Source organism: Sphaeramia orbicularis, chromosome 3 (genome assembly GCF_902148855.1).
Source record: "Sphaeramia orbicularis chromosome 3, fSphaOr1.1, whole genome shotgun sequence".
Taxonomy (NCBI): Eukaryota; Metazoa; Chordata; class Actinopteri; order Kurtiformes; family Apogonidae; genus Sphaeramia; species Sphaeramia orbicularis.
In genome coordinates this window covers 17,189,088-17,333,266 of record NC_043959.1, presented here as the reverse complement: position 1 = coordinate 17,333,266, position 144,179 = coordinate 17,189,088, and the positions used below count along the sequence as shown (strand labels likewise).

The following is a 144,179-nucleotide window of genomic DNA, read 5'->3' as shown; positions in this document are numbered from 1 at the left end:
TTTGGAAACTGAAAGTAAAGTCACAGCTGTTTATTCTTGGATTCTTTTCTGATACTAATCCACGTTCAGGTCCATTAATTTAATTCACTGAAATACTTTTTGTTTTGTTTTTTTGCTTGTATTTGCATCTTGAAAGCATTGCAAAATACTCATTAAATATAAAACACCCATTTCCCTTTAAAAGCTGCCCTTTTTTTCCTGCAGTAATATATGAAAGGACCTGAAACAGTCAGAGCTGTTACTGTGGGAGGAACTGAACTTACCTAGAACCTGGTTAAATAAAACATGTCATTACAAATATTCTAGTATTTCAGGGGTAGACTGTCTTCTTCTGTCAGATGTTGGTCAGTCTTCATTTACTTTAAACTGAAATCCTTTACAGTTATTGACTGTGAATGTACGTTTTTGAACCTTAGAACATCTGAGTCATGGTTACTGGGTTAGTCAGCCTGTAAAAGTAGGGGTGTAATATGTTTGTGGTTTTTCTTCTGAGTTTCATTTTCACTGACAAAGTGAAGATCTGAGTTCATTTGAAGGGTTGTTGCTCCTGAGACTTTTAGTGTTTTTAAATTAATTTGGATTACAAACTATAGCTGTGGTTTATTAAAGATGTGGCCGTTCATCTGAAAAGACAGGGCTGTTATAGCATTATATGAAGATACATTATGGGAAATGTAGGATCCACTGGGTTCTGACACATACACTGCACAGATCTAAATCTGACCAAGTGTATTTATATATATATATATATATATATATATATATATATATATATATATATATATATATATATATATATATATATGTGTGTGTGTGTGTGTGTGTGTGTGTGTGTGTGTGTGTGTGTATGTACCTATGAACTCAAGTCTATGTAAATGATAAGTGGAGGCATAAAATTATTAAAATTGCTCTTATTTTCTTAATAAATTTCAATTTGTTCATAGTTGTTCATGTTACTCACATTTTTCACTCCTGTTTTAATTTTTTCCTATTATATCCAATGTCCCTCTTCACTTCTGTACAAACTTTAATATGTCTGGACTCTGCAAAGGCATAACTTTATCATTTTCTAAGATGGTTTAGAAAATCAAGAAGTCATCAAAACCATGCAGGAATCAACTTTTATTTCAGGGAGAAAAGAAAGTGCATTGAAGGGGAGCGGAAACCTGGCAGCCAATAAAAAATTGGCACTTGATCCTGAATGCATCGCGAAAGTTTCATGCTTAGAATAACCCTGAGATGTTATCGTCGGCCTCAGAGAAACAGCAAACAGAGCTCACAGAGGGTCTCTGGTGGATCAGCGGCTCCAGCTGTTCTTCCCACACTTTCTTTCTTCTTTCTTTCTTCTTTCTCTCCCTCCGTTGCTGGATGTTTTCCTTCGCAGGCCGCCTGCCAGAGGCCTCGCAGGAGCAGAAATGGTCCGTGGAGTGAGCTGAGCACTTTGGGAGCAGAAATGAGAGCCAGGCGCTGGTCAGCCGGGACCGAATCCCTGTGAATTATTAACACTGAATATGAGTCTGAAACACTGGCTCACACAGCAGCACATGCACTCCTGCCCTGTGACCCCGGCTGATTATCAGATTCAGGTACGAGCCGGAGCTGGAACTGGAGCTGGAGCTGGACGCCTCCTGCACTCACATACTAAACATTTATTCACCCATTCAGTTCACAGTTTGTTTTGGCCAACACCCAAACACGTCCTCAGCAGAGCAGCTATACGTTGTTTATTTAGCCTGACTGCATAAAGTACAGCATCTGTGGAAAAAATGTATAGAATAACAAAAGGACTGAAAAAAATTAAATATTATACAGACATTTATCAAAGGAAATCCAGTAATATCACACTGGATATACGAGAGTCAATTATTGTCTCTAGACTTTCATTAGAGTCTCCTGTTGGACACCATGGGACTGGAATCACCTTCATGTAAAACTCCAGTATTGTCTATTTAAAGCACCGGTGTCAAACATGGCCCAATAAAGGGTCCAACCCAGCCTGTGGGATAAATTTGAGTTAAAAGCAAAAATTACACTGAAGATATTAACAATGATTTTAGTTCAGGTTCAGCCCTTGGTTCATAATAACCTACAAATAATGACAACTCCAGATTTTTCTCTTAGTTTTAGTGTAAAGAAAGTTAAATGACATGAAATGTTTACATTTACAAACTATTGTTTGTAAAGCTAAATGTGTAAAAAGACACATCTATATAAAGACACTTTGTAGTTAACATTCGTATATTTTCTTATTTAGTCTCTAAAGCGACCCTGAAGCCAATATCTGAGTGTACATTTGTCTTCCATTCTTATTTTATGTGTCTTTATGTGCACACTGTCCTCCCTTTGTGGACACCTGCATACACCTTACATTTTGTCAAGAAAAAACATTAGATTAGATTAGATAGAGTATAAACATTAAATTAGATTACATTAGATTAAATTAGATTCGATTTGATTTGATTAGAACAGATCAGATCGGATTAGATTAGATTAGATTAGATTAGATTAGATTAGATTAGATTAGATTAGATTAGATTAGATTAGATTAGATTAGATGTTATTGATCCCACAACGAAAATTTGACAGTCAAGGCAGCAACAGAATAAAGTGCAAGATAAAGTGTGTATGAAAAAAATGCACAAAAAATAATGATAAAAAAAACTACACAGATTTAGGGCTGGATCTACCAAGATCCCAATTCTCATGTACTCATTTCCATTCACAATCTAGAATTATATGTCTCAACAATTTTTTTTTCCCTTCATTTCAAAAATGTTCACACAAGGGTGAAAAATGCTTTCTCTGCATCTTGTTTCATTGTTTCGATGTCTCTTTCTCGCAACAGTAAGTGCAGCCATGTGTGCACAATTATGCATCCAAACCGTTTGCACCTCCCTTTGACATGTGTTAAATATAGACGCACTTTCAATGAGCAAAATTGCTTTCAGTTTGATGAATCACTTTGCGTGTGCTAAATTAATATATTTTCATTTTCTTCTCTCAGCATGTAAACGCCCCTTACTCCATATTCATTGTGTCAAACGCACTAACTGGATGCAGACACATTATTTTGTACCTTTGAAAGACACAACCCTTTGTGCACACTGTTAGTAAATCAGTTTGTACATTTTTTTTGCATGTGCAATGAGTTTGCACTTGTTTTTATACACGCAAACCTTTAGCAGATCTGGCCCTGAATACAGGTTTAAACAGAGTGTAAATTGCAGCTTTCTCATCACTTCAGTTCACAGAATCCGTTGTCACTATATTTACACTAGAATATCTTTTTTATGTCCCGTTGGACTGTCCTTTATCTTTTATCGTCCTGCCTACAAAGCTCTTATTTAACTCTCACTTCAATCATGACGTACAGTCCAAACTCAGTCCTTTAGTCACATTCTCAGTCTCATTGTAACTGTAGTAATGAAAAAAAAAGGCGTGCTTGAATGGCTGTGCTGATGGATGGATCCTCCTCCTCTATACATGCCTGTGTTTGTCTTTGTTCTGCCATAAATGTGGAATGTGCTGTTTTATTGGGAGAAGCTGCAGATGTTTAACTTGACTTACTGTTTACATGCATACATCATGACACAAGAAGTCTCACAGGCCGGGCCAGGATCTGCACTGTGGCTTTTCATATCAATAATACGCCTGTTTGCATGATGAAACCAAACATTCAGAAGATTTTAAGAGACTATAAAGTAGAAATAAACAGGAAGATTCTTGAAGAGTCTTGGTTTGTAACATCCTTTTGCCACTGTTGATGATTTTACAACTGGAACATATATATAATGCTAACAATGAAAATATGCATGTGCATACGCGACGCGGAAGAGGTCACTCATACTGACAAACCCCAAAGAATTCAAAGAAGCTTGTTCTCTGCTTTTAGCTCCTGGTTTTGGTTTTGCAGAATATTTCCTGTATGTTTGAGGCACTGCATTTTCAGACGCATGTTCAGACCAGAGGCAAATATGGCGCAAATCCACTTTCATATGTTGTCCAGAATCTGATACATATCTGATATTTTTCAATGTGACTTCAGTCTGAACGGCCAGGTCACATTTATCCGACTTTTACGTCTTTGAAATGTGACAAACGTCACAGTTCTGCATCCCAGGAGGAGGAGCAGTGGGAAAAACATATTTACTTCTGTGTCTGCATGGTCACGTATTCTATCAGGACCTCTTTAGTGCATGTGGGTCACTTCAGGGTCACATTCAGTTCAGACTCAAAACTGATAGAAGTCGCATTTAATGTGTTCTTCATTTTAATAAAGTTTTCACTATTTTTTTTTCACGTTATGTAATATTTTATACTTTTTTTTTCTTTTTCTTTTTTTTTTTTTTTACCATTATTGTTTATTAGAAACCAAGTGTGTGAGGTTTTTCTTCCCCAGTCAGATGTGAAGAAAGATGGTTAGTTGGAGTAGAATGTTATCATTTACAGTCACAGCAGGAAAAATGTTATAGAAATTTAAAATCATAGTTATGGATCAGAAAAAAAAAAAAAAAAATCAATTTTGAGAGAAATGAAGTCCAAACCATCTCTGAGGCATCTTAGAAACAACAATAACAATTTAACCCAAGCTAACCTATACTCTGACATTAGTCATTATTGTTTTGGATCCCAGACCCCTGTTAGAAAAGAAACACCTGGATTCAACGGGTCCACAGACTTTGGTCCATACAGTGGATGATCTTATGCTATGAGGATAAAGATACGTTACAAAATTTACTGACATATCTATCCAAAAAAGCAGATGAAATCTCTGAACTGTGTGCATTTCCATGACAGCTCTAATAACTAATAACTCTATAATAACTCTAATAACTTCATTAACACCAGACCGTTGTTGATGTGACTGCAGCTGATGTCTGTTCTGTGTCTGTTTGACTCAGATTCCAGGTTTATAATAAAGCAGCTTCACCTCCATTAACACCTGCAGACTGAGATAAGCCCCACCCTGACCCTGTCCTCCCAGTATCTGATTTAGTATTTTGGCCTCAGTATCATTCAACATAATTTAATGTCATTCAAATCTCACAAATACACACACAGAGCAGTTTGGGTCCAGTGCATTATCATGTTATGTCCTTGGTGGTGCAGTTTCCAGGCTGTTCGGTGAATTACACGCTGTATTTTGGTCTCATTTGCACCAGTTTAGTGGTAGCAGAAGCGCTCCAGTCTATTTGTGGGTCTGGCCCATAAACCTAAGTATTACCTTTCAGTTTTCTGCAAATATTTTCACATAAATAGTGTGTTGGTGGGAAATTGACTTAAATCTGATTCTAAACCACGGGTCTCAAACGTAAGGCCCGTGGGCTAAAACCAGCTCACCCAAAGGGTCCAGTTCAGCCCATGGGATGAATATGTAAAAGGCAGCAATATAATCATTTTAGTTCAGGTTCTACATTCAGCCTGATTTGATCTCAATTGGGTCGGAGCAGTAAAATACTAAAATGAGGTTGATCAATAACCTGAACAAATATGAACAATCTGTAATGTCTGAGGAGACGTAAGTGTAATTTAACCAATATTCTGTCTGTTATTAAATGTTTTGTGTATTTGTAGATGTACTGTGATCTGTACGTTATAATGTACATGTGGAAATGATAAACTGAGGCAGAATATTGGTCAAATTTCACTTATTTTGCTTAATAAATTTCACTTTTTTCATGGTTTATGTTATTCACGATTCGACAGGATACGATAAGAGAAGATAAGGTATGATACAATACGATGAGATACGATACAATATGACATGATACGATACGATTTGTTAAGATAAGATATGCTAAGATACAATACAATAAGATGATAGAATAAGAAATGATATGATAAGATACAATACAATAAGACAAGCTACGCTAAGATACGATAAGATATACAATACAATAAGATACGATAAGATATGTTAAGATACGATAGGATATGATACAATAAGATAAGATACGATCAGATATGATACGATAAGATACGATACGATAAGATACGTTAAGATGCAGTAAGATAAGATACGCTAAGATACGATACAATCAGATATGATACGATAAGATTTGATATAGTAAGATACATTTAGATATGATAAGATATGACACATTAAGATACGATAAGATACAATACGATAAGATATTTTAAAATACAATAAAGTAAGATACACTAAGATACGATACGTTAAGATACATGAAGATACAATACGATACAATACAATAAGGTATGTTAAGATCCATTAAGATATGATAAAATACGATACCATAAGATACATTAAGGCACGATAAGATTTGATATGATACGTTAAGATACGATAAGATATGATAAAATACGCTACCATAAGATACATTAAGATAAGATAAAATATGATACAATACGTTAAGATACGATAAGATATGATAAGATATACTTTATTGATCCCCCAAGGGGGAAATTCAAATAACAAAATGCATCAAATGCAGTAAAAAAAAAAAAAAGATTTAAAACAATGTGAAAATTTATTAAAATGGCTCAAAATGACAAATAAATGATTAATAAATAAATAAAAATAACAGCAATAATAATAAATAAATAACAAATAAAGTAACAAATGTGGGCAGATGAGGCGTCCATTCTGTCTCCTGAACAAATGAACCCTTTTCTTCTGTTTTTTTTTTGTTAGTTAAATCATTGTTAGAGTTTCACTTAATTATTACACAGAAAAGGACAAAGCCTGTGTTGTTATGAAGCCTCATAAATCCAAACTGTGAGGAGACAGTGAAGAAACAAACTGCAGCTTTAACACTACTCTGTAAATTTGAGCTGTCAGAGTGAATAAAAGGTGTTCTCTGGATAATCAAAGGTACGGGCCGACTGAGAAAACAGCGATGGGATGCAACACGAACAGAAATCTGCTGAGTTTGTTCCAAAACCAGGCGCAAACAAGTCGAGGCGGCCTCTGAGCTTTGCAGAGCTGGGATGGGAAAAACAAATCCTTGGCATTAAAATAAATCTGCATCAAACGGTGCGTGGACTGTAGCTAACGGCGCTTTTACAATCAATCTCTTCTTGACTTGCTCGTAAAATAGGCTTCAGAATGTGCCTTTCAGAGACACCAAAACAAATAGTTTCCCTCCGAGCCTCGCTGATGTTCTTCATAGTTTCATACAGAGCCAATAAATGCCAACCGACACAAAGCCACTGACTGTCTAAACACACTCATATATTTCCCTGCTGTGGCTCGACGCTTTTCTCTTTGTTCCTCTGTGAAGGCTGGCAGCGAAGCCTACGAGCATAAATCGCAAATAATTGTGGTTTCAAAGTGGATTAAGTTGTGTTCTATCACTAAAAGAGAAAAAAATAAAAATACTGGCTCTGTATCTGAGAAGCAGTGATGTGTTTTCTCTAGTTTTGTGCAGTAAAAACGTACAAACCTGTCTGATAAAAGACAGAACTAATGAACAGTCGGGACGGATTTATTATCAATGTTCCATCGTCCAAGCCTCTAACTCCAGCAAGACAGAACTCAAACACAAGTCGCTTTTCCGTTGGCCCTCAAATTGCGCAAATATAACTTGCGTAGGGCTGCACGATTTTGGTAAAAACTACAATCCCGATTTTTTCCTCTGGAAACTCGATTTTCAATTTCAATTTTGATTTTTGGGTAAAACTACAAAAGACAACAGAAGTCAACACGTCGTTTTCATGAGCAGCTGCAATACAAGGTACTGGTCTGACCTCAGATCTGTGATGGTATCAGTGATGGACCCACAGAAGTGAGTCCAGTGTAAGTCAGTGACAGGTATCAGTCATGTGTTCGTGGACCACTGAATATGAGTGATCCTCATGTGGTTCTGTTTAAACTGGGGGATCTGTGTGTGGAACACACTGACCCAGGACAAACTGGAGGGGTTCTATCTGTGGGGCTGGTGGATGTGTGAGGGCTGTGTGGGCTCCTCTGATGAGGCTGATGACCCTGTGACCTGGACCCGGATTAGAAGAAGACGGAACAGTACGGATTCGTACGGGACGACGTAAGGTGAGTGATCCACATGCAGTTCTAGTTGAACTGGGAGATCCGTGTGTGAAACCACAGCTTACATTAGTGTCACTACTGGAGGTCCACCACAGATTTAAGGTCTGTGGTCATTACACGGACTTCTGTGACTGTGACTTCTGTCATAGATAGGGGAGGAGCCTACGGCAGTCTGGAGGAGGAGTCTACAGTAGCCTGGAGGAGGAGCCTATGGTAGCCCGGAGGAGGAGTCAACGGTAACCCAGAGGAGGAGTCTACGGTAGCCTGGAGGTGGAGTCTACGGTAACCCGGAGGAGGAGCCTATGGTAGCCCAGAGAAGGAGTCTACAGTAACCCGGAGGAGCAGTCTATAGTAGCCCAGAGGAGGAGCCTATGGTAGCCTGGAGGTGGAGTCTACGGTAACCCGGAGGAGCAGTCTATAGTAGCCCGGAGGAGGAGCCTACGGTAGCCTGGAGGTGGAGTCTACGGTAACCCGGAGGAGCAGTCTATAGTAGCCCGGAGGAGGAGCCTATGGTAGCCTGGAGGTGGAGTCTACGGTAACCCGGAGGAGCAGTCTATAGTAGCCCGGAGGAGGAGCCTACGGTAGCCTGGAGGTGGAGTCTACGGTAACCCGGAGGAGCAGTCTATAGTAGCCCGGAGGAGGAGCCTACGGTAGCCTGGAGGTGGAGTCTACGGTAACCCGGAGGAGCAGTCTATAGTAGCCCGGAGGAGGAGCCTATGGTAGCCTGGAGGTGGAGTCTACGGTAACCCGGAGGAGCAGTCTATAGTAGCCCGGAGGAGGAGCCTACGGTAGCCTGGAGGTGGAGTCTACGGTAACCCGGAGGAGCAGTCTATAGTAGCCCGGAGGAGGAGCCTACGGTAGCCTGGAGGTGGAGTCTACGGTAACCCGGAGGAGCAGTCTATAGTAGCCCGGAGGAGGAGCCTATGGTAGCCAGAGGAGGAGCCTACAGTAGCCTGAGGAGGAGACTACGGTAGCCTGCAGGCATAGAGACATGAGAGAAACGAATATTGATTTGACAATTTCCCGTTTTTACAAATTGTCTTAATCAAAAAATCCGATTTCAATTAAAAATCGATTAATTGCACAGCCTGAAACGTGCGCATAAAAATTTACCCAATGGAAAAACAACAATTTTGCCAAAACCCACGTTTTTTGATTAAAAGGTTTTTTTTGCGCTGGCAAGAGCACTGCAAAAATCTAAATGTGACCAAGTGTATTTTTCTCATTTCTAGTCCAAATTTCTGATCATATGTACAATCAGACAGAATCACCTAAAGATGAACTTTTCAGTGAGATATAAGAACTGATTTATAGACAATAGATCTGGAAAATCTTATTCCAAGAAATGTTACCAAGATCATTTTCACTCGTTCCATTGGCAGATTTTTTTTTTTTTTTTTTGCTTGAATTATGCAAAAAAAAATCTTGAATTAAGCATGTGGAATGTGGAACCTGCTTTAGTATTTCACTGTAATCTCATGCTTGTTTTAATATCCTATATTTTACACAGTCTCTTATAGCAGAAGTAAATACATTACCCTTATGATATTTGTATGAACTTGGTCATATCTTTTTCTTCCATCAGTTGAGTCCATTTAAAGGCTGAATGTGTCCTCATACAACTGGACAAATGTTCAGTATTTAGTATTTTCCTCCAGACCTGATTCACAAAGCACACATGAATGTTCAGTATGTAAGTAGTTGACATGTTTTGCACTTTGTCATGCAACCACCAAAAAAGAGAAGTGCCATCAAGAGCCTTTTCACCACCCGAAGCATTGGTAGAAGATAGGAATCGAACATGTCAGATGGCACAATTTTTTAAAATGAAGGTATGGACCTGTGTAGCTGTTGTGTTTGTGTGTTGAGTTAAAGATGACAAAAACTCAGCCACTTCAGACACGGGCCATTTATTCCTGGCAGAAGAGTATACAGTCAGTCTTGTCAGTAATACCTGGACGTATTCTCACACTGTTAAGCTAAAATTAAAAAAAAAAAATTGCAAGTTAATTAACACAACACATATTAATCACGCTATGAACAAATAAGTAAAAACATCATCACTTTCACACAAGAATATGCTCAACTGATAGGGAGCTAAGTGTTAAACAAATATAATAATGTAAAACAACCACTTAGATATGAATGTAAGATCTGTGGGCTCGGTCTATTAATAGAATAGAATAGAATAGAATAGAATAGAATAGAATAGAATAGAATGTCTTTATTGTCACTGTACAGGTACAACGAAATTTTAAAAAAGAGTAATCGTCCTAGGTGCCATAACAAAAAGTATAAATAAAGTATATAAAAGAGTATAAAAACTAAAATGTAAAAGAAAAATTCTGATGGCATAAATATCTAAAAAATAAATAAATAAATAAAAAAATAAAAAATAAAAAAAAAGCATAAAAAACAGAGTGTTACTAGAAGTATAAAAGACACATAAAACATCCTCATATACTCTGGACAACATTCAGCATTCCACACAATTAATTAATTAATGTCCAGCAGTATTCAGTGCAGTTATGGCCCTGGGATAAAAACTGTTTTTTAGATGGTTCGTGTCAGCCTTTAGTGTCTGAAAACATCTGCCAGAGGGTAAAAGTTCAAAAAGTGGAAAGCCAGGGTGGGTTGCATCCCTGATAATATTACTGGTGTTTCTTCGAGATGCAAACACCTGAGCAAAGAATTCTCTCGTTTTTTGACCGTTCTCACTCCCTTCTGTAATTCCTGTTATTCTTAGGTTCTGGTGTTTGGAACGGCCTTCCAGGTCCAGGAACTTTTCTGAGAGAGTTTCAACTTGCCCTGAGAGTTTCCTGACCTTTTCCTCCAGTTCCTGAATCGTGTCCAAAGTGTTGCTAGCCACACTAGTTCTTTCAGCGTTTGGTTCTGCGTTTCCTGCTGGGCTTTTAGCACCGATATTGTGGTGTCATTTTCAGTTTTCAGCACTGTAATCTCCCCAGCAGGGTCGTAGTAACTTCTGAGATTTCGGTCTCGATTTTGAGGCATATTTCTGCCTTGACGTAGCCCAGTTCAGTATGGATAGAAGACACCGCTGCGAGTACATCTCCGGTACTTGCTTCCCCACTTGAACCTGAGGCTTCTTTTTGGCCTGCATCTTCGTTCAAGTCGGGCTTGGTATTTGGTTTTTTAGGCATTCTCCAAAACTTTCCTCCTCTCCGCAGCTTTTTTTTTTCTATTATTTCAGCGTTTTCTTTAAATTCTGCCTTGTGGTTTTATCAGAATGAAGTTTTAAACATAGAATCTGCAGGAGCTACAGGAGCGTGCATCCTACTTGCTCATCATTCGACAGCGCCAGAATCAGTGGTGTAGTCCAGGGTACACGGCAGCAGTGGTGGAGAATCCCTGCTCCATAAAGTAAAAGTCCTGCCAGGTATTGATCCTACCTATTGAGTTAACACAGGTGATTCCACTAATTATCCCATCTGCCTAGATGAGGGGTTGTGCTCATCAAAATGGGCTGGTGCAGTGAATGGTTTGAACAAATACATGGCAGGACTTTTACTTTATGGAGCTGGGATTCTCCACCGCTGGGATTCTCCACCGCTGGTTATTTATGACCTAATGGGGGTTGTTTTATTCCTGATTATGATTAGCCAAAAAAGTGCATATTTAAATGTATCTTAAATTCACATAAAACAACAAAGAAGGTGCTGTCTTACATGTAACAGCCACTGAAACCCAGTGGTAGAGAATCCCAGCTCCATAAAGTAAAAATCCTGCCATGTATTTGTTCCAACCATTCACTGCACCAACCCATTTTGATGAGCACAACTCCTCATCCAGGTAGATGGGATAATTAGTGGAATCACCTGTGTTAAGTGAACACGTAGAACCAATACATGGCAGGACTTTTACTTTATGGAGCTGGGATTCTCCACCACTGCACGGCAGTATACAGAGTATACCCACTTATTTTCCAGTCATTGCATATACCTGTTTCTAAATCCCCTTCATATGCACCATTCAGTCGTATCTGCAGCCAAATTTCCCATGTTTTCCCCTTGGATGGTGAAGCCATGACACCCCCTCCTCTTTCTCTAATTAGCTAGTACTTGATACCTTCACTGATTAGATTGGTTAACTTTAGGAATGAGGACTGATGAGCCAATCAGAGGCAGAGTAGGGCAGGTCATTCCAAGGAAAATAATGCTAATTTCGTGCCAGAACCAGCGTTCTGCTTAGCGCTGGCCACCTCTGGAACCTGACTGGCCACCTCAGGCGCCAGTGCCACCTCAGTTGATTGACAGGTCACTGCACCTCTCATTGAAAGATGCGCGATTATTGGAAATGCGAACAAGAAAAGCAGAATAACTGTCTTTCAAATGAGTGACACATAACGCTAACCCAGTAAAACCTACAAACTGCTCCTGATCAAGTCATGATCATTTTATAATAATGAGTAAATACTGCTGATGGATTTTTGGGTAAACTAAATAGAGTAGTCTGACATGTCATTGTGTCTAAAACGGGATTTTTCTGGAATACTTAAAAAAAGGGCAAAAATTGAGAGTCTACCCACTTCTCCAGGGACCACTACACCACTGGCCAGAATCACACATTCTATACATTACCTCAGTTACACCTACAGGGTGGGGAAGCAAAATGTACAATATTTTGAGGCAGGGATTGAAAGACAGTGTATGACCAATTAGTTTATTGAAAGTCATGAGAATTTATTTGCCACAAGAAAATTGACATAATAGAAAATGTTTTTATTCTATGTGTCCTCCTTCTTTCTCCACAACTGCCTTCACATGCTTCCTGAAACTTGCGCAAGTGTTCCTCAAATATTCGGGTGACAACTTCTCCCATTCTTCTTTAATAGTATCTTTAAGAAAGTCGACATTGCTGTGTGATGTTCTATTGGTAGCATGTTCTAAAACGCCCCAAATAGCAGAATCCAGAGGGTTTAGATCTGGGCTAGAAGGCGGCCATAAACATGATTCCCAAAAATTGCTAAAGTTGGATTTGTTGCTGTTGTCAACAAGTGTTTTGGTGTTCTTGTGTAAGATTTTAACTTCAAATCACATTTTACTGCATTTCTAACGGTCTTGTTGTCTAACTCAAGTTCAATTGCCATTTTTCTCATGGATTTGGTTGGATCCTTTAGGATTTTGGATTTGAGAGCTTTAATAAAAGCTTTGGTATGTTTTTTTGTTGCTTCCTCCACTTCCAGACTTTCTCCTAATAGTTTTGCTCATAGTCATTCTCTTCTTTCCATTATAAACAGTCTTTATGGACACTCCAACTATTTTTGAAATCTCCTTTGGTGTGACGAGTGCATTCAGCAAATCACACACTCTTTGACGTTTGCTTTCCTGATTACTCATATGGGCAAAAGTTTCTGAAACGGTATGGATAATAGTGTTAGGTATGATTATGACATCAATATATGTTTGGTTTCAAAACAACTGACGTAGTGCCTGCTGAGAAAAAACAACTAAATGTTCATTGTAAATTTTGCTTCCCCACCCTGTATATCACCATCCACTGTAGAAATGACATATAAAGAATGTGTGTGGGTTATAAGAGCTGTTCCTTCTGCCATTATCAAACAGAGAAGATGTCTTTAAGGACTCCAAAAGGTTTCCACACTCACTTCTCCAGATCCCTCCATAACATCAACATCTGAGTTAAAGAATTAAAAATGTATTATAAAACATTAGCCTTAGCAAAAAATCACAAATGAGAACATACGCTCAAACTGTTGAATAATTAATTTTTTTGTTAATACTTGATAACTTTTGTTTATTGTGTTGCACTTTTTTGTATTGTTATGTTTACCTGCTTATTGTTTGTATCAATACTTGAATTTATATGTAATGATAATTTCTGTTAAATGTTGCATCTTTCTACTTTTTTTTCTACTATGAATGAGTTTTTTTTTTCCTCCCTTTTATTTTTCTTTAGCAAATGAACAAAGAAATAACATTACCCCAAGCCTGGCAAAAAAATCCAAATCCACACATACAGAAAATATAGACCTGAAATTGAGGCTTTTCAAGGTAAATAGAAATAGTAAATAAAATAAATAAATGAAACTAAATATATGAAATAAAGTAAAATGAGAATACAATTTTTAAAATTATAAAATCAGACCTTTGTCATCAGTCTTTTTATGTTACCATTTTTGGAATTGTTTTTTTTTTCTCTCTCTCTCTCTCTCTCTCTTTTCTTTTCTTCCTCTCCTTTCTTTTTACTGAAACTGGATCTGTGTATTGTGATTTTGAATCCTGAACCTTTTCATTTTTTTTTTTTTTTTTTTCATTTTTTAGAGGACCCCAGGAAGACTAGCCTGGTGTTTGTGTGTCGGCTAATGGGGATCCTCAATAAAGAATAAACAAGAATAAATGAGATCATAGTCGTGTACAAATGTAGCACAGAATAGGAAATCAAGTCATACAGAGCTGTGGTTTTTCATGAAGTCTTTCTACTTGTTAATTATCAATAAAGGTTTAATTAAAAAAAAACAAAAAAAACTGTCTAGAAGGAAGAAACATTTATGTTCTATATTGCTCTATATCACAGGTGTCAAACATGTGGCCCGGGGGCCAAATCCGGCCCGCCAAGGGGTCCAGTCTGGCCCCTGGGATGAATTTGTGAAATGCAAAAATTACACTAAGATTTTAACAATCCTTTAGTTCAGGTTCCACATTCAGAACAATTCAATCTCCAGTGGGCAGGACCAGTAAAATATTACCATAATAACATATAAATAATGACAACTTCAAATGTTTCTCTTTGTAAATGTAAATATTTTCATGTATTTACACTAAAACAAAGTATAATTTTGCACAAAAAAAAAAGTGAATAACCTGAAATGTCGTAAGAGAAGCGCATACAATTTTAACAGTATTCTGCCTGTTAATGTTTTGTGTGTTTGTAGATCCACTGTGATCTGTAAGTTCTAATGTACATGTGTAAATGATAAACTGAGGCAGAATATTGTTAAAATTACACTTATTTTTTCAGTTTGCTCATGTTATTCACATCTTTTGAAAGGATAGTTTGTAGATGTAAACTTTTTCATTATGTAAATTTACTTTTTTCGCTCTAAAACAGAGAAAAATTTGGAGTTGACATTATTTATATATTAATATGTTATTATTTTACTGGTTCGGCCACTGCAGATCAAATTTAGCTGAATTTGGCCCCTGAACTAAAATGAGTTTGACACCCCTGCTCTATATTATATAGACTGTGAGATGAATAAAACCTATAAAACCAATGAAAATGTCCCTTTAAATGTGTTATTTTAATGCAAAAAGTACAAATATTTAGTCTTGTGTTGAAAAATAAATCCCGGATCCTATTCTTTCAGCATTTATATAATTATGTTCATGTGTATACGTTATGTCCTTGCAAAATATTGAGTTAAAAATGACCTCTGCAGTCTATGACAAGAACAGTCTAGTCTGTTAAACCAATAAAGGGTCAAATGTTTTCCACTAAAAAGTGTCAGATCAGCTCCGTCTGAGCTTCCATGTAACCCAGACTTGGTGCCGTATTGATTTGTAGTTTTTGACGGAGCTGTTCTGTCTGAGGAACATTCCTGTGTGTGGTCACTGACACAAAAACCCAAGTGCGCTCAGTTTACAAACATCTCACAAGACCGGTTCAAAGGTCAGGTGGGCACTAACTGTCCATAAACCAAACACACCTCAGATGTCAAACTGACATAACAGCACACAGCCGAGTTAACCCTTTAAGCCCTGACGTGTCTGTGGTGAGCGTTCGGAATGGAGGATTGAGTTTAAATATTCATAGAAATTCAACAATAGTTAAATTTGCAGTCGCGCTGATAGAATAGATCTTGTTCTTTCCATAGACATCCGAGCATGCTCAGTTCACCCGTTTACACCGTTTTCCTTGTGTTTTGTTTGTTTGTTTGTTTGTTTTTCCTGTTGTTTCCAGTGTTGTGGTGATTTTCCTATATTTTTATTTTTTTTTAACTGAGTTTTGACTGTGGAACTGATGTATGGAGTTAAACAGGTGACAAAAAGCAGTTGAACTGATTTAGAAAAAAAGAGACAAAACTAAACCTACTGGGAAGAAATTATAATACTTATTCTGTTTTTTTTTTTTTTTAATCTAAATCCATTTTATTGCATATTTTTCATGTTACTTATTATCTTGTAAATATTTTATCCATTTATGTTCTTTTTTTTTTTTTGCTTACTTTATTCTTTTTTTTTTTGACTGTATGGAGTTAAACAGGTATCAAAAAGCAGCTGGACTGATTTAGAAAAAAAAAGAGACAAAACAAAACCTACTGGGACCAAATTCAAATACTTATTTTATTTTTGCTTAATTTAAATTCAGTTTTTGCATATGTTTCATGTTATTTATTATTTTGTAAATATTTTATTAGTTTTTGTTCATTTAGTTGCTTATTTTATTTCTTTTCCTGCATTTTGTTTTTTTATTTTATTATTTTTTCTTCAATTTTGTTCTGTTTGTGTTTTGGCTTATTTTGTTCATATTATTCATTATTTACTTGGTTTATTATTCATTTTTGTTCATTTTATTGATCACTTTGGCTGTTTTTGTTCATTTTGTTGCTTTTTTTTATTTTATTACTTCAGTTAAGTTCTTTTTTTTTTTTTTACCTTTGTTTTCATGTTATTTATTTTTTGTACATATTTTATTCATTTTTCTTAATTTAGTTGCTTATTTTGTTTATTTTCCTACATTTTGTTTTCTTGTCTTTTTTTAAATTTTTGTTCAGTTTGTGTCTTATTTTGTTCATGTTACTTATTATTTTGTTGGTTATTATTCATTTTTGTTCATTTTATTGATCACTTTGGCTATTTCTGTTCATTTTGTTGCTTACTTTATTTTATTTTATTTTCATGTTATTTATTTTTTGTAAATATTTTATTCATTTTTCTTAATTTAGTTGCTCTTTTTGTTTATTTTTCTACATTTTTTTTCTTGTCTTTTTTTGTTTTTGTTCAGTTTGTCTCTTATTTTATTCATGTTACTTATTATTTTGTTGGTTATTATTCATTTTTGTTCATTATATTGATCACTTTGGCTGTTTTTGTTCATTTTGTTGCGTATTTTATTCTTTTTTTTTTTTTTTTTTTTAACCATGGAACTGCTTTATGGAGTTAAACAGGTGTCAAAAAGCAGCTGGACTGATTTATAAAAAAAAAAAAAAAATTAAAAAAAAAAAAAAAAAAAAAGAGCCCAAAACTTAAACTACTGGGCCCAAATTCAAATCCTTGTTGTTGTTCAGTGTGTTCCAGTTCACAGTTGATGTTCAACAAACTTCAGTTCCTCTCTTTGTCTTTTTCTGTTCTTCCACTTTTTTTGACCCTAAAACACACAGTAAAACTAAACCACTGAAGAAAAGGAACACAAGCACAAACTCACAGCAGCTTTAATGAACCTGAAACAGACAGAATGTCTCAGGGGTTAAAGGGTTAATAGTAAACGACTGGTTTTATGTAACATTACAGTGTGGTTGTTAAAGTGGGGACCAGTCGCCAAAAGCCCCTGAAAAGTGAGTGAAAGTCCTTTTTTTAGCGTCAGTGCGATGGCGTGTGTGATTCTCCTTGTATGATAGAACAAACAGAAAATGGCACTAACAGGCCTTTCAGCTCAGCGTGGACACCCACTAAAGTGCTGCTCGCTCAACTCCGCCTGCTCCCGGCCAATGAAAAGAGCCTGTTAATCTTTAAACAGAGGCCAAATAGAAAAAGTGGATGGCCAAATAGAGCAGATAGATAGATAGGGCCGCTGACACACTCTCCACACAAAAAAGTCAATGAAACGAAAGCACTTTGAAACTGCAAACAGAGAGAATCTGAAAATAACCACATGTTCTCCTGCAGTGCAACCCAAAGATTTCCCCCTCTGCGTCCTGTCCTTCGTCAGCCAAATATGTTGGTGAAACACTGTGGTGAGACTTTGGGACTTTTGGCCACTGTCCAGCTTAAATAAGTCACAGCCAAAACACACCTACCCATAATATAGTCCAGTCCGATATAATGGAGCCGCTGCATTTAACCCTATTTCCAGTATGTAATCAGAATGTGGATCCATAACCTGGTAAAGACACCTGATCCGTCGTTTTAACGTGTCTGAGATTCTGCCCACAGTGTGATTTGATCTCATTATGTAGATTAGGCAGACTGACTTGTCAGCAAGCCTGGGTTGAGGTAAAAGAAGGGAGTCGTAAAGGCTTTACTTCTTTATCCTTTACTGGGAAGAAACAGTGTTCTGCAAAAAGACTAAACCAAAAGGAAATCCAAAAGTTGGAGCTTTGGGTTATTTTTTGTTTTACTTGTATTAAACACATACCAAGAAAGAAAGAAAGAAAGAAAGAAAGAAAGAAAGAAAGAAAGAAAGAAAGAAAGACAACAGCTAACAATAGCTAATTAGCTAATTCAGCCTTTCGTTATTGTCAAAGATTAACATTTACACAAATTTGACTGAAAAAAGAAAGGAACATAGATAGATAGATAGATAGATAGATAGATAGATAGATAGATAGATAGATAGATAGATAGATAGATAGATAGATGCTAATATTAACTAACTAGCTAATTTAGCCTTTCGTTATTGTCAGAGTTTAACATTTACACAAATTTGACCGAAAAAAAGAAAACCTACACATAAACTAAGTGTTACAAAATCTGAAAATTGAGATTAATATACTTAAATAGGCTTTAAAAAACTAATTACGAGATAGTTTGATGTTGACATAAAACTTTCTCATTAACTTGAAACCGGTGAATATTGGCAGTAGCATTAGCTAACATTAGCAACACTAGCGACAAAAATCTGTAAAGTTAGTTAAATCTGGAAGATGATTATATTCTGAAAATATGACAATAAGTCAGTTTATAACAGACCTACAGACAGACAGATTAAAATGTAAAAAATAAAAATTGAACCAAATAGGCAAGAAAATAAACAAAAATAAGCAACGAAATTATCAAAAAAAAAAAGGACAAAATAATAAACACAATGAATAGAAATGGACAAAATAAGGGGGAAAAAAATGGCAGCTTGATTGATAATTTAAGAAAAATCAGTCGATGTTTTGTTTTGAGGTTTTTCGGTGGTATTTTATATTATTTTTACTTCTGTCTTCTGTCATCTCATCACATTGGTGTTACATCGATGAACCCTGTACATTGTTGACTGTTGTTTCATGACCAAAAATAAACTAACAAAAAACAAGGGTAAGTAAAGGTAAAAAGGTAGGTTAAAAAAATGTACAAAATATGGAACAAAATGGTCAAACAAAAACAATGTTAGAAGAAAATAGAATACAAGAGCAAACACACCATACATAATAAATTAAAAAAAAAAAAAAAAACTGGTAGAAAATCTGGACAAACAGGATCAAACATTAAGGTGCAACAATAAAGTGCAATGTGCAAAGTAAACTGCCACATTTTCAGTAAAATGGAGGTGCATACATATCAGTAAAGTGCACAGTGGAATTATGTTTAATGAACTAATTTCTAAAAAATAAAACTTGTAGACCACACATTCTTACTCCCTACTCTTTGCACACCCACCCACAGGGGACCCGAGTATAACTTTTCAATACTGTCTGTGTTTGTTGACATCCAGACTAGTATAAAACACATGTAGACACTGTTATGGTCACACTTTGAGAAAGTTTGGGCATGAAAACACAAACCCTGGTCTACTCTGTGAACACACTATCTTCTGTATTCTATCATAACCACTACAAGCACCTCCAACTCAACTTTTTATTACTGACCGATGTCATACAAAGGCTCTTTTTGTCATTTCGTCCCATCTGTGGACACATTGGAAACTGTCGCCTCAGGGACACCCCGGGCACTGAAAACAAATGCCCAGGGCTGCAGACCAAGTGGCAGAATGTGATGAAATAAGAGTAAGAATGGAAACTCATTAAAAGTTTTTATTAAATCATGGTCAGTCTGGACGTGTTGGATTAAACCAGTGAGATGTAGTTACGATGTAGTCCGTCAAAATGAGTTCAAACTGACCGGGTTACATTTGGATCCCAGTGTGTTCTAATATATTCACATCTACATTAACATAGGTTTGTCCAGTGACCACAGATAAACTCACACTGGGTACGGTTACATGATGTTTTTTAAATCTGATTTATTTTTCCAAAAGAAATTAATTCGGAACTAAAGTATTTTCTCTTCTGTTTACATGGAAATGTTAAACCCGAATAAAGGTTTACATGAAGTATTAATGAGGTAGATAAGTGAGCTAAAGGGTTTGCGCTGCAGTGCTCACGTTACCTTGTTCTCGCAGCTCTTCTGTTAGCTTAGCTTAGCATAGTCACTGCATTCCCATGGTCACACATAACCAGTTTTTTTAAGGTGATTTGTTGTCTTTTGTAAATGATTTTCTGGAATCTGATTCTCCCTAATTATTTCTTTAGATCCGCGACTTACTGCACTCATACAATCTTGAGACTGTTGTGTTGACGGAAGTTGGAAAATCGTTTTGGTGGAAGGGATGCATGCACTAAATTAGCTTTGCTTTACCGTTTTAGCTTTGCATTAGCTTTTATTTCCCAAGATTTTATTAGTGCAGTAAGTCACATCGCCATGATTTGAGCCTCAGTTTGTGATCATATTGACCCCACCGGACTAAAGTAATGATTAGGGAGAACTGAATTTCACAAAATCACTCATCAAATACTACAAATCACCTATAAAAGCCTGGCTACGTCTGACCATAGGAATGAAGCCATTATGCTAAACTAGGCTAAGCTAAGCTAACGGAAGGGCTGCGAGAACAAAGCAGTCGGTGCACTGCAGTGCAAACTGATTTGCCCACTTATCAAACTCATTAGTGCATGACAAATGAATTAATAAAAAACAAGTGGTGAACTCTTCCTTCAGGGTTTTCCAGGCTGGTAGATCCCATCAGAATAGCCCACTGGAACGGTTTGGGTTGACTAGACTGCATTGCATATTCTTCCGCCAACGCAGAATGTGTGCGTCATCGCGACAGGACAAGACAACGAGCATGTGCAGAATGGAAGGAATAAAGTCCAAACGGAATAAAGGGTTTATGTGTCCGAGGAATAATTTAGTTCGGAATAAAAAGTGGATTAAACCAGTGACTTTATTCGGATTTAAATTTAATCCGAACTATTCTTCGTCAACTGGAATAAGGTGTTTACATGGGCATCTGAAATAGGATCTAACGTTTAATCAGATTAAACCAGGAATAAAAGTTGTCATGTAAACACATGGAATGATGACGATGATGATGATGATGATGTTACTGACTTCCTGTTTGGGGTGTGGTGTAGTGTCTTGGCCCTCCCTCTTCCAACTCATCTGAGTCTCATCCAGTTGATTCTATCAGCTGATGGTTTGGTTACGATATAAAAGTGACTTCCTCTGTCAAAACTTTAGGGTGAAGACACACCAACCTGATTTTCGGCGGTCAGACGAGGTGGGTGACATGAGTCTGTTTGATGCGTTTCGTGCAATCGGCCGTTGTTAATGCCGTCGTCATTCTATTCGGCCGATTCAACAGTATAATCAGCCACTACCCAGTCGTTCAGTTGGACTGATCTGATTAGTGGAGGGATAGCCCTTGACTAGTGAATCAGTGAATGAGAAGACTGGAATCTTTCTTCTTCCACAACCAGAAGCCCTAGAGCTGACCACGCCAGTATCTTCTTACTACTAACCATCCGTTCAACGAGTACAACAACAACAACAACCTTTCTGGACTACTGAACACTCTGCTGACAACAATGACAGAGGACAGTGATTACAGAGATGTTCCGTCATTTTCCGGTTTCATGTCTCGCGCAAGCGAAGAATGTACGCTGAAGTTGGTAGTCGATTTGGTGTGTTCTTTGCACTTTTTTGACCATGTCAGGGAGACGGGAGTCTAGCAACGATTTTGGTGTCTTCGCTTTTAACTTGATGAAGATCTTGCAGGGTTGAAACAGTGCCTAAAAAGTTCTTCGTCTTCTTCTTTGTCTTCTTCTTCTTCATCTTCTTCTTCTTCTGTGTGGATTCACCCTGTTTGTGCAGTCTACAGTATTAGTATCCAGACTTGGCCCAATTATAGTTGGACTAGCGTGTTGACCCATGGGGAACTACGGGTTCTAGATTCTGGACTTCATCATTCTCAACCGAGGGTGGGATGCCAAAAGGGGGGGTGTTTTTAAAATCCACATCTTGACCCTGAGGGGCAGCTTCCTGGTCCCCCAGCACCAATATTTGTTATGTATTTATGCATGCTGTACCACATTTGTCCAGCAGTCACTGCCAAAGTGTTCACAGGATTCTGGCCATAGAAATGTGATTGTAAGGCTTTTTTATTCCAAAACTATTAATACCTCCCAAAATTTTGGTCCTATCAACTTACCATTTCCGCTAGTCTGTTCCTTGACCAAAAATACATAAGTATGACAAACTGCAACAGTCAGCTGTGTACGGATGCCAAAGACACAAACACACAAACAGAGTCCACCTCCCTTTTTATAATATAGAAGATGTACAGACAACTACCTTGTTTCAACTGCATCATCTTTGGTAGAGATAGAAGCTCCAAACAAAAGCCCACATATCTGATCTGATGCAGATGATGAGGATATTAACAAGTTGTCAAACAGTAAAAAGCGGACTTCTTCAAGAAGGCATATGGATGAACACCTACAAAGACCACACCCCCTGCAGGTTTATGAGTCCAGTGTCCCCCACCAGTTATTAGAACCAAAGAAGTCTCTTAGATGAGAGGTGAAATGTTTCCTAAAGAGCAAAGCTAGTCCAGTTGAACCAAGAAGAACTACCAGGAAGAACTACCAAGAAGAACTACCGAGAAGGACTATCGAGAAGGACTATCGAGAAGAAGAACCGAGAAGAACTACCGAGAAGGACTACCGGGATAAACTACCAAGAAGAACAACCATGAAGAACGATGACCTGGGCAAATGAGAACCTACACAGACCTTTCAAGAAGGAGTTTGAGGGAAACCATGAAAGCACCTTCTTTTCAGTCAGGGTGTGCATGGCCTCATGTATTTGTGGAATATTAATTTTCATTAGCCATGTCTTGGGGTCTTTTATTATTTATGTAGCATGATAACAGTAATAATAATAGTTAATAGTGGTAAAAATGATCTGCAGGATTCTAAAAAGCCCATCCATGTAAGTCTATCTGTATTCTGCTCCAGCACAGACCTGATAAACACTGGTTTTGTTCAAGTATTTCATGTGAAATGGGTTGAATTTGTCCCAACCACAACAGAAAGGTTAATGTGTGTTAACAGAATATTAAACTAGGGATTTGAGGACTGTGGAGACCATAGATATGCTCCTGTTTTACAATAATCTAACACCAAATATCAGGATCTGCAATATTCGAACATCTGAAACATGACAGTGGTTTGTCTGTGGTAAAACTGACATGGAAATGAGCTCAGTGGGCCGTGAGTGGATTATTAACGCTGAAGTCCAGCCAAACCTGTCCTGGACTCAGTGAAGATGGACTGAAGCAGCCAGCGAAGACTTTCTGGAAATGAAATGGAAATAAAACTAAAAAAAAGAACTTAAAATGGAGGCGAGGTTCCAGCCGCTAACAGGCTAATGTCTTCCATCCGCAGGAAGATCCAGTGGCCAAAATCAGACACGGATCCTCAGCCCCTGGTCCAGAGGAACCAAATAAAAGAGCTGTGTTTCAGAGACGCTCACAGCCAAAACCCCAACATGTCACTGAATGAATTATCAGCTCAGCCACCGCGAACACAGCAGCATCATCCAAACACTAACACACAGACACAGAGAAAACATCTGCACATACACAAACCACATATTCAAACTGACCGACTTCATGGATTTGACTAATGTGAACCGGAAACAATCCAAGTGTGTTTTTCAAATGTGATGCAGGTACATGTTTGTCAGAGAGATTCATTTATGTTTCAAATATAAATCACATACAATCCTGCTTTGGGAGCTCAATTTGTCAGACAGTAGTTTCTTTTCCATTGGACATCTGCGCAAAACTTTACCAATATTTACTAAATGTCTAAAAAACAGAAGTGCGTAATGTCGGTTTTTCCATTAAATCACAAATGTGATGTTTTGTTTATTTATTATGGCGAGATGCCAGTAGAAGTCATTCCATAAACATGTCGATGAACATAAATATGTGTTGTTTTGAATCTAGAATGCTCGTTATGCCTCTGTCTTGTACTAAATTCTAAAATGATTGGGTTTCCTCATGTGTTCATGTTTCTTTTAAAGCTCTTCTTCTTCTCTTGTTAACATCCATCAACATCCGTTTCTTTTTTTTGTTTTGTTCATGTGACTCTAGTTGCACAAAAAGGTCTTTCTGTTGCGGTTTTGGGCAAAATACCAATTTTGTTACACCCGAAAAACCACCCTTGCCAGCACAAAAACTTTTCATCAAAAAACTAGAGTTTTTTGCCAAATTATCATTTTTCCATTAGGTCAGTTTTTATGCGAAAGATATATTCGCGCAAGTTGAGGGTCAATGGACAAATGACTAGTCATATGACTATTAAATGATTTCAGGATGCACCAACAACACTCTGGTCAGTGGAAAACTTTAACACAGAGCTGGATCATGTTTTTAACCCATAAAGACCCAAATGTCCACTGATGACCAACAGCATCTACTGATCTAAACTGTTTAATACCTGTTGATCCACTAATCTAATCAATACATGTAAATAATTGGTGTAAAATACAGTTCTTCATCTTTTTATGGTCATCAGATATGACCCATTTGGATGTTCAGAAGCTCCGTAGTTGCTGTGGAAACACCGTCATCTTCTACAACAGGGGTCACCAACCCTAGTATCCTGCATGTTTTAGATGTATCCCTCTTCCAACACACCTGATTCAAATGATCAGCCTATCATCAAGCTCTGCAGAAGACTGATAATGACTGTGAGGTGGACTGGAAGAAGGAAACACCTAAAACATGCTGGATAGTAGCTCCCAAGGACCAGGGTTGGTGACCCCTGGTCTACAACATGGATTGACCAGTAAAACCCATGGAGTTAGATCAATGACAGTGGATGGACACACTAGGTTTATGTTCAGTTAATGACAGATTGGACTGAAAAAGACACTGTTCATTCAGTTTTCTGTGTTTATAATATAATAACCAATATCAACTAATCTGAGCTTTTATGAACATCTATATGATCTGTAAATGAAGGAAAGTACCTGATGTTCCCTGAAAAAATGCAAAACACAGAGGATTATGTCATAATAAATTGTGATAAATCATTAAAGAAAAGTTAAATATAGAAAAAAAAATATTTGGGACCTGACACAACACTGGGTCTTTATTGGTTAATGCATTCAACAGTTGCATTTTATGTCTGGTCTTGGAAAAACGGTTCGTTATGCATTCATTATCATTAAGTCTTGGCTGTGGCTCAGTTTGTAGAGTGGGTCGTTCAGTGAGCGAAGGGTTGGCGGTTCAAATCCTATGTCCTTTGGCAAGACACTGAACCCTAAATTGCTCCCAGTAGGTCCTTGCATGGTGCCAGCTGCCCGCATGGGTGAATGGTAGGGATGCACCGATACCGATACGAGTATCGGCATCGGCTCCAATACTCAGTGTGTGTACTCGTACTTGTACTTGTAAAAGTAATCTAATACAAATGCACCAATACCACTTACGGCCGTGTGACATTCACAGTTCAGTGCAGTAGGTACGTGGTGGTGGAGTGTGAAGAGTGTGGAGATTTTTCAAAATAAATGATGGTGATAAAAGTAACACTGACTGCAAGTAACGTCAAAGACAGACAGATACGGACGCAGCGTTCTGTCCGTCCTCTGCGTACATTCCATCCGTTTTCCAGGGGCTGGCGGATGCGTAAACAGAATGAGAATACCAGCGGGAGTACGGAGCGGTGCGGCCCGCCACCAGCACAAGTGAAAACGAAACTTATCACTCATTTCTCTTTTCTCTACCTGCTGAAGCTTTTAAACCTTACCAGTGAAAACGCTGCAATATTAGTATCACATTAGCCTCTGTCGTCTCCATGTTTGTTATTACTGACTTTCTTCTTCTTCTTCTCAAAAAACTTTACTCTTCTTCGTGGTATTTGTCCAGTATGGTTAATTCAGATCGGCGCCCCCTGGTGGATTAATTGAGAAACGCTCATTCCAACACATTACATGTCAGTAGCAGCACTTTGTTCCAGTCAGACTAATGACAACGACAATAAAGCACATTTACAAAAGGAACTAACAACTGGAAAGGGATTATTAAGTACTCGTATCGGTACTCGGTATCGGCAAGTACTCAAATGTAAGTACTCGTACTCGGTCTGGAAAAAAGTGGTATCAGTGCATCTCTAGTGAATGGGTGAATGTGAGGCTGTGTATCGCCCTTTGGGCACCATGAAGGTGTAGAAAATGTGCTGTAGAAGTGCAGTCCATTTACCATAATATAATGAAATATTGTAGAGTAGGCACAATATGTAAATGTATATATACAGTTTAATAATCACAGGATAAAAGTTAGAATAAAGTGATAACAGTAATAGCAGTCATAACAATGATATACAAGTAATGTAAGTAATAATAATAATAATAATAATAATAATAATAAGACACGGTTAGAAAACTAAATTACCAACAACAAGAAAACAAACATGGCACACTATAATAAACAATAGGCAACACTGCACCACAGAATTAAATACAGTATATATAATTTATTCATCTCCTTCCATCCATCTACATGTTATCAACAGTTCCGACAGCACCCATTTCACAGACAGGAAGTGTAGTGTTTCACGGCGCTGGCGCAGAGTATGGATCCCATGTTTGATATCGATCCGCTCCCAGCGCATCTGGTCCTCAGAGGGTTCTGGGTGGAGCAGAGAGCTCAGCTGTCCAGGTTGGACTGGACTGGGTCTGTGTTCACCGAGCTTATGTCAGCTGCTCAGCCCGGTCCACATGGTTCCTCTTAACAGCTCTGAGTGAGGGTGGGGCTGTTGGCCGGACCACCGGTTCAAAGGTGATGCTTTACTGGTTCACTGTAGCTGAGCAAGACAGGGCCGTGTTAACTGCACTGTGGGCCCCCGGGCAAAGCAGCGGACTGGGGCCCCTACGATAACTACTGCAGGAAGAAAAATGGAAAGGGTCAATAAAATCAAACGTATTTATTTTATTGGCACATTATTTGATATTTGATGTTTAACCCTTTCATACATGAATTATGAGAACCTTAGTCAAGATTTTTTTTTTCTGGAGTGTTTTTATACCTCCTTAGGCATAAAAAAAAATTGTGATTGAGTTTTTTTTTTTTATGGAGTTACAAAAATGTCCATGCATTTAATTTTTTAAGTAAAGAAATATGTATTTAAAACCCAATATCAGAAAGTAAAATGAAAACAATGAAATAAAAACATTTTGAAGGCTGCTAATTTGATGTTTTCTCACATTTTACCATACTCTACCAACAACTCTTTTTGTCTAACAAATAACAACTGATTTACACTTAAACATGTTACCGCAGATCAGGTGTATCAAGAACAGCAAAGTTATAGTAATGGTATGAATTGCAGTGTATTATGGGATGCTGCATAAGTGTCCACTGTGTTGGCTCATATGGAACTAAAACAACAAAACCTATGAATATACAAGAGAACAGCTGGAGAAGAACTGTCCACTGGAGTGACCACAATGCATGAAAGGATTAATGAAATTATGATTGTTTTCATGTATATAATTTAATAATTTTAGATTAGGTAAATTAAACATATATTACGTCCTAAATTTTACTCAAATATAATGTTTACGCTAAAATGATGGATTGTTTGAAAAGTTCTAGTACAAACTTTTAAAAAATCTGCAAATATACAAATTGAAAAATTGTAGTACAAAATTTGTTTCTAAGTCTGTAAAAAAAATTATTGAACATTTAACACAATAGAAAATAATCTGTAAAAAAACAGATTTTTTTTTTGTTACTTTTTTTATCTGTAAAAAAGATGATTGAAACATTCTAGTACAAAATTTTACAAATGTGTTAAAAAAAAAAAAAAAAAAAGGTATATTTTCTAGTACAAAATAAAATCTACGTAAAATGATTGAGAAATTCTGGTCCAAAATAATACAAATCTATATTGAAAATAATGGGGAAATAATTTAGAACAAAATGAACCAGATATTTTTTTAAAAATTCAAAAAGTAGAAAAGAACTTAAAGTAGCAATTAGTGAGGCACCTGTACACCTTTGGAGGGTATGTATCATATATGATACACGGGTTAACAAACACAGATTAGCATGGCACCTATGGTTCATGGGCCCCCTGTGCTCGTGGGGCCCCTGCGTTCAGACGGCCCTGCACCAGACCAGCCTCAGTACTAAACCAGGTTTAATCCATCCTTAATCTCAGACTTAAATGGAAGGATTGTGTTAATTCCAGATTCTTTGACCTTTCGTCCCAACAGTCATTTTCATTTGACCTTTTCCGTGGTGCGTTGTCTCTCCCAGACCTGGATCCAACATTCCTGTCGAATATATTATAATGTTATGATGATGCATTCACTTGTAAATGTTTACAGGCACATCCTTCAGGTTGAATCATGTGTATTTCAGCCGTCGACGCCGTCAGGACCATCTGGAAGTCGTCAACGCTCTCCCAGTTTCTGCCAGATTCATGTTTCTATCAACCTGCTTCTTGTTTACATTCGGCTTTTCCTTCTTGGCTGCGTTCCGCTGTCTACATTTCTTATTTTTTTACTATTTGGTTTTATTTACACAATTGTTTTTTACGTTTCTTGGCTGAATAAGAACGTTATAAAAACCTTCACCTTAACTAATTTTTTGAATACACATCAGTTTTTTTGTTGTCTTAACTGGACTTTAGTTTTTTGGTTTTCACACAGTTCACAGCACAGATAATTTCAACAGAAGTCAATAAATATTAGCATCAATAAAAGCCAATAGTTCATGTTGATCATATTAGAAAATACAGTGATTTAAATAATTATATCTGAGGTTCCTTTAACCATCAAACACTTTATTTTAAGCATTTTGGTGACTTTTTATGCCCAACTTTGGACCTTTTGTGTATTTTTGTGGTTTACAGTGGAAAATGAAAAATGAAACACAAGTTCACCTTTAATGTGCTTGTAATATTTTTTCCCTTCAATGATTCACTTTAAGTGTTACGATAAATGATAGCATATTAACCCATAAAGACCCAGTGCTACTTTTCTGTGTATGTTAACCCTTTAATGGCCCTTGTATCATATATGATACATACCCTATAAAGGTGCACAGATACTTCAATAATTGCTAATCTAAGTTATTTTCTGCTTTTTTTCAATTACTTTAATTTTTTTCTTATTTTGAACTCAAATTTTTCCATTATTTTTTATACAGATTTGTTTTATTTTGTACTAGAATTTCTGACTCGTTTTATGTAGATTTTATTTTTTGTACTGGGAATTTTCAGTCATTTTCTAAAGATGTTATTTTTTGTACTAAATTTTTCCAATCATTATACATTTTTTTTTTATTTTATACTGAAACTTTTCAGTTTTTTTAATAGATTTTTTTTTTTTAATTTTGTACAAAAAATTTTGAGTCTTTTTTTTTTATTTTGTACTAAAACACTTTTCAATCATTTGTTTTTATAAATTTCTTTTTTATTTTGTAATAAACTTTTTCAATCATTTCATAAAGATTTTATTATTTTATACTGGAATTTTTAAATCATTTTTTACAGATTTTTTTTTTATTTTGTACTAAAATTTAGCAATTTTTTTTTACAGATTTATTTTGTTTTGTACTAAAATTTGAACAGAAATTGTTATTTATTATTTTGTACTGGAATTTTTCAATCATTTTATAAAGATTTATTTTTTTAAACTAAATTTTTAAAATCCTTTTAAAAATTTTTTTTGTTCTATACTAAATTTTTGTTTGTTTTGTTTTTGAGAGTTTTTTTTAATTAGGTACTAATATTTTTCAACCATTTTACAAAGATTTTATTATTTTATACTGGAATGTTTTCATCATTTTACAGATATTTTTCATTTTGTACTAAAATGTTCAATCATTTCTTACAGATTTTTATATATACATATGATATAGTAAAATTTGTACAGAAAAAAATACTTCTGACAATTTGAAATCTGTATTCTTGAATGTTGAAATTGTACTCAGAGTGTTCATGTACAGGAGAACATTCTTTTTCTAGACTGAAACGTATAAAAATCATCTTCGTATCCCAATGGTAAATCATAGTTTGAACTGTCTTTGACTTCCATTCATAGAATGACATCCTGAAGACCATTGACTTCCATTCAATAACAATTCCTGTAGTATTTGTGGGAGGGGCTTCAGTACACTGCTTTGCCCGAGGGCCCATAACGCTGTTAACACGGCCCTAAATGATGCACCTTCACTTTTCACATAACGGTTAAAGAAACATCTGATTACATGACAGGAAACAGTAAAATCAACTGTTCATTCTCTGCAGGTGCTCAGACGTCCACAAACATGCACTTAAATAAATCTAAAATCACTGATATGTCCAGATGATACCCCCCCCCTTCAGCCAATAGAACCAGGGTGGGCTCTGACTCATGCACATCTGCAACAGTTTGAAACATGAATGACTGGAACCAAAAAAAGGTGTGCATTGTTAAAAAAAAAAAAAAAAAAAACTCAACAGCAATTATAGATGGAAAAAGTGAAAAACTAAAAATACACCTTGACCTTTAATGTCTGACTCTAATGTATTGGTTTTATTCCAGTCCACATTGAAAACATAAGTGTTGTTGTACTATTTTGTTGTAAATAATTGCAGAAATGTTTTGTTTTGTTTTGTTTTTTTCAGTTCGGCTTCATTTCATATGTAAATACACGTCCATTCTTAGTATTCAGGCCTGAAAAACACCTGGTACAAGGTAGTTTAAGATGAATAATGAGGTGAATGTTTGGATTAAGAATGTGATTTAACCCATAAAGACCCAGAGCTACTTTTATGTCAGTGCACAAATGAATTTTTCTTACTTTTCTTGATGATTTATCTCCAGTTATTATAATATTATCCTCTGTTTGTTTGTGTTTTTAGATGAAAATCAGGTATTTCCTTATATTTAATTCACTGATAATGTAGATGTTTAATAAGCTCAGAATAAAGTTAGAATAGAATAGAATAGAATAGAATAGAATAGAATAGAATAGAATAGAATAGAATAGAATAGAATGTCCTTTATTGTCATTCTACTAAATGTACAGTGATATTGGAGAACTTCTCCTTTTTCAGTGCAAACAGATAATTATAGTTAAAATATAAGGTGCAAAATATATACAAGGTAAAGTTCTATAAGACAGTGCAGTTAACTCTATATACAAATATGAAGAAAAAAGGAGAAAAGGTGAGAATGTAAAAAATACTAAAATGTATTGCACAGGATGGTTGGATATTTACAGAATAATTATAAAACAAAGGGTGATTAATACTCACAGATAAATACATATTACATGTGATTATTATTCCCAGAAAGATTGTGTTGTACAGGATGTATGAATATTGAGGTAGTATGTATAAGTATAAAGTTGAGGGTTATTCTATCAGAAACAGATAAAACTGAATAAACAGTGTCTTTTTCTGTAAATTCTGTCATTAACTGAACATAAACCCAGTGTGTCCATCCACTGTCATTGATCCGACTCCATGGGTTTTACTGGTGAATCACTGTTTTTAGTTTTTACTCATTTTGCTCATTTTATTGCTTATTTGCTCTATGTTATTTATTTTTTTTGTAAATTTCCTCATCTACTTTTGTTTATTTTGTTAATCTTATTTATTTTACTTTTTACTTTTTTTGCTCATGGTCTTGCCCCCCTGTTTAGTATTTTTTTGTTTGTTTTGTTTTTTTCAATGTAGTTCAGTTTGTGGCTCATTTTGTTAATGTTACTTGTTATTTTGTTGATTTATTATTAATTTTTGTTCCTTTCATTTAATACATTGGCTGTTTTGTTCATTTGGTTGCTTAGTTTTTTTTTGTTTTTTGTTGTTGTTTTTTTTTACTTTATTTTAGTGCATTTTTTGCTTTTTTTTTTTTACCACATTATTTGTTATTTTGCAGGGTTTCTTTTTTTTTTTTTTTTTTTTTTTTTTTTGTTCATTTTATCCACTGTCATTGATCCAACTCCATGGGTTTTACTGGTCAATCAATGTTGTAGAAGATGATGGTGTTTCCGCGGTAACTACGGAGCCTCTGAACATCCAAATGGGTCATATCTGATGACCATGAAAAGATGAAGAACTGTATTTTACACCAATTATTGACATGGATTGATAGGATTAGTGGATCAAGAGGTATGAAACAGTTTAGATCAGTAGATGGTTTTGGTTAAAGGTGGACGTTTGGGTCTTCATGGGTTAAGATGACAGGATCAGCTGGAGCCTGTAAAACAAGGCTGTCCAACTCATTTTAGTTCAAAATGATCTGAAGAGGACCGGACCAGTAAAATAACAGTGGAAAAAAGTAAAATGAAATAATAATGATGACTGGCAGATGAGGAAGGACGCCTTAAGTCAGGGGTGACTAACTCATTTTAGTTCAGGTTCCACATTCAGTCATATTTGATCTGAACTGGGCTGGACCAGTAAAATAATAACATAATAACTTATAAATAATGGCTTTTTTTTTTTTTTAGTGCAAAAACATAACATTCAATTATGATAATGTTTATATTTACAAACTATCCAAACAAAAAAAGCTGTAAATTATCTGGAAAAAAAAGAAGAAATATCTTAAGAAAAATAAGTGCAATTTTAACAATATTATCCTTAAACTTATCATTTATACGATATAGATCAGATCTACAAAGACATTAAACATTTAGTAACAGGCAGAATATTGTTAAAATTGCACTATATTTTCTATAGACACTTCAGATTGTTGATATTTCTTCAGGTTATTCACATTTTATTTTCAAAAGATAGTTTGTTAATGTAGATATTGTCATTATTTAGTGGTTTGTTTGTTTGTTTATTTGTTTTTTGCACTAAAACACAGAACATTTTGTTTTCATTATTTATAGGCACAATATGATTTTTTTTCTTTTTTTTCTCACTTAAAACCAAGAAGAAAATTTGGAGTTGACATTATTTATAATTTATGATGTTATTATATTTTACTTGAGATCACAGTTGGTCTGAATGTGGAACCTGAACTAAAACATGTTTAACACCTTTGACCTTGAAATATCCTCAGTGTAATTTTATGCACTTTTCAAATCCATCCCAGGGGTCGGATTGGACCCTTAGACGGGGCGGTTTTGGCCCACGGACCACATGTTTGACAGCCCTGGTTTAAGTGAAGGTTTTTTCCACCTTCCAGTTGTGTGAGCGCCCCCTATTGGAATCCAAGGAATGACATACACACAAATATATGTTGAAGTAAAGGAGACAGAAAAAAAACACATCAACCAACAACAGCATCTGATAAAACAAGCTCTTTTATTATAATAATTCAGATTTTTGGTATTTTATATTTATATATATTTATATATACTTATTTATATATTTATATATAGGCTTTTTTTTTTTACAATTGAGACTTTGAAACATTGGTTTAACATCATAGATTATAAAAAAAAGAAAAAAAAAAAACACCAACAAAAGTGCTTCCTTTTCCCTCGCTGACTGGAATCATTTTCAACAAACTATTCCTAAACAGAGCCGATCAGCCAGAGGTCAAAGGTCATCTCAGAGGATCAGAAGGCACTGTGTGTATGTGATGATTCAACAGCGGAAAAGAAGAAGAAGAAGAAGAAGAAGAAGGAAACACATTGCATAGAAACCCTTTTCACATTTTGTTTTTGTTTTTTTTCTCAAATCGGTTTAAATCCAGACACAGAGCGAGGCGTGTTGTTTTTTTTTTCTTTTTTTCTTTTCAGATCAGTACCCATGTGCCCAACAACACTGTGCTTCATTTAAAAGACAAATAGTGCATATGAGAAAGCTGCTTTACCGTCCCCGTCCTCAGAAAACCACGTATCACCACGTCTGCAGAGTTTTCTACAAAGATGTCACACGATTTCCACCGTGAACTAAAAACAACTGGATTATTATTATTATGACATAAATACACATAATACACTTTGCATGTTGGTATGTGACAGGGTGACAGTGTGGAGATACGTGGTTTTCACTGAACGGCAACATAATGAAGCAGGTACCACAGTATCAATTCCAGTCTTTTTTCTTTGTCGGTTGACTTTGGCATTAAAGCGCTCCCTCAGATGTGGGGCTGGGCAATCAGTCCAATATTCTAATTTACAGACCTTCAATTCTACTTTTCTGTTACAACTTTTCAGAAACTAAGAACTTGTTTGATTTTCAGTGGGTGGGTGAATCAGTTTTGGTGTCATCATTCACACATTTTCAAATATTTTAGAAACTCTACAAGAAAAAAAAATGCTCTGGAGGAAAAAATACATGAAAATCGAAGCAACTGGAAGGTCACGATATCCTCCTGAGACGCAGGAAAGTACACGTTTGGCCTTTTTTTTTTACATTTAATAATGGCCTTTATTGGAATTAACACAATGCAACAGTTTTTTCAGATGCATTTTTAACCCTTAAAGACCCAAACAACCACTGGAGACTCAAATCATCTACTGATCTAAACTGTTTAACACCTGTTGATCCACTAATCCTATCAATCCATGTCAATAATTGGTGTAAAATACAGTTCTTCATCTTTTCATGGTCATCAGATTTGACCCATTTGGACATTCAGAGGCTCCGTAGTTACCATGGAAACCCCGTCATCTTCTACAACACTGATTCACCAGTAAAACCCATGGAGTTGGATCAATTACAGTGGATGGAGATGCTTATTTTTATGCTGAATAAATGAGAGATTTTACTGGAAAAGTCACTTTTTCTTCAGTTTTCTCTGTTTTTAATACAATAACTCTCAAATGTAATACCAGAATTACGATTAAAATATATGATTTGTACATTAAATATAGGAAAATACCTGATTTTGACTCAAAAAGTGCAAAAATGCAAAAGGTAATATTGTAATAAATTGTAATAAATCACTTAAGAAAAGTTAAATAGAAAGAAAAAATCATTTGGGAACTGCCACAAAAGTTGCACCGGGTCTTTATGGGTTAAAATTTTTATGGAATGTCCTTTTTTTTTTTTTTTTTTTTCTCAATAAAGCTGTGAAACTCTTGTCACACAGGACAAAAATGCATCACTGGGTCTCAGGAGGATATGGAGATATTCAGTTATCAGTGAGTGAAACATCAAATCTGACCACAGATCAGGAGCTGAAATACTTGGGTGTTTTTATTCAGGATTTTTTTTTTTTTCTTTCTGTCTAATTCAACATTTTGTCCACTTGTATGAACATAATGTACCTTTTTTTTCATCATGACAAAACACTAAAAAATGAAAACCTTATGGATATGTTGCCCACATCAGTTCTATGTGAACCCAAGCACACCAGAGTGGGACCAGAGCCCCGGACCACATGTGGAGAAACCGAAAAAAAGGACCACAAAGTCATGCATTATCATCTCTGCAGAAGAAAGTCATAATAATACATAAACATACAGCCTGCAAGCAGTGTGCACTTTGCATTTCATAGCTCTATAAACAATTTCTAGTTCATCAGGAGATGATATGGAGGTGGTATAAAACAAAGAAATGAAGGAAACATGCACAACAGGCTGGTTTTGGATCATCCCACCATGCCCTACCTTAGCTGCACTGATATGTGAGTCGAGTGTGTTCATGTCACACAGTCTGTACGGGAGAAAGGCACAAAACAACCAGTCCTGTTGTTGTGGATGTGCACATGAGCTTATCGGCTTTTGCACAAAACAGTTCAAAGGCACATGAACACTGCAAAAAAAAAACTCAATTGTCTCAACCAGTTATTTTCATTCGTTTTAACTTAAGTCTCAGAACAAGTGGAGAAAAGGATCCAGGGCTGAGATGAACTGGTCTGTTTCCAGTCAGAAGGAACCTGCTGCAGAGGTGGACGTGTCACTGACATTCGCTTCTAAAAGTAAGTGGAAGTGTCTCACCTCCTTGGCTGAAGAGTTGTCTTAGTTTAAGAAACAGAGACAAACTGGAGCCAGTATGACAGTGTGTTCTTCCAGGTGTTGGCTTTGTCAGTCCAGTAACAGAATGCTCAGGTCACATCAGCTGCCTCAGCCTCCTCAGCTCAGTCTGTCCACATGAACACATGCACAACTGTCCGGGTCAATAAATCCAGCAGTACCAGTTCACCTCTCGGGCTGGTTCCGGTCCGGTCCGGTCCGGTCCGGTCCAGCGGCTGCAGGAGTCTCTCAGCTGCCCATGGGTTTGAAGGATCCGTCCGGCAGCTGCCTGAAGATGCCCCGTAACGTGTCCAGCTCCCGGGTCAGGTGCTCCACCCTCCGCCTCAGTCTCTCGTTGTCCGTGGTGAGCTCCACCACCTTCTGCTGCGTCTCCATGTTGCGCATCTTGGCCTTGTCCCTGCTTTTACGCACGGCCACGTTGTTGCGCTCGCGCCTCAGCCGGTATTCCGGGCTGCTCTTGTCAACGTGCTTCTTGTTTTTCCCGCCCCCCCTCGGGTGCTCCAGGATCTTCATGCCGCCTTGCTGCGCGTGCTGGTGCGGATGCTGGTGGTGGTGCTGGTGCGGACTCGGCACCGGGGTCGGCGGTGGGGTCGGGTGACCCGGCTGCAGATGCATGGTCGTCTGCGCGCAATGCGCAATCTGGTACTGAAGGTGCGGCATCTGCTGCTGCTGCTGCTGCTGAGGATGCTGGGGATGCTGGGGGTACTGCTGGGGGTGCGGGTGGTGGTAGGTGGGGGGCATGCCCGGGTTCATGTCCTCGTCGTCCCGGGGCTCCTGCTTAATGGCCACCGGCCGGATGCGCGGCGGGTTGTGCTCGTACATGGGGTCCAGCTTAGAGTCCATGTAGTTGGACATGTAGAGCTGCTGGGGCCCGGGGGGGCACTGCAGGGACTCATAGTCTCCGTTCATGATCTTGAGTTTGTCCTGCCGGGAGCTGTGGTGGAACAGGTCGGCCAAGAAGTCGTCGTTGAACGCCGACGGGTCTATGTACGCGCTCAGGTCGATGGAGGTCTCGTTATCTCCGATGTCGCCGCCGAGGTCTGCCGGGTCTCTGTAGCCGGAGGGGGGCTGCTGGCCGTGGGTCAGGCTGCTCATCAGGGGTCGGGGCGCGACCTCGTACAGATTTGAGAGCTCCATGGAGAATCTAAACCCGGGCAAGCATGGCGAGGAGCTCCGGGAATCCAGCTTTGGGTGGCACGGGTCCTGTGTCGAGTCCTCCGGTCAGAGGAACTTTACAAAGCCTGAAAATGTTCTGAAGTTCGACTGGAACGAACTGTGTGTGTGTGTGTGTGTGTGTGTATGTGTGTGTGTGTGTGTTCAGAGCAGAGGGAAGCGGTTTGAAGCAGCAGGACGGCGGTGTGAGTCCTCCTGCTCAGTAAACTGTGAGCTGTCAAACTGCGGTTATATAGCAGGGGGAGTGGGCGGAGGCGCACACACACACACACACACACACACACACACACACACACGGTCTTAGATTGAATTCACTCACTCACTATCGCTGCACGGAACCATGTTTCAGACTCAAACTAAAGGAAATGTTCATTAAATCGTTTTAAACGTTATTATGTGTGAACCCCACTGGGGAAACCACGTGACCAAACAACACGATAATCAGTCTAATAAACTGAAGGAGCACTTGTCAGATCAAAAACTGCACACATTTACGCACAATAACATCTGCTTTTCCCAAATTATGCATCAGATTAGAAGTGGTGGGTCGGTGCGCTCCTGCACAGCTCTGCGTCTGGAACGAGTCGCGCCGGGCGCATGCAGTGCGCAGCGAGGTGCGCCAAATGCTCTGTGCACCAAGTTAAACATTGGTGCTGAACATATATGTTTCATTTAAAGGCTGTTGTTCGTCCCAGTCCGACAGTAGATTTAGATTTCTAAGGTCTGGGGTCATGTCGGAGCGGCTGTGAGCGGCATTTATCAAAGTGTTTTAGAATACAGGCAGGTTATTCCATTTATGACGGCGCATATAAACCTGGACCAAGTGAATGTGGTGTGGACTCTTTATTGGGTTCATGTCATGTCTGGGATGCAGTTAAACTCTTTTCTGCAGAGTCCTGGTTCAGTCTGCAGATGATCCACATGTAACTGGACTGAGGATCAGTTTCAGCTCTATACATTGCTAAAATAATGCAATAATAATAAACAAAGGTTGATTAAATATTAAAATACACCATTATAGGCTTAATTGGTTGATTCTTCTTGTGTCATTTTTATAAAAAGCAAAAAAAAAGTGAAGTTTTTTTTATGCATCCATCATATTTTTGTTCATGTTTTGTGCCAAACTGTGGGATTTCTGTCAGGTTGCCAGCGTCATATATAAAACCTATTTGATGAACTTTGTCTTTTCCTGCTCTCACATATGTCTTGAACCTGCTTGGACGTGTTTACTGGTGCACACTTCCCTGTCAGCAGCAAACACAGGCGCGCGGTGCACATATGGGGGAGGGGGTCCGCGCAAGGGGGAGCAGAGGTAAGAAGGTTCACATCAGGGCTGCGGGGTTATTCAGGATAAAACTCAGTGTGTGCGTCCAAACAGGCACGACTGTGGAGAGGCGACACAGAACTGCGGACTGGAGCGCCCTCTGTTGGTGCAAAAACACGATAGGCCACTGTAGACCAGTCATATGAGTTCAGGTTCCACATCCAGACCAGTATGAGCTGAAGTGGGTCAGACCAGGAAAATAAAAGAAGTAAAATTACATTATGAAAGTGTTTACATCTATAAAATATCCTTTATTATTTTTTTTTTTTTTTAAATGTGAAGAACAGGAACAACCACGAACAACCTGAGGGGAAACATTCATCCAATTTAACCCTTAAAGACCCAAACATCCACCACCGACCACAACGATCTACTGAAGTAAACTGTTGACCCACTAATCCTATCAATACATGTCAGTAAGAAATAATTGGTGTAAAATGCAGTTTGACCTAAATTATTCCTGGATAAAATGTAGAAAAACTTGTAAAGTGAGAATAAAATGAGCAAAATACTTGAAAAACAAGAAAAAGATGAACTTAAAACCCTTGAAATATGGCATAAAAGTGAACAAATACTTCTAAAATGAGGCGAAAATGAGCAAAATACTTGAAAAACAGAAATAATTCATCATTTCATAACACCCAGAACCCTGTGTTTTTCTGTTAACCCTCAAAATCTAAAACCATCTACTGATCTAAACGGTTTCATACCTGTTCATCCACTAATCCTATCAATACATGTCAATAAGAAATAATTGGTGTTAAATGTAGTTTTACCTTAATTATTCCTGGATAAAATGTACAAAAACTTGTAAAGTGAGAATAAAATGAGCTAAATACTTGAAAAATAAGAAAAACGTTAACCCAAACCTTTAAAATATGGCAGAAAAGTGAAAAAATACTTCTGAAATGAGGAGAAAATGAGCAAAATACTTGATAAATGATGAGAATTCATCATTTCATAATATCCAGAACCCTGTATTTATTCTGTTAACCCTCAAAAACTAAAACCATCTACTGATCTAAACTGTTTCATACCTGTTGATCCACTAATCCTATCAATCCGTGTCAATAATTGGTGTAGAATACAGTTCTTCATCTTTTCATGGTCATCAGATATGACCCATTTGGATGTTCAGAGGCTCCGTAGTTACAATGGAAACACTGTCATCATCAGCATAAAAAGGTACTTTTATTAATTAATGATATATTTTGCCAAGATCCCTACTTAGACTGTTGCCCCCGCGACCCGGCCCCGGATAAGCGGCAGAAAATGGATGGATGGATATTTTGCCACAAGTCACCTTTTCTTCAGTTTTCTATGTTTTTATAAAATGACCTTTGAATTTACTCTGAGCTTTAATGAACATCTACATGATCAGTGAATTAAATACATGAAAATTATCTGATTTTCATTGTAAAATGCAAAATGCAGAGAATAATATTATAATTGGTCATAAATCACTGAGAAAAGGTTCAATGTAGAGAAGACTGTATCTGGAAGATCCAACAAAAACAGCTCTTCAAGGGTTAAATTAGTCTTGGTGTTGTGAAGACGCACAATGATGCAAAATAAACACAATAGATAATTAACATGAAATGCATTAAAATTTAAGCCTGTTTGAAAAATAACAAACCATATGAGGAGTTACCATAGAAACACCGTCATCTTCTACAACATTGATTCACCAGTAAAACCCATGGAGTTGGATCAATGACAGTGGATGGACACACTGGGTTTATGTTCAGTTAATGACACATTTTACCGAAAGTCACTTTTTCTGCAGTTTTCTCTGTTTTGATAGAATAATTGTCAATTTTAATCTGAACTTTTGTGAACGTTTTCATGGTCAGTAAATTAAATGCAGGAAAATAGCAGATTTATACTCATAAGATGCAAAATACTGTGGATAATATGATAATAAATGGTGATAAATCACTTAAGAAAGGTTAGCTACAGAAAAAATTAATTTGGGAACTGACTCAAAAGTAGCGCTGGGTCTTTATGGGATAATTGTGGACCAGTAAAATAATAGCATATAAATAATAATGATAACTCTATATTTTTCTCTTTTTTTAGTGCAAAAAAAGTAAATTTAATTATGAAAAAATTTACGTTTACAAAAAAATGTGAATAGCCTGAACAACCATGAGGTTCCTGAAATTTGTTCAACCAAAAAGTGCTTTTTTTTTTTCTTTCTTTCTTTTTTTTTTTAAACAATATTCTGCCTCAGTATATCATTTCCATGTGTCCATTATAACTTACAGATCGCAATGGATCTACAAATGCACAAAATATTTGAGAAATTTATGAAACATGATCACAATTAACAGAAAAAAATAACCAGAAAACAACAAATGTAAACAAAGAAAGAATGACAAGAACAAAAATGTACAAAAATGAACGCAATTTTGAGAAACATAAACAAAATGAACAGAAATAAACAAGAAATAATCATTTTTAAAAAAGCCAACAAATATGATCAAATTAAGAAAAAACAAAACATGTACGAAAATTAAGAAAATTCCCACGGGCCAGACTGGACCCTTTGGTGGGCTGGTTTTGGTCCACGGGTCATATTTTTGACACCCCTGTTATACATGATGACAACCTCACTTTTTTCCCTCTGGTTTAGTGCAAAAACATAACATTGAATTATGGAAATATTTACATTTACAAACTGTCCAAATTAAAAACACGTGAATAACCTTTCTCAAGCTAAAAAGTGCAATTTTTATTTATTTATTTATTTTTTACAATATTCTACTTCAGTTTATCATTTCCACATGTCCAGTATAACTTACAAATCACAGTGGATCCACAAATGCACAAAACATTCAGTAATTTTGAGAAATTTATGATACGTGATCACAATTAACAGAAAAAAATAACCAGAAAACAACAAATGTAAACGAAATAAAGAATGACAAGAACAAAAACGTACAAAAATGAGAAACATGAATAAAATGAACAGAAATAAACAAGAAATAATAATAACAAAAGCCAACAAATATGATCAAATTAAGAAAAAAAGAAAAAAACATGCACAAAAATTAACAAAAATTCCCAACCTGTTATACATAATGACCAATCGGACTGGTCCGACTGAATGATGGGTAGTGGACAATTACACATGTTGAATCGGCCGAAAAGTCTAGAGACGGCGTTAACGACGGCCGATCACAGAGAACACACCAAACAGACTCATGTCACCGACCTCAGCAGACTGACTGACGATGGCCGACAGCCGAAAATCAGGTTGGTGTGTCTTCGCCTTAAAGGTTATCATATTATTATTTTACTTGAGATCACAATTGGTCTGAATGTGGAACCTGAACTAAAATGATTTCAACATCCTTGGCTGTTAACATCTAAAGTGTAATTTTTGCACTTTACAAATTCATCCCGTGGGTTGGATTAAATAAACCCTTTGACCGGCCGGTTTTGGCCCACAGGCCGCATGTTTGACACCCCTGCTGTAGATACAGACAGAGGTCATTATTTCTCAGCCTTCTGCTTAATTTGGATCATACTCCTTCATTTTGAAGCTTAAACCCATGTGGTTTTATATTAATTTGATCTATTTTGTAATCCTTGTTGCCTTTTTTTTTTTTAATTTCGTGCAATTTCCTGCAAACCTTGTGAAATTCCCCTTTTCCCTCTTCGTATTGTTCTATCAACTGCTCCCTCCATCTGTTTTCATATCTTAAAAATATGACATAAAGTGCAGTCATATGGACAATACAGCACGCTTACTGACAGATATTTGTAAGAATTAGGTTTGTAATGTGGTGATGTAGTGTTCTTTTTTGGATGTATTTATATTTAACTTGAATAAAGTATTAAAGCTTCAGTAAATGGAAAAACTCAAGTAGATCTCAGAGGCATATATTTTACTTTTCCATTAAATTTAAGAGATAGTCAGATTAATTGGTTATATTCTAATTTTTTTTAATTTATTTGTTAATTTAGCAGGGACAGTACACATTAATGAACATTTCGGTAAATGTGCCAGTTTTATCAAAAAAGCTATTTTTCAACTGGTTTGGCTGAGACATGAAATTATTATATTATTGGGAGAATTTGGCTCTGATAAACCAATAACTAATGTCAGATGTTCTACATTACATGGAACTGTTCACTTTGAGGAGAAATAACAGCTCAAGAAAATTAAAAACAATCCACCTCACCTACATTAACACGATTTTCTTTATATGAATAAATCAGTTCCACATTCATTCATAAATGTGTTTTTTAATGTTCAGTGTCACAGACGTATTTACTGAATGGTTTAGTCCTTCAGGTATTCATTGTGACTTGTGTTCAGTTCAACAGAAGTGCAGGTTCTAGTCCAGAAAAAAGAAATAGGATAATGTCAGTCAATCAGCCTTGACTATATTACCTTTTAAAACCCACTGTCGTTTGTCTGATATTTTCCAACATCTTTCCCTTTCAGACCTCAGTTTTCCATCCTCCTCCTGTTCACTTATTTCTCCAAATGAACTGACTGTCAGTGAATAAAATGTAGTCTGTAGGGGTGTGAATCTCCAATACAAGACGATCCGATACATATCTCGATACATGGGGTAAGAACGGTACATTTTAAAAGGGGGTGGTTCGGTTCAATTCGATTCAGTAGAATTTTGATACGACATGATTCAATTAGAAGGAGTACGATGCCATCTGATGGCCTGTTGAAAACAGACGGTCACCTGTGTCCCCATGTCGTCTTAACAAGTGAGCATGCAGATTTGTCGTACTACCGGTGTACTTTAGCTAGTGCTGCCTCGATAAGTCGACTTAGTCAACATAATCGACCATTGAAATTAGTCGACGGCAATTTTTGTAGTCAATGAGTTGTTTTGCTATTGACCGCCTATTTATTTGTGGCCATGGCAACCCATTGGCACCTACAGTATCTCAGAGCCTTAAGGTCCCCCCCCCCCCCCCCCCCCGGCCCCGAGTTTGTGGATCCTTGTGCACCCATTCTTCCCCTCCCTTCCTGTCCGCGGACTGGTGCACACCTGTTCTTCCCCTCCCTCTACCATTTTTTTTTTTTTTATGAGTCATTTAGATTAGTCGACTAACCGAAAAATTTGTCAAAAGATTAATCATTAGAAAATTAGTCGTTAGTGGCAGCACTAACTTTAGAGCAGTTTTACACTCTGCATATGACAATGCTTTTATCCAGTGCTCCATTCTTCATGTAAAATCTGAACTTTTTCCACACTTTGGACTTTAAACTTTTCGGCGCATTGTAAACAGTTTCAGCCACTGGAGTCACACGGGACTGCTGAGGGTGATGGTTGCCTAGAACTTTACTCCCAACAACATCTCCTAATTTTCATGTCCATTCCTCAGTTGTAGCCCATATTTTGTGTTAAAATGATGTGTAAAGTATAGCACAATAAAGGTCAACTGCTAAGGCGTATCTATTTAGAATTTATTTTCTCCCCTCATGGCAGCTACTTCGAAGAGTAGAACAGCTAAGCAATAAATAAACTGTGCTAGCATGGCTAGTGGTGTTACATCCCAGACCGGATCCAACACTGCTACCGACATCCCCAGCCCCACAAGAGATGCTGTAACGAGACTTCAAGGGACAATGTAGCAGATGGCACAGGTCAGCAGTATACACAAGAGGATGTTTCCAGCTTTAAATGAGTGATATTTGTCTTTTTTAATGGAATTCTTCCTTTTCCCACATTTCCCTGTGGTCTCCATAAACTGTAAATGCTCTGCTTGGGTCTGAATTCTTCATTCATTCAACTCCACAGGTCCATCTTCAACCCTATTTCTGAGTAATGACACCAGAAAGCTGGTTTGGAGCACTGACCCTTTAAATGCATATGAGCCACTTCAGGCCCCGCCCCCTCCAGGTTATTGGCTGTGCTGCTCTGTCCTGTTCAACCGACAACTGAACATTTTAGGTAATGGGCTCCAAGTTTGGACATATTTTCAGTCTGGACTACAACCGCTGCTGCTGACAAACAATTATGGGAAAATACTAGAGAAATGTTCGTCTGAAGTCTGGACCTTATATGTGCAAATGTGGAGACGGAACTAGTTATAGATGGAACTAATTAAGAAGGAATTAAAACAGGTTGGAGAAATCCACTGGATTTTGGCCGGAATGAATATAAAGATGGTTTTGCAGCAGCTGGAGGGTTCACATTCAAACTGTATGAACTATTAGGGTCCAAATACACAAAGAAATGAAGCACAGACTGAGAAAAGTGAGTTTAGATAAATAATATTTTTTTTAATGGATTTTTAACAGCATAACATGTACATTTTTGCTGTCATTCTTAGTCCCTACCCCCAACTTAAAGATAAACATCATATATATATATATATATATATGTATATAAACAGAAGGCACATAGTATTTACACAAATTCCAGATGTGAAAATATAGCAAAAGAAAAAATAAATAACATTAAAGGAAATAAAATACATACAATTCCTCCAGTTGTCTAGGTGATTAGTGGTGATTTGGTTTTAAAGTCATGATAAAGTAGTACAGCAGGTCTGATGAAAGATCAGAACACAAAAATGGAATATAAATGACACTGACATTTGTTAAATAATCATTCACAGTCTGGGTCTGAGCTCTGGTTTCATCATTTCCTTTCCAAAATGATGGTTTAAATGGTGCTGCGTCACCATCAGTACGTTCTGTACCTTTAATGTTTGTATAAGGCTTTGATTTGGCGTCCTGTCAGTATCAACCACTAATGATTCAGAAGGAAGGCATGAGCATGTTGACCTTTAACCCCTTTGTCTGATACTTTCGCAAACACATTGTGCAGCATGTTAATAGTGCACAGATTCTGTTAGCATAGCATGACTATACATGCAAAGAATTACAACCATCCATCAGACCATCAAACACATTCTGAACAATCTAACGCTCACCGCGACGTCGAATAAATCAAAAAACAACCGAAGACACACACAAACCTTTAAGTTTATTGCATATAATTAAAAACAAAATAACTATAACTACAGCCACAATCCCAGAAAGGTTTGGATGTGTAAAATCTAAATAAAAACAGAATGCAATGATTTACAAATCTCAAACCCATATTTTATTCATAATAAAGTACAGAAAACATTAGTGCTTTAACTCATAGATAGATAGATAGATAGATAGATAGATAGATAGATAGATAGATAGATAGACACCTATATATGTGTGTGTATGTATGTTTGTGTGTATATATATATATATATATATATATATATATATATATATATGTGTGTATATATATATATATATATATATATATATATATATATATATATATATATATATATATAATCACAGGATAAGCGTTATAATGAAGTGACAGCAGTACTCATAATAGTAGTCATAACAGTATAAGTAATAACTATTATGAGTAATATGAGTAAAAAAAAAAAATTGACAATGACAACAAACAAACCAAAACATTGCACACTGGATACAATAAATAATATTGCACAACTTAAATTATTATCCTCTGCATTTTGCATTTTCATTGAAAATAAGGCAATTTTCCACCAGTTAACGTACTATGTAGATGCCGAGCTCAGTGTAAATTCAAAGATTATTCCATTAAAATTAGAAAAATATAATTACCTGAACATAAAAACATTAAATGGTTTGTTAAACTCCATGGGTTTTACAGATGAGTCAGAATTACAAAAGATGATAGTGTTTTTACGTTCACTATGGAGTCTGTGAACGTCCAAACCAGTCTGATCTGATGAAACTGCGAACATATTGATAGGATTAGTGGATCAAACACTTCAAATCAGTGGCTGTTTTGGTGTTTAAGGGTTCATATGTTGACTCTTTAATAACTGTGGTTTTGAGTCTACTTCCTGCTTTCAATGTGTATGCATTTTCTTGAAACTGCTTCACTTGTTGTAGCTGTTACAGTTCAGTTAGAATCAATTTGAGTAGCATTACTTGAATAAATATGTGAATTTGATCATGGAATTGCCAGTCCTTCTAGAATAGGTGTAATTACTGTGAATTTCTGTGTTATTGAATCAGTCAGAGGTGAAGTCATGCGTGTATGAACTCATCTGACCAACATCGTATTACATAAACACAACCGAAAGCCAACAGCCGTCTCCCATTCGTTACCTCAGCTGTCGATCATTTTGTGCATTGCATCACTCTATTGCTTTCTAACACATCATTGGCCAATTTCTCGCTAGGCTTCCACCTTCTTATCTCTGATTGGCTGATCGTGGACATTGCCGTACATGGTAAAAGAGATTTCGCAATCCGCTCCTCTCCATGTTCCAAACAAAAACACACAGAGCTCACACAGACGGAATTAAACTCTAACTTTCTACGATAACTTGTCGACTTTGACGGATGGTTGACGTCTTCGTTGCTTAGTGGAGGTAAGCTGCTTCTAAAACTCATTCTGGTTCCGAAAAAAGAGCGAACAGTTAGGTGAGGACTTGTTAGCACTAGAGGCTAACTAGCTGGCTAGCTGCCCGGCTAAACGCCTTGTACACAGGCTTGGAATGAGAAAGTGAAAATGTCGCAATGGTCGTGTGTAGAGGCAAACTACTAATATTCCCAAGCGTGAATTAAAGTGTGATAGCCTAACATGTAGCCGGGAGTTAGTAAATCGCCTCTGAGAAGCCTTAGCCCTGAGAAAAAGTTGTTAAAAGTATTACGAAATACACACTCCACAGATTGTCGCGACTTACACGGATTTGTCAAACTTGTCGCGGTGTTTGTCGTGTTTTTTTATTTTAGTCCACTCGTTTTAAAGCCACCGTAAAACTGGGATTTTTTTTTTTTTTTTTTTTTTGCTTAGTCCCGCATGACTCCGGAGTTCCCCTCTTTGAGCACAAAGAGAGCCGATGGTGATGATGCAACAGCAGGCAACAGTCGGAGCTCTGCTGGTTTTCACCCGGAGCGCTTTTCCCTGCGCACAGCTGACTGGCTGCATGGCAACGCGCCGACCAATCAGAGCAGCGCTGCTAATTGGCCGTACAGATTAAATAGTCCCACCAATTAACATGAGAAATGAGTACTGCTGTTCTGAGATAACAAGGTTGAGGTGGTGGTGGTTGTTTCTAAGCAGCAGCAGTGAAGATAGGAACCTGTGAGTGTGTGATTGATGGATTGGGGTCATCTGTGGATCTGCAGCCTCACTGCAGATGTTCAAGCACTGTTTGTGTTCCTACGCAGCTTTAAATTATATTAAAAAAAAAAAAAAAAAAAACCTCTATGTATTACTGCGCAATTCAACAGATGACAGTCACTTTTCGGAAATATGACTTGTAATTTTTACCAGCACTGATGGTTGTTTCTTCATTGCCTCTTGGGTTTGAGCCACAATCCAAACAAAAAATTGTCATTTGAAACAAATTCGATCACTTATTTATTACTATAGTCAAAAAATTTTTTATATTTGGTCATGTTATATGTTGCTTTCTATTGTAATGCAGTCTTTATCTTGTTAAACCATCATAATGTAAGAGTAAGGAGCAAGATTAACAATGAAATTCATTTCCTGACTGGAAAATATTCCTTTCATCCATCCACATAATGTCATGACTGGGAAGTAAACATCTATCCAAGTTGCGATTGTCACCTCATAGAAGTATGATGGACAAAGATTCAGACATAAAACCAAGTCAGATGAGAATGTGTGTTGATGTAGACTGTAGATCCACTGTGAAACGCCAAACCGCAGTTATTTTCAGCCCTGTCATTTTCTGTTAGTAGAGGTCTCATGATTCAGTTCAGTTCTGATTCATGGGTCAGTGATTCTTGATGCACCTCCATGTACATTATGTATGTCAACCTGAATTTTCAATGTCGCTGTACATGATTGTTTTTCCTCACATTATAAACCTGGTTGGGTAAATCTGAACTCCTTTTATATTCAGAAAGTGCTTTCAAAAATCATACTACATCAAATGCATCTTTTCAGTTCTGGTGTCAGTGTGATGCATAACAATGTGGAAACATGAAAAAACCCACAACATAAATACCTTTGTCCTGCATTTTACATAAAGATATGAAGACTGACCTGCATCACAACTAATTTCAAACACAATGTCTGCATAGTGATGGAAATCTAGATAATATTCATTATGTTAATATGAGAATAATCATCTGTTTTGAAAAGTTTGACATTTTAATGATTTAATCTGTTTTGTGTCTAAATTACAGTCAGTTGTTTCTAGTAGGTCTGTACTCCAATATTTTCAACACTGATAGCAGGTGTCTGGACTTGGATTTAGATTTAAAGAATTGTGAGATGATCAAGTGGCCCCTTCACCCCCCACCCCTAACTGGATGTTCACAACCAGGGTATCAATCAATCAAATTGTATTTACATAGCGTCACATCATAACAAAAGTTATCTCACATGGATGCACAGCAAACTGAACTATAACTGTTAATAAGTAAAACAGCTGGTTCTGGTGTAATTACCAATAACGAGAACAAATGTCCATAACTGTTAATACTACTACTAAAAATACTACCAGTGGATATACTACTACAGCAGCTGTTAGTACCAATAATGGAAACCTCTACCATCTGTGGAATTATATAATAAACATGTGTCCATGTTTTGAGATCTTGTCATTTTGTCTCCAAATGCAGACTGATCTTAATAAATGGCGTTTTATGTCACGCCAGTTCTTATGGCATTTGGTGTGTTATACCTATGCATGTTCGACTTTTCACATGTTACTCAACACCATTTGATCGTGTGTCAATTTACAACAAAATCTCCGGTTCACATAACCCTAAACCCTAACCCTCAGTGTGTGGTATTTGATGCATCGATTCAGGATGGACCGGGCTAATAACAGCGTGAATGTACACACGAAAAGTTTATAATGTGTACAGATTACACGCTAATTAAACATGGTGTATATATTTATGCGAGTCATGATATCACGTTGCTAAATGAAATATATATTTATAATCTCCCTCCAGGTTCTGTGGCTGAATTGTTCCAGACTCCCTCTGCCTGTTACCATTTTCATCTCGACACCAGAGGGGACTCGGGTCAGATTGTCTCTTGCAGGCAACGCCTCCAAATGAGCCGGCCGTCGCAGGCGAAACTAACTACAACTGATCACAACGGCGTGAGCGTCATCCAGAGCCAGGCCCACGCCACCGCTTCCTCCTCATCTCTGCCGGCAGCAGTAGCTGGTCTGCAGCAGGTTCCACAGCTCGTACCCGCCAACCCATCAGCCGGAGGCGGTAAGGCCGCCCCACCCAGCAAAATGAAGAAGCCCCAAGCAGACAAGGACAGCGACGAGTACCGCCAGCGGCGCGAACGCAATAATTTGGCGGTGAAGAAGAGCCGAATGCGCAGCAAGCAGAAGGCGATGGACACGCAGCAGCGCGTCAACGAGCTGAAGGAGGAGAACGAGCGGCTGGAGGCCAAGATCAAACTGCTGAGCAAAGAGCTGAGCGTGCTCAAAGACCTGTTCCTGGAGCACGCCCACAACCTGGCTGACAATGTCCAGCCACCGACAGGAGCAGAAGGCTCCAGCCCCGCCTCCAACAATGCCGCCAACGGCCAGTGAAGGCATCACGACTACAGGGACTGATATTTAGGAGCGTTTGCCCGCTGCAGCTTTTCTGGAAGCTTCTGTCACTTCGGAAATATGGCCTCACATCATGTTCACTGCTTTACTCATTATTTAAATTTTTATTCCATCCTTTAAAAACCCCAAATGTCACAACAAGGCTCCCTGCACACCCCTGGAAATGATCTGCAGAGAATTTAGAATTCAACCAGGTCGAAAGAAGCTGAAATTAATCAGACAGTTTGGAAAAGTCTTTAACATTTATAGAAATCCAATATGAAATCTGTAAATGTTTTACACATTGACTATTTGAAATCGACACGCTGTCCCTCAATTATGAATACATGATCCCACTGTCAAAGCATTTTTTTCTTCATATTTATTTCATTTTCTTACTTTCGTGTCAGTCACTCATTCGTTTATTCAGATTTCTGGAAATCTTTTTGGACTTGGACAAAACGGGACCCGTTCTCCAACTAAAGGGACTCATGTCATGTGAGATGCCAAAAGAGTTAACAGTCAGGTATTTTTGTTTTGTTTTGTTTTTTAACTGATGGATTTCAAATGGCCGTCAGGCAGGGATGTGAGGATTTGGAATATCCTCCAAAACTGAGTTGTCCAGTGAGGAATTCACACAAAGTGACTTAAAAGAAACTGAAACTGCACCAGCAGCATCTCTAGGAACCAGAACACATCGGCTGCATTTACTTTTCAAACCTTTTCAGTCCAGAGTCTGGCAGACGGATGCCAAATACGTCACTTCTCGTCTGTTGGACATAAAGGCTGACTACGTCACTGCTCCGCCTCGGCAGCAGGATGAAGATGTAAAATCTTACATTTCCCTTTTTTTAGGATGTGTATTTTCTTCTGTTGTTTTTGAAAATGTCGAGTTAAAAAACCTGATTTGAGAATTTTAAGTAAATTCACTACATGTTGATGTTAAAGGATAATTCTGCTTCTAACAGGCTGGGCGCTTTGACAGGTTCAGACATTGAACATTTAACTGTAAGTGTCAGTAGAAACACTGAACAGTATGATTATGTAACTCACTCTGCAGAGATGAACACAAACTAACTTTAACACCACGCGTGTTTCAAACAGAATGTCCTTTAACTGGTGCTTTTATGCACAGAATGGATCGTGTTGGAGTTGACTTTAACTGTTTGTTTGTTTGTTTAAATGGAGTCAGTCATGTGTTTTCTGTGAGTGGATGGAGGTGGAGTTTGGTAACCAGGGTCGTCTGGTTCATGTACACGTCAACTCACTGTCGCTGTAGAGACTCTAGAACAACTGAGAACCTGAAAACCTGGACCTGTTTATGTCCATGAGGCTCCAACTCATCATTATTCACTGAAAGGTTTCCATCCCAGTGTTCTGAGACGATAAGGTCTCGTACAGTCTGAGGTCACATGTCTCAGGTTTCTTTTAAAGTGGGAGGAACGTGGAGAACCAGGTATTTACCAGGAAATCCAAAGTGTGCTCTGAGCATCTGGTTACCAACCCGGTTCATTGGGTGCAGGTAGAAAAGGCAGCAGTGAAGAGGTTTAGAACGTTCCACTGTAGACTGAGACACTTCCATGACTGGTACAACTCAGGAAAAATGAAAACATGACTGGTTTTTAGTCCAACGGCCGAAGGGTCCCATGGACTGTTTGTCCGTCCGTAAACAGTTTTTCAAGAATCTCTTCTCTGAAACTGTCTGTTAGAATGACTTGATATTTGTTATGGAACATCTTTGGGGTAAGGTCTACCAAGTTCATTCAAAGAATTGGGAAATATTGATTTTTTTCAATTTTTTATGAAATTTTGAAATTTAAAAAATCCCCATTGGTTTATAATGGGACACATTTCAAAGTGCTGTAACTTGAAAACAGTTGAAGATATTGATATAATTACTATTGTCAGTAGATATGAAGTCACATATTGGCTTTCATTTGGTGTCATGACCTTTGACCCTTAGTGACCTTAAAAGGTCAAAGGAATGTCAGTGTCTTTAAATATGCCATTGGACAACAGGACCCTTGGTCCTGTTTTTTACTATTTATAGACGTGTGTTTTGAGTAAAACAACCGCATGTTAATTTTTAACCATCATATCACTCACTATTGACGTTTGTGTAGAAGTCGGTATGTGGTGGAATAACCCTGATTTTCTGTGTCAGTTTCAGTCTTTGATGCTTCTGTTTGGTGATTTTATGTCACCTGTGGAGCAAAAATGCAGACACATTGATTTTATTCCAAATATTCCAAAGGATTCTGAATTGACTCATATCAACATCCAGACCCCAGTGCTTCATTCAGGCATGTACTGATTATGCATCTTTTTACTGTTTTAACTTCATTGACACCTGAAGAGCAACTCTAAAACAGATGAAATATTACCACAGGTAATGCACTAAACGTGTGACTAATGCAGATGCATCCAGAGCTCAGACACCTGGTTGACCTACAGTCTCTACAGCAACAGTTTTCCAAATGATTAATAAAAATATTAAGAGTTTGAAATGATATGATGTAAATCCATTCTGTTGCCCTTGCGAATGTTGACTCGTTAGTGTAAACAGACGTTGAATGGATAAATGACTGGATGTTTTCAGTCTGACACAGGCTGTAACCAGGACCATCACTGAGCCCATTTACATCCACGCTAAAAATCTGATCATTATCTGATATCTGGAGTTATCAGACTATTATTAATCATGTAAACGGTCTAATCTGATCTGTTTGATCAGATAACAGCAGAAATCTGATTATAATAAATCAGATTCACACCTGAATTGCCCCCAGTACTCCCATGTCTTACATTTACATTTATGCATTTGGCAGACGCTTTTTTCCAAAGTGACTTACAGGGGAAAACCAATCAAATCAATCAAATTTTATTTATATAGCACCAAATCATAAGAAAAGTTATCTCATGACACTTTACATATAGAGTTGGTCAAAACCAGACTAAGCCAATTTACAGAAACCCAACAGTCTTCCTGCATGTAAACAGGTTAATCAGATTGAACACATGTAAAAACTATTAAAATCGTACAAAATGGAAGTTACGTAGTCAAACATGAGTTTAAGACAATAACAGGAATTTTAATTCTTCCATCACTATGTACGTACCAACTCCAAAATGAATCTAATAATGGACTGAAATGTCTAAACCAGGGTTTATGATTATCGCATTTTTGAAGTGCATTTGATTATTACAATTATGCAAATACTAACAGTTATCAGATTTGTATGGTCATGTAAACGGGCTCAGTGATTCACCATCAGGCTAAAAATGTAAAAAAAAAAATGTTCTAAATTCGTGGAGCATGTACATTAGGGCTGTCAAACTCATGTTACTTCAGGTTCCACATTTTAGACCAATGTGATCTAAAGTAGATCAGAACCAGTAAAATAGTAAGAGTGAAGAAACTAAAATTGCAGAATGAAAATGTTTACATCTACAAAGTTTCTTTAAAAGTGTGAATAACCTGAAATGTCTTAAGAAAAAGAAGTGCAATTTTACTAATATTCTGCTTTAGTTTATCATTTATACATGTTCATTATAATGTACAGATCACAGTGGATCTACAAATATACACATTTAATAGCAGACAGAATATTATTAAAATGACACCTAAGACATTTCAGGTTCTTCACATGTTTTGTGAAAGAATAGTTTGTAGATTTAAACATTTTCATGTAATTTTACGCTAAAACAAAAAGAAAAATGTGTAGTTGTCATTATTTGTAGGTTATTCTGATACTATTTTCCTGGTTCTGATCTGCTTTAGATCATATTAGTCTGAATGTGGAACCTGAACTAAAGTGATGTTTTATATTTTCAGTGTATTTTTGCTTTTTTATGGGTCAGATTGGACCATTTGACGGCCCGTGTCTGTTTGACACCTGATCTCCTTCAAATGTGATCAGACCAAAGTGACGATCATTAGACAGAAAAGCAGCAGGTTTCATTGTTCAAGGAGCCAAAAGCTGAACATGTGTGAATTAATTAGTCAAATATTTCCTGTCTGTTCATTTGGAGTTTGACCTAACGTCTATATTGTTTCCGTTTTGAGTCGTTCTTTGAGCTCTGTCTGTTCAGGCCAAAAAATCTGACTGGACCCTGGTTGTTTGTCGGTAGTGGGAGGTGGGCGGTGACCCCGTGGCCCGCCGCCTCTCTCGTCCCCCGTTGTGTTTTTGCGACGCTGGGCGGACCCAGACACTTTGAGGCGAGCCGTGGCTTCCCTTAAATCCACCTTTAAACCCGGGCCGGGTCGTTAGCCGTCTGCTAACGCGGTCCGAGCAGATCGCGACAGGCCCGCTTCAGCGCGCCGCACGCCGGGGAGGGGGCGTGGCCGGCCGCGGCGTGTTGTTTTCAGACTCTATAATAATTACCGGGGCTTTGTGTGGGCGTGGAGTGTTTAGCAGAGGATTTGATCTCCTGCAAGAATGTTGTTGTGTGTCTGGATCCGAGTCCAGGTCCACCTGAGCCGCTCACCTCAACGTTCCCAAACATGTTCCACTTCTGCTCTGATTACGCTTCATCTCCACAAGTCAACCTGAACCATAGTGATACAGCTGTTTTGGTTGTTTTTCATCTTGCATCACTGCATTTGTGTAGATGTTCTGGTGCTTTATTAATCTGTGTCTAAACAGAATCAGCTGATAAAATTAGGGACAAGACCACAGTCATAGGCTCCGTTCAGACTAAAGGTAAATGTGGCCCAGATCTGATTTTGTGTCCATATGTGACCTGTATCTGATCTGTTTAAGGGTCAAAACACACTAATGTCCCATCAGAGAACACACTTTAATTGCCATTCCAAGATTTATTTCAATATAAAGTAGCTCCTTGTTTTGGATAATCCCTTATAGTCCAACTAAAGCAGAAATGAATTAAAAGTGAAAATGTGGGTCATTTAGCAACACTAATCTGTCAGATTGTCTCTAAAACGTCCCATTGAATACCGTGTCTTAACCTGAAAGACAGTTTGAACAGCACTAATCTGACCCAGACCACGTTCATATGTGGTCCTAAATCTGACCCAGACCACGTTCATATGTGGTCCAAAATCTGACCCAGACCACGTTCATTTGTGGTCCTAAATCTGACCCAGACCACGTTCATTTGTGGTCCTAAATCTGACCCAGACCACTTTCACATGTGGTCCTAAATCTGATACATATCTGATATTTTCCAATGCGACTTCAGTCTGAACAGCCAGGTCGCATTTATCCGACCTTTACGTCATTGAAATGCGACAAACGTCACAGCTCTGTGTCCCAGGAGTGTTACTTCCATAAACACAGTGTGTGTCTGCGTGGTCACGTATTCCATCAGGACCTCTTTTGTGCATGTGGGTCACTTCAAGGTCACATTCAGGTCAGACTCAAAACTGATAGAAGTCACATTTAATGTGGAATATGAACGAGCACATAAAAAAATCGGATTTCATCAAAAAATCCACATTAAAACCTGCTGTGTGAACGTAGCCTTAGAGGAGTTTGTCCTCATTAAAAAGCCAGAAAACACTAATGACGACTACAGCGGCGTATTAGGCCACATCGGAAAAATAAAAACACTTGTTACTTTGAGAATAAAGTCGTAATATTTCGAGAATAAGGACATAATATTATGTGAATAAAGTCGCAGTTTAAAGAAAAAAACTCAGTTTAAGAAAAATAATGTCATACTTCTACGAGATTAAAGTTGTAATATTTTGAAAATAAATTCACAATAGTGCGATAAAAAGTCATAATTTATGAATGGTAAACCTTAAGTAAGTTAAGTAATTTGCTCCAAATCTGTGTGAACCGTCTTCAGAGTCCTTTGACTAATGCTAATGTGTTGATGGTGGGCGGGGCTAATAGACTCAGTATTTGGCCTTTGTGCGTAAACCCCAAATGAAAGTAGAACCTCACAAAATGTTCCAAGTTCTACATTATGCGACGAGTGGGTACGACTTTATTCTAGTAAATTATCATATTTTTCCTACCTGTTTTAAATTACGAAGTTATTCTCATAATATGGTTTTATTCTCAAAATGACGGCATTATTCTTATAAATTATGACTTAATTCTCGCAAAATTATGACTCTTTGTTTTCAACTTTATTCTCATAAAATCACATGTTTTATCACGATATTTTATGACTTTATTCTTGTAGTGTCGTGTTTTTATTTTCTTATGTGGCCTTAACACGCCGCCGTAGACGATAATGATTATTTAAATGACACTTTTTTTAACCCTTTATAGTTCACTCGTAAAAATACTCTAAAATTCAAAGTTTCAACCATAGTGTGTTATTGGAGGACAGAAGACTATTACTTTTGTGAAATTTAAAAAAAAAAAAAAGTTGCGTAGAAAGTCAAGGTCAATAAAGGTACCATATTTGGTCCCTTGACCATAAGTGGCAAAAAAAAAAAAAATCAAAGAAGTATATATAAAGATAATACAAGAAAAACCCATGTAAAGTGAAAGGAACCTGTCTTTTGTCCCATTAGACCCCCATGCGTGCTGGTCCAGACCCCCGTCCACATCCACATGATCCCTTTGAACATCATTCTTTACTTGGACCTCAGATTGGGGACTCACTGTCCTACCTGGACCTGTACATGTGTGCGGAAATTACCAAAAATAGTCACTTCCTTGTTAATGATCAATACAAATCTCTGATCATGTGTTTAATGTTAAAAGTGTCACCTCTAAATATTTAAGTTTAAACAGAACTCATTCGTCTTCTAACCATGTGATCATGTGATACAGACTTTCGGGGCCAATACGTGGTTTTCATCCTGACGCGGATCGACCGGCTGATGTTTGTTTTCATGTGGCGTTTTTGGGAACGTTCCCGCTGAGCGAGCTTCACAGCCGTCGCATTGGACACTTTTTTTAATTGCTCACTTTTTCTACTCTTTTATTCCAAGAAGCAGCATGTTTTGTCATTTAGATTTTTTGCATGAGGGGGAAGCACTGTACATCTGTTTGGAAAAATGTTAATTTTGCTCATTAAAAAAAAAAAACATTAGTGAATGTGGGATGTTAACAGTTGATTCTGTTGTTGTTTGCGTAAAAAAAAAAAGAAAAAAAAGGCCTGATTGTCAGATATTTGTCATTTGTTTTTTGCTTTTGGTCTGAATGTTGCTGGGCAGCATTTCTGTCTCACTCTGCTTTTTTATATCAGAGGAACTTGGGGTAACGTGCATTGTAAATTAAAGTTGAGTATAAAACATCCACTGTGTGTATTTTCAATGTGTTTAAAGCATTTGAGTTCATACAAAAACATCCATAAAGTAGTGTAAAACGGTAAAGAAAGTCAAATTTAAGGAAAAATTACATAATGAAAGTGTTTACATCTACAAAACGTCTGTAAGAATGTGAATAACTTCAACAAGCTGAAATTTCTTGAGAAAAATAGGTGCCTCAGTTTACCAATGACATGTTCATTTCAACTTACAGATCTGAGTAAATACACAAAACATTTAATAACAGAATATTGGTGCAGTCGTACTAATTTTAATTTAGAAATGTTAGGTTTTTCATATTTGTACAGGTTATTCACATTTCATTTCAATCATGCGGTTCAGTAAAATAATAACATAATAACTGATACATCAGGGGTGTGAAACATGCGGCCTGGGGGCCAAATGCAGTCCTCCAAAAGTTCTAATGTGGCCTGTGGGAGGAATTTGTGAAATGCAAAAATTACATTTGATAAACATGAACCGAAAAAACTGAAAGAAACAAAAGTAACAACTAGAAAAGCACTAGGAGAGTGCAGACCTCTGCCAAGGCAGATCAGTGCCGCCGCCCCCCCCCCCCCCCCCCGATCACCACCTAAATTTAATAATTTGTTGCTTGTTCCAGTATCAACATTTCTTGAAATTTTCATCCAAGTCCGTCCATAACTTTTTGAGTTATCTTGCACACGGACAGACAGACAAACAAACTACTGCCGGCAAAAACATAACCTCCTTGGCGGAGGTAAAAAACAAAAACTAAATCAACAAATATGAACAAAATTAATAATAAGAACAAAACATGCTCAAAAATTTGAGAAATGTGAGAGGAGGACAGACAGGAGGAGGAGGACATCAGCAGGTCCAGAGCTGCTCCAGGTAGAACCAGTGAGGACATCAAACCCAGACAGTTGTTAAACAGTCGGTGACCTTTGACCTTCACGTTGGTTTTATTTCATTCTTTCACCAACAGTCATTCTATTATTATTGGATCTGATGGATGAGGAATGAACTAACACAGTGAAAATGTGTTTGCTGTGTCACTAAGGAGCATGACTCAAAAGGTCCGTCCTCCAGCCGCCTTATCGGGTGGGGTGGGGGTGGGGGGGTGTCCAGCAGAACCACACCCCTGTGTACTTTCACCAGCAGAGTCACACAAAGTAAATGTGGAGTTATTTACAGGTTTATATGCTATTATTGAACTGGTCTGGCCCCTTTCAGCTGTATGGAACTGAATTAGTTTAATATCCTCAGTGGGATTTTTGGTCGGTTTGAACCCTTTGGTGGGCCGATTTTGGCCCAAAGGCCGTATGTTTGACACCCCTGCCTTTTATGGTATAAATATTCAGTCACATGATCAGCCTTAGCCCCTGACTTTGGTTTATTTAGACTTAATATAGTGACAAAAACAACTGACAATAAATGTGAAAACAGAGGTGAAGGTGTCAGAGGTGGAAGGTGTTTGAAGAGAAAAAGAAGAAGAAGAGCAAGTTGGCATGGCAACAGTTGCCGGGGGCTGTTTGGTCCGTCTGCAGACTGGACTGAGCTGAAACCTTCTGTAAGTAAACAGACGTAAGCAGCAGAGTAAACACAGGCCACGCTACGGCAAACAGCAACAGGAACGCACCAGCTGAGCACCGCCCACAGCCAATCACAGCTCAGACAGAGAGGGGGGGGGGGGGGGGGTTGTTAAAGCTGAACCGGCTTTAAAGCTCCTCAGATAACTCTAGACTTTAACACCAGGGTCAGTCAGATGTACATGGAGCCAGAGTCATTTCAGGTGAATGTTTACACACAAACACAGACTGGGATGGACTTGGACCAGACGGAGACACGGCCAGGTCTTCAGTTCTGGACATACTGAGGTCCTGCTCACATGTCTGTTTAGTGTCATCAGAGGAAACTGGACCCAGTGGACTCAGACAGACAGACGGACGGACCAACAAGTGTCTGTGATGTCTGAGCGGTAACAGGGACGGTGTCCTCCAGACGAAAACACAACAGCTGGAGTGAAAGGAAAGGGATCATAGACAGACACAGAGACAGACAGACAGATAAACAGACAGACAGATAGACAGCAGTGGCGGCTGCTCGTCTTTCAGAGAGGGGAAGCTCATTGTCGGCTTACATCAAAAAAATTGTCAAGTTATTTAAACATAAATTCGGCCCTCTGTTCCTTGTGATTTGTATATTTGTGTATTTACAGTGCAAGAAATGAACAAGTAATTTCGTAGTGGTTTCTCTCTTGATTTCACAGCAGAATGTGCGACGGTATTGAACTGAACTGTCAGTGAAGGAGTAGATCTCAAAATAGCTGTCAATCAAACGGGATTCAGCCTTTCGACTGATCCTCCAATCAGCACATGGAAGCCCGGCGTCCAGCCCGGCCCAGCTCCGCCCACAGCTCCATTCACCCCCAGAGACGCTGAGCATCCGGGGGCGGGACAACATCATGGCATTTATCCAATTACCATCCAGTTTTGAGGCAATGAAAAAAACTGTTCCACTCAGTCCCATTGAAGTGCATGGACGCTGAGCGTCTACGGACAAATGCACTGAGCAGAGATCGAATGAGAAAACAGCGCAACAGGAATGTATGAGAAGTGAACAACATCGAGTCCACTGATTTGTGATAAAGCTGATTCTGAACGAACTCGTCTGTGAGATGAATGTGTTCTAACACATTTGTAGTCAATAAAGTGTCAACACAACCGCACATATTTGACCATTTAATTTTTGTAATTTCAGGGGAAGCCGAGCTTCCCTTGCAGTCTATGACAAATCGCCACAGATAGATAGATAGATAGATAGATAGATAGATAGATAGATAGATAGATAGATAGATAGATAGATAGATAGATAGATAGATAGATAGATAGATAGATAGATAGATAGATAGATAGATAGAATTTCCTTTCATTTTCAGTTGAATAACCTCAACCCCCAGCCTGTCGCTATTATTTACCTGTTGCTAGGTAACCCACTTCAATGATAATTCTATGACTCTGTCCAAGGCTATTATATTCATAAGGCATATTGGAATATTGTTTAATACAGTAGCTGAAAGCTAATTAACCCAATTAACCCTTTAATCCCTGACGTGTCTGTGGTGATCGTTCTGAATGTATGATTTATTTTAAATATTCACATAAATTCAACCGTTTGTTCAGTCCGAAAAATTTCAAATTGTGTTGATAGAATAGACCTCATTCTTTCCATAGAGATCTGAGCATGCTCAGTTCACCCCACACCCCTGTGGAATGGGGGTAAAACAGAGCAGTGAGTGAGATCGACTCACTATAAAAATAGACGGTTTGTGCTGTTTTTTTTTCCCACACCATTTTCCTTGTCGCTGTTTGTTTTTAGTTGTTTTAAAAGCAACTAGTCACATGACTATTAGATGATTTCAGGATGCACCAACAACACTCTGGTCAGTGGAAAACTTGAACACAGAGGTGGATCATGTTTTTAACCCATAAAGACCCAAACATCCACCTTTAACGTAAATTGTCTACTGATCTAAACTGTTAAATACATGTTGATCCACTAATCCTATCAATACATGTCAATAATTTACTGTAAAATACAGTTCTTCATCTTATTATTTATTTATATTATTCATCTAAAGGTTAAATAATAGAGACAGAGGAAGACATGGACACAAAAAATAAATGCTCATGTAATGTATCGTAAGTGACAGTATCATCAGCGTAAAAATGTACTTGTATTCGCTCAATTTGAGGGTCAATGGAAAAGCGACTATTGTGATACTCGTAAAAGCCGTGAATACTCCTATCACAGTTGATCTGTTTTTTTCCATGTCACTCGTAAGCCAACACATGCCAGATATGATGAGGTCAGAACAGTGAATGCAGGGACTATGACAGAGTGGGCAAATGCCGGTGGGGAGATAAGATTAGAACAGGATGACTGATCCGAAAGTCAGCCACAGGACAGAGGAACCCCTGCAGTCCTGAACTCCAGCCAGAGCTTCATGAATCTGCAGCATACATCAGGCTCTGTTTGCTCTTTATTCTTTCTGTTCATTGAAATAACTCGTCCGCAAACATTTGGCATGTTGGACGTTCCTTCTGTTCATGTGGTGTTTTAGTGTGAGCTCAGCAGACGCTCAGATAAGGCTGTTCTGATTACTCTGCCTTTGATAAACGGGTTATCAAATAAACGGTGCTGAATGAGCAGCTTGACCCGACAGCGTCCAGATCACACAGAGACGAGCAGACGTAACCAGGGTGAATGATTGACAGGGTGACATCACCAACGCCAGAGCCAGAATAAGACATGTATGTGGTTAGGAAGGTGTCAAAATATTCACGTGTATAAGACAGACATGTGCATATTAGGCTATAGTTGTGCAAAAATGAATATGTGTAAAGAATGAGTGCATGTGTGTATTTTATCAGAATAGGAATGAAAACAGTTTGGACATCAAAGTCATTTTGAACACCTGTTTAATAATGATGAAGTCATTATGATGTTATGCAGTTCTAAAAATATAGACTACACTCCAAATGAATCAAAAAATAGAAGTAGCAGTAGTAATAAAAATAGATTATTGTTATTTTATGACACTGTAGGTCAGGGTTTTTCAACCTTGGGGTCGGGACCCCACGTGAGGTCGCCTGGATATCAAATGGGGTCACCTGAAATTTCTATTAATTAATAAAAAAAAAAAAATTTTAAAAACTTACTCATAAAAAAATATGGTGAGTTGAGAGAGACAAACTCAGAGACATGACAAACTATGAGTGTGAAACTGCAGCACTGTGGTTCTGTTTATCTGTCAAATGTTCATTGTGGTCGGTTTCAGATGCTGCAGCTCTTTCAGAATTCATAGTTTCAGTTCTTGTTTGTTCAGTATTAATTGTCAGCCTTGGAAATCCAAGCTGGACTGACTGTACATATCCTGAACAAGGAAAATCCAAGTCTCCCTTTGTGCAGTAATCTACACCTGGCTTTTCTGCCTCCGTCCAGAATAATATACATTATATAGACTAAATGTCCTCTAAAATTAACCTGTATTTGAAACACAGTATAGAAAACTATTACAGGATCAAAAACAAATTAATTTTAGCCAAAAAAAAAGAGTTTCCATTTTGAATATTTGGGGTCGCCAGAAATTTGTGATGTTCAAAAGGGGTCAGGAGAAAAAAAAAGGTTGGAACCACTGGGTTAATGTATGTGTTTGTGTGAGAACTGCTCAGACAAATACTGCAAATGAATTTCCCTCTGGGATCAATAAAGTTTTCTGAATCTAATATGCACACATTTCTGTCTTCTGCACATGAATATTTTGACAGCAGCCTTACCCCATAGCAGAGGGACAGTTTTATTTTTTTTTTGCTGACATTCAAAGGTCAGAAGACAGAGCGAGCCTGCCAACGAGTCGTAAAGGTTTACTGTTGAGGAGAAAATGTCTCTGCCTGACACAGAAAAACCCATGTACACTCCCCACGCACAACCTGTCCGCCCACCTCCTCCTCTGCCCATTGTTCCCATAATTACCAGCGCCGTCCGATCCCGTCACGTCAGCGTCTAAAAATAAACCACTGTGTACTTTTCATCATCAGCCGTCTGAAAAGTCCTGAAATTGGAAGATAAACGACTGAGCTTAGAGTTAATCTGAAAATGAATACATGAACCCAGGGCAGACGGCTGCGTTCATTTATATTAACCCTTTAACCAGGTAAAGGTTCACATATTAACCCTTTAACCCTGAGCCCTGATTCCAGGTTAAGGTTCACATATTAACCCTTTAACCAGGTAAAGGTTCACATACGAACCCTTTAACCCCTGAGTCCAGGCAAAGGTTCACATATTAACCCTTTAACCCCTGAGCCCTGATTCCAGGTAAAGGTGCTGCTGTACACAGTAAAAAAGGAAAATCCCAACACTGGAAACAACAGTAAAAACAAAAAAAACACTTGGAAAACAGTAAAAAAAAAAAAAAAAAAAGAAAGTCTATGTAACGGACTGATCTCATGAAATCACGTTGCATGTGATGCTAATTTATTGCATTTGGTGTGCTATATGTACACATTTTTATCCTTTCGTGAGTTATTTAACGCCATTTGATGGCGTGTCAATGCGCTAGCTGTTAATTGCGCTAACCCTAACCACTAACCCTAAACCTAACCCCTAACCCTCACCGCTAATTGCGTTAGCCACTAACCGCACTAACCGCTAACCCTAACACTAAACCTAACCCATACCCCTAATACTAACCATTAATCTCGCTAGCTGCTTATCGCGCTAATGGCGTGTTATTTTGCGTGACGTAAATATACATGCTGAAAGCTTATAATGCATACAGATACCACGGCAATTAAAAGTGGCGTGTTATCTGTATGCAATTCAAGATATCACATTGTTATTTTTATAGTGAGTCGGTCTCATTCACTGCTCTGTGTTTTACCCCCCCCCCCCCCCCCATTCCACAGGCGGTGGGGGCTGAACTGAGCATGCTCAGATGTCTATGGAAAGAACAAGGTCTACTCTATCAGCATGACTGGAAATTTTTCTTATTTAGCAAACGGTTGAATTTATATGAATATTTAAAATAAGTCATACTTTCAGAACACTCAGCACAGACACATCAGGGGTTAAAGGGATGAAGGTTAGAAAATGATTCTGTGTATTTATGCTGGTCTCAGCTCTCCAAACCTGACGTATGATGTGTGGTATCATGGGAAAGTTTAGGAATTTTTAAATCTAGTAAAACAAAATTCTATGGGTTTGATCAGTGTTTAATCACAACATGTTTGAAAATGCCTGTACTCCCATAAAAAGTAAGGCCAAACATCATTTTTTATACTAATCACAGCTGTTTCAGCCTGTTTCAGTCAAATCCTGCTCCTGTATTTTCATGGTGCAGGCGTTCAGTCCAACAGAGGTTAGCGCGTCCATCCATCCATATATGTTTTTGTGGATTTTTTTTTTTTTATTTGTTTTTCTGTGGCTCTTGTCCTGAAAAAGTAAGACACACATCTGCAGTGACTGAACTCAGATGAGTGGTCTAGAAGTGTGGAAAACCGACTATATCGCTGAAAGTATTAAATTAACCCTTAAAGACCCAAACATCCACTGGTGACCAAAATCATCTACCAATATAAAATGTGTAATGACTTCTGATCCACTAATCCTATCAATCCATGTCAATAATTGTTGTAAAATACAGTCCTTCATTTTTTCATGGTCATCAGATATGACCATATTTGGACGCTCAGAGGCTCTGTAGTTACCATGGAAACACCGTCATCTTCTACAACATTGATTCACCAGTAAAACCCATGGAGTTGGATCAATGACAGTGGATGGACACACTGAGTTTATGTTCAGTTAATGACAGTTTGGACTGAAAAAGGACGCATTTTCTTCATTTTTCTCTGTTTTGGATATAATGACAATTAACTTTAATCTGAGGTTTTATGAACATCTACATGATCAGTGAATTACATTTGGGAAAATACCTGATTTTTTTATTGAAGAAACGCAAAATACAGAGGATAATATTATAATAAATGATGATAAATTGATTAGGAAAGGTTATAGAGAGAAAAATTCATTTGGGAACTGCCGGAAAAGTAACACTGGGTCATTATGGGTTGTACTTGTAGTGGTGTATTATTGTCAAGTTTATCTACTATATATTGGTTTTCCTTTTGTTTTTGTTTTTTTGTTTGGTTTTTTTTTTTACCAGACTTGTATTTGAGAATCAGGTTTTATTTGTTTACGTCGACCTCAACACCAACCATTATTAGAGACCAGCATAACTTCATTACTTTCAATAATAGCAGTAATCTGTGTCTTTATATATCATACAAAGTTCATATTACTGACATTTATTAAATAGCTGAAATATTTTTACATTTATGTGATTCTACAATCTATCTATCTATCTATCTATCTATCTATCTATCTATCTATCTATCTATCTATCTATCTATCTATCTATCTATCTATCTATCTATCTATCTATCTGTCATTGTGCTACTTATTTATGTTCACTTTTCTTGCCTATATTTTTCTCTTTTTTTGTCTGATTTTGTTAATTTTATCCTAGTTTTTGTTGCATTTTTGTCTTCACGCATTTTGATGCTCATGTTTATCCATTTTGTTCCTCATTTTGTTCTTTTTTTCCTCTCATTTTGTTGCTTATACTTGCAATTGTTATTCATTTGGTTCATTATCTATCAAGCTGGCATTTTTTTCCCAATTGTTGAGTATATTAACAATAATCATCTTCCAGATTTAATTAACTTTACAGATTTTGTCGCTAATGTTAGCTAATGCTACTTTCAATACTCGCTGGTTTTAAGTTAATGAAAAGGTTTTATGTCAACATCCAACATTCTCACTGTAACTTGTTTTTTAAGCATATTTAAGTAGATTAATCTTAATTAAGTAGATTAATCTCAATATGAAAAGAACAAATGATTCACGGATTGTTCCAAACACCGCCTATAAACCAACAGAAGCCAACACAGAGGCTGTTCATATTCAGTCTACAGTTGAAACCAGTGCGACGACAGATTCAACAGTGAGTTCCCTGTTTTAGATTACTTGGGTTTTTTTTTTTTTATATTATTTTGCAAACTTGGAGAAATAAACCCAGACTCCTGATGTTGAGTGTATGTAACATCATGGTACAGGGATTTAATGGAAGTCAATGAGGGCGTGTACAGCTGAGGCCTGGCGTGGTTTTGTCCTCTCACATCCTTCCAGAGCTAAACAGCCAAAATGAAAGCAGATTTAACACAAATCAGATTCTGGATCCTCAAATCCTTCCAGAACTCGATATTTGTCTTGTTCAGTCTCTCAGTAGTTTTTGTTGTTAATAATAAACTTCTGCAGAAGAATGCGCATGAAATCATAGAAGAGCAGTGAAGACACAAACCCCCGCTCGCACACAGGCTGAGTAATGTTCCTGATAACCGCCTGATGCTCGGCCTTCGCAGCACATTAATATCAGTTTACATTCAGAGGGTTTGGAGGCCGATGCGATGCTTGGAAATGTTCTCCTGGCCAGAAACATCCTCGCACGCCCTCAGCTTGGCCCTTTACTCCCACAGGTACCAGAGGGAGGGAGGGGAGTCGGAGTGGACCGTCAGTGGAGGAGAGGCGAAGTTTCAGCAGGTTGTTAGTGATGGTTCCGTCGTTAGTCAGCGAAGCGTCTGACCTCAGCTGATGAGAAGGTTCAGGTCAATTTACAAGAATTAGTTTGGACATTCTCCTGATGAGTATTTCTAAACAATGAAAGAACGAGACTGAACTCATGAAATGGCGTTGGATGTCACGCCGGTTCTTATGGCATTTTGCCTGCTATACCTACACATTTTCAACCTTTCATGTGTTATTCAACGCCATTTGATCACGTGTCAATCTACGCCAAGATCTGCGGTTCACATAAAACTAACCCTATAGATCACAGGTGTCAAACATGAGGCTCGGGGGCTAAATCCGGCCCGCCAAAGGGTTCAATCCGGCCCCTGGGATGAATTTGTGAAATGCAAAAATGACACTGAAGATATAAACCAGGGGTGTCAAACTCATTTTAGTGCAGGGGCCACATTCAGCCCAACATGACCTGAAGTGGGCCAGACCAGTGAAATAACAACGTTGAAAAAAGTAAAATTACATTATGATAATGTTTACATCTACAACGTTTCCTTAAGAATCTGAAAAATATGAACAACCTGAAATGTCGTAAGAAAAACAAGTGCAATTTAATAATATTCTGCCTCAGTTTATCATTTGCATATGTACATTACAACTACAAATACATAAAAAACATTTAGTATCAGGCAGAGTATTGGTAAAATTGCATGTACTTCTCTTAAGACATTTCAGGTTATTCATATTTTTTGTAAGCTAGTTTGTTAATATAAACATTTTCATGTAATTTTACTTTTTATACACTAAAACAAAGATAAAATCTGTAGTTTTCATTATTTGTAGATTATTATGATAATATTTTACTGGTCTGACCCATAAAAAAGTAAAATTACATTATGATAATGTTTACATCTACAATGTTTCCTTAAGAATCTGAAAAATATGAACAACCTGAAATGTCTTAAGAAAAACAAGTGCATTTTAATAATATTCTGCCTCAGTTTATCATTTGCATATGTACATTACAACTACAAATACACAAAAACATTTAGTATCAGGCAGAGTATTGGTAAAATTGCATGTACTTCTCTTAAGACATTTCAAGTTATTCACATTTTTTGTAAGCTAGTTTGTTAATATAAACATTTTCATGTAATTTTACTTTTTATACACTAAAACAAAGATAAAATCTGTAGTTTTCATTATTTGTAGGTTATTATGATAATATTTTACTGGTCTGACCCAATTGAGATTAATTGTTCTGTATGTGGAACCTGAATTAAAATGATTTTTACCCCATTGATTGTTAAAATCTTCAGATTGGACCCTTTGGCGGGCCGGATTTGGCCCCCGGGCCTTATGTTTGACACCTGTGATATAAACAATCAAGGATGTTAAACTCATTACCTCCGCCAAGGAGGTTATGTTTTTGCCAGGGTTTGTTTGTTTGTCTGTTTGTTTGTTTGTTTGTTTGTCTGTTCGTTAGTGTGCAACATAACTCAAAAGGTTATGGACAGATTTGGATGAAATTTTCAGGGTTTGTTGGAAATGGGATAAGGAAGAAATGATTAAATTTTGGTGGTGATCGGGGGTGGGGGGGCCCACAGGGGGGGCCACTGATCAGCCTTGGTGGAGGTCTGTGCTCTCCAAGTGCTTCTAGTTTTAGGTCAATTCAATCTAAAGTGGATCAGACCAGTAAAATACTATCATAATAACCTATAAATTATGAATTTTTTTTCCTCTTTGTTTTAGTGTAAAAAAAAAAAAAAAAAAAGGAAAATTACACAAGAATATTTACAGACTAGCCTTTTACAAAAAAAACGTGAATAACCTGAAATCTCTTAAGAGAAGTATGTGGAATTTTAATAATATTTTGCCTGTTAGTTAATGTTTTGTGTATTTGTAGATCCACTGTGACCTCTAAGTTGTGATTCACATGTAGAAGTGATAAACTAAGGCATAATATTGTTAACATTACACTTATTTTTCTTAAGGATTTGCAGGTTCATATTTGTTCATGTTATGTTTGAGTAGAATTCATAGATGTAAACATTTTCATTACGGAATTTTACTTTTTTCACTCAAAAGTTCTTATCCTATTATTTGTATTATTTTACTGGTCTGGCCCACTTTCTATCAATTGGGCTGGATGTGGCCCATGAACTAAAATGAGTTTGACACCCCTGCTGGAGATAATCAGTGCATCTAAGCAGCAGGTGAAGAGGATTCATAAGCGCTACGAAGACTGTAGGAGCCATTCTTTATGTTTGTTTTGTGTCACGTTAATTGTGGATTTCCGGTTTGCGTTGGGGGAGGGTGAATGGAAATCTATTTAGGGGGCAGGTAACTAGGTCACTGGGAAGGGACGGGGAGATAAAAAGGTTTTTACCGCTATCAGTTCGAAGTCAGCATTATTCAGTCGTCATGTTGAAATGTAATCATGAGACGCTGATGTGACCATCTAAGAATGTTTAATAAAAGTGGGAAGCTCACCGAAGGATTCTGTCTGGACATTAACTGATTCAAAGCACGTCAAAAACGAGGTCTCCACCCGCACCCAGCAGTGACAGGCCAGTCACTACAAAGAGACGGGTGATGTCCATGACAAACCCTGAGCCTGCAAGACACTGGAGAGGCATGGTTCTAAGAGTTTTGGATTTTTCATTATAGTTTAGTTTTATTTAGTTTTGACTTTTTTTTTTCCTCTAATTCAGTTAGTTTTAATTCATTTTTAGAGCAGGTTTGCTAGTTTTTATTAGTTGTCATTTTTTTTCTAAATGCTTAGTTTTAGTTTAGTTTTAGTTTTTTCATATCTTTTCTCTTCTTCTCCGTCGTATTCAAATAAATCCCAGACAGGAATGTTTTGCTTTCTCCCAACTTTCGTCTCCATGTTTCCAGGTAGAGTAGGGACCAGAAGACGACTGGAAACCACAAGTGATGAGAAGTGACGGACCGTGAAGTGTCGTATGGTGCCACCAACTAAAATTGCTAGAGCGAAATAAATCGATTTCATATCAATCCAACACTGAAAAAGATGAAAACGAAGGGAATTTTATTGATAATTTTTATACATTTTAGTTAGTTTTGTGAGCACCAAGGTTATAATACTTTTGGATTTTTCATTATAATTTACTTTTATTTACTTTTGACTTTTTTTCTCTAATTCAGTTAGTTTGAATTAGTTTTTAGAGCAGGTTTGCTAGTTTTTATTAGTTTTTGTTATTTTCTAAATGTTTAGTTTTAGTTTTGTCGTATCTTTTCTCTTCTTCTCCGTCATATTCAAATAAATCCCAGACAGGACTCTGCTGCTTTCTCCCAGCTTTAGTCTCCATGTTTCCAGGTAGAGTGGGGACCAGAAGATGACTGGAAACTACAAGTCTTGAGAGGTGACGGGTTATGAAGTGTCGTATGGTGCCGCTAGCTAGAATTACTAGAGCGAAATAAATCGCTTTCGTCTCAATCTGACATTGACAAAGACAAAAACGAAGGGAATTTTATCCATAAATTTTGTACGTTTTAGTTAGTTTTGTAAGCACACAATACAGTTTCAGTTAGTTATCGTTTTTTCTTTTAAATTAAAGTTTTTATTTATTTCAGTCAACGAAAATGTTTTTTCAATTCAAGTTTTTGTCATTTCATTAGTTTTTGTTAATGATAATAACCTTGTGGAGTGGAAAGCTTGGTGATTGGACAGTCTAAGGCCAGCCCCTGTTCGACTGCCGCACAGCTCCATGACAACTGGACACCAGCAACACCTGTTTCAACTTGAACTGTACGTTGAAGTCTTTTTCGTAATGGCCTCCATTGTCTTATCTGTCGTGGAGGCGTAAACGACAAAGAAATTCATGGAGAATGGATTGGTTGTCAGTCAGGCCTTCCTTTATTGTGCACAAGTGAGAAACTGACAAACGAAGCTTCGCCCTCTGTCAGAAGTCAGTTCTACCTAGTACAGAAAATCAGTCTAACTTATAGAGGCTGTGCTAAGCTTACATGGGATTGGTTGATATAAAATATGACGTATGATGCTGCTGCAAAGTAAAAGAAAGAATGTCAGATGGACACAGGACAGAATGTAAGACCTTGGAGTCATTCTGGGAAGTTAGGGAAAGTAACTCTTTGTTGAATTCCAGAACTGAGAGAGCTCATGCTCTGCTATGGGCTAAAAGGTCAAACTGTAAGTTGTGCTATCTTTAGAGATAAAGTAGCTTACAATATGCAGAATTGAGAAGCTGACTGAGAGAAACATTCATGTTTTGAAGGACACAGGTGTCTGACAAACTAACAGTTGTGAGGAGCCGAGAAAAGAAAACTTATGGTCATCATTAAGCATTAAAATCAGTATTAACATATCGCTGCTCAGAAACCAGCACCAATTAGAAGAAAACTCAAAAACCCTGTTGCATTGGCCAAGGCCCACAGTGTGCAGAATAGTTGGACGGCAGAAAAGTGGAGAAAAATTGATCTTTCAGATGAATCATCATTTGACCTTCATCCCACGTGCCACCACTATTGTAGACAACCTGCTGGAACCTGTTTGGATCCTCAATTTACCCAGAAAACAGTTACATTTAGAGGTGGAAAGATTATGGTTTGGGGTTTCATTCAGCATGGAGGTGCAGGGAGAACTGTAAAGTGGAAGGCAACACTGACAGTGTCAAGTATCTAGATCACAGGCGTCAAACATGCGGCCCGGGGGCCAAATCTGGCCCACCAAAGGGTCCAGTCCGGCCCTCGGGATGAATTTGTGACATGCAAAAATTATACTAAGATATTAACAATCCTTTTAGTTCAGGTTCCACATTCAGAACAATTCAATCTCAAATGGGCAGGACCAGTCAAATACTGTAATAATAACATATAAATAATGACAACTCAAATTTTTCTCTTTGTAAATGTAAATATTTTCATGTATTTACACTAAAACAAAGTATAATTTTGCAAAAAAAAATTTGAATAACCTGAACAAATATGAACAACCTGAAATGTGTTAAGAGAAGTAAGTACAATTTTAACAATATTCTGCCTGTTACTAAATGTTTTGTGTATTTGTAGATCCACTGTGATCTATGTGTTATAATGTACATGTCTAAATGATAAACTGAGGCAGAATATTGTTAAAATTACACTTATTTTTTCAGTTTGTTCATGTTATTCACATCTTTTGAAAGGACAGTTTGTAGATGTAAACCTTTTCATAATGTAAATTTACTTTTTTCGCTCTAAAACAGAGAAAAGTTTGGAGTTGACATTATTTATATATTATTAAGTTATTATTTTACTGGTTCGGCCCACTGCAGATTAAATTTAGCTGAATGTGGCCCCTGAACTAAAATGAGTTTGACACCCCTGATCTAGATTTTCATGCCTCCCACTGTGTTCCAAAGTACAACAGGGGTCCGATTCTTCAGCAGGATGGAGCTCCCTGCCACACCTCAGGTTCCACTACGAAGTTCCTTAAGGTGAAGAAGATCAGGGTTCTTCAGGCTCGGCCAGCACGGTCTCCAGATATGAATATCATCGAGGACATCTGAGGAAGAATGAAGGAGGAACCATGGAAGACCAACCAAAGAATGTAGAGCAGCTCTGGGATTCATGCAAGGCAGCCTTCCATGTCATCCTGATGACTTCATCAACAAGTTCTACGACTCGACGACCAGATGGTAACTGTTCTACAGGATAAAGGAACCCAGAGAAAATACTACATTTACAGTTTTACACCATAATGCAATAGACTGAGTTTTATTTGTTTTCATGTGTAACTTTAGAAGAAGACACCATTTCTTGACTACAATTTGACTGATTATAATTTGTGTCTAAACTTTTATCCAGCTAGAAATGTGTTTGTTCATCATTATCAAGCAATAAATATTTATGAAATCTATGAACTTTCATTTTGGTAGAATATAAATAAAGTACAGCTGCTCAGCATCATTATGAGTTATTAATGAGTCCAACTGGTCAATTAGCAGTCCAGTAATTAGCAGTAATAAATATGATAGGTCCAGGACTTTGGTCCAGGACTGTAGTAACAGGGATAATATTGTTAAAATTGCACGGAATGTTCTTGAGACATTTCAGGTTATTCACATTTTATTATTAAAGGATAATTTCGTCATGTAAGTATTTTTATAATCTAATGTTATTTTTTGTACTAAAACAAGGAGAACATTTTGAAGTTGTCATTATTTATAAGCATAACGTAATATTATTTTCCACATTAAACCGAGAAGAAAATGTGCAGTCATTATTTATAGCAGGGGTCACCAATCCTGTTCCTCGAGGGCCGGTATCCTGCATGTTTTAGATGTTTCCCTCTTCCAGCACACATGACGGTTGTTATCAGGCTTCTGCAGAGCTTGATGATAGGCTTATCATTTGAATCAGGTGTGTTGGAAGAGGGAAACATCTAAAACATGCAGGATTCCGGCCCTCGAGGACCAGGATTGGTGACCCCTGATTTATAGGTTATGATGTTATTTAACTGTATGTGGAACCTGAACTAACACCAGTTCAACACCCTTGGTTGATCATATCTTCAGTGTAATTTTTGCACTTTGTAAGTTCATCCTATGGGCCAAATCCGGCTCACCAAATAGTCCAATTGGGCCCGCAGGATGAACGGGAAAAGTGCAAAATTTACACTGAAGATATAATACGCTGCATGTTTGACAGCCCTGGTCTAGACAGTGTATAAATCACATTAATAATCTGAATAAGATTTGTAAACTGTGTGTTCAGATTAAAGGACCCTCTGTAAACCAGTATTACATATAAACAGATTAGTTCTGTTCTGATGCAGATCCGTACAAACTGTAAAACCTCAGTTTATGAAACAGTCAAAAGCAGAAAAAAGTATTTATTCTGTATCTTTATGTATGATGTGCTGGTGTGTCTACATTTCTTTCTGAATATGTATTTTAATGCATGTCTTGGCAGAAGGTTCGCAATAATAATGCAGATCGGCAGTCTCACCGTCACGGTGATTTCTCTCTTCCCACGATGCTTTGCTCTCCCTTCCTCTCCAGATGGGAAGACATGAAAACATTTTTAAACATTAAACATAAAAATGAGCGATGGCCTCGTCCTCCGTTGCCAAGATACGTTTGTTTAAAATCCACCTCCTCCGAGAATCTGGCAGAGCGCTTCACACACAGACACATCTGGAAAACATGTTCTTCATTTGTTTCCTCTTTGGTTTTGCTTTGGATCTGAAAGAGCAAAAGCCACCGAACAACTTTCATTGTAATACAACAGAGACATGAAAGCTCAGAGCGCCAACAGGTCCGACACACACGGCTGTTGGACGGTACTTATGAGGACCGCCGGGATCTACTCTGATAGTAGATTCAGATCTTTAATAGACTTTTAAACAGGCCTGTCAAAATGAACACTTTAATTTCAACACATTTAGCCCATCTGCAGCGCCTCTGCCAATGCATGTGGGTCAGTTTGTCCAAGCAGAGTTAGTGTCACACATGAACAAACAGGCAGCTGATCCAGTAGTGACAGGCAGCAGAACCAGCTCTTTCTGGATTGTGTGTGATTCCCAAGACACACACACACACACCTACACATACACACACACACACCCACACACACACACACACACACACACACACACACACACACACACAGAGGCCACTTGGCTTTATTTATTTATTTATTTATTTATTTTTTACACTTAGTTTTTGTTAGTTATTTATCATTTTGTCATACAGAACATAACAAACAACAATAGATAATAGTCACAATAAAAAAGTAGATATGTTTCCATTAGAGGGGTTAATCTGTGGAATGTCCTGGAAGATCCATTCAAACAGTCTAAAACAATTAAAACTTTTAAACAGATGTACAAATGAACTATAATTCAAAAATACAGAGCTGAGGATTGACTAAAGAAAAGACTTGTTTAAAAGACTAGGATCAATATTGGTAGTTGAGATAAAGACATGATTGACCCTGAATTAAATTAAATATGTATTCTCTTCTGTTGGATATTAAGCAATGATTACTTTGAACTTTTTTGTTTGTTTGTTTGCTTGTTTGTTTTCATGTGGAAACATTGTGTTACTTGTAAATAGGGTTTGGCAAAATAAGTCTGAACTTCAGCCTAAACCCTTTTGGTCTCATTGTATATGGAACAATGGATATGACGGATTGGTTTGGTGTTTTAAGAAAATAACGACCGAATAAAGTACTACTACTACTACTACTACTACTATTACAACTACTACTACAATCTAATAGTAAAGATAATTTAGGTTACAGTTATGAAATATTAATCAAGTTACACAATAACATTTTTAGAGCAGTAGTTTATATGACATTTCAAATACTGAGACAAATCACACATTAATTGTATTTAATTAAACTAATCCATTTGCCCTTATCTTATCATGTACAGCCTCAGCAAAAATGTTAATCTCTGCATTTTGTGAATTTCATCAACAGGTTCCATCCAGTCTTCCAGCACCGGTGGATCAAGTTGAAACCATTTAGGAGTGATTGTTTTGTTTTGTTTTTTTGCTGCAGCACCAAAGATTTTTAGAAGGTATTTGTCATTTATTGTCAAATCATCAGGAAGATCTCCGAACACAAGTGGTAAAGTAGGTTGTTGTAATTTAAAACACAAAATCAGTTCTATTTTTATTCTAACATCTTTCCAAAAAATTGTAATTTTCATGAGGCCACTTGGCTTTTATAGTATTGGCTTTTATAAATATGATTTACACCAAAAACATAGAGAATACAGAGGATAATATACAAAAAAAAAAAGTGGACTGACCCTAGTGAACATATGCATGATCTACTGGTACCTTAGATATTTAAGTCTAGTTCATATGAAATACTTTATACAACACAGATACTACTGCTTTGTACGAGCAGGGTACGACTTTATTTTTGTAAATTACGATATTTTCCCACCTGTTTTTAAATTATGACATTACTCTCGGAATATTAAAGCTTTATTCTCGGAATATGACGACTTTAATCTCATTAAAGTATGACAATATTTTCCGTAAATTATGAGTTTTCTTAGAACTACTTTACTCTTATAATATTATGACTTTATTCTCATAGTGACAAGTGTTTATTTTCTCAGGTGGCCCTAATGTCGTAGTTTTGTGCTTGAGTACCACCGTATATGAAAAACTGGGTCAGCCTCAGTTTACGTTATTTTACAAATCATGTGGAGCACAAGGGTCATAATCACACAAATGAAGACCAACACCATGAAAGACAAGAGCTAACAAGAGCTTTACTAAGAAGTAACGTTAGCCAAAACAATACGCAATTTAAGGCAGTGGTTCTCAGTCTTTTTCTGTCGGGCCCCCCTTTGGAGCACAAAAAATCTCCAAGCCCCCCTCAGCCCCAACAACATTGTACCTTTGGTGCAATTATTACTTTTATTGAAAGAAACATCAATATCGTAAGAATACTTTTTGCTTTTCCTTGAATAATTTGTTGTGCAAATTAAAAATAATGTAGATTTTGATTAAACAATACAAATAAACTCAACAAGACTCCTCCCTGAGACATTAGTTTTCAAAATAAAAATAGGAAATGTGTAATTATCTTACAACTATGACAATAAGGTAAATTTTTTTTTAGAACAACAAACACATTTTTGGTAACAAAGATGAACATTTTAACAATATCAGTGGCTGCAATGAGCCCGTTTATGTTGCACATCTCAGAACATCAAAGTGCAAATTGTACAAACTTTGCAAAAACAGAAACATTGCACATTTTTCTTTTCCAGTCCAATCCTTTTCCACTCTCCAAACCTAAACTCTTTGTCTAGTCTAGTGACAGATCACTATGGCAGTAGATTTGTTTGTTGTACGTCCCTAAAATGAGTCCAGGGTGCTCCAACGCTAAAACATTAGTTCCACCTGCTACATGTTCGAACCTGAAGAAAAAATAAACACCTAGGAATGATCCCATGCCCCCCCTGGCCCGCCCCACTTTTTGAGAAACACTGATTTAAGGTATGATTTTACCCAAAAATACAGAATAAATTAATGTTACCTGACATGAAACGGAATCTACAAATGCAGGTTTGGTTGTCTGGATTTGTGGATCCGTCTACTGCTCCGACTGCTTTTCAAACCTGTTCACACAATCAGCAGCTCTTCCTCCTTTTTTATTGAATATTGTTCTTAAGTTTAGACAGTATTAAAGCTAACGCTGCCACTCATTTCCCTCTTTCTGCCACTCAGTGGGCGGAACCGAAGTGACTTCCGCTAGCTTTGACGTCACGTGCATACCCTCTATGATAATAAAATGTTATAAATCACTTAAGAAAAGTTAAATAGAGAACTGATTGTTGGAGCTGCCACTAAAGTAGTTCTGTGTCTTTAAGGGTTAACTTAAAACTGTACTGATCTAAGTATCAGCTGGACATACCGCACCACATTTATCCAGTACTTTGACCTACGATGAAATAATTAAATATTAAATACTTCAAATAAGCCTGCGTTGACTCTTCTTCTTTGTTTCCCAGTGCAGAAAACTGATCTGTTTATCCATCAAATACTTCCACGCTCTCCTGTCAGGGTTGTGATTTTTTTTACTCTGGATATGAAAATATTACATAACATGACAAAACATCCGCTAAATTTAACACCAGGCAAAACTGTTGAATCAGCACCGAACATGATATCCATAAAGGTTGATGTAATGTTGAAACAGTGAATCACTGAGGGAACATCATTAATTTACACACAGAGAAAAAAAAGAGTGTGTGTGGACGAGAACAGCCGACATTATGGAGACGTGACTCACAGATTTATGGGGACTCGACTCCTGATGAGGATAAAACGCTGGTGTAAATCATTTACTAAAGACTGAGTTAACAGTTTTAAGGGTTAGGGTCCAGATGTTAATACCAGTGGAATTATTTAAGGTGTTTTTATATTAAAATCTATCTATATTTTACTTGATGTGAACCAGAGAAACAACTGAAAAAAAAAAAAAAGTATTTACATGTTCAATGGGCTCTGGGGTTTTTTAAATTACATTTTCTTTCTAGAATGGACATTGAACACACACAAATCAAAATAATGTCATCATTTACGATATAATATTTATTCAATATCAAAATGTAAATGCACTATTTATACATAGACTTGAGTTCATAGATATTCATACTGTTCATACTGTCTATTCATATTTTATGTCTATTTTTTTTATTCTACTCAGCTCTATTTCTATCTTTTCGAAAAATTTATACTGTATTTTCTTATTTTTAATTTTTGTATTTTATATTCACTCTGTTGTTATTTTCTGAAGTACCAATATTCTATTAATATTGTGACAGTGTCTGGATTAGCACAATGACAATAAAGCCTGTTCTATTCTATTCTATTCTATTCTATTTACACATATATATGTTTGCCAGTTTAAAAGATAAAAATAGTTAAAAAGAGAATTAAAAAAAAAAGAAAAGGAAAAAGGAAGAGGAAAAAACTAAGTGAACAGGTATAATAAATGTTCCTGAAGGTGTTCCTTAAATACTGTTTTCATGAGTGAAGTTCACGTCTGACTCTTTGAATAAATCTATGTATCTATTGTGATGGCCCCTGCTTAGGTGTCTGAGTATGTGCATGGCTGTGACGTCATTCTGTGTTCTCTCCTGAGGTGATCAGCTGAGGCATCACAGTGATTAGGACCACCTGGGCCCGGTGTTCCTAAGGACCATAAAAGTACCAGATCCAGTGTGGCACACTCTCTGCTCTCTCTCTCTCTTCTCTTCTCTCTCTCCCCCCTACCAGCACCTTTTGTTTCTTTCAGCCACACAACCTTACACTTATACTATCCACACATGCACACTACTGATATTACTGACTTACACACCTCATATTTATTGTATATTTTGATTATCTTGTGTTATGCTTTAATAAATATTTTGCATTAAGTAAGCACTGTGTATTTCTCCCATCTTTTTGTCATGGCCTAGAGCCAGGTTATGACACTATCTATCTATCTATCTATCTATCTATCTATCTATCTATCTATCTATCTATCTATCTATCTATCTATCTATCTATCTATCTATCTATCTATCTATCTAAACTGACTTACTGTCTTATTGTTGAATATATTAACATTAATCATCTTCCAGATTTAATTAACTTTACTGATTTTGTCGCTAATGTTAGCTAAATTTAGTGAATGCTACTTTCAATACTAGCTGGTTTCAAGTCAATGAAAAAGTATTATGTCAACATCCAACAATCTCACTGTAATTAGTTTTTTAAGTATATTTAAATAGATTAATCTTAATTTTCAGATAGATTTTGTAACAGTTAATGTGTAGGTTTTCTTGTTTTCAGTCAAATTTGTTTGAATGTTAAACTTTGACAATCACAAAAGACTAAATTAGCTAGTTAGCTAATGTTAGCATCTATCTATCTATCTATCTATCTATCTATCTATCTATCTATCTATCTATCTATCTATCTATCTATCTATCTATCTATGTAATGTCTGTGTCATATTATCAGAATAGATTAACATTAATCATTTTCCAGATTTAACTAACTTTACAGATTTTGGCGCTAATGCTACTGTCAATACTAGCTGGTTTCAAGTTAATGACAAAGTTTTATGTCAGCTTCTCATTTTAATTAGTTTTTTAAGCATATTAAAGTAGATACATTTCAATTTTCAGATTTTGTAACACTTCCTTAATGTGTAGGTTTTCTTTTTTTCAGTCAAATTAGTTTGTTAAACTTTGACAATAACAAAAGGCTAAATTAGCTAATGTTAGCTTCTGTCTGTCTATCTGTCTGTCTGTGTTGTGTATCATTGGGAGTAAACAGCAGCGACAGTGTGCTCACTGGTCTCAGTGATGGAACCAGTATAAACAGGAGGATTTACGCCTCAGCCCTGTGAGGCCTGCAGATCACATCCAGATGCAGCCAATCGTCTTCCTCCGCTGAATGCGCTTTCTCAGGGGGGCGATCAATCCCACAGAGAAGCATCAGCTCTTCTTAAAAAGCTCCTCTTCTTTTATCAGGCGTTGTCCAGTCCAACCAACGCCCACCTGCAGCGTCAGGGTGGGGGTGCAAGGGGCGTGGCCAGGAGGTGTGTGTGTGTATGTGTGTGTGTGTTCGTTCCCACAAACCACAACAGCGACCTTGAAACTGAAACCCACTTTTTGTGCTGATGTTGTCATCCATGCGGCGCTGATGGCTTCAATATGACGCTCATTACTCTGACGGGGTAATCACAGCTAACACTTGGCCCCGCTCCCGACTGCAGGGATGCTGACCTTTGACCCCCTGAAGTGTGTGTTCTCTGCCTTGGCTGCACTTTTGTTGTTTCTTCCCCCCTGGTCTCCTATTGCTATGGTTACGGTTGAACCTGCCAATTAGCATCAAGTTTTAACCAGTCCAAAATGCCCATCAGCAAATCATCACTGTTTGTCAACGCTGTACACACAACTATCAAACACACACACACACACACAAACACACACTCACACTATGGCAAAAATACAGGGTGACCACAACACACACATCCTGTAGTGATTCTGCAGAGACTTCAATAACCTCTAATGGTTCATTTTCAGTAGAATAGAATAGAATAGAATAGAATAGAATAGAATAGAATAGAATAGAATAGAATAGAGATGCCTTTATTGTCACTGTGCTACTTCAGTCAATGCAACAATATTATTAAAGGTTAAGCTTTAGATTCAGGTCCTTTATTGTCAGTATCCAGTACATTTTACCACACACTGAAATTTAACTTCTGCTTTTAACCCATCTCTAGAACATGCAGGAACACACCAAAAACTGGGAGCAGTGGGTTTGCCATAGCAGGCGCCCGGGGAGCAAATGGGGGGTTAAGTGCCTTGCCTAAAGGCACATCAGCCAACAACTTTTTCTGCCAGTCCCAGAGGCCAGTTCTACAGAAAATAAGAAGAATAAGAAGTATATAAAATTACAAAAACTAATACAAATAAGAGAACAGAATATAAAATTTGACAAAAGTAAGATAATAGAGCTAAGCAGAAAATAAGTAGACATAAAATATGAATAGACACAAGTTACAGTATTAACAGTATGTATATCGATGAACAGTATTCCCAGTATTCCCAGTATGTGACAGTATATATATCTATGACCAGTATTCCCAGTATGTGTCCCAGTCTGCTGTCCTCTCTCTCTCTCCTCATCAGCTGCATCAGTTTCACCTGTTGCTCACAGGTGTACCTAATCATCTGGCCACTGCAGAAGCAGCTCTGGTTCACTTACTCAGATCAGTTTGTTCCTGTTTTATACCTGACTCTGTCCTGACTCCTCACCGGTTCTTGACCTCGTCTCCCTGTCTCTGCCCCTGAACTCCCACCAGCCTTCTGCCATGTCAATTTCATTTCTTAGGGTTAACCCTAACCCTAACTTGGCCTTTCCTCAGTGACATTTTCAGGCCTAAACAAGTTGAATTCACTTTGAAAGGCAGGAACAGCTGCCATGGGTAAAGAAATGAAATGGACATGGTGGCCAAAGTGTTAATGCTGTAACCCGGCAATTTTGTGGAAAACAAGATGGATGCCCATTGTCCCCTCCCCTGACCTCTGATTGGATTTAAATCCACCGCTACTTCACACAAACCAGTTTTAACTTGGATTGCGCAGTTTGCCCCTGCTCACTCATGCATGAAAACCTGGGTCTGTAAATTTTACAAATATCCACCAATACCCTACCTATTGACGTCCAGAAAAGAAAATTCCAAAAATTATCAAATGTGGAACTGGGGGTAATTTTTCAAAATGTACAGTTTTTTTTTTTTTTATACACTCTGTATAAATTCAGTCCATTTACTATTTATTAAACAGCAGATCTTACACAAAATTTTCACAACTTCTAGCCTGTATCCACTGGACCCCCTCCACTGCTCTATGGGCCCCCCACAAATGCTGGGCCCCATGAATTTGTCATGTTTACCCCCCCCGCCCCCCCCCCCCCAGTGCATGGGGATGTTCATGAATTCAGAAACTGCAACAGCTGGGTTCAGGTGAACGTTAGCGTCAGTGATGTAGGATATAGGTGGAAGAAAACTGACACAACCTGATGGGATTTGCATTGGTTGGTCCCCCCCCGCCCCCGAGGATGAGCAGAAGTAGGGATGTAAAAACCAGAGGGAGGGGGTTGATCCCCTCATCCCCCCCAACAAATCACACCCTGGGTATAGCACAACACCATTCCATGAGATCAGTGTGACGGCTGTATTTTTATATCTGATTTACTTCAGAGTTTTCCTTTAATGATGTGATGGGCTGTTTTTGACTAATATTTTACAAGCGTGTGTGTGTGTTTATGCCACAGTTAATTTTGAGGTGCATTTGATGTTCTAAATTCATAACAGCTTCTTTTTCAGCATCTAAACCCGTTTTGAGTTGTAAACATCAAATTTAAAGCAGAGCTGGAGAATGCGTGGTGTTCCTCAGGGTTCGTGGACGCTGTGTGATGGACTGATGACGGTGGCCTCGAACAAAAGGAAACTCCGCAGGGTCAGAAGACGTGTTTGCTGAGGACAAAGAGGTTGAAGGTGAAGATGTTTATACCGACTATCGATCACAAAGCCACAGCTCGCAGAAAGCTGTCAGACCTCCAGATATCTGCAAGTAATCAGGGTCAACATGATTGACAGGTTCAGGCCGGGCCTGTCAGGATGAATTACAGCAGCGGAGCGGAGCAGAAATAACGCCTTCTGTGTTTTCTGATTCATGGCGGAGGTTGATAACGTCACTGGGAGCTTGGCAGCGCTGCTCTCCACGCCGGTGATTTATTCCAGGTTTCACAACTCATAAACAAGATAAACGCTCAGTCCGGGGCTGATCTGAATGTCAATGAGCTAAAATGATGGGAATGTTCTCTCGTGCCGAGCGAGATACTGGAGACATGTGCAGTTCATATCCTCTCACCTCTATGACCTGAGCTGGCTCTGCAGCAGCAGGTCCTGATGGATGGGGACGGACCGCTGAAATCCACCAGGAAGTCCCCCAGGAAGACTCATGTGCACCAGGAAGACTCATGTCCACCAGGAAGACTCATGTCCACCAGGAAGACTCAAGTCCACCAGGAAGTCCACCAGGAAGACTCATGTCCACCAAGAAGACTCATGTCCACCAGGAAGTCCACCAGGAAGACTCATGTGCACCAGGAAGACTCATGTCCACCAGGAAGACTCAAGTCCACCAGGAAGTCCACCAGGAAGACTCTTGTCCACCAGGAAGTCCACCAGGAAGATTCATGTCCACCAGGAAGACTCAAGTCCACCAGGAAGTCCACCAGGAAGACTCATGTGCACCAGGAAGACTCATGTCCACCAGGAAGACTCAAGTCCACCAGGAAGTCCACCAGGAAGACTCTTGTCCACCAGGAAGTCCACCAGGAAGACTCATGTGCACCAGGAAGACTCATGTCCACCAGGAAGTCCACCAGGAAGACTCATGTGCACTAGGAAGACTCAAGTTCACCAGGAAGTCCACCAGGAAGACTCATGTCCACCAGTAAGTCCGCCAGGAGGACTCATGAGCACCAAGAAGACTCATGTCCACCAGGAAGACTCATGTCCACCAGGAAGTCCACGAGAAAGACTCATGTCCACCAGGAAGACTCATGTCCACCAGGAAGTCCACCAGGAAGACTCATGTCCACCAGGAAGTCCACGAGGAATACTCATGTGCACCAGGAAGACTCATGTCCACCAGGAAGACTCAAGTCCACCAGGAAGTCTACCAGGAAGACTCATGTCCACCAGGAAGATTCATGTCCACCAGGAAGACTCAAGTCCACCAGGAAGACTCAAGTCCACCAGGAAGTCTACCAGGAAGACTCATGTCCACCAGGAAGATTCATGTCCACCAGGAAGTCTACCAGGAAGACTCATGTCCACCAGGAAGACTCATGTCCACCAGGAAGACTCAAGTCCACCAGGAAGACTCAAGTCCACCAGGAAGTCTACCAGGAAGACTCATGTGCACCAGGAAGACTCATGTCCACCAGGAAGACTCAAGTCCACCAGGAAGTCTACCAGGAAGACTCATGTCCACCAGGAAGATTCATGTCCACCAGGAAGACTCAAGTCCACCAGGAAGTCCACCAGGAAGACTCATGTGCACCAGGAAGACTCATGTCCACCAGGAAGACTCAAGTCCACCAGGAAGTCCACCAGGAAAACTCATGTCCACCAGGAAGTCCACCAGGAAGACTCATGTCCACCAGGAAGATTCATGTCCACCAGGAAGACTCAAGTCCACCAGGAAGTCCACCAGGAAGACTCATGTGCACCAGGAAGACTCATGTCCACCAGGAAGACCACGAGGAAGACTCATGTGCACCAGGAAGACTCATGTCCACCAGGAAGACTCAAGTCCACCAGGAAGTCCACCAGGAAAACTCATGTCCACCAGGAAGTCCACCAGGAAGACTCATGTCCACCAGGAAGATTCATGTCCACCAGGAAGACTCAAGTCCACCAGGAAGTCCACCAGGAAGACTCATGTGCACCAGGAAGACTCATGTCCACCAGGAAGACTCAAGTCCACCAGGAAGTCCACCAGGAAGACTCTTGTCCACCAGGAAGTCCACCAGGAAGACTCATGTGCACCAGGAAGACTCATGTCCACCAGGAAGTCCACCAGGAAGACTCATGTGCACCAGGAAGACTCATGTCCACCAGGAAGACTCAAGTTCACCAGGAAGTCCACCAGGAAGACTCATGTCCACCAGTAAGTCCACCAGGAGGACTCATGAGCACCAAGAAGACTCATGTCCACCAGGAAGACTCATGTCCACCAGGGAGTCCACGAGGAAGACTCATGTCCACCAGGAAGACTCATGTCCACCAGGAAGTCCACCAGGAAGACTCATGTCCACCAGGAAGTCCACGAGGAATACTCATGTGCACCAGGAAGACTCATGTCCACCAGGAAGACTCAAGTCCACCAGGAAGTCCACCAGGAAAACTCATGTCCACCAGGAAGTCCACCAGGAAGACTCATGTCCACCAGGAAGATTCATGTCCACCAGGAAGACTCAAGTCCACCAGGAAGTCCACCAGGAAGACTCATGTGCACCAGGAAGACTCATGTCCACCAGGAAGACTCAAGTCCACCAGGAAGTCCACCAGGAAGACTCTTGTCCACCAGGAAGTCCACCAGGAAGACTCATGTGCACCAGGAAGACTCATGTCCACCAGGAAGTCCACCAGGAAGACTCATGTGCACCAGGAAGACTCATGTCCACCGGGAAGACTCAAGTCCACCAGGAAGTCCACCAGGAAGACTCATGTCCACCAGGAAGTCCACCAGGAAGACTCATGTGCACCAGGAAGACTCATGTCCACCAGTAAGTCCACCAGGAGGACTCATGAGCACCAAGAAGACTCATGTCCACCAGGAAGACTCATGTCCACCAGGAAGTCCACGAGGAAGACTCATGTGCACCAGGAAGACTCATGTCCACCAGGAAGACTCAAGTCCACCAGGAAGTCCACCAGGAAAACTCATGTCCACCAGGAAGTCCACCAGGAAGACTCATGTGCACCAGGAAGACTCATGTCCACCAGGAAGATTCATGTCCACCAGGAAGACTCAAGTCCACCAGGAAGTCCACCAGGAAGACTCATGTCCACCAGGAAGACTAAGGCCATGTCCACACAAAACCGTATCTTTTTCTATCTGAACTTTTTCTTTGTCATTTTCAAACAATTGCTCCATAAACACAGACTCGTTTCAGGAAATATTTGTGTCCACATGAAAAGCTGAAAAGGCTGTAGTCCAAATGTCAGGCCTGTATGTGGTGTTATAATGCTCTGGCAAAAAACGGAGAAGAAGACGTGGAGCATGTGCATAAAGCTTACTTGGTTCGACTGGGTCTGCTCCAGTTTCCTCCTGGTTTCCCCTCTCTGCAGTCGATCCAAGAGCATTTAGTGAATATTGTTGCTATGGTTGTTTGTTGCTCATTGAAATCATTCAAGTTCAAAAAATTCAATAAAAAAGTTCAATCATTCAAAGAGTTGCTGAAGATTTGGATTCAGTATTTCCAATCAGCTCAATAGCCGTTGTAGCACCAGCTCTACTCTGTAGTCCACCATTGTTGTTGTTGTTGTTGCTGTGAAGTGGTGTCTTGCTTCCGGGTAAAAGGTTAGAGAGGTGGGGCTATGACATCATCGTTTTAGAAAAGTTGTGGTTTCTTTGTACAGACGAAGACACAAAACCAGCGTTTTCACATTTATCCACTCTGGGACCTGGTTTCAAAAAGTTACAGTTTCGGTGACTGAAAACACCGGTTTCATGTGGACGAAAGGCTTATCGATACAAAACTTTTGCGAACACATCCAAAACCGTCTTTGTATGGACAGGCCTCAGTGTCCACCAGAAGACTCATGTCCACCACGTTTTGACTCACCATGGTGTTAAATGAATGTGGAGTTACTGGTGAAGTAAAAGAAAAGGTTTCTCTATTAATGAGGATCTGGAGTTGGTCCTTCTTCAATGGCAGCAAACTGCTCCTAATGGGTGCAAGGCATTGTGGGTACTAGAGGCCAAATTCCAATACAGGGATATTAAAGCTTTTTAAAACTGTAGGTTTTATTCAGTAAACAGAATCTGACAGTTCATCTTATGAGGAGACAAAGTGATCAAACACACCTGTTAAATCCAACCCTTTCAGATCTAGAATATTATTATCAGGATGAATTTAAAGATGATCCACATTAAGTATAGCAGGGTGCAATCTGGCAAAAGAACAGAGGGATTTTTGTTTGGTTTTTTTGTCAGAGTGGGGGGGCGGGGTGGCAGTTATATATGTGGGGGTGCGGTTCATAACTAACGGAACTGGCATGAAACAAACGTCTGTCATGTGTCAACGTTTATGTTGATTTAGTTTAGGGGTTTTGGTTTTTGTCTCTTCCTGTTTTATTTCAGTGATAGTGGTCACCTTCATTTCTGTTAAAATAAATCCCTTTAATCACTGAACTCTGAGTGTCTCGAGCATTTGGGTCCACGCCGAATGTCGTGCCGTAACAAAGTCAAACTTCACATACTTTCATCATCCAACTCTCTGGTTCTATTCCTCTATTATTCAGTGAATCTTACATGAAATTTTCCACACTTCTAACCTGTATCCACTGAACACACAAATGCTGGACCCCATGAATTTGTCACATTACATTGGTTGGTTGCCGCCCCCCCCCCCCCCCCCCCCCCGGATGAAATTCACTGAGCAGAAGTAGGGGTGTAAAAACCACAGAGGGGGTTGGTCTCCCCCATCCCCCCTAGCAAATCGTACCCTGAAGTACAGTATGACAAAGGCAGAGAACTTCAGTATTTCAGGTTTTTGGAGACAGCCCCTAGTGGCCGTTCGTGGTATTACAGACCTAGTGTAACCCTGACGTCATGGCTCCTTCTGCTGTAAATACAGTGAGTTCCGTGCAAACCAAGACAGTTTTTTTGCAGTATTTGATCCTTTTCTGTTGGTTTTTGCTGAGGCAGTTTGAACATGGACCAGAACCAGAACCAGAACCCTCTGCTGTTTCTCATCCCCCCTCCACACAGGAACAAACATGAACTGGAAACCCTCCCCAAGAGCTGGACAACAACAGAGACCATAAATCCCCCAGCATTCCCTGTGTGTGTGTGTGTGTGTGTGTGTGTGTGTGTGTGTGTGTGTGTGTGTGCGTGTGTGTGTGTGCGTGTGTGCGTGTGTGTGTGTGGCACGTTACGACTTCATTGAAATGAGACATCAGATTGTAATCCCATGTGTCCAATATTTAATTTACTTTTTCACTGTAATATTTTCCAGCCCTTCTCGGAGCTTGAGGCGCTCCAAATTAAATCAGCGCATGTTTTCATTTGAAAGGGCACATTAATATTTTTGTTCAGTGGGATTCCCTGTGGCCAGTGTCTAATCATACTGTAAATCTAATTTATTACGTTCATAAACAGAGAATTCACGTCCAGCTATATTTCCTTCCTCTTTGGGTCCCTGGGATTTAGACCCTGGTTAAAGTGGACGATAAGTGGACAGTGTTTGAGGTAAATGTTGTTAGTCTCATAACATAATTACTTAAGTCATCCACAAATGGACAAAAGTATGTGGACACGTTGAATCCAGGTGTTTCTTTTCTAACAAAACAATAATGACTAATGTCGGAATATAGTTGTATATTATGGGATAAATATCATTGCACTGGTTAGTTTGGGTTCATTTGTTATCTTTGTTCTGACTGTAAATAATAATTTTCCTCCTCACCTAACCATCTACTTTCATCACATCTGACTGAGGAAGAAAAACCTACCATTAAACTATTGTGAAATATTGATGTTTACTTCCAAAATGCGTTAAAGATGGTTTTCTCTCAATATTGACCTTTTAAAAAAATGTTTTATGCATGACTATGATTGCAAATGTTCTACTCAAAAACTACCCAAAAAAACAGCCCCAAGATTGTCCAAAAACAACAAAAAATCATCTAAACCCCCCCCAAAATGTTGTCTGTTCTCCCTGACTCTGATTTTAAATGTTCTTCCTCTAAATGTCTCTAATATTTTTCCTGCTCTGACTGTAAATAATATTTTTTTTCCTCATCTAGCCATCTACTGTCATCACATCTGACTGAGGAAGAAAAATCTAACATTAAACTTTGAGCAAATATTGATGTTTTTAAACTATATGGACATAAATATTGGGACACATCATGTCTACAGCTGTAAGATGTCCTAGAAACATCAATATTAATAATCCATAGGATATTTATTCCATAATATAAAACTATATTATAACATTAGTCATTATTGTTTTGTATGTTTTAATTCTGTTAAAGTGTAGTACCACTGAACACCACTAGATGCTGCTCCAAAATGATCTGGCTCTGTTCTGTTATCATTTGCTTTATTTTATTCGTGTTCGTTTCCATCTTTAAATATCATTCCATTAATAAGTGTTTAGGGTGGTCTGAAGGCTTTGATTGACAGGTGTCATTCACCTGTTGAGTCAGACTTTGAGGTTTCTTGTTTTTTTATTGAACTAAAGGTGGCTTTTCCTGACACTAAATGAGGCTGTAGGTGATTTAATTATACTGAAGTAGCATTTAGTAATAACTCACTTTTAAATTCTTATACTCTTGCAGCTCCGCCCTTTTGTCCAAATATGGTCACTTCCAAGGAGCCAAAGCGGCTGAAAGATATACTTCCAATATATGTTGTGTGAAAACAGAAATAGATACAGATATTTTTTTATTTATATATGATATTTAATTTTTAATTCAAATTCTTTATTCATGTAAACACCAAATTTCTTATTTTTCTCTTTATATTTTTTATTTTTCTACCTGTCTTTCTCTCTGCGATTGCTTGTTGTTTATTGCTGCTGTTAACTGGGAAATTTCCCCACAGTCAGATAAATAAAGTCTCGTCTCATCTCATCTCATCGTGCAGCCATAAGAAGATGTGTAGGAAGTTTCCAAAAGGCACTTAAACATGGGCTGTGGAACTATAAATTCACATTTTATTTTCATATTTACTGATTTTCATTCTATCTTAAGGAATATCTCATACATCAAATGTTCAAATATATTCACACTTTAGCACTATTGTGTGAATGCCACATTTTCTTACACTATTATATGCAATAATAAAATTAATCTGAAGTATTATAACCCTTTCATTCATGAATTATGAGAACCTTAATCAAGATTTTTTTTTTCCTGAGTGTTTTTATTCCTCTTTAGGCATGAAAAAAAAAACAATGTGATTGATTTTTTTTTTATTTATTTTTTTTTTTTAAACCTGTTTTTCATGCAGTTACAAAAATGTCCACACAGCTACACCATGAATTTTATTCTTGAAGCAAAGAAACATGTATTTAAAACCCAATATCATAAAGTGATATGAAAACAGTGAAATGAAACCATGCTTAATGCAGCTAATCTGATGTTTTCTCACATTTTAACAAATTCTAATACTAGTTATTACTCACCTCATGGAGATAATATGCAAAAAATAAATATTAACAATTGATTTCCACTCAAGAACCAACCAAAAACAGCAAAGTTACAATAATGGTATGAATTGCAGTTTATGAGATGATGCATAAGTGTCCACTGTGTTGGTTGATATGGAACTAAAACAACAAAACCCATGAATATACAAGATTAAAGCTGTAGAGTAACTGTCCACTGTAGTGACCACTATGCATGAAAGAGTTAAATGATGGTACTTTACATAAATCTAACAGTGTTTTACAAACAAAGACAAAGGGGCTAGAGCTAATAAACTATGCTTCTCTCTTTGTGTGTATTATTATTTTTTGCTTACTTGAATTTTCATTTCTATATTATGTTGTGCAAAGAAGTCAATTAGTAGCAATCAGGAAGCTTGTACCATTTCCATAAATAAATCAATAAAAATAAATAACTACAAAAAAAAAAAAAAAAAACAACAACAAACAAACAAACAAAAAACACATTACGTGTCCTGCATTATGTAATCTGTGGACAAAGACATAGGAGCCCAGTTTAAATCTACCTGTTTGGTGATATACAGTAATATTGTTAGCAATCAAAATCAGAATTTACATTTTTGGGACATCATACTAATTTCCATTATAGAAAATGCAGTGAAAAATGACTCAGTGTGATTAAATGTACATTCAATTCAAATCCGTATGAAACAAATGCAACAAAACAGTTTAAATTTAAATGAAAAATATAAATGTCAGAGGTCAGAAGGTTCTTAAACTGTACCTGCTGAAGGTGTTTTATATGACTCTGTAAAACAACAGTAGAACTAACTGTGTGTTTTTGGTGTGTTTTGTGCAGAGGTGGGACTGTCCACGTGCAGATCCAGCCTCCGTCTGAGCTCCGGCTGTTCGCTGTGTCAGGCATCAGGCCTGTGCGTGAGTCATCAGGCCTTTTGGAGAATATTTAATCTGAGTAAACAGAGGTCGGGGTGAAGCCGTGGCTGCTCTGCGTTACCTGCTCTATTCACAGCCGTCCTGGGCCCTGCAGTCTAAATATTAATCCCACAGATAGCACCGCAGTGACCTGGATACACACAAAAAGCCAGTGGGCCGGACAATACTGCTGGGCTGGCGCTTTGTGTTTCCTATGTGCTGTATCACGGTAATTTCCAGCACTGATATGACAGACGCTCTTTACACAGCGATAAAGAGACACTGGCCTAGTTTTTTTTTTTTTCTGTCTGTCTCACCTGATTGCAGATACACTCAGGTCACCAGATTAACCAGACCAGACTCGTGTCACCGACTGCATTCACATCCAGACATTAGATCCACTGGAACAGCCTGCATCAAACCATAAAAAACACACTGAAGTAATGCAAATGTTCAAATGAAACGAACACTGAACCAGAAAATTCAAGTTACAAGTGGATTAAAAGCTTTGGAAGTATTGATTTTAAAATGTACATTTACGTTTTTTTTTTTAACATATATATAATTAACAGAAATACCCATCCTCCAATCCATTCTCTACCCTTGAGGAGAGAAAAAAAAAAAAAGTTAATTTTGAACCTGGCAGCTGGTGGGCACAGTATACGTCAGTTTTCAGATGAACTACAACAGTGTTTTTCAACCTTGGGGTCAGGACCCTATGTGGGGTCGCCTGGAATTCAAATGGGGTCACCTGAAATTTCTAGTAATTGATTAAAAAAAAAAAAAAAAAAAAAAAATTACTAATAAGAAATCTGTGTTGAGTTGACAGAGCCAATCCCAGTCCATAGCAGACAAACTGTGAGTGTGAAACTGAAGCACTGTGGTTCTGTTTATCTGTCAAATGTTCTTTGTGGTCAGTTTCAGATGCTGCAGCTCTTTCATAATTCATAGTTTGAGTTCTTGTTTGTTCAGTATTAATTGTCAGCCTTGGAAATCACAGCTGGACTGACTGTACATATCCTGACCAAGAAAAATCTAATTCTCCCTTTGTGCAGAAATCTACACCTGGCTTTACTGCCTCTGTCCAGAATAATATACATTATATAGACTAAATGTCCTCTAAAATTAACGTTTATTTGAAACATAGAAGAGAAAACTATTACAGGATCAAAAACACATTAATTTTAAACAAAACATGTCTCCATTTCGAATGTCTGGGGTCACCAGAAATTTGTGATGTTAAAATGGGGTCAGGAGATAAAAAAAAGTTGGAACCACTGGACTACAACCACATATCACCACTAGGGTACGCCAAAGCACATGCATCACTATTTAAAAATATTAATTTAAAGCAGTGATATTTGTCTTTTTTTAATGGAATTCTTCATTTTCCCACATTTCCCTGTGGTCTCCATAAACTGTAAATGCTCTGCTTGGGTCTGAATTCTTCATTCATTCAACTCCACAGGTCCATCTTCAACCCTATTTCTTAGTAAGGACACCAGAAAGGTGGTTTGGAGCGCTGGCCCTTTGAATGCACATGAGCCACTTCAGGCCCCGCCCCCTCCAGGTTGTCGGCTGAGCTGCTCTGTCCCGTTCAACCAACAACTGAACATTTTAGGTAATGGGCTCCAAGTTTGGACATATTTTCAGTCTGGACTACAACCACTGCTGCTGACAAACAATTCTGGAGAAATGTTCGTCTGAAGTCTGGACCTTATATGTGCAAATGAGAAGACGGAACTACTTATAAAATGTAACAAATTAAGCAGGAATTCAAACACGTTGGAGAAATCCATTGGATTTTTGTCCAAATGAATATAAAGATAGTTTTGCAGCAGCTGGAGGGTTCAGATTCAAACTGTATGAACTATTGGTGTCCAATGTCTGTAAAACTAAGTCTGGAACTCCGTTGGATTCATAGGGACATGACTGACTGAACTGGAAGGAGTTCCATTAAAGCAACAAATCCTTCTGATCAGAAGAACAACAAACATGAGTAAATCAGACATATTTCGGTGATCAATTGGATGTTCCATTCTCTTCTACATGGAATGGATCAGTGTTCAACCTTCTTAGTTGTGCTTCAAATTGAACATCTGTCCCTCCTTGTAGATTCTACAGCTGATATATTTGATGGATAAATATACAGGGTGTCCCATAAGTCTCCATACATAGGAAAAATAAACGTTTCTTGACATAAACCATTTTTATTTATATAATATGCTCTATATGACTGCCATTTTGTCGGGAACACATTTCGATGCGTGTCCTCCACTGCTGAAGAACTATAAGGAAGAAATATAAAGAAATACATGTTAGAACCATATGTATTATGTCTCCTATGTATGGAGACTTATGGGACACCCTGTAGTGTGTTCAACAGATTTACACCAATAGAATAGATTTGAAAAGTCCAACCTAATGATTTGACTGGATTTTCCATCATGATGTTCAAATGAGTTCAGGTCAAAGATCATGTTTGGTCATTCTATGGAGCTGGATACATATTAAAGGCACTATTTCAGTATTATATGCATGAATGATATAGAAGTGGATCCCACTGCATCAGAGCTTTAATGGGATTTGGAGGAAATATTGGTGGTTCATGGTGATGTCAAATGGGGCTGAATTCAGCATCTGGAGGTTTAGAGAGTTGGAGAAGAGCAATATACACTGCAAAAATGTAAATCTTACCAAGTGTATTTTTCTCATTTCTAGTCCAAATATCTCATTACACTTAAAATCAGACAGAATCACCTAAAGAGGAACTTTTCAGTGAGATATAAGAACTGATTTATGGACAATAGATCTGGAAAATGTATTGTCTAATCCAGAAATCTGACCAAGATAATCTGACCAAGATCATTTTTATTTGTTCCATTGGCAGATTTCTGTTTGCTTAATTCAGTCAAACAAAAATCTGCCAATGGAACAAGAGAAAAGTATTTATTTATTTATTTTGAACATGCAAAGAAACAAAATAAAACAAACCAAAATAAGACAAAAACAAAATAACATTTAAATGAACAGAATCCATCTACAAGTGCATGTGTAAATGTGCATGGTCGAAAAGGTGTACAAAGAAATATAAACTTATTTAATCCAACCCCTCAAGTGCTTTTACACCTTTATCACTAACTTAATACATGAATCAAACAATACATTTTTCCTAGTTTCAGCATTCAACCACAGCTAATACAAAATGCAGTAGTTGAATTACACACAACAATATTATCATGGCAGTACAGTCGTACAAACAGACTCAACAGTTCAACAGTTTTCTTCAATAATTACAGCATATTTATATTTATTTTGGTAAGATTTCTTGAAATCAGGTTTTCCAGGTCTGTTGTCTAAAAATCTGTTCTTCTATCTCACTGAAAAGTTACTCTGATTCTGTCTTATTTTAAGTGTAATGAGATATTTGAACTAGAAATGAGAAAAATACACTTGGTCAGATTTAGATTTTTACAGTGTGTGGCATCAGATGATGGATCCATCGAACGTTCAACTATTTCTGAGTATGCCTATGACAGTGGGACAGGAAGGGTCAGAAAGGACACAAACCCACAGACTGTCAGGAATACTTATATTATGAATAGGGATGTCCGATAATACCGGCCCACCGATATCAGCCCAATATTGGCATAAAAATGTAATATCGGTGAATATCATTATCGGGTTTTTTGTCTATCATTAAAACCGATAAAATAATGCCTTGATTTCGCTGGCATTTACTGACGCGTAAATGAAGCATTGTTTGTAGCTGAAAGAAATGTGCAATTTTCAAAATTGTACAGTAGAGTTGCCACACTGTAATAGACTCATGGAGGGAGGGAGATAAAATAAATAAATATGGCATTTTTTCCACAACTTAAGTTGAAGTATGTATTCTTTGCACAGACAGTGTTTACATTTTGAAAGCCTTGTTGCATTTGAGAATGCATCCAATGGGGCATCACAATAAAATTAGGCATGATGTGTTAATTCCATGACAGGAGATATGTGATGTTACCTAAAATTAGTTTAATATCCCACATATATCGGCAGCGGTATTGGTAGATATCGGAATTGGAAATTAAGTGTTGGACAATATCAGCATATCGGTTTTTGGCAAAAAAGCCAAAACTGGACATCTCTAATTATGAATAAATGAATTCCTGGATATAAATCCTCCTGGCATGGCTGGTGGAAAAGCGTCTGATGCTCCTTCCTGGTTGATCTGTGTTTATTTGTCATTATTTATTCTCTGTGGTCACACCCACATGTCTGTGTCCTGGTCCTCCTCCTCTTGGACGTCCACTCGCGGCCCCTTGTGAACTTGATGAATGGTGGATTTTCCTGTGCTTCGCCAAAACAAACACACATCCGTCATCCATGCACTCGGACACACAGCCGTGCACCCACACCAACACACACCAACACACACTGTTATCTGAACTGGCTGACCCGCTGCTCGGTTCTGAACGGGGCTGAAGGTGAAGCTGTTTGCAGACCGATCCATCTGACAGAGTCCCCATCTACGCCCATGACCTTTGACCCCCAGGGCTCTTCAGAATGAGATCCTCTGGGTAATCTGTAACCCAAAGAGCTCATTAGTGTCATTTAGGGGGGATCATTATTGGTCAATTCGTCTATAGCTCAGATTTGAATGATAAATGACTGGAGCTGTCAGCATGTGTCCCAGTGGGAGGAGAAACCTTCAGATTAGATTTCAGATTTCACTTCTATTTTTTGATTGTTGCAACAAATTATGAGTTGAAAATTAATTTAAGTGTAACTTTACCCTCGTTCTGAGTCTCATCCACCCACTGCATGACTCTGTAAACTGTTGAATGTGTGAGGCTGTCAGGTTCTGTTCTATGTTCCAGTCCTGTGGTCTGGACGCACATCAATCTAACTATAGAAGTGGGCGGGACTTTCACTGGAGGAGAACTCAGCTCATCCAATCATAGTCCATATATGACTTCTATCAGTGATCAATAGGAACTAGACTGATATCTGGAACCACTGACATGTTCTAAACCATCAACATATGGACCAGTAGAAGGAAAAGAACAGTTAGAATATTTACAAAAATGAACAAAATAATCAACAAAATGAACAAAATACTGAATAAAAGAACAAAAATGAACAAAATAATCAAAAGAAAATGAACAAAATACTGAAAAAAAAGAACAAAAATGAACAAAATAATCAAGAAAATGAAAAAAAAAATTCAAAAAATGAATAAAATAAGTCCATATATGACTTCTATCAGTGATCAATAGGAACTATATTGATATCTGGAACCATTTACATGTTCTAAACCATCAACATATGGACCAGTAAAAGGAAAGGAACAGTTAGAATATTTACAAAAATGAACAAAATAATCAACAAAATGAATCAAAAGGCTGAAAAAAAGAACAAAAATGAACAAAATTATCAAGAAAATGAACAAAATAATCCACAAAATGAATAAAATAAGTCCATATATGACTTCTATCAGTGATCAATAGGAACTATATTGATTTTGATTTACATGCTCTAAACCATCAACATGTGGACGATTAGAAGGAAAGGAACATTAAAAATATTTATAAAAATGAGCACATTAATCAACAGCATGGACAAAAATGTACAAAAGTCAAACTGACAAACTAACTGGTCCAGGTCATGGTTTTAAAGGCAGGAAGTGGCGAGCTGAGCAGCCTCACCTGCAAAATGCATATTTTTACATATTTGTGGATTTTCATGTGATTTATCACCAACACTGATGTATTTCATGAAGACTGTGTTTTACATCACTTTAATTGAAGGATGGAATAGAATAGAAAAATAAAAATAAGAACAAGGGAAAAAAAACAATAGGAATGAAAATAAGAACAAGAATAAAAAATAAGAGCAAGAATAAGAATAAGAACAAACATAAGAACAAAAATACAAATATAAGAAAAAAAATAAGAATAAAAATACAAATATAATAATAATAAAAAAAAAAGAATAAGAATAAAAATAAGAATAAAGTTAAGAATAAGAATAAAAGTTACAATAGGAATAAAAATAAGATAAGATTAAAAAAGGATTTAAAAATAAGACTCTTTATTTATAGTACACATTTTAAACTAAGTCCACTGTGCTTTGCAAATAAACTGATCAAAACAAAAGGCTAAAACAGCACAGAATGAGAATAAAAGCCAATTTTAAAAAAATAAATAATAGATAAATAAAGAAAAAAAATATAATAATAATAATAATAATAATAATAATAATAATAATAATAATAATAATAGTGATGTTTCTTCTGTACAACTGGAAGTATTGCAATAAAAAAACAAAAAACAAACCTAAACCCCCCGGTCCAAACATGGGGGTAAACCCACTGACAGTACGATTCTTTTCAGTGGTTTGAGTGAAGTCGTGCAGTTCATGGGTGCTTATATCTTGTTTTAGTCCCCCCCCACGCCCCCGGCACTCCGGCTGAAATCGTAGCGTTCGGATCTGAATGTGCTGCTGGAGCGATGACTTATGGGACTGGAGGTAATTGCTTCAGTTTGCTGAGTGTGTCGGCTGCTGCGTCGGATTAAACCCGTCCATAACTCAGCGTCTGCGGCCTGGCAGGAAGGATGGAGTGGCTACAGCTAACATTAGCATCAGGTTAAAAAGGCCTCGCACACCACGAATGACGTCATGTGATTTATTGGATGAAGACCAGGGAGCGGATCAGTCGTAAAAGTGAAGTGAGACTGTCTCTAATGTGACTGCGCTGGTTTCAGCCGATGTTTGGGAGGTCTTGTTTGTTTTTCTGATGCTGCGGAAGGATTTGCATCGTATCCTGCTGTGCTTCAGGAATGACCGAGTGTTATCTGACATGACTGAGAGTTTATTATCAGTGTTAAAAGGAAACACCTCAGATGTGGATGGAACTGCACTTCTGTTTTTTATCTCTATATTTATTTCATTATCTTTCCTCTTTAACCCATAAAGACCCAGAGCTACTTTTATGTCGGTCCCCAAATGATTTTTTTTCTCTATATTGAACTTTGCTTAAGTAATTTATCACTATTTATTCTAATCTTAGGCTCACTATTTTGTATTTTTAAGAGAAAATCTGATGTTTTCCCATATTTAATTTAATGATCATGTAGATGTTCATAAAAGCTCAAATTAAAGTTGAGGTTTATTGTATCAAAAACTGAAAAAAGTGACGTTTTCAGTCAAATCTGTCATTAACTGAACATAAACCCAGCGTGTCCGTCCACTGTCATTAGTCTCTTTTCCATCATCCATCTGTGCTAAACTTTCCCCATATTTATAATAAATGTGTTCCAAACACAAGTGTGTAATGTTGGTTTTTCCATTCAATCCCAAATGTGCTGATTAGTTTCTTTCTTCTGGTAGATGTCAGTAGAAGTCACTCCATAAACATGAACATAAACCTGTGTTGTTTTGAATCTAGAATGCTCGTTCCCCCTCTATCTCCTACTAAATTCTAAAATGATGTGGTTTCCTGGTGTGTCCACACATACACACACATGTTTGGTTTAAACTCTTCTTCTTCTCTTGTTCTAACATCCATCAACATCTGTTTGATGTCAGAATATAGTTGTATATAATCCCAGACTACATGTCATTGGACAGTTGTAGACATTTCACTTACTGCAGAACAACAGTAACTCCTGCAGAGACAAAGTACAGGACAGTCCCAGACTGTGGACACAAATGGACAGGAGGTTCACAGCGCCTGCACTTAAATGACCCAGAGCTGCAGTGAATAAAAGTCTGGCCCAGTAGCCGACGCTCAGCGAGTCATCAGGTTCAGGATGTGTGTGTTGTGTAGCAGCTGTCGTCAGTGTGAGTCTGGGCAGGGGTAAACGCCTGCCAAGGGACCGTTGAGCAATTGTGGAAGCGTGCCGCTCACGTGTCCACGTCCCTGCTCCCTCTCATATGACCGTCTGAGGGGTTCAGTAAACATGGAGGGTAAATGTCGACGCTCAGCTGAGCCAGGCGGGTTGGCAGGCGGCCTGATGATTGACAGACAGATGTCATCCAAACTACAGAGAGAGAGAGAGAGAGAGAGAGAGAGAGAGAGAGAGAGAGAGAGGGAGGAGAGAGAGAGAGAGAGAGGAGAGAGAGAGAGAGAGAGAGGAGTAGTAGATGAGGATGAGAGAGAAGGAGAGAGAGAGAGAGAGAGAGAGAGAGAGAGAGAGAGAGATAAAAGGCCTGATTTACTAAGACAGAGCAAATTAGCAAGGTTGCAATCTACAAAAATAGAACCAGTGTCCCTGTACGTTAGGGTCTGTTCTATGTTCCAGTCCTGTGGTCTGGATGCACATCAATCTAACTATAGAAGTGGGCGGGACTTTCACTGGAGGAGAACTCAACTCATCCAATCACAGTCCATATTTGACTTCTATCAGTGATCAATAGGAACTAGACTGATATCTGGAACCATTGACATGTTCTAAACCATCAACAGATGGACCAGTAGAAGGAAAGGAACAGTTAGAATATTGTAAAAAAAAAAAAAAAAAAAAAAAAATTGAACAAAATAATCAAGAAAATGAACAAAATACTGAAAAAAAGAACAAAAAAGAACAAAATAATCCACAAAATGAATAAAATAAGTCCATATATGACTTCTGTCAGTGATCATTAGGGATTAGACAGATATCTGGAACCACTGACATGTTCTAAACTATCACAATATTGACCAGTGGAAGGAAATTTACAAAAAAAATCAAAATTTGTCAAAAATGTGAAAAACTTATTAGACATTGTCCCAAAGAAGACACATATAAATCCAGCCAGTAGTTTCAGAGAAGATTGTTCAACTCTAGACATCGGTGACCTTGAGTTTGACCCAGGGGGCCGATAAGGGCTGGGGGGGGGGGGGGGGTGACAAATTCATGGGGCCTAGCATTATTGGGGGGGCCCAGTGGAGGGGGTCCAGTGGATACAGGCCAGAAGTTGTGAAAATTTCGTGTATGATCCGCTGCATAATTGTAAATCTTTTTATTCAAGAATTAATCACAAAAACATCCATTATTACAATTTGTCCACATTTTGAAAAATAAACAGAGTGAACAGTGTTTGTAATTCTAGTCAAAGCTTATTCATTCATATTCTGATAAAATACACACAATACATTTAATGCATGACTGAATTCATTCAAGAGTTTACAAATATTTATTTTTTGCAGAACTGTAGACTAATATGCACACATTTCTACATAATGCAGACAGATATCTTTTTAAAATATTTTATTTTCAGTTTTATATATGCAATGTGTACAATGTAGAATGTAGTTGTCTTTACTGACCTTACACATTGTTTTTCCTTTCTTTTTTTAAAATACTTTTTTTAATTTCTTTTTGTTGGGTAAGAAGGTTATCCTCACCTTGCTTTTTGTTATGTCTCTATACTGTTGGTATATTGATATGTTTGTAGACATTGCATATATAAAACTGAAAGTAGAATATTAAAAAAAAAATAGTTGTGCCTTTTTTGTAAATTTGGCAGCCATATTTAGATCACATGCGTACATCTGTTACACCCAGTACTTAATGTAGTTGTTTGTACTGACCTTACACACTGTTTTTCCTTTAACCCTTTGGGGGTCTGAGCCTATTTTGGATGTTTTTGAGTACTTCTGATTTTGTGTTTACTGTTTACTATACCCATGTTTGGGATCTTTTTTTTTTTCAGCACAACTTCATCTATCTCATCTGTCTATTATTTTTTCACTTTAACCTACTATATCAACACAAAAGGCCAAAAACACACAAAAAAATATAAAATCCGATATGAAAAATGTATATAATTTATTGCATAAATAACACAAAGAGTTTTAACAAACCTTTTCAAAGACTTTAAAAGTGAATATTGGTTCCAAATATTAGGTCAATAAAATCAAAATTGTAATAAATTGAAAAATATACTCAAATATTTGACATAAAAACATATCTTTACATAGGCGTTTTCTGCAGTTTTGTTTGGTGGAACAGATGTACCAATATGATCTAAATATGGTCGCCAAATTTTCAAAATGGCACACGAATACTTTTGACACCAACCTTACTCCATACGTAACTGTTGTTTTTCTGTATAGAATATGTAGATTTGCCTGAAGGTGCTTTTCACTGCACATGTACTGAATAAATGTCTGTAGCAGAAACAGATGTGAAGCAGATTGTTGGATGCTTTAAAGCACAGGTGTCAAACATGCGGCCTGGGGCCAAATCTGGCCCACCACAGGGTCCAATCTGGCCCTTAGAATGAATTTGTGAAATGCAAAGATTACACTCAAGATATTAACAATCCTTTTAGTTCAGGTTCCACATTCAGACCAATTCAATCTCAAATGGACAGGATTCAGTAAAATACTATCATAATAACATATAAATAATGACAACTCCAAATTTTTCTCTTTGTAAATGTAAATATTTTCATGTATTTACACTAAAACAAAGTATAATTTTGCCAAAAAAAAGGAAAAAAAAAACGTGAATAATCTGAACAAATATGAACAACCTGAAATGTCTTAAGAGAAGTAAGTACAATTTTAACAAAATTCTGCCTGTTATTAAATGTTTTGTGTGTTTGTAGATCCACTGTGATCTGTAAATTATAATGTACATGTGGAAATGATCAACTGAGGCAGAATATTGTTAAAATTACACTTATTTTTTTTCAGTTTGTTCATGTTATTCACATCTTTTCAAAGGATAGTTTGTAGATGTAAACCTTTTCATACTGTTAATTTCTTTTTTTCGCTCTAAACCATAGACAAAAGTTTGGAGTTGACATTATATATATATGTTATTATGTTATTATTTTACTGGCTCGGCCCACTGCAGATCAAATTTAGCCGAATGTGGCCCCTGGACTAAAATATGTCTGACACCCCTGCTTTAAAGTGTGGAACATCTCTGGAGGAACTTGTCCATTAAAAGTATTGACCTGTATCACAGCCCTCAGGTCCGCAGAGACTGCTTTTTTTTTTTTTTAGTTTTCTTTTTTTTTATCAGCTCTGGTCAGGTTTGCTTATGAAACCGTTTTTGGCACAGCAGGTTTGGCTCTGAATTTTAAAGCCCAGGCAGTGTTTCTCAATCAGCACGGCCTTTCATCACTGCAGCTCACAAATTAAATAGGAGATGATGGCTGAGCAGATAAGACTAATCTGAGGCCCATCTGCAGAATTTCAACTGTGTGCCGTCTTATCTCCAGACCTGGCACAGGAACCCTCACATATCTGAGCGCTGCGTTGTCATCATTCCACACTGTCTGACCTTTGTCACCATTAAAGTGGACTTTTATTACCACACACACTTCATTCATCATAATTACGCTGTTACAGGTGACAGGCGGCCATTTTAGCAACAGGTGGAATGATACGGTCTGTCTCCCATCGTAGAAACTCACCTTGGAAACCGGGTCCTTTGAATGGAGCTGTCATTAAATATAAAACTACTGTATTTAAAGCTGCACAGGGAAGTAGGATTGGATTATTAATAGGCAGTAGAATCTACTTTCTATTCTATTCTATTCTATTCTATTCTATTCTATTCTATTCTATTCTATTCTATTCTATCAGTTTTTACCTGTAAATATAAACTGTTTGCATTCAGTTTATTGTAATTACATAGAAGGGTTAATTACTGTTATCCCAAATGTAAGCATTAGTGGTGTTGCCGTGGTTACTGTACATCAGGGGTCTCAAACTCATTTTCTTTCAGGGGCCACATTCAGCTCGATTTGATCTCCAGTGGACCGGACCAGTAAAATAATAACATAATAGCCTATAAATAATGACAAATCCAAATTTTTGTCTTTGTTTTAGTGCAAAGAAACCCCCCATTAAATTATGAAAATACTTACTTTTATCAACTATCCAAACAGAAAAGATGTGAATAACCTGAAAAAACTGAAATTTCTTAATAAAAAATAAGTGGAATTTTAACACTATTATGCCTCAACTTATCATTTCTCCATGTGCATTATGGAACGGATCTACTAAGACACTAAACACTGAGTAACGGGCAGGAAATAGTTCAAATTGTGCTTAATTTTCTTTAGACATTGCAGGTTGTTTATATTTGTTCAGGTTATTCACGTTATTGTTACAGGATAGTGTGTAAATGTAACTATTTTCATAATTTAACGTTATTTTTTGCACAAAGACAAACATTTGAAGTTGTCATCATTTATAGGCATAGTGTAATATTATTTTTTTCACATCTGTAGGTACACTTGTAGGTTATTATGCTGTTATTTTGCTTGAGATTCTATCGGTCTGTATGTGGAACCTGAACTGCCTTGACTGTGGAATTTTTGCACTTTCAAATTTTGCAAATTCATCCCAGGGACCACACTGGAACCTTTGGTGGGCCGCATTTGGCCCCCAGGCCACACGTTTGAGACCCCTGCTGTAGATAATGAACCTTAACAAGCCAGTTTCCCTGAGTTTACAAAGGTATCCACAGAAAGTTTCTGTCTACATCCTCATCTGTGCTTCTGTCCTGCTGTATTCTGTGTGATTATATTGTATGTTCTTCTTTTGTATGTTTTGATTATATGTGCTGTCTCTGTATGATTGGACTAATGCAGTGGTTCCCAACCTTTTTTCGCTCAAGACCCCATTTTAATATCTCAAATTTCTGGCGACCCCAGACATTCAAAATGGAGACTTTTTTTTTTTTGCTAAAATTAATTTGATTTTGTTCATGTAATAGTTTGCTGAACTATGTTACAAATAAACATTAATTTTAGAGGACATTTAGTTTATATAATGTATATCATTATGGACAGAGGCAGAAAAGCCAGGTGTAGATAACTGCACATAGTTAGAATTATATTTTCCTTGGTCAGGATATGTACAGTCAGTCCAGCTTGTATTTACAAGGCTGTAAATTAATACTGAACAAACAAGAACTGAAACTATTAATTATGAAAGAGCTGCAGCATCTGAAACTGACCACAATGAACATTTGACAGATAAACAGAACCACAGTGCTGCAGTTTCAAAGTTTGTCATGTCTTCTATGTATTGTGATTGTCTCTCTCTCAACTCACATAATATTTTTTATTAGTAAGGTTTTATCTTTTATTTCAATTTTTTTTTTTTATCAATTATGAGAAATTTCAGGCGACCCCATTTGAATTCCAGGCGACCCCACGTGGGGTCCCGACTCCAAGGTTGAAAAATGCTGGACTAATGTTTCACTGTTCTCTCTCATCTTTACTGATTTATCTGATTTTTTTAGCGGTCTTAACTCTCTCTTTTTAAATAATTTGCTATAATATATATTTTGTAGGGTGCCTATTGTCATCAGGCTGGGGACTACAGCAGGATCCTAAATGTGTTGGCTAAAGCTGCCCCTTTCTACTGTTATTGATACAGTTCATTAATTGGGATTGTCCACGATACAATAAACTAAATGTAATATCTCAATAGTTGGACATAATGTCACATTTACAGTGTTTGGACTCAAGGATAAACCCAGAAGATTTTGGAGGTCGAAGGTTAAAGGTCATTATCACCATGTCTGACCATTCCTTAGACTGTATGTAATTTATGGATGAGAAACCGTCAGCCACTGGTTTGCATTTTGGCTGGTACAATGTTGGCTTTTTGGAACCAGAAGTGACTGTATCTGGACAAAAGGGGTGGAGCTTCAGGAACTTGAGGGGTTAGCACTGTCCATAAGGGCTTCTGAATGAGCTAATGCTAATGTGAGGTATTGTATGTTTATTAGGAAGGGAAAAATGCAGAGACAGAGTTTTCTGACGGGACAATAAAGCAACTTAACCTTTATTTATCATATCAATATTTGAGTTGAGCTGTATGTGAAGAAAAAAATAATACAAAAAAATAAACAAAAGCTCTGAAAGTTCAGCTCAGCAGGTGAACTAGTTATCATGCAGACAATCAGTCAAAAAGCCAGACACAGAAGATATTCTGATGCTTTGTTAATAGAGGATATTTAAAAAACACACAAAGAGAAGTTCATTGCAAGTTTATAGGACCCAGGGCTTTTTGGAAACAGCACCTAGTGGCCATCAGTGGTATTACAACTTCAAAATACTTTCACATTGACTTCATTTTAGAGCTGAGATCTCTGCGCTGGTCCGTTCCTGTGAGGGTAATATGTCAGGAACGCTTTGAGGGAATTCATTCATGTTTACCACTACCATTCATTTACACTCGATGATGAACTGAGTAGATTTTGGAGTCCAGAAGTCAATGATTATGTTTATTGTAGCCACACAGCACATTTTTAAGTAGAACTACCAGACTCTGGTGCACAGATGGGACACACATCTGACTTCATGCACTGGTCTTGTCGTTTAGTTTCTTGCATTTTTACACCTTCTAAACATGAGCAGCCTGAGCCTTTATGGCAGGGGTGTCCAGTCCTGGTCCTCGAGGGCTGGTATCGTGCATGTTTTACATGTATACCCTCTTCCAATCTTCATTTGGTCAGCAGTAGTTTGTCACATGTGTAAATATGTACCACACACCGACATGTGTCTTCTGCCTTTAGCCTTCACACACACTACATACTGGAAGCAGTGGGCTCACCATGTCAGGCACCTGGGGAGCAAATGGGGAGGTTAAGTGCCTTGTTCAAGGGCACATCAGCCAACAACTTTCCACCAGTCCAGGGAATCGAACTGGCAATCCTTCAGTCGCAAGCTGACTCTCCTGCCATCTAGGCCACGACTGCCCCCTATCAAGCCTATCACCCAGCTCTGCAGAAGCCTGATAACAACCGTCAGGTGGACTGGAGGAGGGAAACATCTAAAACATGCAGGACACCGGCCCTCGAGGACCAGGACTGGACCCCCCTGCTTTATGGGGACCTGAGAACCCTAGACCACAGAATATCCATAGGTTAAATTAGGGTGGAGTGCACTAGAGCTCAGCTCCGCCCCCTTAGGTCCACAACAAACCCACCAGAGCTCAGTTTCCTCAACCGGGGTTTGAATCCTGGTAGGAGTGTGAGCCAAACAATTTTACTCATTTTGCTAATTTTAGCTCATTTCTACATGTGGCATTGACCATAAACTGTATTCTGACGATCTGAAGTTGAAGTGTATGATGCACAGGTCACTGTTCAGTGGATCTGCTGGACTGCATTTGATCTTCCTCATGCAGCTTTGTAATGTGGGAATAAATAACTTTTTATTGTTGAATGATGAAACTAAAATGATAATAAATTGACAAGTATTAACATCCTCGTTGATAAATATTCAATCACACAGTCTACACAATAACACCCCCCCCCAAAAAAACCCCAACATATTACATAATTTGTGGGCAGCGTAAAGGTCATATAATGTAGATGTTTGTGAAATAAGACGATCATTGACCATATATCAAGTGCATCTTTTATATCAATCCAGACTTTTGATGAAATCGTTTCTTGTCTTTTTGTTTAGAAAGGAAACAATGAGGTTCAGCCAGACCAAATATGATCATTTAATACCAAACTATGAACAACATTTGGAATTTTGAACTCTACTCACAGTTCCTCTGCAACATTAATGAAAGCAAACTGTCAAATATTCAAATCAGAGTCATTTTGATGATGACTTTTATTGTTTTAAATTCCTTTGCAGCCTTCATCTGCACTTCTGGAGCTCCACAGTGACGTCATCTGCAAACAAATGATTAGATGTTTGTATAGAAATTCCAATGCAATTCATCCTTCCACCCAAGATATGATATGAAATGATACGAATCTGCTTCCATTACATTCTTATCATGTGCAGACACAAATCAGACGCAGGTGTTCGGAATTCGCCTATTATCATGTTTGCACTTCCCTGAAAACCAGGAACAAAGCTTTGAAAATCTGCCATCAGAATATTTTAACTATTCATCATGCATGTCAGGCTGTTATCAAGGCCACACATCTGAGGGCTGCTTTCCCGAAAGTATTTCAATAATCATTAAAATATTAATTAATGATTAATGCAGAATCCAAACAGGCAGCATATGAGATCTGCATTTTTTGTTCAATTACAGTGAAAGAAAACTGCATCAGGCTCCAGTTCCACAACATTAGAACCATGTCAGGTACCTGTACTCGTATTCTCAGACCAACATTATGTTCTGTTTTCATGCAGCCAAATAGGAAAACATCATGCCAGAGTTTAGAGCTGATTGGTCCAATTGTGATTTATTTTGCTGGATCATACACACATGAATTATTACATGCAAGCAATTTCAACTAATTATAGCAAGACAGTAAATTAAACGCGTCTTAGTGAGCGCCTTGATTCAATTACAGGCATGTGGTGACTCATCTGCTGCTGTAAATTACACAGAAAATCTCCAAAATAAGGAAAACAACCTTCGAGATGTCATGAACTGAATGCATTTGTACATCCTGTGTCACAGATAAGCAGAATAATATTTCATTTCAGTCTGTATTTTTGTCTTGGTCACTACATCAGTAGTGACACAACTAGAGCTTCCACTGATGTAAAACATCTGATGTAAAACCAGTGAACGGGGAGGGGTTTGACCTGTGAATATCCACACTGCTGTTCAGGACAACACTGCACTGACTGCGTCAAATCGTTCTCAGTAGCCGCTTTTCCATCGGACATCTGCGCAAAACTGTACCGATATTTACTAGATGTGTTCAAAACAGAAGTGTGTAATGTTGGTTTTTCCATTAAATCACAAATGCCATGATTAGTTGATTTATTATGTCAGTAGAAGTCATTCCATAAACATGTTGATGAACATAAATATGTGATGTTTTGAATCTAGAATGCTTGTTCCCCCTCTATTTCCTACTAAATTCTAAAATGATTGGGTTTCCTGGTGTGTCCACACATACCCACATGTTTGTTTTAAAACTTTTCTTCTTCTCTTGTTGTAACATCCATCAAAATCTTTTTTTTTTTTTTTTTATTCACGTGACTCTAGTTGGACTAAAAGGTCTTTCCATTGCAGTTTTGCACGGTATACCAATTTCGCTATGCCCGAAAAACCACCTCTTTCAAGCACAAAAACTTTTCATCAAAAAACAAGAGTTTTGATGAAATTGGCTTTTTTTTTTTTTTTTTTTTTTTTACACTTAGTTTTTATTAGTTATTTATCATTGTTTTACAGAACATAACAAACAATCTTCAACAGAAAATAGTCACAATCTAATAGTAATGATCATTTAGGTTACAGTTATGAAATAGCAATCAAGTTACCTAATGAATTAAATTTTGAGAGCAGCAGTGGATGTAACTCCATACTTAAAACTAGGGATGCAACGATACCACTTTTTTCCAGACCGAGTACGTGTACGAGTACTTACATTTGAGTACTTGCCGATACCGAGTACCGATACGAGTACTTAATAATCCCATTCCAGTACTTAGTTCCTTTTGTAAATGTGCTTTATTGTCGTTGTCATTAGTCTGACTGGAACAAAGTGCTGCTACTGACATTTAATGTGTTGGAATGAGCGTTTGTCAATTAATCCACCAGGGGGCGCCGCTCTGAATTAACCATACTGGACAAATACCACGAAGAAGAGTAAAGTTTTTTGAGAAGAAGAAGAAGAAGAAAGTCAGTAATAACAAACATGTAGACAACAGAGGTAACACTAATGTGATACTAATATTGCAGCGTTTTCACTGGTAAGGTTTAACAGCTTCAGCAGGTAGAGAAAAGAGAAATGAGTGATAAGTTTTGTTTTCACTTCAGCTGGCGGGGGTCTGCACCGCTCCGTACTCCCGCTGGTATTCTCATTCTGGGTACGCATCCGCCAGCCCCTGGAAAACAGATGGAATGTACGCAGAGGACGGACAGAACGCTGCGTCCATATCTGTCTGTGTCTGTAATGTTACTGTCAGTCAGCATTACTTTTATCACCGTCATTTATTTTGAAAAATCTCCACACTTCACACTCCACACACATTATTCCACCACCACGTACCTACTGCACTGAACTGTGAATGTCACACGGCTGTAAGTGGTATCGGTGCATTTGTATCGGATTACTTTTACGAGTATGAGTACACACACTGAGTATCGGAGCCGATGCCGATATTCATATCGTTATCGGTGCATCCCTACTTAAAACTGTAATTTCTTTGCAATTTTAGAGATCATAAATGCAGAGTTTGTGCAAATATTATGCTGCCTTCAGGTGCTGTTGGAAAGATGAGCCTTTCCACTAGTGAATTTGACATTGTAAGTGTGTTGTGTTCAAGTGCTTTTGTTGTCATAGTGAAATGAAAAATGGCTGAAACACATTTTATGGTGACCTGCTGCTAGGGTCAAAGAGTTTTGGATGAGTTAATTCATCTGATAAAGCATTTATTTTTTTATTTTTTAATTGTGAATGCTATAAATGTGTAAAATCCTCAGCTAACAGCAGAAGAACATTAATAAAAGCATTGTTTTTTCACGATGATCACTTGTTGCTCTCCACTATATGTTGAAAACTTCAAAGGTCATTTTCATCTCGTGGATAACATTTTGTCCCAGTTCTCCAGTGAAAAATATGATGTGAGGGGGTATACATGTGCAATTTTCAAGTTTACTATAATTCCCGTAGCACCTGAAGGCAGCATTACTGTCCATAAGCAGTCCTACTAATGTTTGAGCCCATTATGAGTTCTGCAAACTTTCTTTTATTGTGCAAAAATCCCATTTTATCTTTTTTAAAATAAGGTCCAAAATGGCTTTTAGGGTCTGATCTCGTTGGGCTACAGATGTTCGTCCCCACGGTGTGATAAATAAATGCATCCATCCATTTTCCGACCCACTTAATCCTCTGGAGGGTCACAGAGGTGCCGGAGAACATCCAGGCTGTGATGCATAACTAACCCATAAATACCCGTCGTTCATCAGCGCTACTTCATTAATCACTGCTTCCCTCTGTTGGGTTGATGTGGTCACAGTAACTCCACGATCGTTGCATCAGCTGCTTTTGAAACTCCTCCGGGCTCCGTGGAGGCGCCAACAGGGGGAAACACGGTCACGTTCCACAGGAGGAAGGACGCATGGACCGGCCAGATGACGGTTGAGCAACAGCAGCGAGCCAGCGAGTGAGCGAGCGAGCAGGCGAGCAGGCAGACCGCCACCCTTCACCCAGTTGGGCCGCCCTCCCATTGGCTGAGGATTCAGGGAGAGGGTGTCCAAGTGGTGAGAGACCCCCTCTGAGTGGTGACCCGCAGAGACCGGAGCTGTGGGGTCAAAGGTTGACTCCAGCTGTGAAGGTCAATACGCAGGGCCGGACCACCAGACCTGGAAACCAGCAGGTCACCAGGGTTGTGCAAGGTCCTCCCAAAACGTAATCTATTACAGATTACTGGATACTGTTGTTTAAAAGCTGGAAATATAGGTCCACTTTAACAGTTATTTTGTTTTATTTATAATTTATTAACGTTTCATTAGTACTGTTAAGTTTTTATTTGTCCTGCGCTCGTTTCGTAAACTTGTGACTAAATGTAAAACTGTTCACAGTAATAAATTCAGACCTTTCACTGCTCAATGAGCCAATGACTCAAAAGCAGAAACAAACAGAGGTACTGCAAAAATACGCCTGACCATAATAAACCCCCCATGGCTGACATTCATTCATTCATTCATTTATTCATTTTCTGAACCCACTTTATCCTCACTAGGGTCACGGGGGTCGCTTGGAGCCTATCCCAGCTACATAGGGGCGAAGGCAGGGTACACCCTGGACAAGTTGCCAGTTCATCACAGGGCTGAACATACAGATATGTGTAAACTCTATTTATGTGGATAAAGCCTCATGTCTGACTATTAAATTATCAGAGAATATTGGAATATGCTGACTACAATAGGACTTAGAAAAGGAAATGAATCATATTTAGGTAGATATTTTAAAATATGGTTGTAGTTATTTAGAACATTTGAATTATTAAAGATTATAGATATATAATATAATGTAATATAATACAATATATAGATATAATAATAAAAAAGCATCTGCCAAATGCATAAACATAATGTAAATTGTGTCTCTTATCGCATGTTTAAAAGCCCCCATTCATAAGCTGAGGACTGCTTCTGGGGTGTACTATTACAACAATGTGATATCATGAATTGCGTACAGATAACATGCCACTTTTTATTGGCGTGTTATTTGTACGCATTATAAGCTTTCGGCGTGTATATTTATGCAACGTAAAATAGCATGCCATTAGCGCAATTAGCAATCTGCGCAAGTAGCGGTTAGGGTAAGATTTAGGGTTAGCGATTAGCAGCTAGCACATTGACGCGCCATCAAATGGTGTTAAATAACGTGAAAGGATGAAAATGCATCAGTATAGCATGCTAAATGCAATAAACTGGCGTCACATACAACGCGATTTCATGAGATCAGTCTGATTACAAAATGTATCTGGTAAATGAATGGTTGATCTTAAAGCTATACCGTATGATGTGGCATTTTTACACTTTTCTTTTGTCATCTTAAAATGCTCCTAATAAGTGTGTGTCAAACTAAAATGTAAAAGAAATCCACCAGGTATTGAAACTCAAAAATGTTTAATTCTCATATATTTCTAATAAAAGTCTGACCAATCATTTTAGTCAGTCCGAATAAAATAATTGGCCGAACCTGACTGAGCCTCCTGTCAATCATCCATTACGGCCGTCCAGCATCCAATCCATTATCTCCGTCTCACATTCGATATGTGTTCCTCTGAATCTGACACTTCATTGTCGCTGCTTCTCCTGTCGCTAACCACAGTCTACTGTCTAGGATGTTTGGATAGAACTGACATGCACATGTGGAAGGGAAAAAACAGATTTATGAACAGAAACGACAACTGAGGGGAACAAACGGGAGTCTGATGAATGAAGGATGGAGATAAAAGTCCGGAAGTCAGCTGTACTGGACTGAACAGGTCTGCATAAAGCTCAGCTTTTCTGACGGTGGGACTCATACAGGTACATGTACATGGTGTCACACATGTAAGATGATGTAGGATGATAATTGTATGGACTATGAAACTTCAAATGTCCGCGGAAAATTCGCGGAGGCCGCGCGTTCACAGTGCGCGCGCCCATCCCCTGGGCACTGCAGTGAAGACCCTGACCCAGTACTGCACAGACCAGGTCTACTGATGGAACAGAGGCCGTGGGCCCGTGGCAGGTGGATGATGCATCTGATTACTGAGGGAGGGGTCCGCGGACACGCCAAAACGGACCGGACCTCCACCTCTGCTTCCTCCTACGTTTCCATCGCGCATCAGATGTGATGAGGAGAGAGGAGGAGGAGCCTCAGAGCTCAGGCAGCGGGAAGGGGGTGGAGCTTTGGAGGGAGGCGGGTTGTTCATATTCAAACTTTTACTAAGTGCTGTGAGAAATGCCACATCTGTAGGTATAGCTTTAACTGTTGGTAATAAGTTGGTAATAAATAAGTTGATTAAGGATTGACACATACATACAGTAGTGACACAACAGTAGTAAATGTACATGTGTGTGGTTTATTTGTATATTTACCTCCAATAACCCACTCGTTGCTGTCTGTCCCATAGAAGAACATGACAGTGCACCGTTTGTTTGGAACTATTGAGACTTACATGTAATCTATTACAGATGACTGGTTACTGTTTTTTCAAAAGTTGGAAATATGGGTCCACTTTGACAGTTATTTTGTTTTATTTATAATTTATTAATGTTTCATAAGTACTGTTAAGTCGTTTTATTTGTCCTGCGCTCGTTTCGTAAACTTGAGACTAAATGTAAAACTGTTCACAGTAATAAATTCAGACCTTTCACTGGTCAACGACCCCATGACTCAAAAGCAGAAACAAACAGAGCTACAGTAAAAATATGCCTGACCCTAATAAACCCCCCATGGCAGACATACAGATATACGTAAATTCTATTTATGTGGATAAAGCCTCATGTCTGACTATTAAATTATCGGAGAATATTGGAATATGCTGACTACAGTAGGACTTAGGAAAAGGAAATGAATCATCTTTAGGTAGATATTTTAAAATATGGTTGTGGTTATTTAGAACATTTGAATTATTAAAGATTATTATGTAAATTGTGTCTCTTATCACATGTTTAAAATCCCCCATTCATAAGCTGAGGACTCCTTCTGGGGCGTCCTATTACAACAATGTGACATCATGAATTGCGTACAGATAACACGCCACTTTTAATTGGCGTGTTATCTGAACGCATTATAAGCTTTCAGCGTGTATATTTACATTGCGTATAATAGCACGCCATTAGCGCGATTAGCGGCTAGCTCAGGTAGCGGTTAGGGTTAGGTTTAGGGTTAGCTATTAGCAGCTAGCACATTGACGCGCCATCAAATGGTGTTAAATAACACCTGACAGGATGAAAATGCATCAGTATAGCACGCTAAATGCAATAAACTGGAGTCACATACAACGCGATTTCATGAGATCAGTCTGATTACAAAATGTATCTGGTAAATGAATTGTTGATCTTAACTGTTGGTAATAAGTTGGTAATAAAAAAGCTGACTGAGGATTGACACATACATACAGTAGTGACACAACAGTAGTAAATGTACATGTGTGGTTTATTTGTATATTTACCTGCAATAACCCACTCGTTGCTGTCTGTCCCATAGAAGAACATGACAGTGCACCGTTTGTTTGGAACTATTGAGACTTGCATGGACCATGTGATCACTGTAGCAGTGACATCAAAGCATGTCGTAACTCTCTCTCTATGGCTCTGGGTGCAGCTGGTGGATGTAGATCCCATCATGCAGACTGATCTCATGAAATCTCATTGTATGTCATGTAGTGTTGTTTTTTTCAACCTGTTTTAATTTTAGTCTTTGGGCTAAACTCTCATTTTAGTCTTCATTAGTTTTAGTCACGTTCAAAGTTTTTTTGTCTAGTCAAGTTTAGGTTGACTAAAACTCTGAACATTTTAGTTGTATTTTAGTCTGAATAATACAGGATTATTTTTGTCTAGTTTTAGTGGATGAAAACTGATGACATTTTAGTCTTGTGTTAGTCGATGAAAATTGTATTTTAGTCTCTTTTTAGTCATGCAGTTCTATTTAATCTGGTCAATATAGTCTGGACAAAACCAACATTTTCTTTTAGTAGATCAGTAGACCTGTGGACCAGTGGACCAGTGGACCAGTAGACTGGTGGACCAGCAGACCAGTGGACCAGTGGACCAGTAGACCAGTCCACATGTGAAAACACCCCCTTGGACATTTTCTAAAAACTGTCTTCTGCTTTCACCCTGAACATCCTCTGCTCTCATAGAAACACAATCACAGTTTCATGGAAACATTTTAAAGCCTGAAAGAGTGAAAAACTGAAGATCATGCAGCGGCAGGAGGCATGTTAGTGCTGGGACTAAGTCCTCCTCTTCCTCTTCCTCCTTCTCTTCCTCCTTCTCCTCCTCCTCTTCCTCCTCCATCTCCTCCTCCTTCTCCTCCTCCTCTTCCTCCTCCATCTCCTCCTCCTTCTTCTCCTCCTCCTCCTCCTCTTCCTCCTTCTCCTCCTCCTCCTCCTCTTCCTCCTCCTCCCATCTTCTCATGACATAACAAGTAATTCACACTGATGACATGTTTGATCTGTGACACTTGGTCTGGTTTAAAGTGGAGCTGGACCTCCTCCACCATCACCTCCTCTTCATCCTCTTCATCCTCCTCATCCTCTTCCTTTTCATCCTCCTCCTCATCATCATTATCTTCCTCCTCCTAATCATCATCATCCTCCTCCTCATCTTCTTCATCCTTCTCCTCCTTTTCTTTTCCTCTTTATCTTCATCATCATCATCTTCCTCCTGCTCTTCCTCCTCCTCTCCCTCCTCCTCAGGTTAAGTAGCTCCCCTCCATGCGATGCTTCTTCCCTCTCAGACCTCCACCTCCACCGTTCATCTTCTTCATCCTCCTCCTCTTCTTCCTCCTCATCATCCTCTTCCTCCTCATCTTCATCCGCCTCCTTCTTTTTCTCCTCCTTCTCTTCCTCCTCTTCCTCCTAAACTTCTTCATCCTTCTCCTCCTCCTTTTCTTCTTCCTTCTTTTCCTCTTTATCCTCGTCATCATCATCTTCCTCCTCTTCCTCCTCCACCTCTTCATCCTCCTCTTCCTCCTCCTCAGGTTAACAAGCTCCCCTCCATGTCTTGCCTCCTCTCTCTCAGACCTCCACCTCCACCGTTCTTCTGTCTGTTATGTAACTCCACCACATCAACACCTCAGATAAACCGTGTGTTCGTGCCACGGCTGAACAGGGTGAGAACGGATCTGACATCCTCAGCTTCGGGGCGACTTCTTGTTATTTTTTGAATCATCTCTTCCAAAGGACACGATCAATCAAGACACAGTTTAACAGACGTACAGAAACATTTCATGAATCCACATCCAAAGTAAATACTCCTCTTGGATTGGCTGATGTGTGTGAATCATGTTTTATGAATATGTCAGACTGTTCTGGGATCAGTTTAAGCTTTACTGTAAATCAGGGATCGGTGTATGTTCAGTGTATGTTCAGTGTGTGTTTGGTGTGTGTTCAGTGTTCAGTGTGTGTTCAATGTGTGTTGTGTGTGTGTTCAATATGTGTTCAATGTGTGTTCAATATGTGTTCAATATGTGTTCAGTGTGTGTTCAGTGTATGCTCAGTGTGTGTTCAGTGTATGCTCAGTGTGTGTTCAGTGTGTGTTTAGTGTGTGTTCAGTGTGTGTTCAGTGTTCAGTGTGTGTTCAGTGTGTGTTCAGTGTGTGTTCAGTGTGTGTTCAGTGTTCAGTGTGTGTTCAATGTGTGTTGTGTGTGTGTTCAGTGTGTGTTCAGTGTGTGTTCAGTGTGTGTTCAGTGTGTGTTCAGTGTGTGTTCAGTGTATGCTCAGTGTGTGTTCAGTGTATGCTCAGTGTGTGTTCAGTGTGTGTTTAGTGTGTGTTCAGTGTGTGTTCAGTGTTCAGTGTGTGTTCAGTGTATGTTCAGTGTGTGTTCATTGTGTGTTCAGTGTGTGTTCAGTGTATGTTCAGTGTTCAGTGTATGTTCAGTGTGTGTTCAGTGTGTGTTCAGTGTATGTTCAGTGTTCAGTGTGTGTTCAGTGTGTGTTCAGTGTATGCTCAGTGTGTGTTCAGTGTGTGTTCAGTGTGTGTTCAGTGTGTGCTCAGTGTATGCTCAGTGTATGTTCAGTGTGTGTTCAGTGTGTGCTCAGTGTGTGTTCAGTGTGTGTTCAGTGTATGCTCAGTGTGGGTTCAGTGTCTGTTCAGTGTGTGTTCAGTGTTCAGTGTGTGTTCAGTGTGTGTTTAGTGTGTGTTCAGTGTGTGTTCAGTGTTCAGTGTGTGTTCAGTGTATGTTCAGTGTTCAGTGTGTGTTCAGTGTGTGTTCAGTGTTCGGTGTGTGTTCGGTGTGTGTCTGGTGTGTGTTCAGTGTGTGTTCAGTGTATGTTCAGTGTGTGTTCAGTGTTCAGTGTGTGTTCAGTGTGTGTTCAGTGTTCAGTGTGTGTCTGGTGTGTGTTCAGCGTATGTTCAGTGTGTGTTCAGTGTGTGTTCAGTGTTCAGTGTGTGTTCGGTGTGTCTGGTGTGTGTTCAGTGTATGTTCAGTGTCTGTTCAGTGTATGTTCAGTGTGTGTTCAGTGTGTGTTCAGTGTGCAGTGTGTGTTTAGTGTGTGTTCAGTGTTCAGTGTGTGTTCAGTGTGTGTTCAGTGTTCAGCGTGTGTTCAGTGTGTGTTCAGTGTGTGTTCAGTGTTCAGTGTGTGTTCAGTGTGTGTTCAGTGTGCAATGTGTGTTCAGTGTGTGTTCAGTGTTCAGTGTGTGTTCAGTGTTCAGCGTGTGTTCAGTGTGTGTTCAGTGTGTGTTCAGTGTTCAGTGTGTGTTCAGTGTGTGTTCAGTGTTCATTGCGTGTTCAGTATATGTTCAGTGTGTGTTCAGTGTATGTTTGGTGTGTCTTCAGTGTGTGTTCAGTGTGTGTTCAGTGTTCAGTGTGTGTTCAGTGTGTGTTCAGTGTGTGTTCAGCGTGTGTTCAGTGTTCATTGCGTGTTCAGTGTATGTTCAGTGTGTGTTCAGTGTATGTTCAGTGTGTGTTCAGTGTATGTTCAGTGTGTGTTCAGTGTGTGTTCAGTATGTGTTCAGTGTTCAGTGTATGTTCAGTGTGTGTTCAGTGTGTGTTCAGTGTTCAGTGTGTGTTCAGTGTATGTTCAGTGTGTGTTCAGTGTGTGTTCAGTATGTGTTCAGTGTTCAGTGTATGTTCAGTGTGTGTTCAGTGTGTGTTCAGTGTTCAGTGTGTGTTCAGTGTTCAGTGTGTGTTCAGTGTATGTTCAGTGTGTGTTCAGTGTTCAGTGTGTGTTCAGTGTGTGTTCAGTGTGTGTTCAGTGTTCAGTGTGTGTTCAGTGTATGTTCAGTGTGTGTTCAGTGTGTGTTCAGTGGGTGTTCAGTGGGTGTTCAGTGTGTGTTCAGTGTGTGTTCAGTGTGTGTTCAGTGTTCAGTGTGTGTTCAGTGTGTGTTCAGTGTGTGTTCAGTGTGTGGGAGATGGAGAGTCAAAAAGTTCTCAGTCAAATGCTATAATTTCAGAATGTTCAGTATTATACAAACTACAACATGTTCATATTTGTCTCTGATGTCTCGTCGATGATTTTGACAACGTTCATCCTTCTGTCTTTTGGGAACGTTAATCTAAACAGTGTTTTATTAAAGCTGTCTTCGTCCTTTCTCAGAATGACAAATCTTGAAATTAGAACATGACGTTTTTAAACTTGATTGAACGCCTGCTGTGATTATTGATGCTTCACTAAAGGTTTACTGGGACTCTACACCGTGTAGAGCCGTAGTTTAGGATCGGACTGAACGTTTAAAGGACAGACCCAGCTGTTCTACTGAGAAGGAATCTACCAACGGACACACCGACTGCAGCCGAGCGTATGGAGAAAAACACGTTATTTTGATAAACAGACTTTTTATAACACTTGTCTGAGAACCTTTGACTCTCTCTCGTTGGTCTAATTTTGTCTCCACACCTCATCTGGGATTAAGTGATTCATAAAAGAATGAATGAATGAATGATCACATGTTTATTTAGTGAAACTTGTTTTGTGAAGTGTATTGTGATCTCAAAGCCTCTGCGTTATGATCACACAGAAGGTCAAGAACATCAGCCAGTGCAGGTTCACCTCCAAATATAGACGTTCATAATTCCATGTGAATGGAAAAGTGTGATGCAAGTGTCCGTCATGAACTGTCATTCATGTCGAGGCCGAAATCTGGCACATGTGACCTTTAACATGATAGTTTAGTTTTCCTGCAGGATGAAAACAACTGGAGAACAGAAGATACAACTAAGAGAAGACTAAGAGAAGACTGAGTTTAGACTAAGATAAAATAAGACTGAGGTTAGACTAAGATAAGACTGAGGTTAGACTAAGATAAAATAAGATAAGACTGAGGTTAGACTAAGATAAAATAAGATAAGACTGAGGTTAGACTAAGAGAAGACTGAGTTTAGACTAAGATAAGACTGAGGTTAAACTAAGATAAGGTAAGACTGAGGTTAGACTAAGATAAAATAAGATAAGACTGAGGTTAGACTAAGATAAAATAAGATAAGACTGAGGTTAGACTAAGATAAGACTGAGGTTAGACTAAGATAAGACTGAGGTTAAACTAAGATAAGGTAAGACTGAGGTTAAAGTAAGATAAAATAAACAAGACTGAGGTTAGACTAAAATTAGGTAAGATAAGATAAAATAAGGTAAGATAAAATAAGATAAGACTGAGGTTAGACTAAGATAAGACTGAGGTCAGACTAAGATAAAATAAGATAAGACTGAGGTTAGACTAAGGTAAGGTAAGACTGAGGTTAGACTAAGATAAGGTAAGACTGAGGTTAGACTAAGATAAGACTGAGGTTAGACTAAGATAAGATAAGACTGAGGTTAGACTAAGAGAAGACTGAGTTTAGACTAAGATAAAATAAGATAAGACCGAGGTTAGACTAAGATAAGATAAGACTGAGGTTAGACTAAGATAAGGTAAGACTGAGGTTAAAGTAAGATAAAATAAACAAGACTGAGGTTAGACTAAAATTAGGTAAGATAAGATAAAATAAGGTAAGATAAAATAAGATAAGACTGAGGTTAGACTAAGACAAGACAAGATAAGACTAAGGTTTAGAATAAGGTAAGATAAGTTAAGGTAAGATAAGACTGAGGTTAGAGTAAGATAAGATAAGATAAGACAAGATAAGATAAGGTAAGATAAGACTGAGGTTAGACTAAGATAAGATAAGATAAGATAAGATAAGATGCTATTATTGATCCCACCGTGGGGTAATTTCACAGTTGCCAACAGTAAATACAAAATTAAAACTCAGGGAAGACAGAAAACGGACAGTGTGGAACATGAAATATTACGAGAAAAAAAGAAAAACTGATATTTCTATAAATATTCATATACATTTAGGTCGATCTGATATTTCCAGTACAGATGCACATGCGTATGGTGTGATGTGGGGGGTGTTAGTGGGTTCACTCAGCCCTGACGGTTTCATCTCTAGTTTTGTTTTATTTGTGTTAAACCTCAGCACTAATTAGTTGAGCACCTGCACCCAGACCAGACCAGACCAGACCAGACCAGACCGACAGCCAGCTGTGTTTACAATAATTCATCTAATGTCTCCAAATTAATGTGCTAATGATTTATTAGCATCCCCTGTTTATTGGTGCTGGTGTGAACCAACAGAGCGCACCTGCAGATGACGCAGACTCACCTGTGTTCATGTTCTAGTCTGAACTGGTCTGGCTTTTATCAATAACTGTGTGGCTGATGGACACATTTACAGGCGTCAGAGCCGTAAACGCCTCCTGTCTGTCACCTGCTGGGGTTTGAACGAGCAGCCGCAGCATTCCTGGACTGGAACCAGCAGCAGATTTACGCTCATCCTGACAGAGCGAGGCCTCGGTTTGGACGTGATGGAGTTTTTTGTTTCGTTTAGTTGCGTTTTTTTTGGCTCAGGTCAGACTGGATCTAATTACAGTCACAAAGGTGTGAACGCTCCACGATGTCACGGCACGAGAACGGAGCTCCACGGTTCAACGGCATCCTGCACCGTCTCCTTCTAAAGTACCTGTCAATCAAAGGGCACGCTGGGAATTCCAACACACACGTCACGTGCACAGGTACGAACACACGGCACGAAGACGTCCATCACAGTCTTCCAAAGTCAACACCAAAGTAAGAACATATTATAAATATCTCATCACACTTAGAATCAGACAGAATCACCTCAAGAGGAACTTTTCAGTGAAATATAAGACCTGATTTACAGACAATAGATCTGGAAAATCTGATTTCAACAAATCTGACCAAGATCATTTTCATTTGTTCCATTGGCAGATTTTTCTGTTTGAATCAAGTAAAATAAATCTTGAATTAAGCAAATAAAAATCTTTAATAAAGCAAAAAAAAAAAAAAAAAATCAAATTAAGCAAAAAAAAAAAAATCTGGAATTAAGCAAAAAAAAAAAAAAAAAAATCTGCCAATGGAACAACTGAAAATGATCTTGGTCAGATTTGTTGAAATCAGATTTTCCAGATCTATTGTCTATAAATAAGTTCTTGTATCTCACTGAAAAGTTCCTCTTTAGGTGATTCTGTCGGATTTTAAGTGTGATGAGATATTTGGACTAGAAATGAGAAAAATACATTTGGTCAGATTTAAATTTTTACGTTGTGTGTATCGGCTTTAGGACCACAAAAAGTGGTCTGGGTTAGATTTAGGACCACATATGAAAGTGGTCTGGGTCAGATCTAGGACCGCATATGAAACTGATCCAGGTCAGATTTAGGACCACATATGAAAGTGGTCTGGGTCAGATTAGTGCTGTTCAGACTGTCTTTTACAGATCAGATCCAGGTCACATATGGACACAAACATCAGATTTGTTCCACATTTACCTGCAGTCTGATCGGAGTCTTATAAATTAATAATTTGTTGTAAATCTGTGCAAATACGAAGCAAAATTTGTCGGTACTTCTGAAATAATAGTCCAATGAGGTTCAGACCCCCACTGTGGACTGTGTTGCCCCCCTTGGGATGAGGAGATGGTGATGATTGGACCGTTTGCATCACTCGTCCCCTCCGTCCATCACTCGTCTACATCCTCCCCAGCTCGTTCATACCCCCCCCCCGGCCGGACAGTATCGGGCCGCTCTGCTCTGTTTATCTGATCACTCTGTGTGTATTTTTGTCTTGGGTTGTGAAATGTTTGGCAGGTTTCTGTGTCAGACTCACTCATGGGGTGAATTGGCTGAAAGTGCAGCGTCAGCGTTATGGACGGTACTGGAGGTTAATAAAGCTGATTGGAAACCAGAACAGACACGTTTTATGTCTCTGCAGGAGGACTGTGTGTTATTCTGTCCACTGTGGGTCTTCAGTATCAGTTTGTGTCGTTTGAACCCTTTAACCCCTGAGCCCTGATTCCAGGTAAAGGTTCACATATTAATGTTTTGACCTCTGACCTCTGACTCACTGAGGCGTTCAGTGTCTGAAATATCCTGCAAATTTGATTAATGTATTAGAGGTATACCACTTACAGAAAACTTGACCTTAGATCACCTAGGAACTCTTGTATGCTAATCATTTTAAAATAATAATAATTTTAAGCGAAAAAAATGTTGTCATACCTACATGACAGAACAGGTTAGTTTGACTATTACTGTCTTCTACGAGAATATCCACAACATTCGCAGACACAAAATAACACAGATAACTTTAAAGGTAAAAAATGTAGTTGGTTGACGTTAACAAACAACCTCCAAAACTCCAACAGAAATTTAATAAAAACACACAAACCTTCTATATCAAACTGTTACAAATGCTGTACCATGTTTAGGCACAAAAACATCATGGTTAAGGTTAGGAAAAGATCATGGTAAAAGCAAAAATTGTAAAGAGTCCCTGTAACCTCCTAAGACCCAGCTATGGGTTTTCTGTCCACATTTAATTATACAAGGAGAAGGGGTGGGAGTTTATAAGTTGTACTTCTTCTCACTCTTTTTCAAATATGTATTTATGTGTCTTATGTCTAAGTGTTTTGTTCATTTATTTTCTTCTGTTTTGACATTCATATTTGAAATAAACATATCAATCAATTTGTGGACAAGAGTTTCACAACGTTATACAAAAAAAAAAAAAAAAGAAAGAAAACTGTCCACTACAAAGAACATTCCATGTTCAATGTTAAAAACTGCATCTGAAAAAACTGTTGCATTATGATGTTTCCAATACAGGCACTTATTCAATAAAAAACACTAAAAGCTTGGGCTTTGCTGACATTTCCTGGGTCTCAAGAGGATAAGTAAAAACCCAAGACATAGAATTGGTCATGACATGATCACAAGAGCACGCTGAAGGTCCAGGTTCGATGAGGCCAACAGGACAATATCATCTGCAAAAAGCACAGATGAAATCCTATGGTCCCCAGACCGGACCCCCTCCGGCCCCTGGCTGCGCATACAAATTCTGTCCATAAAAATTATGAACAGAGCAGTGGCGGCTGCTCGTCTTTCAGACAGGGGAAGCTCATTGTTGGCTTACATGAAAAAAAAAAAAAAAGTCAAGTTATTTAAACATAAATTCGGCCCTCCGTTCCTTTTTAAGAAAATGGTCAGTGACCTTATTGTACCAAATAGGCGTCTTTTTCAGGGACTGGACCAGTGTCCTCTCTGCTTAGATTGTCTTGGCCCATTGTGTTGTGGGTGTAAGACTTCAGCCTTTTTAAACAGATGCTCCTTTCACTCCGACCTAGTCGACAGTTTGATTGATTTAACTATCTACAAAACGATATTAAACTCGAACAAGACATGATTAAATCATGTAACTGAAACAAGAAAACGCTGAAATTATGTTAAATTGAAACAAGGAAGTACAATGAGTGTGTTTTATTTACAGTGCAAGAAATGAACGAGTAATTTCGTAGTGGTTTCTCTCTTGATTTCACAGCAGAATGCGCGACGGTATTAAACTGAACTGTGTCAGTGAAGGAGTAGATCTGAAAATAGCTGTCAATCAAACGGGATTCAGCCTTTTGACCGATCATCCAATCAGCACGTGGGATTTTGGCGTCCAGCCCGGCCGAGCTCCACCCACAGCTCCATTCACCCCGAGAGACGCCTGGCGTCTGGGGGCGGGACAACATCGTGACATTTATCCAATACCGTCCAGTTTTGAGGCAATGAAAAAAACTGTTCCACTCAGTCCCACTGAAGCCCATAGACGTCCACAGTCTACGGACAAATGCACTGAGCAGAGATGGAGGAGAAAACAGCGCAACAGGAATGAATGAGAAGTGAACAACATTGAGTCCGCTGATTTGTGATAAAGCTGATTTGAACGAACTCATCTTTAAGATGAACGTGTTCTAACACATTGTAGTCAATAAAATGTCAACACAACCGAACATATTTAACCATTTAATTTTTGTAATTTTAGGGGAAGCTGAGCTTCCCTTGCAGTCTGTGAGAAATCACCACTGGAACAGAACCGGTGACAAAGAGCAGCCCTGCGGGAGTCCAACATGCACCTGGAACAGGTCTGACATGGGGCGGTTTAGGAAGAAAATGGATGGATGTATGGATGGATGGATGATCACAACAGGTTAAAAAAAATAGTTGTATTGTTTTTATTGTAGACGTTAAAAGCCCTAAGTTTTGTTGAATGACACAATGGTCACGCTGCAGTAATCTTAACCTTTGACCTTTGGCTATAAAGATGTAATCAGTTTATCATCGAGTCCAATTGAATGTTTGTGAGTTTCCTGAGCTATTAAATACATTAACAAAGTTTAAAAATGGACAGATTTGAAGTCACAGTAGCGTTGACCTTTGACCTTTGACGACCAAATTACACCAAAAAATGTTCAGATTTCACATCAGCTTTTAGAACACAGAGGTCTTAAATCACATGATCACTATTTGGGGAATGAAAGACTCTACAAATCTGCTGCTAGAACTATTTTATAGACAGATTTGAGACTTTTAAAACAGATTTTTTAATTGTACACACTCAGCATTTTTATATCACATCACACTTTTTACAAATCAAGACTAAATATTTGATAACTGTTTTTATTTTTTTTATTCTGTGTTTGAGAGTCCTGCAGTGAAATTTTGTTAAAGTGCACTGTTATTTTGTCCTGGAATGACAATAAAGTCTATCTATCTATCTATCTATCTATCTATCTATCTATCTATCTATCTATGAGTTCATAGGTGTTAAGTGATTACAAACCCAGACTTTTTTTTAAAATGTTATTTCAGCGATGGAAGAGTTTTTGTTGTTTTTTTTTAGTTCAATGTAGGGATCCTAAAAACAGCTCAATCCATGTGGCTGAATGTTGTTTATGTTCATCTAAAATAATAATAATAATAATAATAATAATAATAATAATAATAATAATAATAATAATAATAATAATAATAATAATGAATGATCTATCCATGCATGATCTTCAAGTTTGTCAGAAAGAACTTGGTCTAATCTGTGTAAACACTATGACATGATGGATGAACACCGCCCCCTGCAGGTCACATGATGAACTCCTACTGTCATGGCTGTTAAGGCTGTAAAGAAGTTTAGCATTATTATCATTTTATCCTGATGTTTTATGACAAAGGACAGGACTGCAGCATTTACCTCACACAACCCAACTCAATAATCCACTATTACTGCAACTCATGCACTAAAAATATCTTTTAAATCAGTAAATGAAGGTGTTTTTAGTCCACACAAAAGACTGAAAGTTATTAATTACGTATTTTAATCCCTGTTTAATGCAAATAAGTTTATCTGTCACTTTGATTTTCACATAAATGATCTAAAATCAGACATATACTTGTTCACCAGTTGCATCATCAACAATATTTTTGCCTGTTTCATCATCATCATGTTAGAAACCTTGTGTTTGCCATTTGTGGTGCGTTTAAGGACACTGCTGTGATGCTGCCAAACATGACAGTTGTGTCATTAGACAAACAGGAGCATGAATATGAGTAGGAAGACGGGGGTTTATGTGCTCTCAAATGTTGGCATCTCCTGATTTCTTTTTCTTTTCTTTTTTTTTTAAGGGTTTTTATGCGTTTAAGCTTAAATGTGACGGTGTCTGAAGTATCTGCAGGACTGTCCCCTTCCCTCTGCGACAGGTTAGTGTGTAGCCCCGCCCCCCTGACACACCTGGACACATGCCCAAACCAAAATGAGCGGTCAGCGATAAGACAGATACGGCGTGTTGGTTTAGGACTCGTATCTGTGTTAGAGATAAGCCGAGGGTCATGAAATGGCATGATGTGGGGCAAAGGTACAACGAGTGACGAAGCCGGAGACTGAAGAAAAAAAAAGACGAAAAGCAGGAAAAGAAACTGAAGCAGAAGGAAAACGGTCAGAGAAAGCACTCTGCAGATGGACGTTAGCTTTGAATTATGCATAAGTGAAAGGAATGGAGGTTTTATGGGGTTTTTACTTCAACGCAAAAAGTGTTATGTCACCAGAAACAATGGGGATGGTGGGGGTGGGGGTTCAGGGGGGCGGAGCCAAGCCCAAAAAACATTATAAATGCTTCAATTCACATAAAACTACATTTTTTAATTATCATATACTAATAAAATGAATAGTTTAACCTTACTGGGACCTGTTTATGAACCAATAGAATAGAATAGAATAGAATAGAATAGAATAGAATAGAACAAAATAGAATAGATAGATAGTAGATAGAATACTAAAACAGAAAGAATAGAAAGGTAGAATAGAAAATAGTAGATTCTCATTGAAGGCATCAAAACTATGAATGAACACATATGGAACAAGAAAAGCACTCGGAGAGCGCAGACCTCCACCAAGACAGAGCTGCCCCCCCGATCACCACCAAAATTTAATCGTTTCTTCCTTTTGCCAGTATCAACATTTCCTGAGAATTTCATGAAAATCCATCCATAACTTTTTGAGTTATCTTGCTAACAAACAAACGTGCATGCACACACACACACACACACACACACACACACAAAGCCAAGTGATCACAATACCTGGAGGTAATTATGTCATTTTAAAAAAAAAGTGTGACATAACTCAAAGCATGTTTTATATTTTAGATCCTTCAAAATAGCCACACTTTGCTTTTATTACTTTTACTTTACTTTTATTCTCTGGATGAGCTTCATGTGGTAGTCACCTGACATGTTCTCCAACAGTCTTGAAGGAGTTCCCAGTGATGCTGAGCACTGGTTGGACATCTGTGGTCCATCTCATGTCATTTAAATGAGAAGGTGAGTCCAAACTTTGGACCGGTAGTGTAGATTTAGCAAAATATCTGCATAAGGGTCTGTTCACACAGCAGGTCTTAATGCATAGTTGAGATTTTTTGACGAAATTATTATTATATATTAACAACATTTAAATTTACGTAGAAATTTAAATTTATTGATCCCAAACTTGGGAAATTCTTTTGTAATTGCATGACACACAAACATTAACACTTAAAAAGAAGTCTGACATAGAATAATAGAAATAAGAGGGTAATAAGAGGATATAATATAAGATAGGATGTAGGGGAGTATGTTCAAAATATAGAATATGAAATGTGCTGTCCAGTGTGTACAATGTACAAGTGTACAAATGTATAAATGTAAGGCAAGGCCAGTTTATTTATATAGCACATTTCAGCAACAAGGCAATTCAAGGTGCTTCACACAGGACATTGAAATACAACGACAGGGAAAAAGAAACACATTTAAAACATGATAAAAGAAACATGTAAAAGGTGATTAAAAACAGCAAGTAAGAAAACAACACATAAAATCCAAAAATATAAAAACACACACATATTAAAGTAAGAGTTGCAGTACAGAGTTTGGAAGGAGAATATAAAATGTAAAAAGTCAGAAGCCTTTTAGTCAAAGGCAGCAGTGAACAGGTGAGTCTTTAACCTGGACTTGAAAGAACTCAGACTCTCAGCAGACCTGATATTTTCTGGTAGTTTGTTCCAGATATACGGAGCATAGAAACTGAACGCTGATTCTCCATGTTTAGTTCTGACTTTGGGAACACAGAGCAGACCTGCACCAGATGACCTGAGTGGTCTGGATGGTTCATACTGGACTAGAAGGTCTCTGATGGATTTTGGGCCTAAACCATTCAGTGCTTTATATGCTAGTAAGAGAATTTTAAAGTCTGTTCTGTGAGAGACAGGAAGCCAGTGTAGAGACCTGAGAACTGGAGTACGGAGTAAATGTACAGAGAAAGATGTTTACCGATATACAGAGAATGAGCAGATATAACCTGCCTATAAAGCCTACAGAGGAAAAATGTACAGATGCACCAATGTACAGAGAATGAGCACACACACTAACCAAGTTAACCACCAGAACAAAAAGTATAACTGACAATAACCAGAATAAATACGTAACAAACTGGGCAAGTCCACAGATCAGGTAGCCACACCTCCGCTCCTCCTCCTGGGATGCTGAACTGTAATGTTTGTCGCATTTCAATGGCGAAAAGGTCGGATAAATGCGACCTGGCCGTTCAGACTGAAGTCACATTGCAAAATATCAGATCCACGCCAGATTTAGGACCACATATGAAAGTGGTCTGGGTCGGATTAGTGCTGTTCAAACTGTCTTTAACAGAACACTGGAAGAAGTCAAAATCTTACCAAGATCATTTTCACTTGTTCCATTGGCAGATTTTTTTGCTTGAAATAAGCAAAAAAAATTAATTAAGCAAAAAATCTTGAATTAAGCAAAAAAAAATCCTAAATCAAGCAAAAAATTGTGAATTTAACAAAAAATCTTGAATTAAGCAAAAAAAAAAAATCTCAAATCAAGCAAAAAATTGTGAATTTAACAAAAAATCTTGAATTAAGCAAAAAAAAAAAAGTTGAATCAAGCTAAAAAAAATCTTGAATAAAAAAAAAACTTGAATTATGCAAAAAAAAATCTGGAATAAAGCCAAAAGAATCTTGAATCCAGCAAACAAATCTTGAATTAAGCAAAAAAAAAAAAAAAAAAAAACTTAAATCAAGCAAACAAAATAAAAACAAATAAATAAATCATAAATTAACCAAAAAGAATCTTTAATCCAGCAAAAAAAAAAAAAATTGAATTAAGCGAAAAATATCTTGAATCAAGAAAAAAATTGTGAATTAAGCAACAACAAAAAAATCTGTCAATGGAGCAAGTAAAAATTATCTTGGTAAGATTTCTTGAGATCAGATTTTCCAGATCTACTGTCTAAACATCAGTTCTTACATCTCACTGAAAAGTTCCTCTTTAGGTGATTCTGTCTTATTTTAAGTGTGATGACATATGTGGACTAGAACTGAGACAAATCCACTTGGTCAGATTTGGGTTGTTTGCAGTGCATCAGATACAGGTCACATGTGGGTGCGAACATCAGATTTGGGCACCGTTTACCTTTAGTCTGAACATAGCCTTGGTCTGAACAGGGAATTAGTTAGAAACCAGTCGGACCATCAGACCAGATGCTGGTCCACACATAATTAGACCCATCCTGGTGGTTTCTGGAGTCGAGTATGAACATAAATTATGGTAGAAGCTGTGAACATTCTGCAGTTTATGAACAAACTGCTGAGTACGATCCAAGGTTCCTCTGGTGTCATTAACAAACACACACACATGTGCATCCAGGACGTGTGGTTACCAGGACAGGAGGCTGTGGTGGAACTGGTGGAGGGAGCTCCAGTGTTGGTGGGTGGGTGGGTGTAGATGGAGCTTCCAGACCCCCCCAAAAAAAAACACTTTGCTCCATATGAAGTGGGAGGAGCAGTATGGGGACGGCCAACAAAAACAGCTGCAAACACTTCATTTTGTTCAAGCGCCAAAGCTGTGTCGCAGCCAGTTACCGTGGCAACCGTGGCTCACTGCAGCGCAACCGAAACGTCATGAATCGACAAGTTCCAGCCTCAAGAGGTCCGAACTTTGGAGTCAGTTTTCAAGTCAGAGGTTAAAGTTCAAACTGTTGCAGGGCGTGTGTCTGAAGAAATGACCTGCACAAACACAAATGATATATATATATATATATATATATATATATATATATATATATATATATATATATATATATATATATATATATATTTTTTTTTTTTTTTTTTTTTTTTTTTTATAATTTTATAAAGTTAGTGGTCACTTAATCTAATCTGTCTGTCGTTAGTACCGGCTCAGGTGTCCATGTTACCGTGGTAACCTCCACTGGTGGTATGACATCGTTAAATTACGTTACCATGACTTACAGATTGATTGATTGCCGGCTCAAAGGAAGTAACACATTACCATCACTGGTGTGTGTGTGTGTGTGTGTGTGTGTGTGTGTGTGTTTCAGTCAGTTTCATCATTTGGCTTTTTTTCTTACGCAACCTCACTGCAAACTGTCTGGACTGAAAATGTAGAGAAACACTGCCACCTGCTGGATGACGGTGGAACTGCAGGAATGATGATGATGATGATGATGATGATGATGATGATGATGATGATGATGATGATGATGATGATGAGCGGCCCGTTCTGCGTCATCACTGTTTAGCGTCAGCAGTGAAGAAGAAACACGATGAGTTCAGGATCCAACTTCCTTCTTTTACTCACTCAGTACCGTCTCCAACTGGGAAAATAAATAACAACACTGTGTATATTATATGTTTTCTGTTGACTCTGAACGTTCAAATGGGCCATACCTGATGACAATGACCATTTTGTTTATTATTTTTATTTGTTTTGGTTTATTTTGTTTCTCATTTTCTCATGTTAATCACTAGTTTGTAGATTTTCTTATTCATTTCTGTTCATTTTATTGATAACTTTGGCTGTTATTGTTCATTCTGTTGCTTATTTTATTCATTTTTACATAATTTAGTTCTTTTTTTTATGGTATTTCATATTTTGTAAGTTTTCATATTTCTTTTTGCTCATCAAAGTGACTACGGAGCCTCTGAACGTCCAAAGGGATCATACCTGATTCACATGACCATTTTGTTTATGATTTTTATTTGTTTTGGTTTATTTTGTTTCTCATTTTCTCATGTTAATTACTATTTTGTAGATTTTCTTATTCATTTCTGTTCATTTTATTGATAACTTTGGCTGTTATTGTTCATTCTGTTGCTTATTTTATTCATTTTTACATCATTTTAGTTCATTTTTTTTCATGTTATTTCATATTTTGTAAGTTTTCATATTTGGTTTTGTTCATCAATAGTGACTTTTCCATTCACCACGATGCCTCTGAATGTCCAAATGGGTCATATCTGATGACAATGACCATTTTGTTTATTATTTTTATTTGTTTTGGTTTATTTTGTTTCTCATTTTCTCATGTTAATTATTATTTTGTAGATTTTCTTATCCGTTTTTGTTCATTTTATTGATAACTTTGGCTGTTGCTGTTCATTCTGTTGCTTATTTTATTCATTTTTACATCATTTTAGTTCATTTGTTTGTTTTACATGTCACTTCATATTTTCTAAGTTTTCATATTTGTTTTTGCTCATTAAAGTGACTACGGAGCCTCTGAACATGGGTCATACCCGATGACCATGAAAAGATGAATAACTTATTTTACACCAGTTATTTACAACTATTGATCAAATTAATGGATCAACAGGTATTAAACAGTTTATGTCAGTAGATGGTTTTGGTCAATGGCGGTTGTTTAGGTCTTTATGGGTTAATGTCATATTTTTCCATAATCAGTAAAAATGTACCCCTGTAAATTATATATTATTTTTCTAACGTCCCTTTCAAATTGAATAAAACCACTGATTAGCATCTTCTTTTAAATTGCCCAAAAATCCCCTTTCACTGATCCAATCCAATCCGACTTTATTTGTAAAGCACTCTAAAACAACCACAGTGGACCAAAGTGCTGTACGGAAAAATAAATAAAAACCAAAGTAACAGAGGAAAATACAAGAAGAGATTAAAAGACATAGAACAACTGTAAAAAATAAAATAAAATAAAATAAAATAAATGCAAAAGAATAGATAAAACTTAAATGAAAGAATAAAATACAAGAATAGATTAAAGGACTTAGAACAACTGTAAAAAAAATAAAATAAAAAATACAGAAGAATAGATAAAACCAAAATAAAAGAATAAAATACAAGAAGAGATTAAAAGACACAGAACAACTGTAAAAAATAAAATAAAATTAAAAAAAAACTACAGAAGAATAGATAAAACTTAAATTAAAGAATAAAATACAAGAATAGATTAAAAGACATAGAACAACTGTAAAAGTAAAATAAAAAATACAGAAGAATAGTTAAAACCTAAATAAAAGAATAAAATACAAGAATGGATTAAAAGACATACAACTGTAAAAATAAATAAATAAAATAAAATTAAAAAAAATACTGAAGAATTGATAAAACCTAAATAAAAGAATAAAATACAAGAATAGATTAAAAACATATAAAGCGGTACAATTAAAAACAACAAAAAATAACAATAAACCAATACCAATAAATAATAAAATAATTGAATAAAAATAATACATTCAAACATCCCTCGTGGTTTCAAAAGCCAAGAAGAAAAGATGGGTTTGAAGAAGGGATTTAAAAACAGATAGAGAGGAGGACACAAGTTAGCACAATATATATACTTTATTATTATTATTATTATTATTATTATTTAAATAAATCTGTACCTTTATTTAACTCACCATAGGAGTGTGTGTGTGTGTGTGTGTGTGTGTGTGTGTGTGTGTGTGTCTACTTTTGCATCTCTGTCCATTTCAACAGTATCTGAGTCGGTCATGTGACTTGTTCTGTGCTGCAGTAGTTCCACCACCAGAGGGAGCTGTAGACCCACTCTGACCTCTCTGACTCTAACCCATGAGTGGAACTGTGTTGTACTGACAGGACACTTTTCCCTTTGATCATGTGTTGTAGTGACACAGTGCAGAAGTCAGAGCAGGGCTGTAAATCTGACCTGAGACCAGCCCCACATTCCTCTGCTTATTTCCATACATCCATTCATTCTGTCATTCTGTCAGTGTGAGGTTGAACTGTAAAGTGAATGATATATATATATATATATATATATATATATATATATATATATATATATATATATATATATATATGTGTGTGTGTGTGTGTGTATATATATATATATATATATATATATATATATATATATATATATATATATATATATATATATTCTCATTCTTATCAAGATCTTTTTAATGAAATATTTCAAATGGCTTCCTTTACCTATGAACATTGAAATATATACACTCCCAAACGGAAGACAAAAACAATAACGATAATAACAATGATTTAAAAAATAAATTAATTCATTTTAATTTAAATATATTTATTATTATTATTATTATTACTGTTATTATTATTGTTGTTGTTGTTGTTGTTGTTATTATCCCTCTCCAGTCTCTGTGAGGTTACATGACAGATTTCTGCTTCATATTGGAGATGATCTGACTTTTATATATTTTACATATTTACCTCCGCCAAGGAGGTTATGTTTTTGCCAGGGTTTGTTTGTTTGTCTGTTTGTTTGTCTGTCCGTTAGTGTGCAACATAACTCAAAAAGTTATGGACAGATTTGGATGAAATTTTCAGGGTTTGTTGGAAATGGGATAAGGAAGAAATGATTAAATTTTGGTGGTGATCGGGGGTGGGGGGGCCCCCCGGGGGGGTCACTGATCAGCTTTGGCGGAGGTCTGCGCTCTCCGAGTGCTTCTAGTATGGGATGTGTTCTGCACTGGTCTCCAAATCAAACTTTTATCGGTTTTCATCCGTTGAAAACTACACATTTGCTTGATCCTCTTGGAATCACCTGTACCCACCTATCGGTACCTGTCGCGGTGCATTCTGGGCGACTTCCGCATCTCCGTTTAAATGACCATTTCTCGCGCGCTTTGAGGGTCAGGTGACTGGAAATCTGCCTTTTTTTCCAACACTAAAACACTTAAAGGTTATTATGGACTTTCCTGCTGATTGTCACAAAAACCCAAATAAATCCGACTACAGCTTTAATTTAATATCACATTTCTGTTTATTTGGATCACACCGTTGCAGTATAAAATATTTAAATTATGTCAAAAATAACTGAAACAGGACGGTGTTAAACAGGTTGGATTTACTGATTATAAATGAATGAAACATATTGGTTTTATTGACAGGTTTATTAAATCAATTACTGTTAATTACGCATCACATGAGTGTGTTTTAAAGGTGTTTGGTCCAAATGTCTCTCTGTTTTCTGATTAAAATCCTTTCATTTAACATGTATTTGGACTGTAGTGTTTTAAAGGGAGTACTTTTATTTTGAAAGTCTCCTCCGGGGCTCGTGCCTCCTCCTTCACACATCAGCACGCGCAGTTGCGCCGTCCGCTCATTTCAAAGGTTCGTCCACAGGAGGACGGACACGCACAGACCCACGGACCCACTGTGACCCGCACTCCGGCGGCGGTGACACGGCCATGGCCTCCATCCTCTGCCGGGTCCAGTACCTGGAGGACTCGGACCCGTTCGTGTGCACGAACTTCCCCGAACCGCGCCGACCTCCGACGGTGAACGTGGAGGAGAACCTGCCGCTCAGTGAGCAGCTGCCCGGGATCCACAAGCTGCTGGAGGCGCCGCTCAAGGTGGGTGTGCGTGGGACCAGAAGCACCCAGACCCAGGTGGAGGTCTGGGTCCTTAGGTTAAACCAGGGGGGTCCGAACTCTGGGACCACCAGTGTGATCTGAGGTGGACCAGAGGAGAAAGAAAACAGAGAAGAAAGAAAACAGGAGAAAGAAAACAGAGGAGAAAGTCACATTTAAGTCAAACCCACATTATGAAAGTGTTTCCATCTGTAAAGTTTCCTTAAAAATGTGAATAACTTAAACAACCTGAGTTGTCTTAAGAAAAATAAGTGTACTTTTATCAATATTCTGTCTCAGTTTATTATTTGCACATGTTCATTATAACTTACAGATGACAGTGGATCTACAAATACACCAAACATTTAACAACACACAGAATAGTGTTAAAATCGCACTAATTATTCTTTAGAAATTCCAGTTTTTTCATATTTGTTCAGGTTATTCACATTTTTCATTTCAATCATGTGGTCCAGTAAAATAGTAACATAATAATCGATAGATGATGTCAAAAATGGACAAAAAAATTGATCAATGTGAACAAAAGTTAACTAAAAATAACCAAAAAAACCAACAAACAAACATATATGAACAGAATAAATATGAATAAGAACAAAACAGGCTCAAAAGTAACAAAAATTTCAGAAACAACAAAGCAATGTTAAATCACATTTGGTTCTGTTCAGATATTTCAGGTTCATATTTGTTCAGTTTATGATCATTTTATTGTTAAAGGATAATTTATTATTATTTTACTGGTCGGGCCCAGTAGTTGCACCAGTAAAATACAATTATAATAACCTATTTACATTTTAAAAAAAACTATCTTTTCATGAAAAACCATGCGTAGTGTGAAATGTTTTAAGAAAAATAGTGTAATTGTACCAATATTCTGTCTGTTATTAAATGTTTTATGTATTTGTAGATCCACTAGGATCTGTACGTTATTATGCACATGTAGAAATGATAAACTGAGGCAGAATATTGGTAAAATTACACTGATTTTTTTTTTTGTAAGAAATTTCAGGTTGTTCATGTTATTCAGATTTTTAAGGAAACTTTGTAGATGTACCTTTTTTTCTACAGTTATTATTTTCCTGCTCCAGCCCACTGCAGGTCATGTAGGGCTGTGTGTGGAATTATTTTTTTTATTTATTTATTTATTTAGATGTTCCTGGAAAACCTATCATCTTTAAGGCAGCATGTGTGTGTGATAAAGCGGGTTCAGATAATGAATGAATTTGTCACCCTTAACTCTGCATCACAGACATGATGGCGACCTTTGACCTTTGCAGTGCTCGTTGCAGACTGTGGACTGGATAATGCATTGATCCAATCTGTTCTGACAGATACATGACTGTAGATGATAGAGGTGGACAAAGGTCCTCCACAGTCGTCCTGACCCATGTGACCCTATCAGGTCGAGATGATTAACAGTTCATGATGTGATGTCATCTTCAGGGGTCAGAGGTCACGGTGTTCATCATAGGCCTGAACCCTTACCCTTTAAACACTGAAATACATGCATATTCTTTATTTTTTAATTCTGTTCTGCACCGTAGAGGCTGAAATATTCAATGAACTTAATCTGTCATTGAGGGACGTTGATTTGAACACATTATTAGTTTTTTTTAGAATAATTCCCTAAATTATATTTTTGGCTGAACTGAGATTTGTGCATAAAATGAATCAGCAGCATTAGCAGAGTAAAGCCTATATCATAACTTGAACGAAAATACGACTTTTTAGGTAATTCTGCTGTGAGACTACGTTTGTACAATCACCTATTTACGTCACCTGTTTCAAAACACGTTATTTCTTTTTTTTTTTTATTACATCTTTTTTTGGTCTTGTGAGTGAGAGTTAACGTGTTTTACTTTCACATGTGTATATTTAACATTTTACAGTGTTTTTTTTCTTATTTTCTGTAGATTTATTCTCCTGTGTTTATCTCCAGTGCCTTCACTACTTGTTTCCACATCCTTATTATTATTATTATTATTATTATTATTATTTAATTATTTCATGATTTTAACTCTGAGCCCTGTTTTAGCTTTTTCTTGAGTATGTTGCAGCCCAAATGTGAAGAATCGATGTTTATTTACAAATGAATGACGTTTATATACGTTTTTCTCATTCTGTTGACGATGGAATACAAGTCAAAACACATTTTAATCAGAGTTTTCTTCTTCAAATTACATTTTCAATACTCTTCCAGTTAGTTTTTGTTTTTGGGTCATTTCTGTCCAAAAAAAAAAAAAAAAAACAGAAGAAACTGTGAGACTGACTGTTTTTTTTTTTTATCATGAACTATTTTCTGCCGCGGATGAATCCACATTTGTAGTGACTATTTGTGGCTGTTGGACAATGCATGATTCCAAGTAATCTACGTAGATCATGTGTGTTTGTGATGATGGAACATATCAGTGACTGTGGCAGTTTTATTCACTAATGTATTTTTAACATTTTTTAGACAATAATAGAGTTGACATGACAAACACATACTGAACTTTTATTTATATTTGTGGGATTTGTTGACTGTAATGAAGATAAAAAAAAACAGGTTGGACTTGAGTTTTTGTTTTATTTCTGGACTAAATCCTAAAAGCTGATGTTGCTGTCGCTGCAGAGTTAACATGTTCAGACAAAAATAGGCTAATCCTTTGGCTTCAGAGTGGAAACCTGTTCTTATGCAGCTGTTTTCAGTCCTTGTGCTCTGACTCCGTGTCCTCGCGCTGTAATCGAAGCTAATTGGACTTGATTTTGATCCCTGTGGTGAGGCGGAGGTGGTGAAAAGGGAGGGAGGGTACGTAAGGGGGGTCAGGGGTCAGCAGGTGGACCCACTCCTTCTTTGATGTTTTCATGTTGCAGAGGCTGAACGGTGCTTCCTGTCTTATGTTTCGGCCCAGTTACTGTCTTTTACTTTGAATCCAAATCCTTTTGCTGCTTTTTTTTTTTTTTTTTTTTTATTTGACGAGGACTCAGTCTCCTGTTGGAACTTGTTGGACTTTTCACCACATCCTCCTTTGTAGGTTGGTCATAGATGGGGGGGTGTATAAGATAAGATAAGATAAGATAAGATATTCCTTTACTGATCGCACAATGGGGAAATTCACAGTGTTATCAGCAGCATAAAACATACACATAAACATAAAACAAACAGTCATATACATTTGAATAAAAAAGTGTTTAAAAAGGAGAGTGCAAATATGGTTTGATATGATGTAGTGTAATGGTTATAAATATAAAAAAATATATATATTGGCAAGAATCTGGTGATGTGATACAAATCACAACAGTAGGATCATGATATGACACATGTTCATGTTATTCAGATTTTTAAAGCAGCGTCTGACTTTGATCCCAGTTTTTGGTTCAAATGTATCCAACCTCAGTCATATCCTAACCCGAACCCCAGTCATACTCTAAGGCTGCCGACATAGTCGACGTGTGGGATGCATTTTTTTTTTTTTTTTCATAGTTAACTCTTTCAGTGCCATGGGCCGATTAAATCGGCTTTACGAATACAACCTTTAAAGTGCCACGGGCCGATCAGATCGGCTTTGGAGAACACGCCATATTTGTGTACAAACAAACCATCCACCCCCATTTCTTTCTCACATTTCGATGACGTTCTTTCAAATCTTCTTGCAAATTACGATCAATAATGAATCGGCTGCGTCCGGTGCGTTTTGAATCTAAGTAGCAATCGGTCGGATGTTACCGAGCGGTTTTTGACCAAGGAAGAGCTTGCGTTTCGTTTTCTGCTTGGGAAATTTTATGAATGAATTTATGAATGAAATCATATGCAAATTAGATGGCCATTTTGTAGTAATATCGTAAACACAGCGATCTGTCAAAACAGTCCCATCTGCTAGAAAATGAGTTCTGATGACGATTCAGACTTCGATTATAAAAACGACACGAAATACTGAAAAACAGCCAAATTCTGTGGCACTTTTAAGGCTTATTAGCCCCTTAACTGTCTGGCACCGAAAGAGTTAATACATTGAACGCAAGCAGGCCAGGCAACGCGTAAAATGCACCGCTTGACCCGACCCTAAAACAGTAAACCTTATGGTGTCTTAAGACTTTCTCACACTACTGTATATTTTACGTGAAACTGTCCTACGTGTCTTTACTGTCCTGTGTATAAGTACAATATCTGGCGATTGATTTATACTGAATGTACAGTGAATGATGCACTAAATGAAGAAGATACTCAACTGGAGCGTTAGTTTGTGTAAAAACGCAGACACTTGCATCTGTATTAATGCTAAACATGTCAAACTTTATCTGGTTTGAGTCGAGAACATTTTTAAAAGTTGCAGCTATGGGACAATAAGAGGATAATGATGATGAGTTTGTTGTTTGATTTGAGCAGACTGATCTCAAGAAATGGTTTTGTATGTCATGTCAGTTCTTATTGCATTTGACGTGTTATACCTACGCATTTTCAACCTTTTGCGTGTTGTTCAACGCCATTTGATCACGTGTCAGTTTACACCTCGATCTCCGGTTCATGTCAAGGTTATTATCGTTCACAAAAACTAGAAATGAAAAAACAAGTAAATAAGTAAAAACTAGAATTAAAAGAAAAAAAACGATAAATAACTGAAACTGTATTGTGTGCTTACAAAACTAACTAAAACGTATAAAAATTATGGATAAAATTCCCTTTGTTTTCATCTTTGTCGATGTCAGATTGATATGAAATTATTTATCTGGCAGCACCGTACGATACTTCACAGTCCGTCACTTCTCGTCACTTGTTGTTTAGAGTTAGAGCTTCTGGTCCCCACTTTACCTGGAAACATGGAGACTAAAGTTAGGAGAAGGCAGCAGAGTCCTGTTTGGAGATAAAAGATATGAAAAAACTAAAACTAAGCATTTAGAGAAAAATGAACACTAATAAAAACTAGCAAACCTGCTCTAAAAATAATTAAAAGTAACTGAAGTAGAGACAAAACTAAATAAAGCTAAACTATAATGAAAAACTTAAAGCTATTATAACCTTGGTTCACATACCCTTAACTCTAACCCTCAGTACGTGGTATTTGACGCATTGATTCAGGTTGAACAGGGGCTAATAATGGCGTGAATATACACATGGAAAGATTATAATGCAGTGGTTCCAACCTTTTTTTTCTCCTGACCCCATTTTAAAATCACAAATTTCTGGCGACCCCAGACATTTAAAATTGAGACTTTTTTTTTTTTTTTTTGCTAAAATTAATTAGTTGTTGATGCTGTGATAGTTTTCTATTCTATGTTTCAAATACAGGTTAATTTCAGAGGACATTTAGTCTATATAATGTATATTATTATGGACGGAGGCAGTAAAGCCAGGTGTAGATTACTGCACAAAGGGAGAATTGGATTTTCCTTGGTCAGGATATGTAGTCAGTCCAGCTTGGATTTACAAGGCTGACAATTAATACTGAACAAACAAGAACTCAAACTATGAATTATGAAAGAGCTGCAGCATCTGAAACTGACCACAATGAACATTTGACAGATAAACAGAACCACAGTGCTTCAGTTTCACACTCACAGTTTGTCTGCTATGGAGTGGGATTGGCTCTGTCAACTCAACACCAAGGTTATTATCGTTAATGAAAACTAATGAAGTGACAAAAACTAGAATTGAAAAAACATTTTCGTTCACTGAAATAAGTAAAACCTATAATTAAAAGAAAAAAAAAACGATAACTAACTGAAACTGTATTGTGTGCTTACAAAACTAACTAAAACTTTTAAAAATAATGGATAAAATTCCCTTCATTTTCTTCGTTGTCAATGTCGGATTGATACGAAAGCAATTTATTTCGCTCTAGCAATTTTAGCATCTTCTGGTCCCCACTCTACCTGGAAACATGGAGACTAAAGTTGGGAGAAAGCAGCAGAGTCCTGTCTGGGATTTATTTGAATACGATGACAGAGAAGAAGAGAAAAGAGACGACAAAACTAAAATTAAACTTAAACTAAGCATTTAGAAAAAAATGAAAACTAATAAAAACTAGCAAACCTGCTCTAAAAACAAATTAAAACTAACTGAACTAGAAGCACTCGGAGAGCGCAGACCTCCACCTGGGCTGATCAGTGGCCCCCCCCCCCGTGGGCCCCCCCACCCCCGATCACCACCAAAATTTAATCATTTCTTCCTTATCCCATTTCCAACAAACCCTGAAAATTTCATCAAAATCTGTCCATAACTTTTTGAGTTATGTTGCACACTAACAGACAGACAAACAAACAAACAAACAAACAAACAAACAGACAAACAAACAAACCCTGGCAAAAACATAACCTCCTTGGCGGAGGTAATTAGAGAAAAAAAAAGTCAAAACTAAATAAAACTAAACTATAATGAAAAATCCCAAACTATTATAACCTTTCTCAACCAGATTTTTTATTAGTATGTTTTTGTTTTTAGTTTTATTTTTCTTTCTATTAATTACTAGAAATTCCAAGCGACCCCACGTGGGGTCCAGACCCCAAGGTTGAAAAACACTGTTTTAATGCGAACAGATAACACGCCAATTAAAAGCGGCGTATATATTTACATGAGTCATGATATCTTGTTGGATTTGAGATAAACAGCTTTAATGTTTGTGTGTGTTTTGGTTTTGGAGCAGGATGAGCTGTTCCAGTGACAGGAAGTGAATGGATCCTTGTTGGTGTTTAACTCAGCATGAAGTCACACTGGTACATATGAGTCAGGAGTCAGTTCTGCACTCATTCCACACCGAGCACAAAGTCCAGTCAATGAGATAAACCAGTGCATGAATATGTATCGTGTGTTTTTTAGTATTTAAAAGGACAGAGTTGGTGGTTTGTGAGGGGTGGGGGTGGGGGGGGGCTTTCCTGCAGATCTGGTTTATTAAAGGGAAGGGGTTTGATGTGTTTGAACTCACTGGGATTCTTATTTCATTCTCTCTTATCAAAGTAAAAGCCTGTTCTGACCTGACAGCACAGTTCAGACACTGATTATCCCTGTAGGAACACCACCGTATTGTTTATTAAATCAGATGTTTCTGTGTGAAGTCACTGACTCACAGTTAATACTTTTCTGTAATGTTCAAAACAGTTTTCAGTGTCAGAATTTGAGACATTCTGATGCTTTTTTTAGTTTCCTTTTATTATCTGTTTAGTTGCATATTGTACATCATATTCATCATGTTATGTTGCATTACGTCTTTTTATGTTTATTGTTAGATTAGATTAAAGATGAGATAGAACTTTATTGTCCTGAATGGGAGGCAAGGGCTATTGTTTTTGGTTTTATTTGTTTGTTTGTTTGTTTGTTTGTTTGTTTAACAATTTAGCAGCAAAACTATTGGTTGAATTACCAGTGACCCAGAATACATGATTCCATTTTGGGAAAGTTAAAATTTTTTATGAATTTTTAAAATCTTTTTTTCTCCCATTTACTTATAATGGGCGAAATTTCACATGTCTATAAAAACGTACATTTTGTTTCATTTTACGTCAAACTTGTCTCATATGTAGAGGCAGTTGATATGACATCAGCACACGCATAGACATGATGACATCAGCTGGATCCATGACAAAATAAGATACAATACATGTGAGGGGCGGGGTTTGTTGTGCCTGAAAATGTTCCTTCTGAGCACATGGTTGAATTTTTATGAATATTTTAAATAAATCCTACATTCAGAGCGCTCACCACAGACATGTCAGGGGTTAAAGGGTTAAATATCTAATGACATTTTTATGTGGTTCATATAAAAGTGTTGTATGGTTAAGTAAAGTTCACACTTCTACGCCAAAATAGTAAATTCTATCCAGAGCACATCAATACTCATGTCATCTTGTTATTCCTTCTGTTTAGTAGTTCAGTTTTTTAGTTTGTTTAGTTGCATATTGTTCATCATATTCATCATGTTATGTTGCATTATATTTTTTTTATGTTTATTAGCAGATTAAAGTAGAGATGAGATAGAACTTTATTATCCTAAGTACTAAAGTGTCCAGTAGAACAAGGTCTATTCTGTCAGCACGACTGGAAATTTAACTATTGAGGAAACGGTTGAATTTATATGAATATGTAAAATAAATCATACATTCCAAACACTCAGCACAGACACGTCATGGGTTAAAGGGTTAAATTAAAGATTTATATCAGATGTTTCAGTGCAAAGTCAATGATTCACAATAAAGACCTCATGTAAATCAGTTTTCAGTGTCAGTAACAGAATTTGAGACATTCTGATGCCTTTTTTAGTTTCCTTTATCATCTGTTTAGTTGCATATTTTACATCATATTCATCATGTTATGTTGCATTACATCTTTTTATGTTTATTATTAGCTTAAATTAGATATGACATAGAACTTTATTTTCCTGAACAGGAGGAAAGGGGTATTGTTTTTGGTTTGTTTGTTTTTGTTTGTTTGTTTGTTTGTTTACACTTTAGCAACAAAACTTTTGGTTGAATTACCAGTGCCCCAGAATACATGATTCCATTTTGGGAAAGTAGGTCAAAGTTCTAATTTTTAATGAATTTCCTCATAATGGGCGAAATTTCACATCTACAAAAACATACATTTTGTTTCACTTTACTTCAAACTTGGCACATATATAAAGGTAATTGATATATTGACATCAGCACACGTATAGACATGATGACATCAGCTGGATTTATGCCAAAAACAGCTACAGTATGTGTGAGGGGCGGGGTTTGTTGTGCCTGAAATTGCTCCTTTTGAGCAAACGATTGAATTTTTATGAATTTTTAAAATAAATCATACATTCCGAATGGTCACCACAGACACGTCAGGGGTTGAAGGGTTAAATTAGAGATTTATATTGGACATTTCAGTGTTTCATCATATTCATCATGTTATGTTGCATTACATCTTTTTATGTTTATTGTTAGATTAAATTAGATTAGATTAGAGATGAGATAGAACTTTATTATCCTAGGGAATAAAGTTTCCAGTAGCACAACGTCTGTTCTATCAGCATGATTAGAAAATAAACTATTGAGGAAACAGTTGAATTTTCAAATCAAATAAAGTTTTTTGTAGGGATGTCCCAGTCCGGTCTACAGATGGGTATCGGCTGCTGATCTGGCATGTTTTAAAAGATCGGATCAGATTTAGTCATGAGATCGGGTTGGTCCGGGGGGAACAACATCCTGCCCCCTCAAATAAAGTTTCTGGAGGTAGGGAAAAGCTGCACAACAGCAGGAGGCTTAGAGGAACTAGTAAAGCACCGATAAGTTTCACTTTCACTCTGCGCTTGGACTCATTCTGAGGTCTGGTTGTGATGCGCGAATCGTGTTTTTTTTCAACCCGCGGGGCTTTTGTGGAATTATTTGACCCGACCCATGAGTAACCCGCTTCACATCACTAACGCACGACACTGAACGCACCCCCATGTAATACCTGGACAGATCTGTCCACAGACACACTGCAGCAGTGGAAAATATAAGGTTCTAATTTGTCCCACAGAACGAATTTGGAAAGTGCAAAAATGATGCTAAAGTTATTAAGAGTCAAAGGTGTCAGAGTTGTTTTAGTTCAGGTTCCACATTCAGACCAACTGGGATCTACTGTAAAATAATAGAATAATAACCTATAAATAATGATTCCAAATTTAAATCAAAGTTTCATTGTAAAAAGTCCGTATTGGATCGGTATCGGCAAAACTAATTGGATCAGAAGCAAAAAAATCCAGATCGGGACATTACTAGTTTATTGTCATTTTGCTGTACGTACAACATGACAGACAAAATGAAAGAGCATTTTGTGAAAATGTGAAATCGCATTCCGACCGTTCACCACAGACACATCAGGGGTTAAAGGGTTGATGTCGCTTTCTTCACGACAGTCAGTTTGTGCGACCACCTTCCAGCTGAATTCCTGTGCGGCGCGAGGCGTTCAGAGCCCCGTTGGAATCTCTGGGATCAGATAAAGACCAGGCAGCGCTCGTCCCAGAAGATTACATTCCTCCACTGACTCCCTAATTGTTCCCATCATGCCCTGGGGCTCGACCCGTAGGCCCCGTTGGCAGATCTAAGGAGCTGAGATAAACCAGCGTAATGGATCTGATTCTACACCATGAATAAAGCAGCAGGTTCATTCGGGTGGATTTGTTTTTGGGTTGTTTTCAGACCTCCTCCTCTTCTCCTCAGCAGATCGTGGAGGAAAAGGGTGGGACCTGTAAACAGGAGATAAGTCTGATGGAGGGATGGACGGATGTAATATTAACAGCAGTGTGTAGATAAGAGCCTAAACTGGAGTTTCCTTCCTCACATGCGATGGCAGCCGCTCCATTTTGTTAGAAAAATAGCCTAGCGATAAATTTAGTCGTTCTTTGTGAGCTTTGTGTTGTGATAAAACGCAAAAACTAACAATGTTTCTGAAATTAACCCTTTCATGCACAGTGGTCACTCCAGTGGACAGTTCGTCTCCAGCTGTTCTCTTGTATATTCAGGGTTTTGGTTGTTTTAGTTCCATATCAGCCGACACAGTGGACACTTATGCACTATCCCATAATACACTGACATTCAGACCATTACTGTAACTTTGCTGTTCTTGATAAACCTGATCTGCAGTGACATGTTTTAGTGTAAATCAATTGCTAATTGTTATTAGAATGTAATTGACAGGTATTTAATTTTATTTATTTATTTATTTTTTTTGCATATTATCTCCATGCAGTGAATAATAACTAGTATTAAAGTATGTTCAAATGTGAGAAAACATCTGATTAGCAGCATTAAAAATGTTTTTATTGCATAGTTTTCCATATCATTTTCTGATATTAGATTTTAAATGTTTCTTAGCTTCAAAAATTAAATACATGGTGTCCAGCTGAGTGGAAATTTTTGTAACTTTTTTTTTTTTTTTTTTTTAATGTCTAAAGAGGAATAAACACACTGCAGAAAAATATCTTGACTAAATTTCACATAATTAGTGTATGAAAGGATTGAAGGAGGAGACGGAGGTTTTTGAACATGTCTGGTTGGTTAATAGTGTGAACCCTTTAACCCCTGACGTGTCTGTGGGGAGCGTTCTGAATGTAGGATTTATTTAAAATATTCATAAAAATTCAACTGT

The 144,179-nt window shown here is 37.7% G+C and overlaps 3 protein-coding genes and 1 long non-coding RNA gene across 7 annotated transcripts in view; 3 read left to right on the top strand and 1 right to left on the bottom strand.

The window, feature by feature from the left end:
- Window positions 1-35,198: 35,198 nt before the first annotated feature.
- Window positions 35,199-37,531, bottom strand: cebpa (CCAAT enhancer binding protein alpha). Its single transcript, XM_030162259.1, has one exon. It carries the CDS (start codon window positions 37,277-37,279, stop codon window positions 36,371-36,373), a length of 909 nt encoding a protein of 302 aa, XP_030018119.1. The 5' UTR covers window positions 37,280-37,531; the 3' UTR covers window positions 35,199-36,370.
- Window positions 37,532-46,884: 9,353 nt separating this feature from the next.
- On the top strand, window positions 46,885-51,262 carry cebpg (CCAAT enhancer binding protein gamma). Its single transcript, XM_030162341.1, has 2 exons — window positions 46,885-47,042; window positions 49,612-51,262. The coding sequence occupies exon 2, from the start codon at window positions 49,716-49,718 to the stop codon at window positions 50,208-50,210; it is 495 nt and encodes a 164-aa protein (XP_030018201.1). The 5' UTR covers window positions 46,885-47,042; window positions 49,612-49,715; the 3' UTR covers window positions 50,211-51,262.
- Window positions 51,263-55,607: 4,345 nt separating this feature from the next.
- Window positions 55,608-79,177, top strand: LOC115438624 (uncharacterized). The gene is made up of 3 exons (XR_003938117.1): window positions 55,608-56,007; window positions 68,231-68,236; window positions 79,167-79,177. It is a non-coding gene; the product is annotated as an uncharacterized LOC115438624 (long non-coding RNA).
- Window positions 79,178-132,861: 53,684 nt separating this feature from the next.
- fhod1 (formin homology 2 domain containing 1) overlaps window positions 132,862-144,179 on the top strand; it is a 121,472-nt gene continuing 110,154 nt past the window's right edge. For all 4 annotated transcript variants that reach the window (XM_030162110.1, XM_030162101.1, XM_030162093.1 and 1 more), the window contains exon 1: window positions 132,862-133,093. In XM_030162110.1, coding sequence (XP_030017970.1) covers window positions 132,929-133,093 — 165 coding nt within the window. In that variant the 5' untranslated portion in view covers window positions 132,862-132,928. The remainder of the gene's footprint in view (window positions 133,094-144,179) is intronic.

What these genes read in the sequence shown, in the direction of transcription:
- cebpa (XM_030162259.1), bottom strand. Translation starts at nt 37,279, where the DNA reads ATGGAGCTCTCAAATCTGTACGAGGTCGCGCCCCGACCCCTGATGAGC.
- cebpg (XM_030162341.1), top strand. Translation starts at nt 49,716, where the DNA reads ATGAGCCGGCCGTCGCAGGCGAAACTAACTACAACTGATCACAACGGC.